A 144,179-nucleotide genomic window follows, 5' to 3' on the forward strand; every position below is an offset into this window, starting at 1 on the left:
TAGCACATGGGTATTACATCTCCAGGCACAAGTTCACCTGAACACGGATTCACATGAGGCCGAACTATATGCTTTCAGCTTATAAATACATTGGCGATGGATTGAGCTTATTTTGACAAATTTGTGTCAATCTAACTATTTATAACGAAATGATATTTCAAATTCGAAAAGATTCGTATTTCAGATTTTTGTCTAAATCGTAGTTAATGTTCCTTATTTACCTTTCGTTCACACATCGTTGTCAATATAATAAAATTCGATGCGACAGTCATTCACGTGAGAGATTAAGCTAGCTTTAAAACTAGGTTTTATCCACCATATTTTCTACAGAAGAAAATGCCTGTACCACGTGAGGATTATTGCAGTTGTTATTCATTCGATGATGTGTTGGAACTTTTGGTTTTGCCATTAGACTAGGGGATTTCCTTTTGGAATTTTCCTCGGATTTCAGTATTAATGTGATTTTTCTTTTTTTAATTCTTATTTGTGATAATGTATGACCGGATATATTGTACATGAAACCACTTATCAGAACACAATTTAAGTCTATATCATACAAAAGAACTATGGTCATTTTTATAAATTTTCTGTTTACAAAACTTTGAATTTTTCGAAAAACTAAGAATTTCTTACCCCAGGAGTAGATTACCTTAGCCGTATTTGGCACAACTTTTTGGAATTTTGGGTCCTCAACGCTCTACAACTTTGTATTTATTTGGCTTTTTTAACTATTTTGATCTGAGCGTCACTGATGAGTCTTATGTAGACGAAACGCGCGTCTGGCGTATAAAATTATAATCCTGGTACTTTTGATAACTATTCACACCACTGGGTCGATGCCACTGCTGGTGGACGTTTCGTCCCCGAGGGTATCACCAGCCCAGTAGTCAGCACTTCGGTGTTGACATGTATATCAATTATATGGTCATTTTTATAAATTTTCTGTTTACAAAACTTTGAATTTTTCGAAAAACTAAGGATTGTCTTACCCCAGGAGTAGATTACCTTAGCCGTATTTGGCACAACTTTATGGAATTTTGGGTCCTCAACGCTCTTCAACTTTGTATTTATTTGGCTTTTTTAACTATTTTGATCTGAGCGTCACTGATGAGTCTTATGTAGACGAAACGCGCGTCTGGCGTATAAAATTATAATCCTGGTACTTTTGATAACTAACTACAAACAAGCTATATGTAATCTATTAAATGCGTAGTCGAGTTCAATTTTACATTTCCATGATATTTATAATAAAGGATGTCACGTACACAAAGATTTATTCACGTATCTGCATTGTTTATGATCTCATTCACGATCATCCAACATGGCTTTTGTTTAAGAATAATGAAGGTTTATACTACAATTTAAAATAAAACCGTGTCCTAATGATGAAAACAATCGTTACTGAGAACATCAGTCTTGCGTACATTATTATAATTTCTTCCGACAATTAGTGTATACATATTGCATTATTCAATGAGTTCCAACCAGACAGTCTCCATTGGTCACAATGTATAAAAAGTACACCATTATTAGTAAAAAAAAAAGGCTATCAACACGGATCCTTGAATCACACCAAACAACAAGCTACCAAAGGTCCAACAATGACAGTTTTATATCAGGAAAGGTTTTTTTCTGAAGATGTCGATAAGATATTTGGTAAATGATATTTAACAGCTGATGCGCTCTAGACATTCCCCATGCTCAACTGAACACGATTCCTTACGGCAGTCCTGTTCATATTCACTGTTTATAGTGTTTCACTAAAACCGTTATAGATATACCATCTTAACCGAGTAATTACCCTTTTTGTTGTTTGAAATAAAAAATCCATTGGTGTAAATGTTCAATCTTTTAACCATAGAGACCTAGTTTTTTATGTAATTTTTCATTTTACTAGATGATGACACGTGATATGAAAAAGAAAGATTTCGTCTAATTTTATCAAATAAACCAAAGAAGCCAAAAAATTAAATTTTGTTGGAATTTGATATGATTTCTGGATTAAAACCAAAAGCTAAGTGTTCGAAATACAAAATATATTAGTAGGATATGTTATTTATTACCACAAACATAACGTTTTGGTGTACGCTTGCACCTTAGGTCCTCAAAATGTACGGAAAGCATAGTTCCAAGTATTTTGTGAAAAATTTATGCTAACTGTGAAATAAAATTTGAAATTGAACATGACAAAATGAAATGAAAAAGACACTCGATAAAGTTCGTGTTCCTGAGGCTCATTTTTGAGATTTACCTTCAGTTTGAATACATACAAACAGATTATTATATACTAGTAATCTAATGGGATGGACAAAAGTAAGCCAAAATTCATCTATGTCAAAAAAGGGGGAAAGAGTCAAATTGCAATGGTTACTTTTTTAAGAGGTTTCTTACCTTAAATATTAAAACAGTTTGTTTGGTAAGGTTACATCTTACATACATATGAAATCACTGGGGTCTTTTGATTTAAAGTTCATGACTTCAGAATTTTAAATTGAACCCAATGTCTAAGGAAAATTGATGTTCTAGATTTCAATCCTTTGTTTGCTATTGCTTTACATTGAAATTGTCAGATATAGACAAAATGGGAAAAGATCATTTTTGTGACCTTACGTCAAATATGTCATACATTTAGTTTAAACGAATCCGATAACATTAATAGGAATTATATATATATGGCAAATCCCTTGTGTCATTTTGTGGTAAGACAAGAGACGTATGACCTTAAACAGGTCAATCAGTATTGCTATTTTGGATACTGGTAGTAGCAATTTTGCATCTGTTAAATGGCAATGCTCATAGAAACCATTTGTTTTTGGAATCAGCATACATTTATAAATAATATAACATCAAGATCGAAATTGTGTAAATCGGGAAAAGAAATTTATTTATTTCTTTTCAAGCAAAAGTTACAAACTATATATTTTTTAAGTCAATGCTGTATAATTACATTGCATATAAGTTTCATTATGATACGTTATTTTGATTGGACCACAGCAAACTCGCATCCTTTCGAAATTGACATTCATTACACAATGAGTTGTAACATTCGTGTAGAAATCGTGTTTTCATGATGCTAGCTATAATTGAATGTTTTCCTTTTGCAATTTCACAATAACGATTCCGCGCTTCATACACAATTTACTTCCTTCAACGCTTTTACACCCCAATGAATTTACCCAAAAAAGCATCAATTCTTAAATAAGATTTCGTACAAAACATGAATTAACTTTTTAAATTAGGATGTAGCAAATTAACTCCTTCATTTCTATTAAAAATATATAGAAACCATACTTTTCATTTGTCTTCAAAAGTATCTAATTTGTGATATATTTTTGATATTTTGTAAGAATAAGTCAAGGTACATTTAGTATGAAATAAGTCTTTATAATTCTATGAAATTCCAAAGTGAAACCGGTGATTTTTTGTTACTTACGATATGAAAAACGGAAAACAATACGTTTTGCTATCAGAAATTCAAAACTTTTTAATCGGATCAAGACTAATTTATTGTATTCCAACCTATGCGACACTTTCAAACAAAGGTATTTTTTCTCTTTTATTTTTACAAAAGGATTTGTTTCAATAATATTTCCGCTTTTATGATTGATTATTTATGAATATAATATGAATTAGTAGGTTGGAAGACCGCTAATTGTTATTATTATTGGGGGTCAACTTGAAAGTTGCACAAATTTTGCTACAAAACAATCACGTTGTTCTTCTAATAGAACGAAAGACCTTTTATACCTATGACATAATATACGTACAATTGTGGTTTGTGAATGTTGTTTTTAAATGCCTAGAAATACATTTATTTGATATTGTCTGTTTATATGCATATTTAATTTCCGGGCATGCTTGGAATCTAGTGTAACGTCATGTGATTCAGATTAATCGTATAAAACATGATGTAAAACAAAAGAAGCTTACTACTAAGTTTTTGGTCACTTTTTAAAGAAATATTGAATAGGTTTGATATCTGGTACTTAGTACGAGGAAAATTCATTACAAATCAAGTGGTACGTATGTATATATATCAGGGACTTATGGATACATCCTATTTTTAAATATTATAAGTCTTTAGTCTATTTCTAATACAATATATTAGAAAAAGAGTTTTGTATAATAAAAGTATAATAATATAAAATTCATTTTTTTCCCTTATTTTTCATTTATTTTCAAATTAAAGATATTTTATTGTAAACTCTTTTATAAAACAAAATTTAGTTAAGCAAAAAAAGGAGAGTTTTTATTTTACATAGTGACATTTATCCCCCCTTTCTCTAATGGAATATTAATTGCTAGCAAAGAAGTCTAGTAAATCTTATTTGATAAATATGAAATTATGTTCATATACCTTATCCAGTTCACTATCTATTTTTTTTTATGTGGTTAACATGTACAATTCGATCTAAATAAGTATAAAGTAAAAACACAAAAATACTGAACTCCGAGGAAAATTCAAAAAGGAAAGTCCCAAGTCAAATGGCAAAATCAATAGTTCAAACACATCAAACGAATGGATAACAACTGTCATATTCCTGACTTGGAACAGGCATTTTCTTATGTAGAAAATGTTGGATTAAACCTGGTTTTAAGATAATTCTTCCGAAAAATACTTTTCCAAACATTAATTATTCTTTTGTTCATGTCTTGTGCATTCAAGTGTATAAACTGTTAAATATTTACCAATAAACTATATATTTCACTCTAACGTACAATGATGACAAGTTAAATAATAGAAAAATAACTAATGTATAAATTACTGAATTAATAAATTCTACTGGTCGTTATTTTTCAGACAAAGATGTCGTACTTTTGTCGATTCGTGGAAAAACTACATGCAAAAGAAATTAAAAAAGACGAAAATGGAAAGGCTAAACAGTTTCAACTTTTTAGCATCAGACGACCGTACATGCGGGCTTTCCATACTTCATGGTTTTGTTTTTTTCTAGCCTTTACATCATGGTTTGGTATACAACCACTTATACCAACAATTATGAAGGAATTAAAACTTTCCAAAACAGATGTTGCGAACTCCGGTATAGCAAGCGTAGCTGCTACTATTGGGTTACGAATCATTGTTGGTCCTCTTTGTGATAAATTTGGACCAAGAAAAATCATGTCTGCTTTACTATTAACAGGGTCTATTCCCATGGCTCTTGCAGGGCTAATAAAAAATGGGACAGGACTTATTGTTTTACGTCTTTTTATTGGTGTTTTGGGAGGGGCCTTTGTCCCATGTCAGTTTTGGACCAGCATTATGTTTAACTCAAAAATTGTTGGCACCGCCAACGCTCTTGTTGGTGGTTGGGGTAATCTTGGTGGAGGATTTACTTTCCTGTTTATGCCGGCGATATTTCAATTGGTCAAGTTGGCAGGCGCAGATGAATTTCTTGCTTGGAAAATAGCAGTTATAATACCTGCTCTAATCTGTTGTATTGCAGGTAAGACTAGATAAAATGCATATATTTGATTATTTCTAGATTCTATTCATGATTCAATATGTATCAAATTTTCGATTAATAAATTCCCTTTTAACACAATACAGGACATATCATAATGGCAAATGTAAATAGAACTATTTTGGATAGATAGAGGCATTGAAAATAAATGTATCTTAAGTTTTGTAATCGATTTAAATGTGTTGACTATTGTGAGGTTTCATGCTACTCGCAAAGAAAAGCATCTTTTATGATTCAATAAGTATCATGATCTAACATATTTTTTTTTTATATATTTGACTAAGATAAATGAAGACGCCAATTAACTGAAGAACATTTAAACAAATGTGCGATTTTGCCTTCTTTGTCAATGTTATTTCTCAGAATAATATTCGTCGGACAAAGCGGCATAATCAGATCATGTTTGTTTAAAACTTGTATTTCAATTCTGATCTTTGTTCCTTTGTATATGTAGCATGTTCCCAAATAGAAACAGCTGAAACACAAATGGAAAATAAGACGCCTTTATGATATTAAAAAAATAGATGGCCATAATGTAAATTAATGGAGGTTGATATTTATTACATGTAACACTAATTTGCTATTTCGTTTTAAACCTTTGAAAATTTCGTTGAAATTTCTTACTGATATATTTGTTTTAATATAGAACAAAACGCTTTTTTAATATTTTTATTACTAATTGCTGCCTTTTTATTGACACCAAAATAGCATGTTCAGCATAAGGCATGACAGATTGACGTCATAATTGAATGTTGACAATTGAAGAAAAATAAATTAAACGCCACTTTGAATGTAAAAGAGGCGAAAGATACCAGAGGGATATTCAAACTCATAAGTAGGAAAAAAACTGACAATAGCATAAAAAATACTCAACCGATATTCTAAATGACATAAGTGTCCTCACAAACAATGTAATGATTGAGGGTCTTTAAAGAGCTCAGCAAAGTTTTCTAAATAAAAAACATCAATTTTATCAACAATCAAAGTCGGATATCACAGTTTTTTGTGAAACTACCTATTCCAAAAAGTAAAATCACAAAACTACTGAACTCCGAATGTTAATCAGATATGGATACTACAAAATTCCATATATCTTTCAGAGTACACACAATCTAAGACTTTTCAACTTGCAAAAGTATAAAAATCTGACTTTTCCACATTTGACACGAGTATTGACCATTCTAATTAAAAAAAAATAATCCAAAAATAGAACGGACAACGTGGATACAAGTATTTTGTCTTAGCGATGGTAAATCCCTCTGATTTATACAAATCATTTTCTTAAACTGATATAGTCAAGCTGCTTGATTTCTTGTTTAACACTGTATTTGATGCGTTTGCTATCAGTATTTTCTTGATAGAGAGTTGCTGATAACAAGGAAGCATTTACACCAAGAGTTTCAAGTGGTGAAGTTGACGTCAGTCCTTCCTAAATATTACGGACGTTATCACGATTTTGTTGACCGTTATGGAATATCTGCTTCACATATGACGACGGATATGTGACAATTGTCGTAGCTATAATCCCAATTCTTCTTCCGAATTTGACCTTCCGAATTTGACTTATCAAGGAGTTTGTACTGGTATAAGCAACACGATTAGTACCAGTGAAGCAGGATATGCTTACCATTGCACATGACCATCGGTTTTGGATGGAGCTCTTTAGTTTCTATGATTTGTTTTGTGAACTGTACTTTGACTTTTTTTTCTTACTATTTTGCCTTGACTTTTTTCGACTACTAGTTTGCATCTTCCTTTGATATACTGTGCCTCTTTTCTCAAAGTATGAATGAAGTGAAAATTTTAGAGAAATGTACCTAAAGTAGAAAGAATGAGAGAAAGTAAATAAACTTCCGGTGGTGAAAAGTACACATTTTTAATGTATATATTGGCTAAGAATTAGAGCAATAATATCTGTCTTAAAGATTTATCACATTTTGTATGTAAACATATGAATATTTCAATGTGTAGGTGAGACGAACGATTAACATATTTGACACTTACATTGTTTTATAAAATATGTAATTTATTTTTCTATGTTGTTGATTAATTATTATCACTGTTGGGTTCTTACCAAGTGATCTGCTAACAACACCAAAAACAATGTTATGGCAGTTAATTTTACGTCATTATAACTAGAATCCCGACAATCAAGAAGTTCAGTACAAGAGAACCACTCAATGAAGCGTTTTATTATTAAAATATACAGACCTAGGAACGGAGATATATAAACTTGTATGATAAGTGTCTTCATTAAGAGGAATGCATTTGACCTCGGAATTAATTCCCTACTAAATCAACCTTTAGTATGCTTCTTTTTTTCGTTCTTAGTCGCCAAAGCTGCAAGACACCAATTCATCAGGAAAATAAGCTATAATAGGTTTTTATATAAGCCACAGTTATACTTCAAAAAGTTTTATCTCCAAAAAATCTGTTTCAGGTATTACAATTTTGTTTACCTCGGATGACTGCCCACAAGGTCAATGGAGAAAAAGGATTTTGCCTGAAAGAACAAATCAAGATACTGCTGTAATCGGAGAAGGTAAATAATAAAACATGGTATCTTTGTTCATAATTTTAGTAATTGGCCAATGGAATTATTCCCTCCATGTAAACTAGTTATTGAGTAGATATGAAAAGAAAAACATAGAATCAGGTATATTAAAACCAGTTTGGAAAAGACCAGAAGTATTTGTTTAAAAGACTGGTACAAACACTCAGGTATATTTAGTGTGCATGCATAATAAGACTTAGAAAAATAGCGTACAAAATGCTTGTCGTAAATGAAATCAAGCAAAAGAAAATATGCTTCCTGACATATTATCCCGTCCTGCAAATATTAAACGGTAATTGTATTTTAGATGTTCCATACACATATTAAAACCCTAGGTCTCCTTGATAAATGGAAATAACATATCTAAGCAGTTTTGATGCAAACAATTTCAATAAGATTGATTAATTGATAGATTGGTATTCCTTGACCCGAATCTCAACAAGTAAGTATATTATATCCAAATAAATTCAGAACCCATGTTCGTATATGAACGATTAAAAAAAGAGGGACAGAAGATACCAAAGGGATAGTCAAACTCAGAAATCTAAAACAAACTGACCACGCCCTGGCTAAAAATGAAAAAGACAAACAGAAAAACAATAGTACACATGACACAACATAGAAAACTAAAGAATGAACAACACGAACCCCTCCAAAAACTGTGGGTGATCTCAGGTGCTCCGGAAGGGTAAGCAGATCCTGCTCCACATGTGGCACCCGTCGTGTTGCTTATGTGATTACCAATCCGGTAAATAGTCTAATTCGGTAGGTCACATTCATGAAAGGGAAGGGGATTGTAAATACGACGTAAGGAACATATCCGATATCATGTGTGAAATGGTTATTCCATAACGGTCAAACAACTCGTGATGGCGTCCGTAAAATTTACGAAGTGATGATTTCAACTTCACCATTTGGAATTCTCGGTTTAGTAGCTTCCTTGTAAGCAGCAACCCTCTATCAAGAAAATCATGATAGGAAATGTTAGCACGGGAATATCGTATCAATTGGGAGAGATATACCCCGTATGCAGGTGCTGCTGGAATGTTGCTACTTAGAAATGGAAAGTTCACAATTGGAAAGCTGAAATCATCTCTTTTGTCGTAAAGTTTTGTTTTCAACCGACCCTCATTAAACTAGTTGAAAATCATGACAATAAAAATATTGTACATTTTTAAATAAGAAAGACTCAAATTGGTGTTCTATTCTGGTAGAAGACGTCCAAGTTATACAGATATAAGAACGGCATGTGTGTTAAATCTAGATTTTTTTCCCCCTTTGTACAACATTTCAAAATTTTGATTTTGAGTATCAACCATAAATGTAACATCAGGAAAAAAAATATATGCCCCCGTTAACGTTATTTCCAATTATACCGTAATTAAAATTAATTTTGAACGAGTAATTGACCCTCTGAGAAACAATGTTATCTGTTCGTCTTCGTGTGAAAGTAAACCATAGATTTTTATCACACATTTTAATATCATTTACCAAGCTAAAATATTTTGATGTCAATAGTTATTTCCCACTAGCATTAAAATTGGTAAAGCGCCTTCATATCACGTTCCACGTATCATGCTTTCCACGTATCATGCTTTGTAAAAGCTAATTTTGTTTGGATATCACAGAAACTACTATCAAATTAAATTAATCATTATGACGCCTTATTTTTAGAGGAAAGTTTACAGTCAGAAGAATCAAAGAATTTAGATTTCGAATACAGGCGACAGAGTAACGCATGGACAGTCAGTACAGTTTTTATTTTATTTGTACAGTATGGACTGTGTTTTGGAGTGGAAATCGCGACTAACACAATTTTAAACCTGTATCTTCCATATAAGTTTAAAATTGAAGGATGCAATGAAACTGAAGTTGAAGTCAGCAATGGGGTCGGCAATGGAGTCAGTAATGCAACCCAGATAAAAACTTTTTCTAAAAATGACTTTCATTGCAGTGTTTTAAATCAAAATACAGCAAGTTTGATTGCATCGCTGTTCGGACTCATGAATCTCTTTGCCCGCGCGTTAGGAGGGAGTTTATCAGATGCCTTATTCAAAAAGATGAAACTTCCGGGACGTCTAATAGCCCACCAATTATGTTTAGCGGGAGAAGGAGTAATGCTGATAATATTCAGCCAGATAACATCAATTTCGTCGGCCATTGCCACATTAACAATGTGTAGTGTGTTTGTACAAGCTGCCGAAGGAACAACCTTTTCTCTTGTTCCCTATGTTAACAAGCAACGGGTAGGGGTTATTGCTGGACTTGTTGGTGCTGGAGGCAACACTGGAGCCATTATATGGAATACGATATGGGTTCAGTTAGTAGACATTAATCCAAGTATGTGGTTTTGGATACTTGGTGTGTGCGTTATTTGTGGAAGTACTCTTACCTTGTTTATACGAATAGAGAACACAACAACATGGCATTTGTTTAAAAACAAAAAAGAAGAAAAATGGCAAATAAAATAACAAATATTTATGGAAAAGATTAAAACAATGGTTTACAGCATATGCAATTTGCTTGCATAAAATCAAGTAAACATTCTGTTATTTCAGAATGTTTGTCATGTAAACATTTCGAATAAGTATAAGAGTAAGTGTTAGCTTGAAAATGTTTGTTTTGTCTTACAAGTACTTTGTCAAATGACGATAAAATGTGTGCACTCGACAGATACAATTTGTAAATATAAAGTGAAATTCATTCTACAGCCCATATTGCGGTTAATATGTATTTGTATATAAAGTATTAAAAGGATGATATAAACTACTATGCTAACAAAAAACAACAAGAAAACCCAACAATTACTATGTTATTAAATCTATGTTTTAATTACTTGTAAAACAAATATGACAATGACAAACATTCTGCAGAAATCCTTTAACCCAACATCAGGATGGTTTCTACGCAAAAACTTTACATCCAAAACTGGAGACGAAAAATGTGTCAAATATGAAAAAAATACTGGGTATGATCAAACTTTTTAAAAAGATTAAAGTAACAATTTTAAATATTATATAGTATTAATTTCACATATTAATTCAAAAACAAACGTTTTAACTCTAGTGTTATAGATGAAGTGCATCTAAATAAAGACAAAAAATAGTATACCGTTTTTCAATAGTCATAAATCTATTAAGCGAAATAAAAAAACGTGTTACCAACTCAAACCGAGGAAAACGCGTTTACTATAAGAGGAAAACAACGGAAAACCAGAAATACCGAACTTCAACCCAAACAAACGCCAACATAAATAGAAACGTACTATATGATAACAACTGCCCTATACCTGATTTGGTCAGGGCATTTTAAGAAAATAATTTTGGGTTAAATCTGGTTTCATGGCTTGTCAAACCTCCCGTGTATATGGCATGCAATGTTAATAAATACCTCTAAAATGACAACATTACATGACTGAAATACAGTACAAATAAACGCAACAACGATCAGGACAGAGAAATACATATTAAATAAATAACGTAATAGTACAGTAAAGCATGTAAACCACGGAACCTCCTTTGAATATACGACAGTACACCAGAAAACAACGAACATGAAATCCTGAAACGTTGTTCGGTGTGGGTTTTTTTATATTTAAAGAAACGCAATGAATGTAAGAACAATGAATATGATCAGATTATTCGCAACTTGATCTGCAAAAATAGATGGGGAACACTGCCAAATGAAGACAATTCTGATTCCATTATGATTTTACACATTATTAGAAAAAACATGTGCAAAATGTGACATAGTATACCCATTGAATTCTTGACAACAAATGGAAGTTATAAACGACCTTGACTGGCTATACAGCTCTCGCATGGTCTGTGTAAGTGAATTCTTGCCAGACGCAGATAAACATTTATAACACACAACTTTAAACTGGTTTCTAAGAGCTTCTATTGCATTAATATTTACAGGAAATGAACTTTGTGATTATTATGTGGCCTGAAAAGAGTACATTTACAGAGCGCATTATTCCCTATAGGAGTATATTCAGTAAAAGATATCCCATTGACTTGAATGCAAATCTTCGTTTTGAATTAAATTCATATCTGATTCACCTTTAGAAATCTGAAGCTTTCATTAAGTACAAATGTGGCCACATCTTTTACAACTATAAAAACAAGACTGAAGACCTACTTTTTAACCCTGAAGTAAACCAAAATAAGTGCATTCAGTACTTGATATTAATTTTTATTCAACTTTAGTTTTGATCCATGCGTCAATGAACAAGAAATTACTAAAGTTATCTACCTATCAGATGGGGTTTCAGTGTCATACAGAAAGCTGTTCCCCAAATAGGAAGTGCATGATGAATCTATCCCTATAGGCAAATGATAGGCCCATTGTTAAACCCAGGCTTATAATCTCGATTGTAAAATTAATTCGTATGACAATTTGTTTTCCCGTAAATAATTGATACATCTTTTTATAGTTCTAAAAAACAAGTGTGTCTGTGTTTCAATATACTGTCTACAGAAATGGCAGGGTTTTTTCTAACAAAGGAATGATTAAATTGATGTATTAAAGATTCGATGTAAATTATGTTATGCATTAACTTCCAATAGAGTTCATACATTACACTTTTTTATCTTAATTTCTAAAACAATTCTAAAATTACTACCGAACATAGTTCAAAAACTATCAGGAAAAGCAGTTCCCCAATTTGATTTTGCTTTCGATATAGTATTTTGATTTAGTGCTTGTTGAATATCTTTTGAGTATGTTTTCATATCACTGAAATTATGTAAAGTTACTTACTTGTTTCATGTAATTGAGAAAATGAATTACCAACTCGTTAAAATGTTGATATCCTTAAGCTTAGCATATCTATATACATTTGCTTCTCTGTACTAGGTGTATATTTTTTTTCTGAAGTCACATGGTGAAATTGATGAATATCTAAAATTATATTGATTTTGGCATCTACATTATAAATACTCTTTGTCAATAATGTCAGTATCTGTTAACTAGCACATTTTACTAATCACAAATGAAAAATATTTCAATCATACCAATCCACCACTTTTAAAAACAATGAACCTTATTTTTTACATACTGAACGTTATGATGAAAAAATCAACGCTCAAATGCTGGACTTTTTTATTGTAAAAATTTCAAAGTGCTTTTCAACTAATTTTGGGTTTTTATTTTCAATGATTGGTCGTCTTTGGTAAATGAACTGATTGATTTTCATAAGTATGCATGAATACGGATTAAAATGTATCTTCTATGTCTTCATTGGCTGTTTTTGCATACCTTTGGCTCAATCTGAATAGAATAAAGCATAGAATGATTTTTTTTTATCTTTTAAACATGTAAACCCAGTTTTTATAGTTTATATAGCTAACTATGATAATGTCTCTTTGTTGTAACGATAATTCTACATTTCAAAAGTCAAATTGAGCATCAAGGTCGATTTGTTTTGTATCTCAGTCTAATATACGGGGGAAAAAATGTTACTGTTCTTAATCTACCAAAGATGGAACATTTGAAAATGAATTCTCAAATTTGCAAGACAAACTATGAAACGAATCAATTAGTGCTTAAGTCAATTACATTTTGCATTTTTATCAAAGAGAATAATGACCTCACACCGGTCATTTATAATGCTTTGAAGCATATGTCATTGAAACTTAGTATCGTCCAGATTAATGCATCGAAAAAATGACCTATCGTTAGGAAATAAAATTAGCTCATAGACGTATATAAGTTGGACAATTTCACCAATGTCTCAAGTAAGGAAATTGGTTTGGTACCAACAAAATTGTTTCAACCTGCCGTCCCAAGTAAGGAGCCGTTAATTTAGTGGTTGTATATCATATTTGTTTTTCGTTCAATATTTTATGCATAAATCAGGCCGTTAGCTTTCTAGTTTTCATTGTTTTACAAATTTCATTTCGGACCTTTTATAACTTACAATGCAGTATGGTATTTGCTTTGTCTTATACGCAACTATACCACTTTTTTTTTTAAATCTGCATACAAAACGTTGTACCAAAATTTAATTTTCACAAACAAAGCTTTCAGAAAAGGTAACTATTAACTAAGCATCGATTAAACAGTTTGAATGTTGAGACAAAACATTTTCGTCATGAGTTATTTAGCAGTCAATTTTTAAATTAGCAAATATAAGCAGATCAGAACAACATTTTGTCATAATTAACACAAGAGTCAGCCAAAATATATATCTGGCAAATAAAATTCACCTAATGTGCAAATATCAATTTTGGTGAAGGCGGTTCTTTATTCTATTTGTATGCATTTGATTTTAGGGCCAATTTACCCATTTGTAAGAGGTGTTAAGTAACGTGCAGTCCATTTTCTGACGATTTTCGTTTTGGACTATTGTCAAGGAATGCAATCTAAATTGCTAACATTTTACGTACAATCGATACTTTACCAATGCTATTTTTACTAAGAAATAATTTTCTTTTTTTGTCTTTTATAAATATTAGGTGTAATATCGCCCTTAATTTCCCCCTATTAGTCTTTGCAAAATTTGTAATTTTCCAAAAATTGGACAATTTCTTTTTTCTTTCAAGTAAATAACAATTAGGTCTGAATAAAGTTTTATCCTGTCTTGTACTATAGACAAAAACTAATCCTTATATTTAATTACATATAAGAAAATAATCACCATTATCGGACCACAGATGAATTATCACGTTGTGATTGGTTAAACGCCGTCACGGGGTGACCCCCTATGAGACCGTATGGGGTAAGTAAGTTTCATATGGGGTTCATGACGCGTTAATGGCGACGTCATCTATTAATGTTGTTGTGTTTCATTATTTATTTTTCAACAAAACGCCGTAGAAAAAGTCCAGCGTCCGATAAATTCGTTATACGGTTAACTACTGACCCCCTACGGATCCATAAATGGGTGATTAAAATTCATAGGGGACTCGGCCTCCGGCCTCACCCCCTTTGGATTTTACTAACCCTCTATGGATCCGTAGGGGGTCAGTAGCGAACCATATAACTTATAATGGAAGTCAAGCAATCATATGTTCACCTCTTTTTTCAACTATTGTAAAAGCTTTAGTAACCATATAAATAAAGGCAACAGTAGTATACCGCTGTTCGAGATTCAACATTCGATTGAGAAAAAACAAATCCAGAGTACAAACTAAAACTAAGGGAAACACATCAAATATAAGAGGAAAACAGTAACACAACAGAAACACACAAAAGGAACAAACACTGAAACAAACTATAAGATAACAATAGCCATTTTTCTGACTTTGTACAGGACATTTTAAGAAAAAATGGTGGGTTGAACTTGGTCTTGTGGCTAGCCAACCTCCCACTTTAGTGGCAATGTTAGACATAATATGAAATGACAACATTACATGACTACAATACAAATAAAAGGAAGAACATATATGATAGAGAAACACACAAATAAACAATACAATGATACATTACGACAAGCTAATAATTAAAGGTACCAGGCTTATAATTTAATACATAAGACGCGTGTTTCGTCTGCATAAGACTCATCGGTAACGCTCAGGTCAAAAGACCAAAGAAATTCAAATAAAGATGAAGAGCATTGATGACCCAAATTTCCAAACAGTTATGCCAAATACCTCAAGTATTTAAAGTATTCATTAGAAACACCAAATAAACAATATTGGTGCTTTGAAACTCTCAAGATATATGATTACGAGCCAGTAAAGTGTTTTTGTTGCACTTCAGTGTTTCTCTTAATGTTGATGTGTTTCTGAAGGATTTGGTTGTTAGCTCGGATTTTTTTCTCTCGATCGATTTATGAGTTTTGCATAGCGGTATACTACTGTTGCCTTTATTTACTGCAATGAAATGTAGGATGATTTACATACAACTTTCAAATTCAAGGGAACATTTTTTTCAACCCTTGTTCGTATGCAACCAGGTGTAACTTACTATGATTTGTTGGTCCTACAACTAAGGACTTTCAATTGGTTACACTAATATATGTACAAATTAAGGGGATTTTTTGGAAAAGTTGTTAACCAATGACCGTTCAGAATCATGATGTTGAAAACATTAAACATTTAACCTTGATTCATATACATTTTTTTTAATATAAAAAAAACTAAGCCAAAGGTATTCACATTTTATAAATAAAAACAGGTTAAGTGTTTTTTAAAAACCTGTTAAGTACCATATTATGTAATATTTGACAACATATTTACCGTCTGTCAGCTTTCAATCGCCCGATCATGTCTAAAGAGACAGCTTCATTACTTTAGACGATGTTATATGCTTTAAACTTGCTATAATTCATGTTTAAATGTTCATAATACTAAAACATCAAAACAGAGATTAAAAACACATGCTTGAAAGAGTTTACATGAACCAAGATTCATTAACAAACTGTTCCTGTTTACTTAACTTTGAATTTTAAAAAAACTAAGGATTTTCCTATCACAAACACAGAGTACCTTTGTCGTTTTTGGCACAACTTTTTTAAATTTTGAGATTTGATAACTACTTTAAGACCATATTTAACAACACTTCATGGTATCACACTTATATGTATTTCAGGTATAAAAGCATTTCAAAAACAATAGTGATCTTCAGTAAATAAACAAATTATTCTGAGAGAGAGATCTAGTAATTTAATTCGAGAATTTTCTGCACGGATATTTCAAATAAAAAAAAACAAAAAAAACACAGATTTAACGAGTTAATACAAAAAAAAGACATAGGTAAGTTTATTTGGAATGCTACTTTTTCTAATTCAAAACTGAACACGAATAAGTATTTTATTATTCTAAATTATGAATTAAAGTTAATTGGTGGAATAAATAAAAAAAAAGCAGGAGACTTTTCGCACAATTCTCAAAAGAAAAGGGTCTCCCTCTGGATCCTTTGGTAGTCCACAGACTAATTCAAAACTTAACAAAAGTTAAAACATTCAAGTAATTCACAATCTTCTTATTCTGTACTTTCTAAATGGCAAACTCTCAAGACATCTTTTCATTGATTATGTCACACCTTATACAGACAGTCAGTCCCAGGAAATGGAAACTGTTTTGTTTTCTCTCTATAAGTTTAATCATAAAAGGAGACTTGAGTCTGAGTAGTACATTTAGAACTGACTACTGTATATATATTGTATGCTTCTTTGTCCAAAATTGGATTTTATGGGAAGATGGAGTTATTATGATAACCCATGAGAATAAACCATGATGTGTATAAAGGAAGAATGTGGGCTACATCCTTTAAAATTCAAGCTGCAGCAGTCGCCTGCATATTTTATGCATCAGTTTATCCCTGTCAGATAAAAACATTTTTACTCTACCAAGTACTTTATCACTATATCACTATCAGGTTCACATTTCAACTTATTTAGCAATACACACTTATGATATAACATCACAGTACAAAAATTGTACTCAGTAACCAAATTGCACCTATTCAACAAAAAATACTTGCAAAAAACTTACAAGTTTTGTATCACCATGTGAAATCATCTTATTATCATCTTTTTACTCTGGTAGATTAATTAATAAGTGATATATTTCTCTTAGAAGAAATTTAAAAGTCTGAGTGACTATAAACTATACAGAGAACAATACCTGTTGTATTTGTTCAATGGGACAATAGAACTGCAAAAAGTTTAAATGGACAGGTAACTATCAGGTGAATCTATGGAATTTGGTTCAATTGGGTTCCAATAAAATGAGCAAATTAAATGTGTTACCATGAACATTCTTTTCTTCCAAAAATAATAGTTACAGCATGAAATAAAACAAAATATCTGTTTATACAATGTATCCCAGTTTAAAGGATTTGAAATTAACCATACATGTAAAGATGTATGGAATTTGGTCTCATTACAGGATCATGGATTGTTTGGATGTTATTTCAAACTCATTTTTCAATGACTCTACATGGACTCAAAATTAAATTGGTATAACTCTATTGTAAACAAGGGAAGTCTACAAAATAAGCACAGAATAAACTTTTGTCTGGTACATTAAAAAAAAGTTTGTTAAAACAAACCTGACAATTTAGGTAAAATTAGGGTATTCTCATGTCAGCAAATTTATTTTCATGACCAAAAAAAAAAAGTATAAACCTAAAGGCAATAAAATGCTTTGCCATGCACAGCCTGATATGACCGCAGATGTATATTGAGCATATAAATAACACCAATTTTTTTTTATGTCAGTTGAAATCAAACATATTTTAATTTTGGATTCTTTAAACTTCAATATGGACTAATTTGAAAACAGGCACAGGTAGACCCACATATTTCTATTCAACAGAAGTCTTGAACTACATGTACATATCTCCTTAATTCCATATGATAGTAAGTCCTACAAACTATTGAAAAGGTGTACATTTAATTTTTTTTCTAGCTCCTCTCGTGTGAAAGCAGAACCTTTTTGGTCACTATTTATGTGTTGCGTCTAAATAAAAATTGTAACACTTTATAGTGACTGAACAGGTTAAACAAATACTTCTTAGGAAACAGAAAAAGAAGACAACTTGAAACAGCACAGCCATGCCAGTATATGTATGTATAAAACTCAGATCAGAATAGCATGGACAATGTTTTAGTTCTATGTCCTTGTGAATTTATTGTGAGGAAAGTTATCAATAATTCTGCAGATAATGCAATTTTATCAAGTGTTTTGTACATTGCTGAAATTTTCACACAATCAGTGAAACATTTAAACAAGCTAAACTAAATTTTTATTACTGAAAGTTTTAAACATTGACAAATGTTTTATTTACCAAATAACTTGTGTTTCTGTGGAAAAAAAATCATGTGCATTTTTGGAAATAAAGGGACAGAAGATCCTTTTCCTGCTCAAGTGTATGTCAATTGTGAATATATACTTACAGTTACCAAACATATTTTCTTTATCATGATACTCACATCAACATTATCATGATTATCAAGAAGTACAAATCATAGGAAAAACTACAGATAAAATATTTAAAACACCCTATTTTGAGTGCATCTCCTGCAAAATCAGTATTTGTTGAAGCTATATATACTAGATGAGTATAATCAACATGATCAATGTAAATAAGGTAATTTTTTGAAGAAAATCTCAAAATTTTGAAAAAAAACCCACCCCAATAATGATGTACCACAACCCCAAAATCAATTCTGATCTTCCTTTTGTGTATTGAATCTTCTAGTAAAATTTCATAGAGATCCAGTCACTTATAATCAAGTTATTGTCTGGAATCCTGTGTCTTCTTGAAAACAACTATTACATGATTCAGCAAATTTTTTACATGCTTATATATCCGATTTCCATTCTCAATTTTATTTTGCTGTCATATACAAACTTGAAAAGTAAGCTACATCATGTGCATGTAATGCAAAAAATGACATAAAACTGACTCTGAATTAGTACATGAAATTGATGTAGAACATGTAGAACATGTACAACTCACAAACTGAAGATGATCAGAAACACAATTGTTTTTTATTTGAGTCAGATTTTTTTTACCGAAGCCTTTCAACATGTTCAACTAAAATTATTTAGTCAAAATTTAACACTAGTATTAATGTTTATCATAACAAATTGGCAAATACAGCCTAATTATTATACGGCCTTTATTATCACCTAAAAAACTACTGTGTACAGAATTACATGTGCGGTTTGGGAAGTTTTTATGTTTAAAGATATATATAAAAGTTAAATTTAATTTGCAAATATATCTGAAAGATAAAATCATTTTTGGTGAAGATCTGGATTAAAAACATTTTTTTTTGTCCTATGCTTGAACAGATTTTTTATTCATCAATTTATAAACCAAAATATTTTTTTCAGGAAAAATACCATAACCCCTTAGTCCTATAACATATGACCTCCGGGGCATTATTTACTATTTCTATTTACTGTTCTGATAAAAAAAAATTACTATCAACTTGCCACCCGCATTCAAAAAAAATAAAATATGAAAATATCAGTATAAAAACGTTAAAAATTGAATAAGAATGCGAAGTCATATGTTATAGGACTAAACCCCTCATGCCTTTTCAAGTTCAATGTTCGTTCCCTTAACATTTTCTATCTGAACTTATAATTTTATTTTAGACATAAACAATACGTTAATGTAACCAAGGACATTTGTTCTGAACATGCATGAAATATTTGCCACTGGACGTTAAACAACCAACAACTAATCAAAACATAGGACATTGTCTTAGTATAAAGCTGGCATTTAAGGTAGCGCCTTCCTCATATTATATTATTATAATAACAGCAATAAAAAAAAAGTTTATTTTTGGATTTTTTGATACTAAGAAAAAGAAAATTTGCACTTTACAAATTTAATCGACATGCATCCATTAACACACATTCAAGTAAATAAGATAAGATCATTGTTTAACAGTCTATAGAACTAAGGAAAAGGGACTTTTGAAATATTTACTTATATATTGTACAATAATGATCTTGTTGTTATTGTTTATTGTTTATTGTTTTTTTTTCTTATGTTTTATCATATACTTAAAACATGTAGTGTTATGGCAATAATGATTTGCATTGAACTGATATAAAACTTTATACTTGCCTACCGTCAATAAAAAAAATCATATTAGCAAGGCTAGCATAAAAAAAAGGAAAAGTTAAGTAGCCAATTACAACTTAAAATTGATTTCCTTTTTAATATTTTAATGAAGTGCGAACTGTGCTATTGATTATTCTTTAAAACAAAGGATAAAGTTACCTGCATAAAGCCGGAAATACAAACATTATTTTTTTTCAGACTTGAAATGATTTGGTAAAGTTAATATTTCATTTTTAAGATTAATTTTGTTATTTTCTGCATGAGGTGAATGTCTGGTATCATTCTAACAAACACAGAGAACATCTGTTCTAATGATGTACTTTTACACCATTGTTCCAGGTCAAGGGAAGGGTTTGGCGCCAACAAATAAGTTTAATCCCAACACATTACGTTCGTGCATGTCCTAAGTCAGGAGCACGTTATTCAGTGGTTGAATTTTGTTTTTCGTTCATTGTGATGTACATTAAACAGGTCGTTGGGTCTTTTTTTATTTGAAGTCTTTACATTTGTCATTTCAGAGCCTTGTATGGCTGACTATGTAATATGGGATTCGGTCATTGTTAAAGGTCGTACGATGACATAGATTTGTAAACTTATATGCCATTAAATACTAGTAAATGTATGCTGTATTCATTGTTGTAATGCACTGTAATATGGGCCTTTGCCAATTATTGTAATTGTGTTTGTGCCAATAAAATATTTGTATTTGTATTTGTATTTAATATCTGGTTGAAAGTTCTTATGTTTAAATCATATAAAAAGAAAATTTTCTATACAAAGAATGTTTAATATATGTGAGAAAAAATGAACGACAAAATAAAAAACAGAAGCGTAGAGTGGTCTGCATACGACCAACAGTTTCACATTTACTTTTCACTTTCAGAAATCAATTGGGATTGTAGATCTTTCATTGTTTATATGTTTAAAGGGGCATTAGCTACGAATTAATAAAAAAAAAAAATGATTCGTTGGGGTCAATCATGAAATTAAAGTTGAAGTAAGAAATACCATTTTGCTTTTAGTAGTCAGTTAGGTTCAATTTAATCAAAAACGTGATAAAACCTCATTGTATAATGGACTTGCAATTCAACTCGTTTACTTATGTGATCTATTCATTAAGACTGCCCCAGGAAAAATAATCCTTCTTTTACATTTAAAATGGAATGACATGTCTTATTGTTTGCACAACCTAATCTAGGACATTAGTGTAAACGAACAATATCAGAACACAATATACAAATCCGTTAAAGTGCTTTACCAAACAGATGGATACAAACAGTAATTTACTGTAGATTCATTTATTTTCGTTGGTCTCAATTTTCTCACTGATGAGTCTTATGAAGACGAAACTCGCGTCTGGCGTACAAAATTATAATCCTGGTACCTTTGATAACTATTTACACCACTGGATCGATGCCACTGCTGGTGGACGTTTCGTCCCCGAGTGTATCACCAGCCCAGTAGTCAGCACTTCGGTGTTGACATGAATATCAATAATGTGGTCATTTTTTTTTTTATAAATTTCCTCTTTACAAAACTTTGAATTTTTCGAAAAACAAAGGATTTTTTTTTATCCCAGGCATAGAGTACCTTAGCCGTATTTGGCACAACTTTTTGAAATTGTGGATCCTCAATGCTCTTCAACTTTGTATTTTTTTGGCTTTATAAATTTTTTGATATGAGCGTCACTGATGAGTCTTATGTAGACGAAAAGCGCGTCTGTCGTACAAAATTATAATCCTGGTACCTTTGATAACTATTCTTGGATTGAGAAAAACATTTTGTTGAGCAATGCCAACCTACAGATATTGACAAAGTGTAGTCAATGATAATTTTGATTTTAATTTACTGATAAAACAGTCGATATAAATTTAAATAAAAACAATATTAAAAATTCTTATCATAGTGTTGAATTGGTAACCTATAAGAATAAGTTTAATTTTAAAGATCAATATGCTTACCTCGATAGTATTTAAATTGCATGGCTCGTTAAACAATATCTCTGTAAAAATAAGGATGTTTTATCCTGTTAGAAATAAGTGTCCCACAGTTACAGCCAAACTTCCGACTTAGAGTTTTATATCTATGGCAGAAGTATCTTTGGGTTAATTTGGGCAATATATTTCAAAACATCATCTAGATAATGGTAAGGTTTTTTGATTTTATCAATGAAATGCAAATAAAACAGGTCTTTATTTAGTTTATTCATAAATAAAGGCAACAGTAGTATACCGCTGTTCAAAACTCGTAAATCGATGGACATAAAACAAAATCGGGATAACCAACTACAACTGAGGGAAACGCATTAGAAAATAAAAGGAGAACAAAGATACACCGTGAAACTATGATTCAAAATATTACAAGAACAAGTCTGCTATTGAAGATGAACAATTGGTGCCCATAGGAATACATATAACCTATCGATAAACTGTACGGCCCTTACTTCTATTAACATTAATATATTACTAAGAGCATCAGTAACCCTTCAATAATACTATCTGGCATTCGAGAATAATGCTTTAAATGAGTTGCAGCGAATATATTTGCATTCAAATTTTCTAAACAACCATTTATCTAAATAGAGAATTTTTGTTTGATAAGATTGTGTGGAAGTGTAGTGAAAAGAGATGAAAAGTCAAAATTGTCAACAGAATCAAAATGGTCATCAAAAGCAAGCAATCATATTCACTAGCAAAAGAATTATGTTTCACCAAAAATTATAATTCTTCTATTTTCATCTGTTTTATTACAAAAGTTAATGATAATATACACAAAAAAAGCAGATGTGAGCCAATGAGACAACTCTCAACAAGAGACCAAATAACACAAAAATTAACAACTATAGGTCAGCGTACGGCCTTGAACAATGAGAAAAGCCCAAACCGCATAGTCGCTCTAAAAGGCCCTGCATTGACAAATGTAAAACGTAAATGGTACGTGAAAATAGTTTGTACATATTTTACTCTTTTCCGTAGTTTTAGTTTTTAAATGTACTTGTGAGAAAAGGCATCAGGATTTTATTTCTTTTAAATCATGTAAATTTTTTGTGGAATTCGTAAATAATGCTCCTTTAACCAATGTTTTAACCCCTAGATCACCGGCTCCTAAAATGCAGGATTAAACTCGTTTGTTGGCGCCAAGCCATCCCCTCACCTCGGAAAGTAGCGAAAAAGTATAAAATAAGCTTCCCCTATAACGTTGGACAGTTATGTAGTATTACAGGTGTTCTTTTATATACAATTGATTTCAGACCTTGACATTGCGACAACATTAATCTTCAATATACAAACAACATAAACCAAGACAGTTTAGGTCTGTAAAGTAAAGCTTGAATTTCCTGCTTTATGTAGACCAATTTATCATTGATAATAAGGTATAATCCATAGCATAATTTGCACATACATTGGTAATAATATAAAAGGAAATAAACTGTCTGGTTTTTTTTTCAATTCAAGCGTCACTTTATGATGTGTTATTTTTAAACACAGTATGGTAAACTTATCATTGATGAGTATAATTTCATATCTAAAGATTTTTTTGAACGCCAATTTTTAAGGTTTTGTTGATTTATGAATATTTGTACCGAGAATTAAAATTTTAGAACAGTTTAGGGAATTTTTCGATTTCTTTCTCATAAACTTGATGTAACATACTGGCTGCTATTAATACCATAATCATGTTCATTTCAGCATATGACTTTAATTCTGAAACGAGAATAATAAAGTTCTACATCTTGTCCTGGTTTCTTTTATAAAAAAACAGCAGATTAAGATTTAAGATTTTAATTGCTTATATTTGAATGAATATTATCATGACATTACGTGTACAAATATACTAAAATTAATAAGGACTTTCTCAAGTCTATCTCTTATAACTAACTATTGTAGATCACTACTGTTCTCAAAACGTTTTTTTAACTAATAAAAAGGTTTGATGATGATACATTTTAATAGTACTTTTAAAAGTGTTAATATTTGTTTAAGACGTTCGCTACTCAGTTTCAAAATAAAGGGGGGGGGGAATAAAAAAAATAATAAGGGGTCAATGTGCTTGTTTTCGAGATATTATCCATTTAAATTGTGGCCAGGAAATGTTCTCTGTTGACTTGTAGTAGCTTTATTATTGACAGGTTTAAATTCTAAAAAAAACTATTTAAAAATAATAAAAACGTTATAAGATATTGCCGATAACTTATAATGATAAATGTGAAAGATTTTTAAAAAGACAAATGGGGGTCAATGGGCAAAGTTTGTTTAAGGCATTCAAATGGATAAAACCAGAAGATTTTTAAAATTGAACATTCCCAAACCTGACAAGCGAGCATCCTTAAACCATAATGTTGTATTTAAAATAGTTGTTTGAATCTTTGTTCCTGTAACTTATTTCATTACAAGGTTTAATTTTTTTTATGTTTATGATTTAAAGCAAGTAAACAGTTTTCAAATTAGTATGAATTATAATCAGTTGAAAGCATAGTATATGCACTAAAGTAATGAGGGCTGTATTTTTAATCATTTTTCATGTGATTAAAAAAAAGCAGGCGGACTGGTATTTTTTTACGACATATTACATTAAATAAATCTAGGTTAAATGTTCACCTGATTTAATCCTTCCTTTGTTTTCAAATCATGATTCTGAAAGGTAATTGGCTTAGTAGTGTTGTCCCAAAACATAATTCGACCAACTTGCATTAAATTCGTTCATGGTGTGGAATCATATATTTGAATGACTTAATATTTTTGCAAGTAAAATTTATAAAACACGATTTTAAAGCGAAGAATTTCTTAGTACACAAGGCATTGGTTAAGAATGACTTCAGTGTATTGTCACAACATTAAAATGTTTAATCGAGGCATGGTAAATATTCACAAATGCTAAAAGCCTTGTTTTCTGTAAAACGCCAAGGTGTTCGAACATACGACACAAATTCCAAAACCTCATCTATGTGCATCATTAACAATGTAGGCTTTGCTTATTGGACTAGAACTAAACGCCACCATAACAAATTAAAAAGTGATAATAAAATTCGAGGAAAAACCTAACTTCACTAACGTGAAATGGTTGAAAAACAATGTTTAACCTCTAGAGATTCATTATATCGATATACGATACGATGATTTCGAGTGATAAAATTTAAAAAAAAACCAAACAATTGCTTGTGAGCCTGCACCTGACCATCAGAATTGCAACTCTCATAATGAAAAGAATGCATTTGTCTTTGATAATATAAGAGGGGCGAAAGATACCAGAGGGACAGTCAAACTCATATATCGAAAATATACTGACAACGTTATGGTTAAAATGAAGAAAAAAAAACCAGACAAATAATAATTCACAAGACACAATATAAAAAACTAAAGACTAAGCAACACAAGCCTCACAAAAAAAACTAGGGTTGATATGAGGTGCTCCGGAATGGTAAGCAGTTCTTGCTCCACATAGATATGGAATTGACACTTGCAGGATTTCCGCCATCGAGTCATTGTGCTATTGTCATATTTTGTCTTATTGATTTATATTTTTAGCATTTGTGCTTTTTCTATTTGCCATTTAGTTTATTCTCTATTAATTTTGTGGTTTTAATTTCACTGTTATGTAGAAAATGATGGATTAACATTTTTTTATATCTAGCTCAACCTAATATTTGATTTTTTGATTTTTTGATTTCATAAATGACTTTGCGTTTTTAATTTTCCTTTAAATTAGGTACTTTTGTGTTACATTACCTTTTTTTCAAAATTAATGCTTAGATGCCAAAACAATATGTTTTGCATGTATTTGTCATCATAACGTTGAAAATGAAGAAAGGATTGTTTATTGATTAGAAAATAAAACTGTAGGTTTTGATAGTACCAAATAAGATCCTTACATATTGCCATTTATAACGATACCTAATCAGAAATTAAAACCTAAAGATAGTCAACTAGCATTTGATCAAAATACCACATCGAAAGCACAATTATATTGACAACTGATTAAAAGCACAATTAAAATTGAAAAAATGATGTTGCTGTAAGTTTTGTGTGGAACTCGATTTTAAGTGGTAATTTAAGAGATATATATACAAATTATAACGTATGAACATCAACGGAATTCCATTCATAAAACTAATGATACCGAAAATTGGCTACATCAATTTGACCATTCCTTTTGTTAAGGTAACTGCTATTTTTTTAAAAAGGTACCAGCATAGTACGCATATTGATTTTGTTATCTGTAAACTAAAACTATACTAAATAGTACACATATGTAATTAACAGTACTACACTCTGACGATATCTATAGTTAAGCATTGCATAATGTTATGTTTTTCTCTGCATGTTAATGAAGTATGAACACTTATTACATTGAATGATTACTGACTAATATTTCAGTCTTAAATACAAGTTTTTTTGGAAAATGTTGTTTCTTGGCTATGAACTATCTTTCAGTAGCTGCGAGTACTCACATATATATGTGCTTTGTGACTTTTTGTGTTAAGCATGTATAAGTATCCGTCCATGTCCGACGGTAACGATGTTTTTTTCCTTTCTTTAGAACAAACTGAGTACTGTTTGAAATGTTATTTATAAATATTAACAATTGTTAAGAAAAAAGGAATCCATTCTTTCATCATATTTTCCTTAAGACGTGAGAACGAAAATAACTTATCGATTTCCTGTATGAATTTTAAATCTCGATGTATAGATGTAACTGTAGCTATTTTATAAATCCCTTATATTCGAGCTTTCACTTTGGACTGCAGTCAAAAGATATGAACATTCAAATGTAAAAGAATCATTTCTGTGGAATTGATAACATATGATAAACAAAATGGTGATATGTGTAGTAAATAGCAAACGTAATGATAAATTCCCTACTTCCATTCAAAATGTCCTGAACACAAATTATTTATAAAATAAAGATATAAAAATATGCTTTTGTTTCTTCTTTTTTTCTGTTTTGGTAATGCTAGAAAGAGAACAACGATCAGTAGTAAACCATATAATTTTAACCAAAACAGATCTGACTAATGTCGTTTTGTCGAAAAATATTAATTTTAAAAATTTGAAACTGACGAAATATGCCAAATAGATCTAAAAAAAAATGGCCAGACCGTTTTATCTTTTTTTTCTAAACTTACTTTCTAATAGACAAATTTGGGCTATTTCTTTGTCCGTCTTATTTGAAATCATCAGACGCTTTAACATTTTCTACAAATCTGTTTATTGTTTATATGGTTTGATAAAAAAAAAATGACATATGGCAATATTTCACTTTCTTATTGTCTTTCGTCAGCTTTTAACACTTTTCTTCGTTTAAATACGGCAAAAATACGTGTGTGAATGCCACATACATTGAATTCAACATCAACAATCTTTTCAATCATCAAACGAGATAAAAAGATGTATATTGTCAGAAATATGACACTTGTTATCCATTCGTGTTATGTGTTTGAGCTTTTGATTTTGTCATTTGATTAGCGACTTTCCTTTTTGAATTTTACTTAGAGTTTATTGACGATATTTTCAATGTTTTTGAAAAGAAACCTCCCCTTTCTCAAGGCATATTTTCAGCTCTTTCATAAATCAATCTAATACCAATGCCATACTCGGATAAATAGTTATAATAAGGCCGAATATTTAATTTAGCTTCGTTTAAATACGGCAAAGATACGTGTGGGAATGCCACATACATTGAATTCTTTTCAATCATCAACCGAGATTAAAACATGTATATTGTCAGAAATAAAACACTTGTTATCAATTCGTGTTATGTGTTTGAGCTTTTGATTTTGTCATTTGATTAGCGACTTTCCTTTTTGAATTTTACTAACAGTTTATTAACGATATTTTTACTGTTTTTAAAAAGAAACCTCCCCTTTCTCAAGGCATATTTTCAGCTCTTTTATAAATCAATTTAATACCAATGCCATACTCGGATAAATAGTTATAATAAGGCCGAATATTTAATTTAGCTTTTTGTATATGTCTCTTTGCTGGAGTAAAGCTATGTTAGTTTATATTTTGTTGTGTGTCATTATGTGTAGTAATGTTACACTATTGTTTTAGATAAGGGTGAAGGTTGGTACCTTATAAACATTAAAATCCACTACATTTTTTCAAGCCTGTCCTAATTTAGGAACCTGATGTTCAGTACAAATGTAGTTGTCGTTTTGATATGTGTCTTTGTTTTTCGTTTCTCGTTTTTGATATAGATAAGACCGTTACTTTTCCTGTTTTGGCTCTTTAAAGCTTGCTATTCGGTGTGAACAAAGGCTCCGGACTAAAGACCGTAAATTGACCTATAATGGTTAACTTTTACAAATTGAGACTTGAATGAAGAGTTCATTATCACTGAACTAGTATATATTTGTTTAGGGGCCAGCTGAAGGACGCCTCCGGGTGCAGGAATTTCTCGTTACATTGAAAACCTATTGGTGACCTTCTGACTTCTGTTGTTGTTTTTTCTATGGTCAGGTTGCTGTCTCTTTGATACATTCGCCATTTCCATTCTCAATTTTATTCTATCATTGACACTCATACTATATCTACTTTTCTCTAACTCTATGGAAATTTATCCCTTTCCGAACCCATTGTATAAAAAAATGCAATCAACGTGTGGATGCTGGTGATCTCAAAAGATCATTGGATGATTTTGAGGGTCATGACCTTTTTAGCTATCTGAATGAATCAAAATATGATAACAGGTGTTAATGAAATTTACAACTTCGTGCAATGTGAAAGGCACTCGAAGGGGATTTTCGGTTAACAAAAAAAGAAAATGTCTTTTTAATCATTAGAGAAACAGATTCTTACATAGTTACTCGTTGATTATCGGATTTATCCAATAATCTACTGGTATCAATGTAAGAATCTAAATATATCTATATCTATATGTATTTGGATGTTAATATTAGTTTTTACATCAAGCTCCTTAAAAGGAAAACATATCATTAAATTTGGATTTTAAACTTAAAATAATGTTGAACCGGTTGCACTTCTCAACGTCCTTAAAAATATTTTTTCTGGAATCTTCTTTCTTTATGGTATTTTGCAAAGTATAGATATTGTATGATTCATTATCAAAATCATATGAAAATCGTGTTATCTTATCTTCAATCTGACTAAAGCAAGTATCCACTATCTATGTGCGTTTAACCTGAACCTTAGCCCTTTTTTGACCTTATTTAGGTGACTTATAAACAGCAGACATTGTTATATTTTTTTCACAAAATTATGTGTTCGCAAACATAATGAGTGTGTATTCGTATATATTGTTAACAATTCATTTTATTTATATGCATTTTGAAATTGGTAAAATCATACACTTACTGGTAAACCTTTGTTGCAAAAAAATCATGTAGAATACAATCTCGTTTGTTTTTTGTCAGTATGAAAGACACTAATCATGTGACATACATTACGTACACCTTAAACATATATATGTTTTTATAAATGCCTGGAAAAGTGCTTACTTGACATGGTATATTTTAATGTATTTTTTTTATTTCTGGGCATGCTCAGAAACATTCAACTGTAAAAAGCGACACATATTTTTTTTAAAGGTTATTCTTTATTGCTATAAGATGTTTTCGTATTTAATGTAAAACAAAAGAAGCCCGCCTTCAGTATTCGGTCAGTTTGCAACGCATCTCTTTGTTTGCTTAATTGCATTAGTTTGCCTACTCAGTACCAAAAAGGAAATTGAAATTATTTATTGAATCAATTGGTACGTATTGTATATTAAATCAAGAAGGTATAGATATTTTATATCTCTCTATTATAAATATTTTGTCTATGTTTTTGTAAATCTGTTTGTGTAAGCTTTTCTTTTAATTTATTTGGAATACCAATATTCTTATAATATAGAAAGTCTTTGGAAAAAATATTTTTTCGTGTAAATGTACACTAGCGACAATTATTTCTAAATAAGATCCTTTTCCTGGAAACATTTTGCAATCAGTGATAACGTCTGCTAACTATATATCAAAATTTTGTTGTTCACAAGAAGGTAAAATTTTGATCAAAAGAAAGATAAATACTGAATTATTAAATGAGGTTATCAATTACTTAATACTAACGATTTTTTTAGACAAAGATGTCATTCTGTTGTCGATTCCTGACAAAACTGCATAGTAAAGAAATAACAAAAGACGAAAATGGGAGGGCGAAACAGTTTCAACTCTTTAGCATCAGACGACCGTACATGCGGGCCTTTCATACCTCTTGGTTTTGTTTTTTTCTAGCTTTTACATCATGGTTTGGCATACAACCACTTATACCAACAATAATGAAGGAACTCAATCTTTCCAAAAAAGATGTTGCGAACTCCGGCATAGCTAGCGTAGCTGCTACTATTGGTTTAAGAATCATTGTTGGGCCACTTTGTGATAAATTTGGACCACGAAGAATCATGTCTGCTTTACTGTTAACAGGGTCTATTCCCATGGCTCTTGCAGGGTTAATAAAGAATGGAACAGGACTTATTGTTTTACGTCTTTTTATTGGTGTTTTGGGAGGGGCCTTTGTACCCTGCCAGGTTTGGACCAGTATAATGTTTAACTCTAAGATTGTTGGAACCGCCAACGCTCTTGTTGGTGGATGGGGAAATCTTGGTGGAGGATTTACTTTCTTGTTTATGCCGGCAATATTTCAATTGGTCAAGCTAGCAGGCGCAGATGAATTTCTTGCTTGGAAAATAGCAGTTATAATACCTGCTTTAATCTGTTGCATTGCAGGTAAGTTTATTTGCTCAAATTTTTTTTGTTTGTTTTTTTTGTTTTTGTTTTTGGTCATATTTTAATAATTTTAGTATGTATCTTATATGAAAAATATTGAGTAATTTATTGACTAACAAATAATATAGGACAAATGCCAAGAATCAGTGTAAATGAAATTGTACCAAATGCATAACGTTGTAATAAAAACGATCTCTTTTTAATTAAGTTTTCAGATCTTTAACTTACCACGAACTTCTAAAATAACATCCTACTTGAGGGAATTTACGAAACTGGTACAGTAAAAGATACAGAATACAGTTTTTAAAATTGTACGATAGATCGATCGGTTGTTGTTGTGCACAACTTTATGACAATATAGTACATTATGTATCTTTATATACTTTCGATTTATTAAATACTTCAAAGAAATACACATTTTGCTCTCTAAAAAATACGAGCTGGAGGCGGAAAAAAATTTCTTTCGTGTTTTAAAAATATCAGAGGAAAGTAAGGTACAATGTAGTTTTAACTAATGACAAATTTGATCAAATAAACCAAACTTTGATAAGAAAATAACATATAATCCCTCGAGCTAAGTATAAAGATGTAATAAATTCAAAATACAGTATTTGTAGTTTTAAATATTTGTTATGTAGCTGTAAATAAACTCATAATTGATACTAGGACTACATTTTGTAAATACGCCAAACGCGCGTTTCGTCTACAAAAGACTCATCAGTGACGCTCGAAATCAAAAAAGTTATGAAGGCCAAATAAAGTACGAATTTGAAGAGCATTGAGGACCGAAATATTTTTTGCCAAAAATTTTGTAAATAAACTCATTATAGATACCAGGCCTAAATTTTGTATATACGCCAGACGCGCGCCGGCCCTAATCATATATTTATATATACATCTTTCTATTTCAAGGATCTCCAAAACATGCTTGGTTGTGTTTATCCTGACAATCACAATTATTGTAAAGGCCGAAAACGAGGGGAAATTTGCCGGTATAATTGATTTTGACCTATGGAAAACTGAGATTAAAGCACGTTGATGTTAAATTATACTACTACATCGAGGATTTTTCCCACTTAAACATTAAAACATTCAAACTTAAATGTAAGATTTGCTGCGTGTTTTAAAAATAAAATGAAATAGATATCACACTTTACTTATTTTGAAAACATTGTCGAGTGAATTGTTACATTTTCTTCTGCAAATATGCAAATATATAATTGTTGAAGTGAAACAAACGATTTAAATAGTTGACACAGTCTAATTTTTCAAAACTGTCTAATTATAGCTCAGTTGTTCAATCTGTTAAATATTTGATACTTACATTTCTGTATAGTACATATTATTTAAGCTTATTGCAAGATGTGTTGACATGAATATCAATCATATGGTAATTTCTATAAATTTCCTGTATACAAAACTTTGGATTTTTCGAAAAACTAAGAATTTTCTTAATTTTTATTTACTAGATATAGGAAGATGTGGTGTGAGTGTCAATGAGACATGAATGTATTTGAATTCAAGTATCGCAGATCAAATTTATTCGTTCAGTATGTGTCGATTTGCGTTTTTTTTATTTAGTTAAAGTGTCCAATTGATATTTTAAAGTGTGTTTTTCTGAATTTTGTTATTATTCTTTTGTTTCTCGTTTCTCGATTTTTTTATATAGATAAGCCATTTGATTTTCCCAGTTTGAATGGTTTATACTAGTAATTGTTGGGGCCCTTTATAGCTTACTGTTCGGTGTGGGTCAAGACTCAGTGTTGAAGGCCGTACTTTGAACTATAATTGTTTACTTTGATAAATTGTTATTTGGATGGAGAGTTGTCTCATTGGTAATCATACCACATCTTCCTATACCAATATTTTGGAGTTTTGGTCCTCAATGTTCTTCAACTTTGTATTTTTTGCTTTATAAATATTTTGAAACGTCCTGGTAATTTTGATAAATATTATAAAGATATACTATACTTTTTCCCGTTATTTTCGAATTATCAGCAAATAGTCTCTATTCGGTCCTTGGAAAATAACGCATTTTCCACTAAGGGGAAGAAAAGAAATGTGCATGTTAAAATAAAAAGTCTTACCATCAGGAAGCTTGAGACAGGCAATTCACACAGTAAATCATACTTTTAGATAAATTGTATAACCAGGCAGGACAGAAAAAGTGTTGTAATTTGCACATATTGTACAAGTTTACTTCATTTGTCATCTTTCATCTTTATTCCCAGTTAAATGAACATTCAACACAATTTTTACTTCAGTCATTGTGGTCATATGTAAAAATACATATATATAAATTGCATGCGTCTGACACGCTTTTATTTTATCAATCTTCATCTGAAACGCTCACAGCAGAATATTTGAAAGCAACGAATAATTAAGAATCGGGCCACATTTGGAATTAAATGGACAAGAGGGACTTCATTGTTTAAAATGTAACTGTTTAGAGTTGGGAAATGTGTAATTGCATGGTGGTGGAATTCATTCTTTTAATAATTTCTATGCAATGCACCTTTCTCTTCTTTTTACTGCTAAGGGTTTGCTGTTCTTCTTTGCAACTTCCGGTATAGAAAATAAGTATAAGATTGATATTTGAGAGTTGCAAAACAAAAGTCGGGAAAAGTAAAACTCGGTCAAGGATAAAATTGTTTTGAATGATTTATGAGAGGTCCCTTCTTAGACAGTTAAATATATAAATGTGAAGGTGAGAGGAACGATTTTGTTTGACACTAACATGCTTTAAGTGTTTTAATATATTAGATTAATTATAAAGTTGCAGTTGTGCAATGTATTAAATATTTGACATTTACATATTTTTTTAATTGTCTTGTATGTTAGATAAATTCAGGAAGTAACCTTGTGCAATATATTTCTCTATGACGTCGATTTTCTAATAAGACAACAAATCTTCACGTCATAACTAGAACTTCAACTACAGATGGGTTTAGTCCTTACCTGTACAAAGGTAATCTCAATGTTCACGTTAGAGAAATTTAGCAGACCTCCAAGTTACCTTTATCCTAATCAGACTAGACCTAGGTCAGCTTTCAATGTACCGCTGCATACCGAATCGCCTTGACGGATGAAATTGTCTAATTAGCATGTATTGTTAGTACGCGTATTGTCATCTGATAAAGTCGCGGTGATTATAAGGTGCATAGTTGTTTCAGGTATCAAAATATTTTGTTTCGAATAGTCCTGGTTTTCTCACTACAACCTGCAAATGCATGTTACAAAGATTGAACTTAGTAGTAAAAATCACTGAAATAATTTAATGACCTTGTTTTTTAATATAATAGATTTTGCAGGCAGTACATTGACTGAGAATGCGCAAAAGCGAATAAGACACAGATTGACAACGGTCTCCGAATTTTGATGTTGTTTCAAGAATTAGCTTATGGAAAAATAATATTTCAAAAACAAATTTAGGAAGTACACTTCATTTATAAGTCATATCATAATTATTATCAACTTTGAATGGTTCCAGAGATGTTGCGGTCATTGAAATCGGTTACTCCCTTCAGTAGTATTGCTACGCATATTGTGCTGAACAGTCACATACCACACTGACAAAATTATATAATAGGTGTTTTAAACCGGATGAATGTCTTCAAATGTGATGTTAATCCCGGGTAAATAAACAGTATGGCTTTTACCTCAATCTTGCATTAGTGTCGACATTTGAAAGACAGAAAATAAGCACGAATATGAAAAGTCAAGGATGAGTAAAAGCCGAAACGGTTTAAGATTTATAACCCAAAAGGGCATAAGAGGAATAGCCAAATCCTCCTAGGGTCAACCTGGCCTTAGGGATTCGGAACTTTATTTTCTTAATTATTTCTAATTTTGTAAAGGACCATTTATGAAAAATGAATGCTATAACTCATGTTAGTACAGAAGTATATACTACTGTGCTAATGATACCCTCGGAGAATTTTCAACAGCAGCGGTAACGTGTCTTAATAGAGGCTACAATTGGTCCTGAAATATGTTTATCCCCTAATAATCTGTTTCAGGTATTACAATTTTGTTTACCTCGGATGACTGCCCACAAGGTCCATGGAGAAAAAGAATATTGCCCGAAAAATCAAAACTGGATACTGTTGTTATTGGAGAAGGTAAATATATTTTTTTTATTATGGGTTTTATCTCTTTGTAATAGGCAAATTATATTTGATTAATTTTGACACTGTACAATTGTTATTAAGTAATATTGTATAGCCTTGGTGTATTATCATAACTTGTGTTGAAAATTGGTTATAACTAGACAGATAGTTAATTTGGAGAAAAAAATCAAACGAATTTCTGTCGAAGAAACATACGAAAAGGATGCTATAAAATATATAAAAAAGGGGATATGGTATGAGTGCACATAAGACAGAAGTTAAATAACAAAATACCGAACTCGGATGAAAATTCAAAAACAGAAAGTCTGTTATCAAAAAGCAAAACCAAACGCTCAATACAACAAACGAATGGATATCAACTGTCATATTCCTGAATGGGTACATGCATTTTTTTGATGTAGAAAATGATTGATTAAACTTAAAGTCTAACAGTGTTCAAATGAAGTGGATATAATCATGGAATCAAACAAACATCATATACTCGGCTATAAAAGGCTTCGCCATTAAAAAATTAGAAATATTCTTGCTTTACAATAAAACCAACAGCTTCTTCTATAACAATACAATTTATAAAAAAAAACCATTTAAACAGACATGATTATCTAACGACAACCTCTGAACTACATGCTTCTGACTGTTGTTTGTTTACTTTATTTATTTGTCAAGGGACCTACATAATAAATATATATTTATTACGCTATTTTTACAGAGGAGTATTTACAGCAAGAGGATTCAAAGATTGTCGATTTCAAAGACAGACACCAGAGCACAGGATGGACAGTATTTACAGTTTTTATTTTATTTGTACAGTATGGAATGTGTTTTGGGGTGGAAATTGCGACGAACACAGTTTTAAACTTGTATCTTCTTTATAAGTTTAAAATTGAAGGATGCAATGAAACCACAAATGAAGTTGAATTCAGCAGTAGAATCAGTAATGTAGTCAGCAATACAAGTTATTTCAACACATTTGTTAGAAATGACTTTCATTGCAGTGTTTTAAATCAAAATACAGCCAGTCTGATTGCATCATTATTTGGACTTATGAACATCTTCGCCCGTGCTGTAGGAGGAAGCTTATCAGATACATTATTCAAAAAGATGAAACTTCCCGGTCGTCTTGTAGCACACCAATTATGTTTATCGGGAGAGGGTGTGATGTTGATCCTTTTTAGTCAGATGACATCAATTCCATCGGCAATTGCTACATTAACCATTTGCAGTGTGTTTGTACAAGCCTCCGAAGGAACAACATATTCTCTTGTTCCCTATGTTAACAAGCAAAGAGTAGGGGTAATTGCAGGACTCGTTGGTGCTGGAGGCAACACTGGTGCCATTATATGGAATACGATATGGGTTCAGTTAGTAGACGTTAATCCAAGTATGTGGTTTTGGATACTTGGTGTATGCGTTATTTGTGGAAGTACTCTAACCTTGCTTATACGAATAGAGAACACAACAACATGGCATTTGTTAAGAAACCGTAAAAAGAAAGTGTATGGCAAACATGATAACAGACATTTAGGGAAAAAATAAAAGAGCAAAATGTATATAGAACTTGCCTGCTTTAAAAAAATATTCGGAACACTGTTTAATATTGTTTATTACTCCAGACAGTTTTATGTCATGTATATATTCTGACAAAGATTTTACTAAGTGTCCATTTTTTATACTTATAAATACTTTGACAAATGAAAATACCCTCAAAAAATGTTATCATTCGACTGATATAATTTGTACACATATACTATTTGCATTGTATCAAATGCAGTCATTAAATGTCTACATATAAAATATAGTATTGTTCTGTTGTGTACATTTAAAACAATGCTTGTCAGTATTAGAGCAGCAACTGGTAACCTTTCTGGACACCTAATGTCGTCTGCAATTATTTTTACAAGAGGCGAGTTTCGAAAACTATGTGTTTTGTCGACTTTTGTTTATTTTTCCTTCGATTTTTTAGATAGTTTGTTACTTTTTAGTCAACTGATGATTTTCATTTGGTCCCTTAATTTCTTCTCGAGATAAAACCACCATGCTTTCAATGTCATAGCCATAAATAGTCATAACTCAGTTTCTGAAATTGTATTGTGGAGGCAAAGTCACCCAAATTTATATAATCGTAGTGAAATTGTTTCCATTAGATCTTTAAGAAACATACCAAACAAATTAATCTATACCGCATACTTTGACTAAGTTTCTTCTAACTAAAGCCACACCAATTTAATTATTTGTTCGACGGACCCGCCCGCACCTTTTTTTTTTCAAAGCAGATTTTTTTTTTTTATTATATTCCCGCTTCCCGCATCCGGAAATGTAATCATGTCCATTTCCCGCACCGTTTTTTTTTGTAAATATTATCAAATGATCTCAACATTTGTTTTTAAAATCACAGTCTAATCTTGATAAAACGATTTTTCACCTATAAGCACCCCACAACACTGTAAATATCTTTGAGAATATTTGTTTCAGCATGAAACCAATTCATTCCAAGTGGGAGTGTTCCGATATAAATATATAACAGCCAAGTATCTGTACAGAATAAAACATTGATTTCTTTCACCCTGACTAATATTCCCTATCAAGACATGTTCGTTGTTAAAATAGCACAAAAAACTTCTGAAGGATTTGCCTTCAACTGCAATCATAATGTATGCTGACGGCCATACCCGCTGCAGATTTGTGCATCTGTTCTGATTGATTCAGGGACCTGTCGTTCAGCAGTTATCGTTTGCTGATTTGGTTCATTAGTATTTCCCGTTTGGAAATATAAATTAGATCGTTGGTTTTACTGTTCGAATTGTTTACAATACTAATTTTGTGGTCCCTTATAGCTTGCTGTTTGGTCTTGATCAAAGCTCTGTGTAAAAGGCCGTACTTTGACTTATGTTGGTTACTATTAGGTTAGGAACAACCCTTCCTCAGACAAGGGCCTTGAAGGGGTCATTTTACCATGTTTACTGTTGTAGAAAAGAAAATAGAAATACTAAGGATTTGTATAGTTCTTCTATACAAAACCTATGAAAACTTAGAATTTTTTACTAAAAAAAATGGAGAAATCCGTTATATTGAAAACAACTTTTCTAAAAGAGGGATCCACTTATTTTGAATAATATTAAACTGTTAAAGTAAATGTGTTAACATGGTTGAAGTCCAGGAATATTAAAAAATTCTTGGACATGTTTTGACCATTTAATACCATATAGATATTATAGTTCTTTGGGAAAATATTCGCCCTTTTGTACTAAAGGTGTTTTTTTACAAAAAAAATATATTATAACTTATACTGACCCCTCTTAAAAGGGATATTCATACATTAAGGGGTTGTTCTGAACCCGATTATGACTTGGATGGAGAATTGTCACATTGTCAGTCACACATACATAGACCAGATTTAAATATTCAATTATTTCTTGTTGAACAGGGAAAACATACTTCATAAATTAAAGAAATGTTAAAGTACGAGTGATAAATCAAGTTTTAATATAGTCAAAACCTACTATTTTATGTTTACAAAAACAAATTATAATCGCTCGGCTTTACTTTTTGAGCTTCGCCTCAAAAATTTGGAAATTAAATATTTTTTTATTAAAATTTTCAAATCGCTCGCTCGCCCCAATTTATGGAGTCCAAAAATCCGTAGAACAAAAAAATTAATTGATGTGGCCTAAACATTGTTTTGCAATTCATTTAAATTATTTCCCACTTGATACGTAACTTTCTTTTAGAAATTTGTGCATATATATAGTTAATAGTTTATTGACAATACAATGTAGCTGTGTATTAATGAACAAATGCATTGTGGTCGACGTTAATCATAAAAATTTAGCTTAAACTTTATATAAGGTTGTTTAAGTGTCAAAATCCAATGCATTCTATTATTTCTTCAGCTTGATGAAAATAACTATTATAGCGTGACAATCGCGGATCTGTTTTAAGGTAGATTCATGGTATACCGCCATCTTGGATTGTACAATCCCAGTACAAAATTGGTCTAGTTATTTGCCTAAATCTGCAAATTTGCAATTTATTGGTTAGAATGTTTTTTTCCAAAGAAAACTTGTTAATTAATTGTATAATACAAAATATTTTAACAAATATCAATTATTTTAGTTTAAAAATCTTTTTTTCCAAATTAGCCATTTAGGGGGAGATAGCTCTTTTAGTACAAAATTTATACTGGGCTAATAGGGATTTTTTTTATTTTTACTTGTACCAAGAAAACAAATTCGGTGACACCATGTTTTCTTTTTATTTTCTTAATACATATTATAAAACCTTTCTTCTCACAATTTATTTTGAAATTCTATTTCATAGAATTTTTTGTATGCACACTTATGTGTTTGTTCATGATCAAACTAACCAAATTTTGGCAATTTTCAACGACACATAGCTTGAAAAATAGCACGGTGACCATTACTTTTTATTAAATTTTTGAAAAGAGCATGGTAAAATCTTTATTTTGGCAAATTATAAAAAAATTCTGTCTCAAAAAATATATACTTGTGATTTACCTTAATTTGTTTCTAATCGCCCTGACGGATACAATTGTCTCATCAAAAATAAATCGTACGAATTAATGATACTTAAATAGGGGTGAAAGATTCCAGAAAATTCAAACTCATAAATCTAAAATAAACTGACAACGACATGGTTTTAAATGAAAAAGACAAACAGACAAATATTATTACTCAACATAGAAAAAATAAAAACTGAGCAACACCTACACCACCAAAAACTGGGATATATCTAAGGGGTTCCGGAAGATTAAGAAGATCCTGCTCCACATATGGCACCCATCGTGTTGTTCATTATATAACAAACCCGGTTGTACTCCTCGTTAGTTACATTCATAAAAAGGGAAGTGGATTGTGGTGACGACATAAAAACCATATCCTATATGATCTGTTATTCCATAACGGTCAATCGACTCGTGATGGCGTCAGTAAAATTTAAGAAGGGATGATTTCAACCTTACCATTTGGAATTTTTGGTTTAAAAGCTTCCTTGCGAGTAACGACTCTCTATCAAGGAAGTCATGATAAGAAATTCATGCACGGAAAAATCGAATCAATTTGGAGATTTATATTCCGTACGCAGAAGCTGCTTGAATTTTGCTACATAGAAATAGAAAGTAAACAATTGGGAAGGGGACTTCATGTCGTTTGTAGTAAAGTTTTGTTTTCAACCGACCCTCATTGTCAATTTCTAGATGTAGTTCAAGATATGAGGTCGATTCACCTGTATCTGTTGTATTCTTTATCTCTAGTTCGATTGGATAGATGCGTTCAAAATATAGTCACCAAATTTTGAATTATTAAGTGAGAGAACAACATCTTTATAGCGGAAAGTAAAGTAAAAGGATATTGCTTACTTCTTATGTTTCATCAAGTTTCTGTATGATGTTAGCCTCATAACAATTAAGAAACAAGTCGGCAAGAAGAAGGACACGTTTCGTTCCCATGAAATGCCGACAGTCTGTTGAAAAACACGTCCTTCAAAAGTAACAAATATGTTGTCAATCAAGAAATCAAGCATTTTGATAATGTCAGTTTCACATATTTTTTTTAGTTTGAATCAGTGTGATGCTTTTCAAAGTAGGATTTATCTCTCCCTAAGATAAGATACTTCTATCTATGTTGGCCATTTTTTTTATGAAACAAAGCAATACCAACTATTTCAATTTGTCTTTAAGATTGGAATTGGGAATACTTGTGTAAAATGTTGAAAAGTCGAATGTTTTTATTCTATTGCAAGATGAAAGAATTTTAGATTTTAGTACTTTTCAAGATCTTCGGAATTTTTTAATATCCACATCTGATTCACGCCACCTCTAGAATATGCAGTTTCACAATAACTTTGAAGCCCGGCTAAAGTTGATTGCTGATAAAAAAAAATTAGAAAGAGGTTTTGTGGAGCACTTGGAAGACCCAGCAATAAACCATTCTTTGTGTAACCAAGCTTGAAAGACATAAAAAGCTGATACAGATGCAATAATTTTAATTGTAAACTGAAAGGTGATAGCTATGTACATCTAGAAAATTTAAATTCGCGCTAGGTACAACAATAATAATATTTTCTTTGTCTGTGTCAATAACTTGACACGTTTCGTTTGTCTTCCGGTCAGTATAAAATATTTACCGACAAACCTGTTACTGTTACAGTTACGACAAAATCCCGGAAGTGTAAAGTCACTTGTTAACATTTGTAATGACACTTATGCCACATGTGGAGCAGGATCTGCTTACCCTTCCGGAGCACCTGAGATCAACCCTAGTTTTTGGTGAGGTTCGTGTTGTTTATTCTTAGTTTTTTTATGTTGTGTCATGTGTACTATTGTTTTTCTGTTTGTCTTTTTCATTTTTAGCCATGGCGTTGTCAGTTTGTTTTAGATTTATGAGTTTGACTATCCCTTTGGTATCTTTCGTCCCTCTTTTATGTATTTAGGGAACCCAATACAGTGATGGACGATCTAGTTCTTCATCTTTGTTTGAAATGTCAAAGGAACATAGAACAGACATATGATTATCCAAGAGTTCCTCTTTGTTATTTGCAGATATTTGTAGGTTTTTGTTGACTAAGATTACCGACGGGAATCCTGCAGGCATGACTATATACAGATCAAATTCTAGAATGCATCACATGTTGTTGACATTTTATTTAAAGTACAAAACATAATTCAGAAAACTTAAACTTGTCAATGAAAATGAGATCAAGGATATACCAAAGATAGATGATCCATGTCACTATATGCATGCCCGTCAAATATAGTAGACCTATTTATCATATTAATTTGACCGAACCACATTTTACACCTGTATAAAATGCATTAATTTTGGCCATTGGTTGGTTGATGTTGTTTATTCATATATTTTTTTAAGTGTCTTGTATTCTTAGTGCATGTGTATGGCATGCCGTTTTTATATTTTTTTCAAATTTGAAGATATCTTATAAAATTAAGATATCTTTAATTTTTATAAGATATCTTATTTAATTTGAAAGTAAATAAGATATCTCTATTAGTTTATAAGATATCTCTATTAGTTTATAAGATATCTCTATAGGTTAATAAGATATCTCTATTAATTAATAAGATATCTTATAAAGTATATAAGATATCTTACTTCTTTATAAAGATATCTTTTAAATACATACTTCATAAGATATCTTAAACTAATAGAGATATCTTATTAATCAATACAGATATCTTATAAACTAATAGAGATATCTCTATTATTAACTATATAAAAGATATCTCATATAGTTAATAAGATATCTTATAAATTAATAGAGATATTTTATAAATTAATAGAGATATCTTATATTTTAAATAAGATTTCTTATATATTTAATAAGATATCTTTATAAACATTTTAATAAGATATCTTATTTAATATATAAGATATCTTATCTAATAAATCAGATATCTCAATTAATATATAAGATATCTCATTTTGTTATTAAGATATCTCAATTAGTTTATAAGATATCTTATTTAACTAAATAAAATATCTTGAAATTGAATAAATATAATAACGGCGTGCCATACATTTGGCCTGTTTTGCGTTGTATCCAATATTTGTGGCAAATCTACAAAATACTTACATAAATGTTTCTTCTGAAGGACTTGTACAATATTTAAGTACACGGTCCTACTTATCGTATTAGTGATTATGCAAATGTATGCTACTCCTATTCTTGTTTTGGTTTGTACGTGTAATGCATAAAGTAAAGTTAACGCCGGTTACTGGAAATGGAGGTGAAACTTCTAGCCGGTCTGATGGTAGAGGCGTGAGGTCCAGAGTAGCATATTGATGCCCTGTAACTGGCGAAATTTAATACATTAATTATGTTGAAAATAATCTGATTAATGAAATCTAGTTAAACTGGCGAAAAAAGTGGGTGTATTTTCTAATCCACAATTAAATAGTTTGTCGTGGGTATTATTGGGCAATAATTAAAGGCAACAGTAGTATACCGCTGTTCAAAACTCATAAATCCTTGGACTAAAAACAAAATTGGGGTAACAAACTAATTCAAAGGGAAACGCAATAACATAGGGTCGTTTGCTCACGCAGCAATGTGTGTGTTGTAAGGTCGTCCATCACAACGTTTTTATTTCTTCTCAACCGAAATATTTTAATTACTTTACAAGTTTATGTTTTGATGTGTTTAGTCTAGAACTTAGAAATACGTCCGGGCAAATGCAAATTGTAAATCTTGTATCAAGGCTACGGATTCTATCTGATTCGAATCTACATTAAAATATGTACTTTTTTCTTTCACGATTGCACAGTATAAATCTCTATGCAAACGCTGTTACACGTAAGATTTTGTCTGTGATTTTACTTATTCCTTCTGTGTTAGTTATTTGGTCGTTTGTTTTTTGCTGTTAAGGCAATTATAATGATAACTTAGTCTTCACATGAGACCATTGTGTGGCAAAAACAACCAAGGGCTTCTTATCCATAGATTACAGTTTTAAAAGTTTACAGCTGCCATACATTTTAAAAGTAAGTCTTCGTTGTTTGAATATATCAAACAATATCCCAAAGAACATCAATGAGTAACCTGACTTATTTCCGTTTCATTTTAAAAAAATAGTAACTGTTTCGTTGGAATCAACCAACTCAGGGTAATTTGACTGTCTCTCAAAATATGTGATCTGTGAAAAGGCTTATTTATAATCGTAAATCTTTGAGATTGTCTGAGATCTCCTCCATTTCAACATATTCCTGTGAGTGATTCCGTGTCTGTATTTTACCAAGTCCTAATGCTGTAAAAAGATTACTAATATATTGTACCTTTTCTGATATTTTTAAAAAGGTCTTCGTATTCGATGCCCAAGTTGATTCCTGTATTCATGAACAAATCACAATATATGTGAAAGTAGTGTAGTTATTGTCTCTCTTTTTAAAAACTCGAAATTAAATCCTTTCCTATAGCTTCAATCAATTTACATGCATTTTTACATAAGAGTTTTTGAATGACTGCATTCAAAATAAATGGGGAACAGTAGATCTAAACAAAAGTGCGGATTTTAATCAGTTAGCTGAAAGCGGACTTGTACATGTAGAAACTTATTGATTGGATATCCAAAACATGCTTGTAACTTCATATGTTCTGTCTTCTAATCCAATATCTCTTGAATCAGTAAATTGGTTAAATCGAAATTTTAATAAAAATCTTATATTGTCAAGATCAGGAGTGTGTCCGTTAGACAGACGTTTAAAGTAAGAGTTTGTGTTCTTGCTTCTTATTTACAGTAAAAAAAAAATCTTTAAAGGCGCAGTTGAAGAATTTTTTTAAGGCATGATGTAGTTTATATTGCACTCTATTATTCGTCGCTGTTTCTTCACCTATCTTCTCGTAAAATTATTATGTTTTGTATTCGATTGTAATTTCTTCGTATTTCTGTAATGAATGCTATTCTTTCTTTATTCGATTAATGTCTTTTCAGCTATGGACAATCTGTTTGTTTTTAACGATAAAGGTGACGTGGGTGATCTTCTTTCCGTGGTAAACAAGTGTTATATACCTGGTGGCATGATATAAATGTGTTCTGATATTAATCTTCAAATTATTTGTTTCTCGTTGCCTTCTAGTTAATTTGTGTAATGCCAAAGAAAGTCAACAGTAGTTCGCCAGGTCGGTTTTCTTTTGTCTTTCACGAAATCATACTGGTTTCTGTAGCTTGGTGTACAGTTGAGTGGTCCTGATAATAAAAATCTATTTTAGTTTTCGCTGCAGTAGCAAGATATTTTTTCTATAGTGGGCATAGCGTAGTCGCCTCCTTCGAGTACTGAAACTTTAAAGTTGTTGTCCGGATTAACTGGTTGGGGGTATATTGCAGCTTTACGGACGTGAGATTTGAACGGTGTGGATTTCTGTTACAGTTAATATTCTGATCGGCAATTGTTCTTCGTCTCATTTGTTTTCGAATAAGCAGTGGCAGTAGCGGTTTTCATGTTTCTAATTCTTGTACTTTCTGCGCTGTTCCGAAACACTAATTGATCTACACTCTCAGTGCAACCTATTGTTAATTTCAATTGGTGGCTAGCTCTTCTGTTATAAACTTACTCTGCCCTCATCAAAAAGAATGTTGGTATGTACCCTGTATTGTCTTGAGCTTACAGGATTAAATGTGGTTTTGAGCAAAATATTTGTGTTTGCTTGAAAAATTGTGTCCACTTCCTTAGAGTTTGTTGAATGATACTAACCTTCACACTACCTTGTGTAACTATTTTAGTACTTTTTGGTGGTAACATATCTGGCATTATCTGTGTTAACTATATGATTTACCACAAAGCAGTCAAAACATTTGAAGCATAAGCTTTTTACTATTGACATCCGATCTTTATAATCAGTCGCTTATGTACAACTTACCAAGTCATGTAGCGACTCACTCTTTGAACATTGAAGTTACTGTTTTAATTATCCTTTTACATGTGTTTATAACTCGATTGTCGGTTTTGTTGTTTCGTTTATGTCAAATATGCTAATGAAGCTGTGGGATTATCAAGACTGTATAAACAGTTACCGGCTCCCAAGATATTTAGTTTATTGAATATACCTTTTCTAAATAGACAACACCTTTGTTGGGGCATCTACTTATATAGCAAATTGTAGATTATTCCTGGTTTTATAGTTGCCTTATCCTCTCATTTGTATGATAGCTGTCTATATTTTGTTTTAAATTAACGTCAACGTGTGAGCAAGAGCAAGACAAACATATATAATATGTAAAAATGTAAACAAAATGACTTTGAGACATTCTATAGAGATAGCACATTAGTAATAATAAAATGCAAGAATATAAAAAAAATATGACCATAGCTCAATTAAAACGCAATGGCTGGATGAAAAAATAATGCGTCACGTCAAACAGATATAATCAAAAATGATGAAATATATACCAGAGCGAAAAGAAGAACAATATAACACGTAATTACAATGATAAACAACGGCATCAGTAACTAGAATCTTTGCGTCATGACCATCATGTATTATTTGTAAATTTGATACAGAATATTAATCAAGGTGTACTGTTTTAGTACTGTTCTAAGACCTAATCCCGGTTCATCAACTTTTTGGGATATATATACACCGTGGGATGGCGACAAAGGAACAACCCCGTCCGAAACTATGAAAATAAACAATGGGAACGATCAATCGTTTTTTTTTGTGGTTAATGTTTGTGAATAGTTTCCTGTGTACCTGTGAAATATCTAAATCTAGAAAAAGTACAGTTTTGCCGATTTTTGTAATTAATGGAGTAAAAAAATTTGTTGGGGGTATTTTTTGACAGCATATTAAGACAATAGTTGATTATGTAATGAAAAAAGTATCATCAAGGTAATGGTAAGTGTTGCTAAATTGCTAAATCGGATGTAATTACGACGTTTGGCCATATGCTGTGTTTCATAACAGAACAACTTGAGACTGTACTTTGACCTATAATGGTTTACTTTTACAAATTGTGACTTGGATGCAGATTGTCTCAGAGGAAAATTCCAAACGGAAATTAAAGGGGTGTCATTGGTTCCCACAGGAATACCTACAACCTTTTGATAAACTGTATTGGCGAAACGTATATAGATGTTGGAATGGAAAAATTCAGAACTTTAACCACTTCATCTAACCCCTAGTGATATATTTAGCAATATTTCTGTTTTCGTTAGAGAAGAAGGCTTGATTTCTTGATTGAAAACATATTTGTTATTTTTGGAGATCGTGTTTTTCAACATACTACATGTATCTGCATTTCCATGGAATCAAGTTTTGTTCCTCTTCTTTTCGACTTGTTCCTTTATTTTTATGAGGGTGACTTTACACAATAACTTCTTAGAAAGAAAGACAAGATGATGTTCTCTCATTAAATAATTCAAAATTTGGTAACTATGTTGAAATCAAATATCCCATCGAACAAGAGATAAAAGAGTAGATACAGTAAAGTCTGCCTCATAATTAAAAATTGCAAGATATGATCTCTATGTTTCTCCTCATAAAGACATAATTTGGGACCGTCACCAGTATAAAAAGAGGAACAAAAGATACCAAAAGGACAGTCAAACTCATAAATCTAAAACAAACTGACTAAGCCATGGCTAAAAATGAAAAAGACAAACAGAAAAACAATAGTACACATGACACAACATAGAAAACTAAAGAATTAACAACACGAACCCCACCAAAAACTAGGGTTGATCTTAGGTGCTCTGTAAGGGTAAGCAGATCATGCACCACATGTGGCATCCGTCGTGTTGCTTATGTGATTACAAATCCGGTAAATAGTCTAATTGGGTAGGTTATGAAAGGGAAGGGGATAAATACGTACTATTGCTCTGAAATTATATGTATTCTGAAGTAGGCTCAAGTAAAGTAAAAATGAGACAACTCGCAACAAGAAACCAAATGACACAGAAATTAACAACTATAGATCTATATACGGCCTTCAGCAGTGAAATTAATCAATATGTATACACAGTCAGTTATAAAGGCACCGAAATGACAAACGTAAAACAATTTAAACGAGAAAACTAACGGTCTCCTTTATGTACAATATAATGACCGAAAAACAAATATGTAACACAAAAAAAACGACAACCACTAAAATACAGGCTCCTAACTTGGGACAGACACATACATACAGATTGTGGCGGAGTTAAACCATTTTTCTCTATCTATGAGCTTGAATCTCCGCCTAGTATCTGGCCCCTCCCCCCTTAAATTAGTTGCAGCACATATATTTGCAATCGGATTTTTCAAACGACCATTAAAATGTGAAATTTACTGTTTCATAAGATTTTATGGGAATGTAAAGAGTTGGTAAATAAACTCATCATAGATACCAGGACTAAATTTTGTATATACGCCAAACGTCCACCAGCAGTGGCATCGACCCAGTGATGTAAATAGTTACCAGGATTATAATTTAGTACGCCAGACGCGCGTTTCGTCTACAAAAGACTCATCAGTGACGCTCGAATCCAAAAAGTAAAAAAAAAGGCCAAATAAAGTACGAAGTTGAAGAGCATTGAGGATCAAAATTCCCAAAAGTTTGGCCAAATATAGCTAAGGTAATCCATGCCTAAGGTCGGAAAGCCTAAGTATTTCAACTAATCAAAATTTTGCGAACAGTAAATTTATAAATATAACCATATCAATGATAATTCATGTCAGCACACAAAAGTGCTGACTACTGGGCTGGTGATACCCTCGGGGAAATAAATCTCCACCAGCAGTGGCATCGACCCAGTGGTAAAAATAAACTCATTATAGATACCAGGACTAAATTTTGTATATACATCAAACATCCACCAGCAGTGGCATCGACCCAGTGATGTAAATAGTAATCAAAGGTACCAGGATTATAATTTACTACGCCAGACGCGCGTTTCGCCTACAAAAGACTCATGAGTGACGCTCGAATCCAAAAACTATTAACAGAATCAAAGGAACAAACAAAAACTCATTAGATAATTATCAATGATAATCGAATTATTTTTTGGACTCCAAAAAAAGTTAATTTCACTAATTTCGTATGTTTTATGACTAACTAATGACTAAAAATTCAATATGAATTGTCTATCTTATATTATTCAATCTGAAATCTTGTCATTTATATAGGTCAAATAAAAAACGGTTAGTACGACGGTTTTGCAGGTCTTGATTTGAACTTCTGGTTTTTGCTTAAAAAAGGTGTCAGAAAAAGTAGTGTGTACTATGCGTAATATAAGATATATGATCTAATTATATAGTGTAATTACAAACCTTGCTAAACCGTATTAAGCCAAAGGCCGTTTTTAATCAAGATATGGTCGTAAAAGGGTAATTTCTCAACTGATTTACTGTTTGTCTGCTTTAAATAGCCGAAATATGTTTAAATTGACAACTCCCATTAATTCAGACGGTCACATCTGCAATATCTAGTTTCTTTTTGGTATTACTTACGACCAGTGAGTAGGTGAAGTCTAAAGAAATAAAACATTTGATAAAATAGGGACGAAAGATACCAGAGGGACAATCAAACTCATAGATTAAATATAAACTAACAACGCCATGGTTAAAAAATACCAACAGACAAAAAATAGTATAGAAGACACAACATAGAAAACTAAAGACTAAGCAACACGAACCCCACCAAAAACAACTGGGGTGATTTCAGGTGCTACGGAAGGGTAAGCAGATCCTGCTTCACATGTGGCACCCGTCGTGAGAAAAAAATTGGTATTAGGGTTGCCAGAAGATTTGACCGCTAGTTCATTTTAAAGTACATAACAAAAAAGTAACGATTAACGAAACAAATATCAAATTAATATAGCTATTTTCTGTATTTCACTTTCGTAATGATGTATTTCTTCAAACAAGTTTTTAATAATTATGTCTCATATAGTTTTTATATTTTCATACCTGTAAACTGTAGCTTTTGTTACAGTAGAGGCAACGATACTTACATTCTCTGAAATTGGTACATTTTGAAATAGAACCCAGGACACGAAAGTAAGGTGTGATAGCAGTTCTTTTTTTTCTGTTCTCGAATTGGAAGTAAATGGTGGCATTGTCGTCTCTATATCTTGTTTATAATTTCCACAGCAATAGTCGTTCGTATACCAAATTGAAGAAATATTTTTAAAATGAAAATGTCCATGTGTTATGAATTTTATTTGTAAATAAACAGTTATTCATTAATAGATTTAAGAAATAAATACTTGATACGCAAGCATCAACTTATGTGCACTACAAGTCTGATTTTCCGACTTCATCTGAGCAGGGTTAAACTTAAGCAATGCAAATTATTTACTACTATTTTCCGGGCATATTGTATTTTTGAATTATAGTTATATTCAACTTTTTAAGTCAATGAAACAAAATTGTAATTTTATGATTTCTTGTATTATATGATACTCTATGATAATTGAAACTAAGGTCACATGGCATAATTTATTAAACCAAAATCCAGGTCTACAAAATAGTGCCTTTTAAAACACCTTTGTAAACGTGGAATGCAATTCATTTCAGTCTTACAATGAAATAAACATAAGTGTTGAAAAAAAATCCGAAATTATGGTGACATATGTGCCAGCATTTATATATTTGAATCCGGGATAAAGAAATCAAGAAATACAGCATATCTTTTAAATGAAAACTTTGAATTGAATGATTATGACTGGTCCAATGTTTACATTCATGGAAAACATATGCCATTGGATAAATATTAAATAAAGGAGATTTAAGTTTGATAAATGGCAATGAGACAGCATCAATTTGAAGCGAAGGAAAAAATGTCCATTTACGTTCTTCATAAAAAAAATCTATTTGAAGAATTTGGTGTTTATTGCATATCTTTATATCTGCTTAATATTTTACAATAGACGAATAAGAGATTGTGAAGTTTTTTATGCCCCCTCATTCAGCCCATATCAACCGATTAATTAAACTTTTTTTTTGCTGATTAAGCATTTTGATGCAAAGTCAAGTAACAAATAAAAAATACAATGACCACACGACTTTATCAAGGTCACATTGTCAAACAAAAAATACTACAACAAAACTTAACACTTCAGTACAACATATAATTTATAGGTGAAAAATGTCCTTAATTAACATTTGTAACTTACAAAACGTCAAAATTGTTAAATACCATAATTTAACATAAACTTTTTATCATTAATTGGGGCAAAATATGCAAGCCAAGAAAAAGAAAAAAATTCTCGTAAAGTACAAAAAGGTTGTTTCCGGTTCAAAAAGGTGTTTAAAATATATATACCAACTTGTTTTATTCAATAGTGTGTATAACAACGTATTTGATTTTTACGAGAGAAATCTCTATATTACTGAACAATTATTACACCCGAGTTTTCGATGTCACGAACTTGACATTGAACTTGCCAAAAGATTTACTCGATTTTATCATCGGTACAAGGACATTATTCGTTAATATAAATCAACGTGTAGACAATTTATATGTTCCTGTATTTATTTTACATCCATTCGTGTATAAGAATATTCTGTAAAAAGTCGTCTTTTATCGCAAAATCTAACCAACATTTTATATAGAAATGTTCAGAAGGAATATACTTACCATTCTGTTCTTTGGTTTTTAAAGACTACATTTGTTGGAATAAACATTGATTTATTGATAGATATTTTGCATCGGAAATAGACACATTTATTCTAAAACTAGTCGTTTTCAGACTACAAGTTTAGTCCTTCTCGTTTATTGCATGATGATATGATAATAAATCCCTTAGTAACGGGAAGGGATAGTGCTTAATGATCATATGATGAATATATATTCTTTCCATCAGTCTAATTGAGGTATAAAGCTGGCATATCAGTAACAGCTAGTAGTCCTTTGTTCATTCATGTTGATTATTATCATATATTTTTTTACCTGTTCTAACATCGAACTTTTCTTTCAAAGCGTTTACTGTGCGTTTTACTTTGTGTTTGTTTATTCTACATTGGCTAGATGTATAATTAGTTATCAAAGGTACCAGGATTATAATTTAATTCGCCAGACGCGCGTTTCGTCTACATAAGACTCATCAGTGACGCTCATATCAAAATATTTATAAAGCCAAATAAGTACAAAGTCGAAGAGCATTGAGGATCCAAAATTCCAAACAGTTGTGCCAAATACGGATAAGGTAATCTATGTCTGGGATAAGAAAATCCTTAGTTTTCGAAAAATTCAAAGTTTTAAGGGAGTGTTGAGATCTCACAAACCATGTTTTATCCCAACACATATTTGCTGATGTCCTTAGTCGGGTACTTCTGGCCTTTGTTAGTCTTTATATATGCTTTTTTAATTATGGTTCATACACATATTTGACAATCTCATTAAAATCCGATGTTCTGATACGCTACCCTCCACAGAACATCGAATTTTAATGAGATTGACATATTTGACAGTTGGTTTTCCCGTTTGAATGGTTTTACACTAGTCCGTTTGGGGACCTTTATGGCTTGTTGTTTGGTGTGAGTCCAGGCTCCGTGTTGAAGGCCGTACATTTACCTATAAGGCTTTACTTTTATAAACTGTTATTTGGATGGAGAGTTGTCTCATTGGCACTCACACTACATCTTTATGTACCTACATGTTACAGAGTGTACTGGGACGTCTTTTTTTAGCTTTACTAGTTTTGTGAAGGGGTCAGCTTAAGACCAACTTAAGTTACAGGATTTCCTTGCTGCGTTGAAGACCCCATTTAGGCCTTGTCCAGTTTTACGCTTTTTGGTAGGATTGTTGTTTCTTTAAAACAGAGGGACGAAAGATACCAAAGGGACAGTCAAACTCATAAATCTAAAAAAAAACTGACAACGACATCGCTAAAAATGAAAAAGACAAACAAACAAACAAAAGTACACATGACACAACATAGAAAACCAAAGAATTAACAACTTGAACTCCACAAAAAAACTAGGGGTGATCTCAGGTGCTCCGGAAGGGTAAGCAGATCCTGCTCCACATGTGGCACCCGTCGTGTTGCTTTTGTGATGTCTAATTCGGTGAGTCACATTCATTCATTATTCAATAATGGTCAACTCGTGATGGCGTCCGTAAAATTGAAACCTTCACCGTTTTCATTCTCAATTTTATATTTGTTAATGCCCGCGTCACACTGTCCCGATTTTTACGCCGATGTCATCACGATTAGGGAAATTTTCAAAATCGGGACTGATCGTATCCAGCTCGGGCTATTCGTAATGCAATCTTTAATCATCGTAGAACCATCGGCAACTTTTTCGGGAATGCATCTTTGAACATCGTATTGCATTCGTGTTTCCATCGTTTCCATCGGGCAGTTTTGACATTACGATGTTTACACGAATGAATCACGAAGCTACCAGAAGGTCTTACGATGGAAACACGACTTCGTGAAGACCTCGTAATCCTGTCGTGTTGCCATCGAATTAAAGTACGAAGGCGACAAGATGGAACTACGACGACAATAAATTCAGCTAAATATAAGTTAATTTTCGCGCTAAAATAATTTAAAGTGCCATTCGCGATTTGCACTGGTCAGTCTAATACGACAGTTAAGAAAGACGTTCACAAAAACAAGGAGCTCATATCATATGATTTTATCAGAACAAGAAAGGCGATAGCGTTTTTTCTATTAATTCAAATAGAACAAGAAGAGCAGCTTTTACAGGCTCAGGATTTTCTTTTACAATCAAAATATTATTTTTTGTCAATTTTTCATATCAAGTAACATATTGAAAATCATAAACGCGCCTTATACACCAACACTGCCTATTTCACGTATATAGGCAAACCAACTTTTTCTTCATTATTCTGATTTTTTTATGTATCGTCTGAGTTGTTGACACACGAACGTTTACTCCATAACCATTTTGTTTTCTATATGTCATATTTTGCCTCATTTGTTGCTTTCCCCACATCCTTCCTTTTGTATATATTGTTATGATATTCTCCTGGAAGGAACTTTTTTTGAATAAAAGGGATCAACGAACCCATTACCTTACATTTAAGATAGATCAGTAAACAGGGGCATAATTATGGGTGATTAATCAGACTAGTGCACATAAACTATTCTTTTAGAAATCAAACAAAAGATTCAGTAACTGGAAATACCTTTAATATTGTCTTTAGAATAAGTAGGTAAAAAATTGAGCAACCAATTTCCTGTGCATTATGCTATTTCAAGGAGAAAAAACAAATCGATCTGCATGACCTTGACCTTTGGCCTTGAACGTAAAAAATGTCAGATCATTACAAGGAGGAACAATATACCAAATGTGGTTAAAATCTTTAAAGCATATTGGTTTGAGAGTGTCAACAAGGGTGGTATTGCCTTGTATTACGACTGCCACTGTGACCTTGACCTTTCAACTTTAACGAGTAATACTATACCAAGTTTTAAACATTTTGGTTCTAGAGTGTCCATAACAATTTTATCTACACGCAACTTACATGTAGTAGGCGAGGGTATGTTAAACGTAGTTGTATAAGAATAAGACAAAAAGATCGATTTCCCGCCATGCATGGCAGACTTGTACAGAAACGATATGTTGTCGAAATTCTGTTCGTATCATAAAAAAGTTCAAAACAGGTAGAACGCATTTTTAGATCGTATGTATACTTATCGTAAGCTGTACACGACGTCTTTTATACATCGTATGGCCATCGCGCCATCATCGTAATCAATCGTGTAGCCTTCGTGATCCATCGTGTAGGCTTCGGTTGAGTTATGAAGCTTAAATAACCGTCTTCGGTTAACCTTCGTATGTCCATCTTTTGCTACCGTATATGATTTCGGCACCATCGTATAGACTTCGTTATTGATCGTTCTTGCTTCGGTCACTTTTTTGGTATTTTAACGAGATCGGGATCAACTTCGTACGAACTTACAATTTTCGCATTCGGGTGTCCATCGTATATAAAAATCGGGACAGTGTGACACGGGCATAAGAAAACACAGATAAAATAATGATTTTGTTTATAATGAAAAACTACTATTCATCGAAACTGTTTCGTCTTAGTAACGATCTGTTCGTGTGGGTTTTTTTTGGGTTTTTTTTTTTGCAGCTGTTTGCACCTGTCCTAATCCAGGAATCTGATGTTCAGTATTTGTCATTTGTTGATGTGGTGCATAACTGTTTCCCGTTTATTATATATAAATAAGCCGTTTGTTTTCCCATTTAAAGTGTTAACACATGTCATTTCGGGGTATTTGATAGCTTGCTGTTCGGTGAGAGATAAGGCTCCGTGCTAAAGATCGTACTTTGACTTGATCTGACATAGTTTACTTAAACAAATTTTGACTTACATGAGAGAGTTGTCTCTTTGACACGCAATCCATATCTTCTTGTATCTATATTATGTATAGATACGAGTATATGTGAAAGTAAATTCGGTCTGGTAGTAAATTTTGTCCCCTTGACTTTTTTTCTAGGGAACTAGTCAATGAAAATAATTATCACAGGAATATGTCCTGTAACAAATTTTACATAAAAAATTTATTTCATAGATGTGGGAAGATGTGCTAGGAGTGCCAATGAGACAACTCTCCATCCAAGTAACAATTGTAAAAGTAAACCAAAAAATTTACTAGTTTTAAACGATTCAAACGGGAAAACCCAACGGTCTACTCAATGTAAAAACAAAAATCGAGAAACACTTATGAACCACATAAACAGACGACAACCACTGAACATCAGATTTCTGACTTAGGACAGGTGCAAACAATTGCAGCAGGATTAAACGTTTTAACTAGAAAAAAATGCCTTGCAATTATTTTCGTAATAATATTAGTCTAAGAACATAGATTTTATAAAACGACGAATGCACAAATGTTATACAATATTGAACATAACAATAAAAATTTCAACTCAAATTTTGTTTACATAATTTCTTTCCTTTCAATTTTTCCTCATAAAACATAGACGTTTTTATCTAGAAAAATAAATAATATGACCACAAATTCGAAGAAATTATTATTGGAACCCATATTACTGACATCGGACAATTAATACCAGAAAATTCTTTAACGATTGATTTTTTAAACTAGAAATACGTGTCCTCCTCGATTAATTTTACCAGTACTAATTCATCTCTTAAAATACACGAGTCCTTTTTTAACTTTTTACCTTTCTCAAATTTGTAAACCATACGTTAGAATACTTCACGTAAAGAGCAACATGTAGTTAAAACGTGAAACAATCGTAAATGGTCCTTACACAAATCGTGAACTAACCGTTAAAAATCGTTAAAACAATATAATATTGAGTCATCATTTGGAAATTTACAGATAGATTCTCATGAGCAGTTAATAAATGGTTGCAAGTCATTGCAAACGGTATTTATTACTGCAGATTATTGAGCTTTTTACAGAAAATTCAGTGCATTATGCCTTCTTTATATTCACAAATTGAAAAAACGTTAAGCAACCAATCATTATTCACATTTTATTCTATGTCATTAGCCAGTTTCAATAGATAACCAGTCGCGAATCGCTACAGCCCTAATTATTTTTTTAGAAATTTACCTGTGAAGTTACTTTTTGTGTGTTAACATTCGTGTGACGCACAGTTTGTTATTCTATTATGCTGTTTTGTGTCCTTCATTAATTTAGGGGTTCGTTGTTTATATGTGATAAACATGTCGAAATTTACTATTACATAATTTATTCATGTACTTTTCTGTCATCAGTGTTTTTATAATCGTGTGTACTGTATATTCCCGTCATGTAATGTTGTCATTTTAGCATAATTCGCGAGATTTGGCTAGTCGCAAACCAGGTTCAACCCATCAATTTTCCTCAAAATGTCCATTACCTAGTCAGAAATACGGCATTTGTTATCTTATAGTTTGGTTCTATGTATGTTTGTATGTATGTTGTTTGTTTTTTGTTGCACTTCAATGTTTCTGTTTTCTCGTTGTTTCCTCTAAAACTTGATCTGTTTCCCTCAGTTTTAATTTCTAACCCAGAAATTTGTTTTCTTTCAATCGATTTATAAAGTTTAAACAGCGGTATACTACTGTTAGCTTTTATTTACCAGATCCTTAAAAGAAAAGGGAAGTCAAAAATCGTCGTATGATTGTATTGTAATTCATTCATAAGAATCCGTCAGTACCGTATTCTATGTTATCTCTGGTTGTCAGTTTTCGAATGATGGTGATAAATTAAGATTTACAGGATTTATATCTTTTGGGGAAAAAACGTCAGTGATCGTTAATAATCAAACCTGTCAACGATAACACGTACACCGCTCACAAGAAGCTCACAGTTATCCCTGACACCTCGTAAAAAGTCAAATCACAAAAATACTGAGCTCCGAGATAAATTCAAAAAGGAAATTCTTATCCATTGACAAAAACAAAGCTATAACACATCAATCGAAGATATAACAAATGTCATATTCCTGACTTGGTACAGGCATTTTCTTATGTAGAAAATGGTTAATTAAACCTTGTTTTGAAGCTAGCTTAACCTCTCATTTGTATGAACAATTATGCAATTTTACTTTCAATACTGAACATTTAAGTTCAAATATTTTTGACACGTCAAAGCACACTAAGCTTAGTATCTTTACTAAGAAGGTCCTTCAAGGCAGGGTTAGCAAACCCCCAGTTTTTATCAGCACTGCCCAGCCCGGTGAGAAAGACTGGTAAAACCCGACTTTTCCTGAGTTTTTTCTTTGTAATACTGACCGATAAAAAAATACTGGCCTAAATTTAAAAAAATTGTATAAAATAAGACATATTAAGATTTTGGACTATGCATAAGTATACTTGTTTAAGACTCTCATAGTACAAATGTATAAATCTGAGAAAGTATTGTTTTAGTAACTCTTTAAGAAAATTATATGAAGCGAATAAGACAAATGGGAAAATATTTGCTCAATATACATAAAACCTAACTATATCACCATTATGTTGAGTTTGGTCAAACTGTTGACATACATCCTAAAATTCAATTTGTTTCTTTTTTTCAAATATATATATAAAGCATATATTAATATTAAGCAATTATATGCAATGTAAATGATTAAACTTTTAAACATTTTCTGTCTATTGTTTAAAATGACTAATGAGCTTCAGCATATTTATATACACGTTCAATACTTATTAATAAATTATTGAACAGAGACTTTTTTATATAACAATAATCAACCTGTTCCGTACTATAACATGTATAAGTGTTTATGGCATGTCGCCGTAGGGTAATTATTAAGCAATATGATGGTATACATTTGTAACAATTTAAAATACAATTCACTAAAAGAGTATGACTTTTTTTGAAAGGTTGAATTATTGAAACAAAGCTTGGCAATTAACAAGGTATCCAAACATGTGCAAATATTGTATTCTGTTAACATAAATATAAAGGAGAAAAGGAAGAAATATCGCATTTTCAATCTACTAGAAATGACTCTCAATGGTTACCTGAATGAAATCTATATATTTAGCTATAAAACTATGCAACTGCAACATGTCTTTAATATGTTTTTGTGTAAATAAGCTTGAAAAATAATGTGGCCCATTATTGCCCAGTATGAACCGTTACAGGTTGTATTGCCTAGACCACGAAAACCCGGACACAAGGGTATCCAAAAATGTTGTAAACAATATATGTTATTCTTATTTATGTCAAAATAGCAAGTATTACAAAATTTACACTTTGTGAAACGTACAAATGATAAGATAACAATGTTCTTAATTATCATAAATAAATTACATAACGATGAAAAAAATCAAACTCTATAATGTAACATACATTCTTGGCGTAGAATTGTGTCAAATATGCCGCCAGAAACACATAGTTTGACTTGCATATTTAATACGACACGTAAATTATTATCAAATAATCAAAGCCCTGAGGTATTTTGTACTCCGATCGTTTAAAGAACTGACATTTTACAAATTAAGCATAGGATATATTCAAATGCACGATCAGATCCGGCTGTTCCAATGCTGCGAGCCGAATAAGATTTACAATTTATTTGAACAACTGATCTAAGACATATTCATATACACGGATAATTATAATGCTGCACTATTGGCATTGGCAACTATCAAAGATTAAATTAAAATATGAAGATGTAACATATGTTAATAGTCAACAACAGTCACGCCTCAAAACGAAATGTGCAATAGCTCCTTGAAAAACGTTCAAAACAGATACTTCCTGAAAAAAGACGCTTATCGGCTTTAAAACGATTTGTTTCTCTTATAATTGATGTTTTTCCCTCAGTTTTAGTTTGTAACCCGGATTCATTTTTGTTTATTCAATCGATTTATGAATTTCGAACAGCGGTATACTACTGTTGTCTTCATTTATTGAACTGTTCAAATATATTTGTATGTAATACAACCACACAGCGAATCACAATAGCTGATTGTTCCTTCTTTAAACTTTTTTTATCAGAGCGTCAATGATGAGTCCTGTGTAGTCTGGAGAACAAACTTTTAATCATGGGTTCTATGATAAAAAGATTGTTTTAAGTAAGCTGAAATGAAACGCTTGTTTTCCCTCTTTAGATGTACCATCTTGTATGGGTTTTAGTTATGTCAAGAAACATCCGACACTTATTGCAGTTATGAGATCTTCGTTCTATTTGAAAAACCAAACGAACAGTGTGCAGCTTTAGAAAAACTTTGATAGATTTTCTTTATAAGTCAGATTTAAAAAGCTGAAAGGCGGAGACAATCTTTTTGTATTATAGGCATTTTATCAGGTTGTTATAATTAACGGCGTAATAAGCAAAAAGCGTGAAAGCCTTAATTTGATGACGTCAAAAATGTCCCTTGTACTTACTTTTTATTGCAGCAAAATAAAGCAAAAAATTTAAATAGCACTTTCAAAAGCATTTGTTCGCTCTATGATGTGATTAAATTGCTGATTATATATAGTACATCATGATCACACAAATTAATCATTCTCCTATGATGACTTATAAATATCACTAAAATGCACAAACACAGAAACTATTACGTAATAAATATGTCAACAGGAACCTGTAAGTATGCAATCATACGCATTGTTTCTTTCATTTTTGTTTTGTTTTGAATAGTGACTATTCATGTTCTTCAAATGTTGTTTTTTGTTTTGTTTTAAACGATGTACATATTTGAACTTGGGGTATTAAAATGCAGTGAATTGGTTAAATCTAAAAATATTGAAATTTTAAGAATAATAAAAATTTACCAATATGATTATTTAATCTTTTTAGGCACCTGAATTTAACTCGTGCAAGTTATGAAAGCGAGATAATCGATTATCGTTAAACAACACTCACGAATAAGATAATTTACAATATCCAAGCAGTTAAGTTGCTTTATCTATTTTGCCTAATCTTTATTCTAAAAATTTAGCCAGCGAACTTAAGGTAAATCCAATATCTCATTCAGCACTTTCATACATGTGCTTTAACTATATACGCAGAATGTGGTGAGATAGGTAGATCGGATCGAACTCAATAAGTAGCAGCATTACACCTAATCTGTAAGGTTTATTTGGGTAAACAAAATCTTTGATGGACTATATATTGATAACTTCAAGTACAAGATAGTAGCTACAAATGTAACACTCGTGTTTGGCTAACTAAAAGGGTCAAATACAACTTTAACCAAAAATTGACAGAATCAAGGCAAATGTGTCACATGTAGAGCAGAATCTGCTTACCATTCCGGAGCACCTGATATCACCCCTGTTTTTGTTCGTGCTGCTAAGTTTTTATTTTTCTATGTTGTGTCTTGTGTACTATTATTTATCTGTTTGTTCTTTGTCTTTGTTAGTCATGGCGTTGTCGTCAGTTTATTTTCGATCTACATGTATGATTTGACTGTCTCTCTTGTATCTTTAGAGCCTCTTTTGTACCTTTTGGGACGAGAAAGGAGAAGGTCCAGTGAGGACCGATTTTGGCCTGGAAGTTCATCTTCATCTGATGATTTGGACACTTTTTAAACACTTAAGCGTCTACTTCAGTCGATTCAATTAGTTTATGTGAAAGATTTTCTCTGATTTAGTCATTAAAGTACGCTCAAATTGAAGCTTAAATATGAAAAATCCATTAAAAATACCAGATATGTGTGTATTGTATTGTCAAAAACAGCCACTATTTATGTAGCAAAAGTATTCTACTTTCCAATAAATAGCTATAAAAGGTAACATTTTAACAATTTTGTAAAACTGGTATATTTTGGCGTTAATATTGAGTCACTGATAAGGTCTTTGCATCGGAACTAAACACATTTATTCTAAAAACAGTTATTGGCATGACACGGGTTATGTTCTTCTCATATATGTTATGATGGTATGATACTAAACCCCTAACGGGAAGGATTGTGCCTGATGTTCATATGAAGTCTGGAGCTGGCATGTCAGTTAACTGCTAGTAGTCTGTTGTTATTTATGTATTATTGTCATTTTGTTTATTTTCTTTGGTTACATCTTCTGACATCAGACTCAGACTTCTCTTGAACTGAATTTAAATGTGCGTATTGTTATGCGTTTACTTTTCTACATTGGTTAGAGGTATAGGGGGAGGGTTGAGATCTCACAAACATGTTTAACCCCGCCGCATTTTTGAGCCTGTCCCAAGTCAGGAGCCTCTGGCCTTTGTTAGTCTTGTATTAGTTTCTTGTGTACAATTTGGAAATTAGTATGGCGTTCATTATTACTGGACTAGTATATATTTGTTAAGGGGCCAGCTGAAGGACGCCTCCGGGTGCGCGAATTTCTCGCTACATTGAAGACCTGTTGGTGACCTTCTGCTGTCGTTTTTTATTTGGTCGGGTTGTTGTCTCTTTGACACATTTCCCATTTCCATTCTCAATTTTAATATTTATGTAGCATAAGTATTCTACTTTCCAATAAATAGCTATAAAAGGTAACATTTTAACAATTTTGTAAAACTGCTATATTTTTGGACCCAAAAGGGGTGTTACTGGACCTGCTATTTTAATCTAAGTAACTGGAATTTTCCTCCTTCAAACAATTTCAGGTGCTAACAGGCATTCAATGAAAGATTGACTGAGAATAAAAAAGACGGAAAACATATCCGTAAATATACGAAATTAATAACTAAAGACTGGACGACATGAAACCCGTAAATTGGTTGAGACTCAAGTTTTACGGAAGTCGATTATTATGCCATCATTTGAATTAGATTTCTACAACTGAGCAATAAAGTGATTCTAGCACATATATATGGTGTGAACCAACCTTAAGGTAATAAAGGAGCAAATATTGCAATGTTATTAGTATGGCCTATGCTGGCAAAATAAAACAGTTTTCCAACTAACAGAAAACTGAGAAAAGGGACACAACTCCAATTTGTCTTATAGTTCATTTGTTTAATCATATTGTTTAACAATTGTAAGATATATTATGCATTTAAGATATATATGATTCTAAAAATATCTCAACAAAGATACAAGGATTATAATTCAACAATCATTCAAGAATTATAATTATGATAAGATGAGAACTCAACAAAGATAGTTTTTTGTTTGATTGCTTTATCATTTTCAACAACATTATACAAGTGTTAGCTCTGAGTTTCTGTATATTATCCTATAGAATAAACTAGCTATCTGGGTTTTTTACTTGTGTTTTTATACCTTAAGCTTATCAAGTTTTGATAGGTATATGAAATGCCTTTAAATATACTGAAAAGAGGCTGTAACAAATCTATTATAAGTTATTTCCGCATATTAAGCTTTAGTAACCTTCTACACACTAAATTAATGTGTATATTTTTTCTTTTATTCAGTATAAATCTTTCTATTGATGAATTAATATGAGCTTCCGACTCTCTGGTCAGTAGTTTCAGTATTACGCTGATTATCTGACATTAATATATACTAATAATAACATTAGATGTATGTTTCATTATAATACGTTATTTTGATTGGCTACACTGAAATCTCGCGTTATTCCTTAATCAATTTCATTACACAATAACATTTATAATTCATGAAGGCACGAGGTACCACCATTAAGTGCTCAGGTAAATTAAATAAATCATTGATAATAATCGTGTTTTACATGATACTAGCTAAAAATGTAATTATAAGTATTGAATGCTTCTTTTTGTAACTTCATATAGGGGTGTAAAAGCGTTGACCGTGCACACATTTTTAGAATGCTTTTACACCTCAATGAAGTTACAAAAAGGAGCGTTGTTTCTGATAAGGGTCTGAATGAACTACGACTTATATGAAAATAAGAAGATGTCGTAAAGGGTTGGCGAACAGTTTGTTTCCATAAGTCTACCTCCGATCTGAACAAATATGTTGTCATTACGAAAAACCAGCATCATAGCACATGTTCCTCATGGTACCCTAACGCAATACATGTATAGCGTAAGCTACCATTTTTTACATTGGACAGCATCGTAGAGTATCTTTCACAACATTTTGCTTTATTTGACATGGGTAAGGCTGGTAAAATGGTTGAAAAATAACCAAAGTTTTGATTGAACAAATTTTTCAGAAAAAGATCAAGATTTAAAAAAATATTCAAAAGTTCTATAGATAATTTTAGAATCTACTTTTGAGAAATATAACTGAGTTTATAATCTTACGGAATTTTGGGAAGCTAAGGTGTCCCATACAAACAAACATAGTTTACTGTTCAATTGTATGTTAATTGAAACTATGAAGGACTTTTGATTCGTAAAAATCTCACCTCATGTCATTTTGTCTGTAATTCTATGTCGGATTACTTATCGTGGGTGCTCATTTATTCCTAATTACTCTACTAGACACTCGTAGAAGTACAAAATATTACATAATTTAGGTAGAAAAATACACTTTCTGCACTAACGTGCACGTTTGTCCACTTTTAGAAAAAAATCTTACCTTTAAAGCAGTGATCTTCAAATAAAAAAGGACCTTCCTCTTTCTGAATTTTACACTAAACTAATGTGTCTTAATGTTCATTTAATGTTTGTATAAGTGTGTATATCATTGTTGCTGTCATTTGATAGAATTATTTCTACTTAATTCATTGCAGTTGCAAGTCTATTATCAATTTCTTTTCATAGTCTACGTTAATTGATATTACACGTGTGTGTGATTTCTCGAGGTCACTTCTTCTCAACAGCGACTGTCGTAATATATTTGGCAGTTTTTTTATTTGTACAGAGAAGCGTTTAGAAGTTTATTATGTAGCAACTTTATTCTTCAGAGTAATTGTATTGAATGTATGCTTACATCTCATCTAGTAAATATTAGCGTAAACCGCTGCCTAGTCAAATTATTCTTGGATCTTGTTTTTTAGTTGTATTCTGACGCCTGAGTCTCCGCCATAGCCTATGATGAACTGGATAAATATTGGAAGGAGTCGTGGTTTTGAAATATTCAACAAATGATAAAACTTATAGCAAATAAATAGTTCAAAGACGTGCAGTCTAGATTTATTTAGTTTTGATAGCATTTCGGTTGAAAAACTGATATTCTTTTCAATTAAGGTTGCAGTTGAACGCACATGTCACATGCAGGGATCTTACTCACTATATATACGTTAACAGCCTAGTGATGAGGTAGATGGACTATGTAGACCATTCGACCACCGAGACTCAAAGAATATACTTTAGTTCTTTTGAATTTACATAAGTGTATAGCAGTCTAAAATTTCAGGTAGGGATTTTAAATTGTGAAAAGAATTAACCTGCTTGTTTTAAATAAATAATTATAGTTTCCTAGATCATTATTTACATGTATGCTGAATACATATCAGGACAATAAACATTATTGTCATAAACCATAACTAAAAATGGTAGATTATTGCTATGTTCTTTTTTTCCTGGAAAATGAAATAATGTTTTATCCACTTTTACTTTAAGTTCTAATATTTTGATAGGCTATTCAAATTTTTTTAACAAATTTTCTTGATTTTTGTTTTTATTTTAACGAAACGCGCATCTAGCGTACACATGTTTAATCCTAGAATCTTAAAGGAGTTTATTGACCCTGCATATAATAAAAAAAGAATGATTAACAATAAAAATTCAGATTACAGTACTTATCTATTAATCTATTAACATCATTGCACATATTAAGAATGACATGACATTTGTTTTTTATTTAATATTATTTGAATGACGTTTTAACTTAATAGTTTTTTTTTATCGAAACCGTTTCGAATGCCCTTGTAATGCCGAAAAACTCGTAGTACAGTTTCTGATTCTTACTCTCAAAACAATTATTTGAAATGAATACAAAATAATATACTATCTTCATCGAAAACGAGTAACGATGATTCATAGAACCAACACACTTTTTCATTAAGTAAAGCTGTAAAATGATTAACAGAGGCAACTCCAGTTATGTGTCAGCGATTGGTTTCCTCTGATTGAATTGACTTTTGTTTGTAGGATTTATGTTTGCAAGTATCGAAAATTGAACACCAAATTCAATTATAGGGTTAATATGATTTTTTACAAATAGAAAGACACAAATCTGCAGTTGACTCTACGTAATTTTGTAATTAATGATCGTCCCATCAGTACTTCTTGGTTTTTTTTTTATTGTTTATGAACTGAACAATTTCTTCTTCAGAATTTGTTGATGTACGCTTTGATTTCTTTATTCATATGATCAATGTCCATATAATCAAAGTATCACAAATGATTTATATTGGCATAATGTTCATTGTTCAAAAACATTGAATAAATCCGCCAGCGGAATATTTAGTTGTTCAATTTTTCCTTCTTTTTACTCTTTGTTTCTAGTTTTGAACAATTTAATCCTTGATACTAAAGCTCGATAATTTATAAAACTTAAGCATATATTTCTGCACATAACACTCTATACTATTTATGTCGTTTATTCGTTGTTGTTTTTTTATTTAATGAAACACCAATATATTACTTTTTCTTTCTCAAAAAATGACTATATCAAACATTCCAAACTTACATTGTTATAACCATGAAAGAAATAATTTGTTGACTAGAAGACAGGTTAATAAAAGCAATATGTGTTTGGTTTTTTTCGGATCTGACATCTTTAGCTATTTTAATTTATTATGCTTTGTTTTCTAGATTTATATACTATTCTTATCTAGAATTTATAATATGCATCTGCTTATGCAAGTTCTAGTTTTTGATTCTACCTCCAAAACAATACATTTAATTTGTCTTTCGAACTTGAATTCATCGTTAAAATCGACTTTATCTCCCTTTGACTTCTTTACAATATCCATAATTTCTAACAAATGAAATATTTTTACTTTTTTTTTATTTTCACATAAGGTTTTCACTAAATAGGTATATAGATTATCATATTGTTAGGGAAAGACTAAACACGTCCAACTTTTTCATCTTACTACTTAATGTCCGCAAGTATTGTTCATATGACCATGACGACAGTGTTGAAGTAGAGTAGCAGTAATCATAGAGTGAAAGTCTGAATTAAAATGTTTCAAACCTCATTCAAAATTAAGTAAATTACATATTCAAATATTGGAATCAATAACGTGTATATTTATTATGGTTAATTTTCTAGAACAAATTGTATTGTCGCAAAATGACTATCACAATCTAAAGTCATATATATGAAACCTCAAATTATAAAAAATATATACATATTATTTATTTTATAACTAAATAGATAGTTTTTATTATAAAAGTTATGTATATATACTTTTGTTTTGAAGAATTTTTTTCAATTGTACACATTAAGAAGAATTTACTTTTTTTAATGCTTGCTTCCAGGAAGCAATTCGCCGACATATTTTTCCGAATGTAAAGTGACCCTGGTGTTAGTGGTGTTTGTTCCACAGGGTAATGTTATGCGTCTAGTGCGATATATCTATTTATATGGTTCTTATCGCAGCTGGCTAGCATATTTCATGTGAAAAGAAAGCGGAGTTTGTAAGTCTTTCCTGCCAGTATACAGCTTCTACATTACCAAGACTCCAGCAATATCCTTATCGTTGGTAACACTGGTAACTGACTACTTTGAAGTCAGGCTGAACTGCTTGGGGATCTCGGAGCAGCAAGGGCCCTAGAAATGCAGTGTGTAGGTCCATCGATGTGTGGACATGCCCTTGTACTCATCAACCTTGCTCCAGCTATGGGTAAATAGTTTGCTAGATAGGAGTCTTAAGCCCAAGGCAACCTATCTAAGAGAGAAAACTCGAACAAAACCGAACAGATCATGATTCGTAAACCTTGGTTTAGCAACTGATCTTGAGGAATGGAACCGTTAACACAAAATCTATTGGCGATTCCGGATGGGGGTTGAGCACATGACCAACTATCTCGTCTCCTAAAAAAATGCAGTTACGGAAACAAGGACAAGAAAAAACTTCTCGTTTTAATCTCGTATTAAGATCGGAGAACCAGCAGACATCTGCAAGTATGAATGATGTCAGTGAAAGCCTAATGGAAGCTGACAACATAAAAAGTATTTTGAGCACGAGAACAAAACTAAAAATTGGATGTTGGAATGTAAGACAATGTATGAAACAGGAAAACAAGCGCAAGTCATCAGAGAAATGAGAGCATACAAACTCCACCTGCTAGTAATAAGTGAATGTAGATGGACTGGATATGGTAAAAAATCTACAAGTACAGGTGAAACAATTGTGTATTCTGGTAGAAAAGACGAAAAACAGCAAGCAGGAGTAGCAATTATAATTAGCAGAAACGTAACAAAGACCATGATAGAGTATGCCCATGTAAACGAAAGAATAATAAGACCTCGCTTCCAAGCAAGGCAAGGAAAACTAACCATCATTCAATGCTTTACTCCAACAAATGGAGCAGAGGATGATGTGAAAACAGATGTCTATCTAGCTCTACAATCTGAGATAGAAAAAGTATCAAAACATGATGTTACAATAGTGATGGGTGATTTGAACGCCAAAGTTAGAAATGATAACACTGGGAATTAAAGAGTAATGGGAAAATATGGATGTGGCAAGATTAACGACAATGTAGAACTTTTGGAGGACTAATGTGGTACTAATAACTTAGTAATAGGTAGTACTATCTTCCCTCATAGAGATATACATAAGCTGACATGGACTTCTCCAAATGGTAGAGACAAAAACCTAATAGACCATATTATCATCTATGGAAAGTGGAAAAGATCGCTTCAAGATGTACGCGTAATGAGGGGTGCAGATGTTGCTAGTGACCACCATCTAGTAATTGCAAACATCAAACTGAAACTAAAAAAGTTGTCTACTTATGTAAACGTGACAAGGAAATTTGATGTTGGTAAATTACAAGATCAAAAAATCCAGCGAGAGTTTAAACTGGAAATAAAGAACAGGTTTCAGCTATTAGACAACCTCACAACTGACGACACAACCACAATATCAGTCAATGATGAATGGCAGCACATACATGAAAGCTACACTCAAGCCAGTACAAAGATACTAGGAATCAAAAGACAAGTACACAAGGAATGGATAACACCTGAAACTTGGATTTTGATATATGAAAGAAAAGAAGTAAACAACAAAATTTGTAAAACTCGTTCTGAGAGAATTAAGGAAAAGCTAAGAACAAAGTATACAGAATGCAACAAGAAGGTAAAAACACCAACAAGAAAAAACAACAGAGATTTTATGGAAGACCCAGCAAAAGGAGCAAAAAGTGTAGCTTCAAATCAGTGAATGGATCAGATCTATCAAGAAAGTACAACTAAGTGCTAAGATAAATATGCCTATTAAAGACAAAAACAACAATATGCTAAAGACAGAACGAGATCAATATCTGAGATGGAAGGAACATTTTCAAGAGGTTCTTAATCGAAAAGATCCAGATAATATAGCAATTATTCCTGAGGCACCATTAGACCTTGAAATAGACACAGATCCACCTTCAAAACAAGAAATACAGAAAGCCATTAAAAGCTTGAAAAACAAAAAGGCACCTGGCATGGACCAACTGAATGCAGAACTTTTTAAGATAGATCCAGTTCTAGCAGCGGATACTTTACATCCAGTATTCCAAAAAAATATGGGAACAAGCTATTATTCCTAACAGTTGGTCTGAAGGCACATCATTACAATACCAAAATCAGGATACCTAACTAACTGCAACAACTGGGGAGGAATCACCTTACTATCCATTCCAAGTAAGGTCTACTGCATAAATTTAATATCAAAAATAATAGAGGCTGTGGATAAGAAAGTACGACAAGAACAAGCTGGTTTCAGAAAAGGTAGAGGCTGCATCGACCACATATGTGTCCTTCGTAACATCTTAGACCAGTGTCATGAGTGGCAGAGAAAACTACTGGTAAACTTTGTAGACTTCGAGAAAGCGTTTGACAGCTTACACCGGGAAAGTATTTGGGAAATTCTGAGAAACTATGGTATACCAAGTAAGATAGTGCTACTCATCTAGCAGTTCTATACAAATTTCGCATGTACCATCATGAGACATGGAGTCTTTGCTGATACAAAAAGATGGAGGTGGCTGGGTCATGTTATACGCAAACCATCTGATGACATGACTAAGGTAGCCCTTAGATGAACACCAGAGGGGAAGAGAAAGAGACGCCGACCTTAAACAACATGAAGACGCACTATAGAAAATGAGCTTAAGGAAAGAGGATATACCTGGGACACAGTGGAAAGAACAGCAAACAACAGGGAAGAGTGGAGGAAACTTATCATTGCCCTATGTGCCATTGGGCATAGCAAGGACTAAGTAAGTAAGTAAAGTGACCCTAGCGTGACAATCGTATAAATCCGGTGATCGCAATACGCATGAATCTGATTGTACATTTAATTACGTGTTCAATATCCATGCTTCTTTGTTGATTGTTTACTATAAGGTGACAATCGGTAAACTACGGCTTCATAACGATTCATTAAACGGCAATTATTAAGCAGCCATATTTTCTCAGCATAACAGACAGAGAAATAACAAAAAAATGATGATAATACGATATGTTTGCGTAAAAAATATTAACTCCGTGCACAGAAGACTTAGTGTTTGATATATACATGCATTGGTTCAAGAATTGGATAATCACTATTTTCACCAGTCACTCGCTTCATATGATCTTAAAAGGCCATAAATGGACATGATTTCCGTCAATTGTCGGTTTTAAAAGACAATAACAATCAAAACCAAGGAGTAAACAAAGACTCATTTAAAACTATCTATTTTGTTTTATACTTTGGTCTTTTTTTTTTTTTTAGAACCACGTAATAAACTAAGTTAGTTGTATTGATTCATAAGAACCTTGTTACGGTTCATTTGTTACATATAAAATTATGCTCAGCCTGCAATTCTGTCGTTAACAACATAAAGTAAACAGTATACGTTTCCACTTTTGGAGATAACTACGGAACTTTTTTCAACTTGATGGAAAGTGTATGGTTGGCGATAAGGGGAACTTATTATAGGGATGTATAATATATTAACAATATTTTCATGCAATTGAAATATATTTGAAGAACTTTGAAAATAAGTTATTTTTTTATCATAATTGTAACAACTCCAAATTATCATTTGAGTTTTCTTCAAATGCAATATAGTCCTATCAATTTTTCCAGATTTTTGGTCTATTTTTTTAAAGCCTTATTTTCCCTAATAAAAATAAATAACAATAAGAAAACATTTAATATTAAAGTTACTGAAGACATTTATCAGTTGCACAATATTTAGGATTCAAATTGAGATATCAGTTTCATTCTCATTAAAAAGTTTGTTTCGACCATTTTGTTCTATTCTAAGTGATATATAACAATATATTCCTTTTATGAAATTATACATGAATATAGATTATCATTATATTGTTATTTTTATTTTCACATACCAATTGTCTTTGGTATAACATGTATCAATACCTATGTCTTTGTTACAGGTGGTATTTTTTGTTCTGTGGTTTGCATGTTTCAATGTTCTTTTAGATTACTGTGGATTCATTTATTTTCGTGGGTATCAATTTTCGTGGATTGCTGAAAACTTGCATATTCGTGGATATTTATTTTAGTGGTTTTGCCAATTTCTGTATACAAAGCCTATTGAAAATATGTTATTCGTGGAACATTTGAATTCGTGGTTTACCTGTACCCACGAAAACCACGAAAATTGGTACCCAACGATTAATAATGAATCCACAGTATTTGTTTATGTATTTCTTTTTCTGGAATGTTCTTGCATGTGTTTGTACTGCCTTCCTGTTATATGATAATATTGTCTTTATTTACATTGACATATAAGTGGGGGGTTTGGCTAGACATAATACAAGGACCAACCCTCCATTTTTTTAAATATCCCGTATCAATTCATGAATATAGCAGTTGTTATCAAATTGTCTGTTTCTGTGTTTCAAATGTATTGTGACGTTTGTTTTTGTAGCTTCTGTGGTCCGTTATTTTCCTCTTATAATTGAAGTATTTCCGTCAGTTTGAATTGCGACCCATATTTGTGACAGTTAAATCCAATTATGACTAGCTATTGAACAGCGGTTCACTTCTAGAGACTTGATTTACAACTGGTATATAATAAGCATGAGTGAATCAAGCAGGGTAGGTAATTATGTTCTTTAATTATATAAGCTTAAGACTGTCTTACACTCTGGATTTGCAGCGTGTGTAGGTTGTCGCCATTGGTCGCTGCCTAAACATCGTCAGACAAAAAGGATCTGTTGTTCAACACACGTCATTCGTTTTGACTTTGTAGGCTCATATTAGTCCTACGTTTATATGAAGGCTGTCATAAAATAGATAACATATTTTAAGGTAAGTCTGGTTTCTTCTGGATAGGGTTCAAGAACTACCTCCTGTTACCAACTTCTTTTCGGATATTATTGTTGAATGTCGTAGCTTCAATTTTATTTTGTTTCTTTGATGTGTATCTTTTCGGTCGAATTACTGTCCCAAAAATTTTGACGCATTGTCGAAAATATTACGGTATCATTAGGTTCCTCGTCGCATGTCTACTGAATGGTTTGGTTAATCTGTTAGAAGCCTTTTCGAAACGTTTAGTATCTATCTTTGTATCTGTTTAATTTTTGTTGAATTCATCTTAAATTTTTAAAACGTTTAAAATCATTTTATAAATTGTTAATTTCCTTCGTTATATCTATTCCATGCTTTTGTGTGAGTGTTCGGATAAGGTGTAAAACATATGAATGAACACTGTATGTTTAACACCTAAACTTCTAGAAACTTTTTTTCTTTAATTTGTACTTTAAAGGTAAGTAATCAAAATGCGTTTTAACCGTATTTGTCAAGGTATACATGCAAAAATGCATGTATCTGGAAATAAACATGTTATTACCTGATAAAACATGTTTATAATGTTCAGCTGGCTATTTTAAACTGACAATTGTGACCCAAATTAAATATGTATATATAATTAAACAACAACACAAATCAGCAACATACACATTAAAGCATTTACGGCAAATGTCTATTGGCATATAAATAGTTTGGACCCATATTATTCAAATTTAGGAAGAAGAGATTCATTCTGCCTTTGTAGTATACGTACGTACAATGATTTTGAAGCAACGTTAACAATGTAACTAAATGTTCCATACTTTAATGGTATTTGAACGAAATTTGACTCGTTTATATTTTTCATATATTAGAGAAAACTATATGATATTTATCTGTCAAATGAGATTTCAAAGTTAAGGGATCACCAGCATTTATAATTGGTTCAAACGCATCTAAAATAGCACAATAGCTGTATACAAAAGGAATACTCCGTCAATGCTATTCTAAGTCGATGATTGACTTAGTATGTATCAGAAAATATATTGTGTATCAAAAAGTAAAGCGCCTAGCAAAGTTCTTTAATTTCATTTTCAGATATATTGATAATGTCTGGTCAATAAATAGTCCACATTACTGTGAGTGCTTGCCACTAAAACATATTTTTTTCTCCAGTGAATTCGACAAAAAGAATACTACCGAAACAATATGTTATTCATGCAAATAGGTCACATTCATAATGAGCCTACAATATACATCATAATTTCAAGTCTACAATTGTGAAATTCACATTTTTTAGCAGTACGTTGCCTTTGCCCAATTGTAAAGCGTTAACATATATACATTTAAAATACGTTGTGATTGTGAATGATTACAATTATTGGACTTTTAATTAAATGTGACTTCGGATATCGAGTGGTGTTTTCAAAGCAGAAGAAGATTACCCTGCCAAAGCACCAAGTCGATGGAAGTCGAGTTCGTTACATTACCATAATATGTATCTTTTTATTTTTTAATCAATTTATAAAATAAGAAAATCAGAAAATTTAGATTCTTTAGATAATAAGTAATTACTTTGATATGGAATGCCACCCACCAGTTCGTTTACCATAGTAATCTATGTAGAATCGGTGTTTTGCTTTAATTCTATATTGTTGTAAATATAGAAACCCTTGCTTATGGAAACATGTTTGAGTTTAAAGGTGTTCGTGTTTGTTTTCAGTAACTGTGAAAATTTACTAATATGATTGTATTACATGACGTCTTATATAAGGACAGTATATGTACCTAAGCTGTATTTGCTTTGCAAACATAAATAAAATTGAGAATGGAAATGGGGAATGTGTCAAAGAGACAACAACCCGACCAAATAAAAAAACAACAGCAGAAGGTCACCAACAGGTCTTCAATGTAGCGAGAAAATCCCGCACCCGGAGGCGTCCTTTAGCTGGTCCCTAATCAAATATATACTAGTTCAGTGATAATGAACGCCATACTAATTTCCAAATTGTACACAAGAAACTAAAATTAAAATAATACAAGACTAAGGCCAGAAGCTCCTGACTTGGGACAGGCGCAAAAATGCGGCGGGGTTAAACATGTTTATGAGATCTCAACCCTCCCCCTATACCTTTTACCAATGTAGAAAAGTAAACGCATAACAATACGCACATTAAAATTCAGTTCAAGAGAAGTCCGAGTCTGATGTCAGAAGATGTAACCAAAGAAAATAAACAAAATGACAATAATACATAAATAACAACAGACTACTAGCAGTTAACTGACATGCCACCTCCAGACTTCAAGTTAATTGACTGAAAGATTATGATTGCATCATATGAACAGCAGGCACAATCCTTCCCGTTAGGGGTAAAGACTTTTAAAATATCATTATAATAAAAAGAATTATTAAACATCCAACATATACTAGTACATCAAATGTGAAATGGCAGAATTGTGTAATGGGATTTTTCTTATTATAGAAAACTCATTTATCAAATCAATACACAATAAACCTTTGTTATTCAATCCAATGAAAGATTTTAATATGGCTTTCGTATTTTTGATATTTTGATTTGAACAATAATCGGATTTCTTTTCACAGAAAATGGCACCACATTGTTGTCAACGGCTTATGCAAAAGATCCATTCAAAGGATATTAAATTAGATGAATATGGCAAGGCAAAGGAATTTTGTCTGTTAAGCATTGCTCGTCCTCATATGAGAGCTTTCCATTCATCCTGGTTTTGTTTCTTTATTGCATTCACCGCATGGTTTGGCATACAACCACTCTTACCAACAATCATAAAGGAGCTGCACCTGTCCAGGAGAGATGTTGGTAATTCTGGAATTGCAAGTGTTGCTGCTACTATAATTGTACGAGTATCTGCAGGACATCTTTGCGATAAATTTGGACCACGTCGGGTTATGGCAACTTTGTTGGTAATAGGATCCATTCCATTAGCTTTATCAGGATTCATCACTAGTGGAACAGGGCTGATTGTTGTGCGTCTTTTTATTGGTTTTCTTGGAGGAACATTTGTTCCATGCCAGTTTTGGACAAGTATTATGTTTAACTACAAGATTGTTGGAACAGCTAATGCCATGGTTGGTGGATGGGGAAATCTTGGTGGTGGATTTACATTTCTGTTGATGCCTGCTGTTTTTCAACTTATCAAAACCATGGGTGTCCATGAATTCTTGGCTTGGAAAATAGCTGTAGTAGTACCAGCCGTTATCTGCAGTGCAACTGGTATGTCATTTTTATCATTATTGGTGTATAACACTTCAGTGCTATTAATAGACATGTTTTACATATGTTGATGAAGTTTTTAATTGATTTAAAGTGTTTCGTCTTATTATTTTTTTTAATGGTGAGCTTTCAATTCTATAGAAAGCTATTATTCTTCACACACCATTATTCCCATCAAATTTTAGGTAGTATGAAATAAAGTAACCATAATAACTGTCGTCATTTCAACGTTTGATCATATTTACATATACATTCAGAAACGGACGACTTCGCTTCTAATTCTTTTTTCATCTATATATGTTCATTCTTATCGATCGATGTTTTGCAATCATCCAGGTATATCAATTCTGTTTACATCTGATGACTGTCCACAGGGAGAATGGATAAACCGGAGACATGCACATGCAAAAACTGAAGAACTAAGGGCTGTCGTTCATGAAGGTAACTATAACTTATGAAATAAGATACCACTCTAGAGAAAGGAAATAGAATTGAAAGTGACCCATAATTGGTTCATAAAACTGTAAAGGATGACTTTTTGTGCTTCGTAAGGGTTAGTGACTCGAAACGTCTCACTGCTTGTTGAATTGAGGCGATTCCCTCATATTTTTTGTTAACTTGGCAGTGAGTTTTATCCCTTCACTTGAATTATGAGATTTAAAACCGATAAACCCTAAAGGGTTTACTGATCGTTTGTTTTGCAGTTATGGGCTAATATGTTGAAAATTATAACAGAGAGAAAGAAAAGTTTAAATATTGTGAAAGAGGGATGAAAGATACCAGAGGGAGTGTCAAACTTGTATTAATGAATGAAACTGTAGAAATTTGTCAAGAAAGCCGAAATCGACAAACCACTCTTTATCGTAATAATTGCTTATCAAGGAACATTTTCATAATGTTTTTCGGGTGTTGTTTTTTTTTGTTGGTGGAGGGCGGGTATTATTTAGTCAGAGATCATATAATGAACAAAATTTCGAAATCCAAGGTAAATTCGAAAGAGAAAGAGGGCCATAAAAACTGACAAAATCAAATAAAAACAACCAACTTAACGAGTAAAAGAAACCTGTAACGAAAGCGGCTGGTTAAACCTGTTTTTATAGAAAACTCAACCCTCAGCTTAAATGAGAGAGGGGCGAATTTTCAAACTCTTAAATCGAAAATGGCTCAAAAAAAGGTCCAACCAATAGACATGGTTCACAAAACACAACTTATGAAAATAAAGACAGAGCATAATAATTTTCCACTATTATTTTGCACTTTTCAAAAAATTGTGCGGAGTTTATCTTTGTTTCAAATGAAGAAATATTGTGCATGTCAGAGTAAAGTCCTGTCCAGTACTATAGATAACATTTCCCTGACAATAACAATCACAGGCAGTTATCATTCAAATTTCCACACTTTTTAACCTGTGTACAATCTTAAGAAACCATGAAACCTCAAGTTTCAAAATATTCTATAGAAACCCCAAATAAAAAAAAGATAGTGCTTTGAAAAACCCAAGATCTATGTTTATGACCCATAAATGATTGCAATAAATGTAGGATTTATTACCTACAACTGTCAAATTCAAGGGAATATATTTTCGACCTATTTTGGTATACAACCGGATGTGACACACTATGATTTTGTGGTATTATATCTAAAGGTTTTCAGTAATCAAACCTCAGATGATAATACGGATATAAAAACTTGACCTCATGAATATAAAAACTTAGTATAACTTAAGTAAACGCACAAAGCTGTCAATAACAAATGTCCAAATAGTTCAATTAGACACCAGGCTAACAGACAAATAAAAAGTTCAGAAATTAGTAAACAGAAAAACTTAATATTGAACAACAATATTAAACAGAAATACCGGATACCACTCAAAAAGCAGTCAAAATGTAAACATTTCTGATTCCCTTGGCGAATTTGGTAATCATCGAGGAAAAGAGGAATTGCATTATAAAGAGTTCATTGAATAATGCATGTATATATATTTGTAAAAATGAAATAATTAACAAATGGTATAATATTGTTATAGAAAACTTACCAATGAAAGGACACCACAAGTCGCATCTGAATAAACAGCCAAAAGTATGGACTTACATTACAATTTCACTGTTGATCATACAATATGGTATGTGTTTTGGAGTGGAAATTGCTGGCAACACCATTCTGAATTTATACTTTTTATACAAGTTTAAAATCGAAGGCTGCAACGAAACTACAGTTACAATATCAAACAATAATTCGACTGGAGTCAATTTGATTGGTGTGGAAGAAGTAGATTTGTCATGTAGTGTCTTAAACCAAAGTACTGCTAGTTTAATCGCATCCCTCTTTGGACTAATGAATCTGTTTGCACGTGCACTAGGAGGAACATTTTCAGATATTTTCTTCAAGCACTACAAAATTCCAGGACGTCTGTTAGCTCACCAACTGTGTCTAGCAGGAGAAGGAATAATGCTAGTTATATTCAGCCAGATGAAAACTATACCGTCCGCCATTTGTGTATTGATTATAACAAGTTTATTTGTTCAAGCATCAGAAGGTACGACCTATTCCATAGTGCCATATGTTCATGCCAAGCGAATAGGTGTGATCGCTGGGGTTGTTGGTGCTGGAGGCAACACAGGAGCACTTATCTGGAATACAATATGGGTTCAATTAGTTGATGTAGAACCTAGTTGGTGGTTTTGGATAATAGGTGTAATTGTATTCTCAGGAAGTATGTTCACAATGTTATTGAGAGTTGAGGGCATGACTATATGGCATATCCTCCGTAAACAGGAAAAGGAAGACAATGAAGAAAATGAAACTGATCTTGAACGATAACACGTGTTTTGACGTGCAAAAAAGTACATTGTGTAGACAAATAAACAATACCTGATATTTGATGTCATTTTATAACCTACAATTATATATATATATATATTTCTTATGTTAAGAACATTAAATTAGATACATTAAACTCGAGTTGCTTCGTGTGTATTAGTAAAAACAAACTAGTAAAATAAAACGTCTATTGCGTCTTAATTTTAATCCAAAAAAAAAGCACAGATGACAGGCGTAAACATTTTGAGTAATTACTATAACATACGATAGTTGCATCGCAGTTAATAAAAGTATGCACAATTTACCAGAAAGTCGTTAGTTCATTGTCGTGATACTTGTCAAATAAAAATTCGGTGAATTAATTAATTATATGACTTTGTACGACTATGTGCATAAAATTACCTAGGGATATTGTATTGTCTAAAAAAATGTGTAACGGTTAAACAAATCAAACAGCTGTTGACACATTGAAAGAGCAATTAAAACAATTCTAAGAAAAATAGGCGTGGTAATATTTTGCCCAACTTTTCAACGACTAAACGCAGTATAAAACTTCCAAATAACACTACAAAAAAGCAAAACAAGGAGTAAAATGAAAAATAATCATAAGCTTTAATTATTTATCCTACCGAAGCAATTGAGATCAATTCCGTTTATTAGCGGGGTTCGTGTTAATCAGTCTTTTAGTTTTTTAATCGTTTGTCAATTTTTTGACATGGCATTGTCAGTCTGTTTTCGACTTCTGAGTTTGAATTTTTCTGGGGTACAATTAGCCTATCTTTTTCATTGGTGATAGTCTGTTAAATTATTTGATGATATCTTTGTAAATAACTGTTTTTGTGGAACGACACTACAGTCAGGATTCTACTTCGTCAAAGTTATCTCCCCATTACGCCAGTTCATTTTTACAATCGTAGAAAAGGAAGCCATTGTAGGGATGAAGCGCTGCCAATTTTGCTCTTGAAAACCGATAAATTTATCCACATAGCACCATTACGATCATTATAATTATGTCAGTTGTATTTTAAAAGACAAATGTATTTACAAGCTAGTTAGCATCAGTTAATTATCTTGTATGTGTTGATTCAACTTAAAACTATAGTTTGATCGGTTGTCAGGTAGAATTTAAATAAAAAATCTAATTAAATATTTCGTGGAAGGGCAGACTAAAAATGTTCAGTGGTTGACGATCATAAACCCTAGTTATCACACACAATTTTTTTCTTTTTTTTTTCGAAGATCTGCATTTTCATCATCCAACTTAAAATACTGTCGTCAAGAACTTTTAATAAAAACATAGCTATTCGAACACACCTACTATGTTTACGTGATTCGTTAGATAAGTATATTTGACCCATATATTTCATCTTTTCGTACTGTGATTTTTTTTATGTTATAAAGTCAACCTGCAGCTTTGATATATCAAAATGATAGAATCTGAAGCGAGATGATATATCATATACTCTTGCCTTGTGCGTTTTAAAGGCAAAATATACACCTCAAACGCGCCCAAACATAAAAAGGTGCGCTCGATTTTCTCTTTTCGTTTCAATTGTTACCCATTTTATGAAATTTTTTCTCGAGTCACATAAAGGAAGGGCAGACACGAAAATTTCATAACTGAATGATTAATATGTTCTCCGTCCGTGGTAAAAAAAAAAATCGGAGGTTATGCATTTTCTACATCAAGCTTGATAGATACCCATATTGTCGACTTGATATCTAATTGTTCTGCATAACTTTGTCATAGATAAATTAAAACTTATGCAAATGGTGTTTTTAAAATAAAACACTTCGTAATTGAGTAGAAAATTGTCTTTTTATTTGTTTCTATTCACTTTAAAAAAAAATTGTTTCTATAGTAAACATTACAGTAAGCATTTATCGCATTCTCTAACAAAGAGCTTGGCCTGACTGTACTTATCATTAGATAAATGCAACAGTAGTATACCGGTGTTCCACAGTCATACATCGATCGAGGGAAAACAAATCCAGGTAACAAACTTAAACCGATTGAAACATATCAAATATAATACTTTACTTAGGTTTACTTAGGTTCTTTTACTGATAGTTTGTTCATCAGTCTCTATATCTAAATCTTTTCCACTTCCGGTGATTGGAGATTTATAGTCTTCGTACATCATTGTTTTGTTCTTCCAGTATTTGTCTAGTCTATTCTTAAATGTATTTGTGGTTGGTGATGTCACTATAATTTCGGGTAGTGTATTCCATGCTTTTACTACTCGTAGAGCAAAGGCAATCCTCATTAATTCTGTTCTTGCTCTCTGTGGAAATATTTTCAGACTGTTGCCGCGTACCCCTGTTCGTGTTGTCATATCCTTCCATAATTTAACAAATTGTGCCGCCTCTTTATCATATTTTCCGTTCAGTATTTTATATAATTCAATCATGTCACCTCGGACTCGTCTAAAATTAAGAGATGATAGTTTTATTTTTTGCAGTCTTTCTGAGTATGTTAAATGCTTTAATCCTGGTAGTTGTTTAGTTGCCCGGCGCTGCACATTCTCAATTATGTCAATATATTTAATTTTATATGGATGCCATACTGAGCTTGCAAACTCTAAATGTGTTCATAATATTCAAGTATAATAAAAACAAGAAATACGGGCGTGTTTTACTTATCACGTAGACAAAAAAGTAATTCTTTTTTCCCAGCTTGTCAGAATTAATAAGTTAAAACTAACATTGCATGTGATCTGGTATAATATATATATATGTAGACCGTTGGTTTTCCCGTTTGAATGGTTTTACACTAGTAATTTTGGGGCCCTTTATAGCTTGTTGTTCGGTGTGAGCCAAGGCTCCGTGTTGAAGGCCGTACTTTAACCTATAATGGTTTAATTTTTAAATTGTTATTTGGATGGAGAGTTGTCTCATTGGCACTCACACCACATCTTCCTATATCTATTTACCTAAACTTATTTTTCATCTAAATATCTACTTCAAAAAGACCCATTTCACTTTAAACCTTTTTTTGTTGCAGGGGTTATTCTGTGTTATTTTGACTATGAATTCTCACTAGTGTGTGATAAAGCTCTAGAGGTACATGTAGTGGGACGGGAGAAAATTCAGTTATACCAGTAAATCTATGTTTTTGCTTTTGTTTTGGGTTTTCTGGGGAGCACACACATTCACATTATCGTCAAAAGAATGGAATTATATCCGACTTTCATACAAGTGTGAGATTTAGCTAGCTGTAAAACCAGGTTTAATTCACGTTAGATGTGTTTGAGCTGTATATTTTGACTTTTGACAAAGGACTTTTGTTTAGAAATTTCCTTTGAGTTCGTTTTCTGTTTGCTATTTTTCTTTTTTCAATAAGATTGCAAAAGACAGTTTCGCCAATGATTTTAAGAATTCACCCACACCTAAGGCAATATACCAACTTCACCTGCATATGGAATATACATTTACCAATTTATTCGATATGCAAAAGCTTGCAGCTCCTTCGCAGAACGTTACAAGTGTCTGAGAAGAAAATTGATGAACCAGGGATATGTCAAGGAATTTTTCTATAAAAAAAAAAGGTCATCGGAAGGTACGAAGTCCTTGTCGACAAATATTTCGAAACATAGATATAGGAAGATGTGGTGTGAGTGCTAATGAGACAACTCTCCATCCAAGTAACAATTTAAAAAGTAAACCATTATAGGTTAAATTTTGGGGCCCTTTATAGCTTGTTGTTCGGTGTTGAGCCAAGGCTCCGTGTTGAAGGCCGTACTTTAACCTATAATGGTTTAATTTTTAAATTGTTATTTGGATGGAGAGTTGTCTCATTGGCACTCACACCACATCTTCCTATATCTATAAAGTACGGTAAAATAATACACGAGTCTTGAAGTATAGATTATGGGTGGTGACGTTGTTTATCATCTTAATAACGTGTTATACTATTCTTTTAATTGTCTTTATTATTATTACTTTTACTGAAGTCTGATTTTATTGATATCCATTTGACGTGGCTCGGTACTTGTACATCCCGTCATTGTGCTATTATTCTGTGATAGTTTTCGTATTTTGTCTTTCGGTTTTACTTATGTGCTTAGTCTTTATGCCTTTTTGGTGTTTCTTTGATACATAGGAATTGACCATGTACTTGTTCATTTTTGTACATGTACATTGTGTTATTGTACTATGGTATATTTGTGTACTCTTGTCCTTAATGTTTGCTAATATTTTTGGTCTATGTGCCATTTTGTGCTTCTTTGTTACATACTTGTTTGTTTAAGAATATAATACAATGTTGACTGCTGTTCCCCTTTTTTTTGACATTTTTACCTACTCTGTCTGTTAGTTTTGTTCACACATCATTGTTAATGTGATGGCATTTGATGCGACTGTCATACAAGTGAGAATGTTAGATAGCTTTTAAAACCGAGTTTTAATCTACCATTTCCTACAAAAGAAAATGCCTGTACCAAGTCAGGAATATAACAGTTGTTATCCATTCGTTTTATGTGATTGAGCTTTTGATTTTGCCATTTGATTAGTGACTTTCATTTTTGAATTTCCTAGGAGTTCAGTATTTTTGTGATTTTACTTTTTAAGACTTATTTATATATTATTCTTAGAAGCATGATTAGTTTTATAGGCTTTGAACTAGGTGTCAGTAATTAGTAGTACTCTCAGTTCTGCACTTGGTGTATTTTAAGTTGTATTGATTTATAAATACCTTTCCACGTCCGATCTGTGTTTTAGTCTTGAGATATATTTCTGCTTTGTATCGATCTGATGAGTAAAGTCCTTTTAATCTACAGCAGTCAACATTGTGTCATAATCCTAATCAATATAAAAAAGAAACAAATATGTAACAGAGCAGAAATGAAAGACAAGAATACAAAAAATTACAATAGCATAAAAACACAATTATGGGATGTATAAGTACAGAGCCACGCCATGTTTATCACAAAATCACAAAATAAAATGCATATAGACAGAGCACATTAGCAATTATGAAAAACATTAGCAATTATGAAAGACAAAAATATCATATAACACTAACACAATGATAGGATGTATAAGTACAGAGCCACGCCATATGTACCAAAGAAGCACAATAAAGATAATTAAAATGTACGGACTTTTGACTTGTCGTGACTCATAACATACAGTGATATATTCAGTGTTAATCTACCAACAAAATTCAACAAATATGATGTCCATAAAAAAAAAAAAAATGAGAATGGAAATGGGGAATGTGTCAAAGAGACAACAACCCGACCAAATAAAAAACAACAGAAGAAGGTCACCAACAGGTCTTCAATATAACGAGAAATTCCCGCACCCGGAGGCGTCCTTTAGCTGTCCCCTAAACAAATATATACTAGACCAGTGATAATGAACGCCATACTAATTTCCAAATTAAAAAGATTACAAAGGCTAATGTCTGCTTTTGTAGCATTTGCAATTTGAATGTGACAATATAAAATTAGATTTATTTTGAAACCTGCGACAAGTATGTAAATATATGGCTTGATAAAAACATGTATATATATACTAGGCAAAAACAGAAACGTTTCATGCTTATAAGATAATTTATTAAATATTAAAATAATGTTAACAAAAATTTAATGGAAGTTTTCTTTATTGAAAACAATATTGCACATTTTCGGACAATTTTAACAGGACGAGTACAGAATTCGGGTTAACATGTCAATACCTTGTATGACCACCTCTTGAATTTATGACCGTCTGACACCTCGCATGGAATCAATAAGACGTCGAAAAAAATCTTGAGGGATCTTGTTCCATTCCCGGAAAAGTACTGTTCGGAGCTGGGCTAGCGTTTCCGGTGGATTTTAACTATTTCTGATACGTCGTCCAAGTTCGTCCCAAAGATGCTCAATTGGTGATAAATCTGGAGACATTGCTGGCCAAGGCAACACACGAATATATAGTTATTCTCCAAAAAGGTAATCGAATTGTGTGCCACATGACAACGGGCGTTGTCCTGCTGAAAAACGTGGTTAAAACGATGTCTTCAGAGAAACGAGAGAACAACTGGAGCCAGAATTTCGTTCCTAAACCTTATTGCATTTAGGTTACCAACGATGATTTTGAGCTCGGTGCGTTCCTGGTAGGTAATTGCGCCCCATGATTCACCACCACCAAACCGATCTGTTTCCTGCACGCACGCATCAGAAAATCGTTCATTGCGTCTCCGGTAGACCCTCGATCTGCCGTCGCTAAATTTATAGTTGAATTTAGATTCATCGGTAAAAAGAACCTGTCTCCATGCTTGCCTATTCCATCGAATCTGTACCCGTGTCCATTGAAGTCTCGCCATCGCTGCGTAAAGATAGGTCCCTTCAATTGACGACGAGCTCTTAGACCAACTTGACGCAATCGGTTACAAGCTATTTGAGCAGATATTCTGTTGTTATGTCTTCCGTGGGTTTTTCGTGCAGTTTGTGACGCGTTTTCAAATCGATTCCGGAGATGAATGATGTGGATGTGTCTATCTTGACGTAACGTCGTTTCACGAGGCCTGCCACTACAGGGGCGATCATTTGTTGTGCCAGTATCTCGAAGACGAGTCATAAGCCTTGCAAAAGTCATTCCTGCTGCCAACATCCCAATAGCTCGTTCTCTCTCATGTTGGCGTAGACGGGGCATTGTTTTACGTGTAACTTTTTCAATTTTTAATGCGACCTTTTGTTAACAATCGTCACTGGGGTAAAGTTGATGACCGTAACTGCATTCACGGTCATCCCAAGATGTCGGACGAAAAATTAGGTCAGTATTTGTATTGTCTGTTAAGGTGTTTCTACATCATTTTCTTTACAAAGCATACATTGGTACGATTTAAATTTATAAAAGATTCACCCGGAAGTCACATATCTCTACCGCGGAACGTGTATAGAACGGGAAATTGGATTTGAAAAATTCGCTAAGATGACCGTAAATCATCTTGAAAATATTTTCAAGATGACCGTAACATATAATAAGGATGACCGTGATTGGTAAAATGATGACCGTAATTTCGAAAGGATGACCGTAACTTTCATAGTATAACCGTCATTTCTAAGAAATATCCGTATTTTTATTACCTTTTTTGTATCAAATAATTAATGATATCAATCGTGTTGGTGTAAGACGTATTTATAAGACAACATTATCATAAAGGTAGACAAAAATAAGATGTGCTTCAAATACATGGTTCGTCATATGTAGCATCCAACTAGAAGCCAAAATACTTTTTTTATTTCTGAGATTCCTATTAATTTTATATAATAAATACTGCTTTTTAAAAATGCCAAAAAGGCAATGAATGTACAGCCATTTATATTATATCGTTTCAACTACCATTGCAGATGTTTTTGTTTTTTTTTATTTATTTCAGATACGTACATGTGTTATCAATTTTCCACTTGCAAGTTCACCTCATCTAATGAAGACATCATTTTAACACACACTATAGACAATCATGTTGGTCCACAAACATTAAGTTTTAGGAAGAAAGTTTTGGATGAAAACACTGGTCATTCTGCATATCGGTCCGTACATTTCGGAGTCACAAAACTTAAAATCTGTTAGGAAAAGGTTATAAGCCAAATATAAATTTAGAAGAACATGTTTTTAAAATACTACGACCAAACTAGTGAAGGTGAGCTCCAGCAAAATAGATCCTAAAATAGTCTTGTATAAATAGCGAATTTTAAAGGGGAGCCTTGTAAATTGTTTAAACAGAAAACAGAATTGTTTTTATTTATATATATCAAGACAAATCAAGATTTATTCTGCTCCTCTGAAACCATACACATGACTTGGGCTCAATTACCGGATACTCATAATGTTTAAGGTTCATCTGAAAGAAATGAAAAATATGGCCGTTTTTACACACCCATATCTATTAAGAGAACAGACAAACTGATGCATCTAGGAAAGTATTAAGGATTGTGTACCCTTGTGTTGCTTCAATGCTAAACATATGGAAATTTTATAGAAAATCCACAGCCTTTATCCTTGTTCTAACATATTTGGCAATTTGATGACCGATAGATATAGAATATTGCATGCAGTGCTAGCATTGAGTTATTGGTTAGAACAAATAAAAATATGGACCAAATCAAGTACACCTTTTAGGGTGTGCTCGACTTTAGTTACTCTGCACGAGGTATTTTGAAATTTACAGGTTGATTAGAACTTTTTGTAAAAAATAAACACTAGCACATCATAGAAAAGCAAGTGAGTAATCTATGTTTCAAATTTTATAACAAAAATCTCTTTATTAAAGGCTGTTGATTTTCTATAAAAATCTTGGTTTATTTGCCACAAAGTACTCCTTTTCTATCAAATGCTAGGCAACAGTAAATAATAATGCTTTGCATCAAGTTATCCTCTGTAGTATATGTTTAAAATGGACTGTATCTATTATTCATTATATCTGTAGTTTTGATACAATTGATGTTTAAAAAATTCGTAAAAAATGGCTACAGAAGGGTACATAAACCTTAAAGCATGGCAGGACCTTTAGATATGTAAAAGTTATATAAAGTCTATGTTTGAGAGAGAAAAAAACTAACTTACCTGGTTTTTGAGTTGCATTTTTTTTTAAATATGCAGAAGATAGCAAAATAAACAGACATACGAGTTTCATTTGATACGGTCCACTCAGTTACACAGTTAAATTCACCTATTGTTTGCAGGTGTCTATTGTCTATAGTGTCCATTTAAATCACAAGAGTGCACACGCTGAAATGTCTCGCCTTATATAAATCATAGATATTATGTTGATAGACCAAATATAAAGCTTTTGTACAACTGTCACATAAACTCAACATTAACCAAGAAAACAAAACATTTATCAATGAACCATGAAAATGAGGTCAAGGTCAGATGAACCATGCAAGGCTGACATGTACAGCTAACAATTCTTCAATACAACAAATATAGTTGACTTATTGCTTATAAATTGAGAAAAACAGACCAAAACACAAGAACTTAACACTGAGCAATAAGCCGTGAAAATTAGGTCACGGTCAAATAAAACCTTTGAACAGACATAAAGATCATAAAATATTTCTATAAACCATGCAAATATAGTTGGTCTATAGCATAAAGTATTAGAAAAATAGACCAAAACTTAAAAACTTAACTTTGACCACTGAACCATGAAAATGAGGTCAAGGTCAGATGACACCTGTCAGCTAGGCATGTAAACCTCACAATCATTCCATACACCAAATATAGAAGACCTATTGCATATCGTACAAGAAAAACAGACCAAAACACAAAAACTTAACTATAACCACTGAACAATGAAAATGAGGTCAAGGTCAGATGACACCTGTCTGCTAGACATGTACACTTTACAATCATTCCATACACCAAATATAGAAGACCAATTGCATATAGTATAAGAAAACAGACCAAAACACAAAAATTTAACTATAACCACTGAACCATGAAAATGAGGTCAAGGTCAGATGACACCTACCAGTTGGACATGTACACCTTACAGTCCTTCCATACACCGAATATACTAGACCTATTGCTTTTAGTATCTGAGATATGGACTTGACCACCAAAACTTAACCTGGTTCACTGATCCATGAATTGAGGTCGAGGTCAAGTGAAAACTGTCTGACGGGCATGAGGACCTTGCAAGGTACGCACATACCAAATATAGTTATCCAATTACTAATAATAAGAGAGAATTTAACATAACAAAAAATCTTAACTTTTTTTTCAAGTAGTCACAGAACCATGAAAATGAGGTCAAGGACATTGGACATGTGACTGACGGAAACTTCGTAACACGAGGCATCTATATACAAAGTATGAAGCATCCAGGTCTTCTACCTTCTAAAATATAAAGCTTTTAAGAAGTTAGCCGACGCCGCCGTAGCCGCATCACCTATGTTGAGCTTTCTGCAACAAAAGTTGCAGGCTCGACAAAAACTACTCACAACATCGATTATACTACATATGTACTTACTATCATTTTCATATAAACTCAAAATACGTCAAATAGTTAAAAAGAACTAACCGAGCCCCTATTACGACAAACTCAACAAAAAACAATGTATACAAATATGGATTTTTCTTTCAATTGACGGTAATCCTTTTAAATTTAGTCATTCTTTATAAATTACGGTCATCCTTAACAATTTACGGTCATCTTTTAACCAATTACGGTCAGCCTGGTTATGAATCGCTAATCCTGTTACGGTCATCTCGATTACGATTTACGGTCATCCTAGCGAATTCTTCAAATCCAAATTCCCGTTTTATACACGTTCCTCGGTAGAGATTTGTGACTTCCGTGTGAATCTTTTATAAATTTATATCGTATCAAAGTATGCTTTGTAAAGAAAATGATGTAGAAACACCTTAACAGACAATAAAAATACTGACCTAATTTTTCATCCGACATCTTGGGATGACCGTGAATGCAGTAACGGTCATCAGCTTTACCCCCAGTGAATCGTGTTCGACACAATAAATGACTGAATGGATTTTGACCACTTTTTAAACACTTATTTTTGAAGTGTATTTTATTTGAATTGATTAGTTGGTGTGAAAGAATTTAACAGATTATTAAAAACGATCCGATTCAAGCTCAAATATGAAAAACCTACCAAATCTGCCGAAAAATGTCATTTTTCAGATGGTTTTTTGTAAAAATGAAAGTGGCCGCATCCGTGTTAATTCTCAACCTTTATAATTATATGTTATGTATTATCATCAAATACAACTTATATTTCAATATTAAGGATGAACACGCATGCGGCCACTTTCGTTTTACACGAAAACCGTCTAAAATTTAACTAAAAGGCTAGAATTATGAAGATTTCAGTAATTTAGCATGACTTCATGGTGCTAGTACCGGACATATGTGCATTGTATTGTCAAAAACAGACCATATTTATGTAGCAGAAGCATTCTACTGTCCAATAAATAACTTGAAGTTTACATGTTAACAATTTTGTAGAACTGCTATATTTTGGGGACAAAAAGGGGTCTTACTGAACCTACTCCTTTATAAAAATGACCATATAATTGATATTCATGTCAACACCGATGTGCTGACTACTGGGCTGGTGATACCCTCGGGGACGAAACGTCCACCAGCAGTGACATCGACCCAGTGGTGTAAATAGTTATCAAAGGTAAGTATATCAAATAGATTTTTTAGTGTCATTCAATGAACTCGATAAGAATGGGTTACTGGAACGATGTTGACATTCAGCTACCACTATGAATATAAATATTGTTACGTTGATCTTCTTCCGGCCAGTAGTAAAGTCCCTGTTAGAGCGTAGTGTCCGTTTGGCTGTGCAGGATGTTTCTAGTACGCAGCCACATAGAATGAGGACGTTAAATTTCATGCATCTTATAGAGAGAGTGTAACGCTGTCTGCACGTTCAAAACCATTAAAACAACCTTTTCAGGTAGACTTGTAAATATAAAAAAACGATGTTGTATGATTGCCAATGAGACAACTCTCCAAAAGAGACCAAATGACACAGAAACTAACAACTATATGTCATAGTACGGTCTTCAACAATGAGAAAAGCTCATACCGCATAGTTAGCTTTAAAAAGCCCCAAAATGATAAATGCAAAACAATTCAACCGAGAAAACTAACGGCCTAATTTATGTACTAAAATTATGTACAAGACCATTCATTTTACTACTGTCCCTATCTACAATACTAAAATTACGAGGTCCAATTTGTCAGCAGTCATCACGTAAAAACGAAGAATCAAAGAATTCAACTTAATATATAACTTATATAGTACAATGGTGTTGATTAAAAATTACACCACTCCAGGCCCTTTTCTTTTCCACGTAATTTATATTGCCAATAACTAAGAAGTTCCGGATCGAATCCGATACCGATACCAATAGTACTATATTCACCTGTTACCTATTACCTTATCTGTACGTTCCGCATCTGACAGGCGCAACACCAAACGGTGTATTTAGAGTTTTGATGTATACTGTTGAGTTGAGTAAAAAATACTCCATTCCAGGTACTTTTGTTTATCAAATTATTAATCTTACCAATAATTGATAGGTTCGAAGTCGACGGGTTCAAACAGAAAGATTTTGAAAGCAGACAAAACAGTGCATCTTATAATCGGCATGATTTTATCTGATGACAATACCAATACTAAAATAAGGTATACGCATAGTTGTATACTTTAATTTAGTTACGGACCCACGATATCACGGGTGTTTTCTAGTGTACTCTAATTTTCCAGTGACAGTTTAAATTCCCGACCTTATCCAGAACTGACTCAAATACATGACCTAATTATTGTAATTACTATCCATTTGTTCGCGTTCTAAGCATGCAATATTTGCCGCTGGACGTTAATAAAGCAACCAACAATCAATCAACCATCCAGTACCTCTTTAACTCATTTGTGAAACGCATTATTTCAATATTCATATAAAAATATAAACAGGTACCCTGGTTAAAAAAAAAACTAAATATCATGATTCAAACGTAAATAAAGTAAGTAACATAGATATAGTTATCAAAGGTACCAGGATTATAATTTAGTACGCCAGACGCGCGTTTCCTCTACACAAGACTCATCATTGACGCTCATATCAAAATAGTTGTGTAAGCCAAACAAGTTGAAGCAGTAGTTTGATATATCATAGTGACAACAATATAATGACACTTTTGCTATAGAATGCAGCTGGTTTCAGTAATTTCACGTTAGCAACTAATGTATAAACACAACAATACAATGTAAGTTGAATCGCCTGTATTGGCAGTAATGTAACAAATTATTAAAGATAGAAATCTTTCTACTGTAAAGCAGTCAAAGGTACATACAAGAACATTTAACTGTTTAATAGATAATATAACCTTCTGTTTGATAATTGTACTGAGTTATTCCCCTTGGTATGCGACATATTATAATATTTGACACAAATAAATTTTCAAAAAATTTGTATTATAAATATATTTGAAACTGTAAAAAAACACATTCTAATAATTATTTCGGTTAACAGAAATCCTTCAGCAGCATTATGACAATATCAATATGTTTTCCTAAGTAATCTTGAAAGTTATACAAATTACAAAACAGCATTGTGGTATCGGAGACGTGAAAGGAATGGATAGTTATATTTTAGAATATCAATTTTCTCAGTACTCCGGGCTGAGAACTCATTACCATTTTTAACAATTCTGTCATCAGGACATTCATGTCTTTTTCCTATTCGAAGTCTTAAATGGCTTATGTGTCCTATACAGTACAGACTTCTTAAAACTATGGAGATGTGGTATAATTGACACCCTCGTTCTTTGTGAAAAAGGTATAGTGCACTTGTCTCATTGGCAATTCATTCAATTTCTCTTCATTTTTATATACTTTCAATGGCATAATATACCGAAAAATTACTTTTACTATTTCTTCTAGACAAAGTTCAAGGGAAAACGGTAGTATTACATTTTCCCAGCATTAGGTTGGCCTTTTTGTGTACCCAAGACAGGTGAAGGAAGTCAACTTAGGAGCGCTGTGATTGTATGTAAGGGTATAATATATGTTTGTGTATTTATCTATGAATAACTGCAGTGTGTATATTTTCTATAAATTTTAAAACCTATTGAAATATTTCTATAGAACTATTCGAAAAGGCTTCCAAAATTTCATTTATTTGGTGCAAAATGACGGTGGGCATGGATAACATAAACAAGCTCCGTTGGAAATTGGTCATGATACTATTTGGCTTCAATTTTTAGAATACATTAGTAAAGTACTAACACCACACATAACTGTTTTATCCAGATTTTTATTGAAAATACTGGTAAATTAAAAAAATGTTAGTATTGTCGCCTATAGCAGAATAAATCGTTTCCGTATTAAATGATGATATTTTTTTAAGCCCGTTTAAAGTCACTGACAACTTGTTTCTTGTTTCCTACTAAAACTAAAACCTTACTTACGATCTTTTTAATTTTTTTTAAACTCTGTTGGCGTAGTTACAAATATTGATTGTACATACATGTAACAGTCTCTCATAGTTCTTAATTGGTTTTATGTCTTTCGTGTCCGTCAATTATGCAGTATACGGATCCATTTGTTAAAAAGTCATGGTCACTGAGGAGAGTGGACTCAACAACTGCATGATAGATACTTATATGTATATAATGTTTGTTCTTTTGTTGCTATTTTTGTATGATGTATTGTGTTCATTTATATATGCCTTCAACCCCATTGGGGTATAAATGTGCATTTATTCAATAAACTAAACTATAAGAATGGCACATGCATTCTAAATATTTATATTGTGTGCTTGATATTATATTGTGTTTATACGTGTATGTATGTGGCGAGACTTTAATAAACTATTGAATCTGAATCTTGATAAAACTCATCTCAGTTGCTAGCAAACCCTAAATAATAACAACTAGATAATAGCCGGCTTTCGGTTGGCATTAGTAATATTTCTTCTAACTTAGTGGTACCTTTTATTCGTATAAAACACAATCATTAACTTTAGTTCCTAACGATATCATGTTTCATTCGGTCTTTGGTTGATACTTGTTTCACTGTCAATCATGGTAATTAAGTTTTGGTGACCATCCACAACAACCTAATTCAAAGCGATTAACTCGGGTACTACTTGACCTGTAAACTATGATAGTGATGTATATGTATTTCCTGTTCTGTTAAGTTTATCATAAAAGCCTATAAGTGTAGTAAGTGTTCATTGGCATGTATATGTGTTACACATTTTTGTGTATATATCAAACCATTTTATAATTCGTTGTTTATAGAATCAAGTCAACTCATAGTTTAAACAAGATAGCACTTAAAAAGTAAGTTAAGTAGTCTTTTGGTAAGAAAGTTTTTATTTGAAGTGCAAAATTAGTCATATTAAAACATGTGTTTTAACACAGAACTTTAAGTATCCCTTTAAAAATTGTAAACGTTGAAGTCGAGCGCAAACGAAAGACTAATGTTAGGTGTGTTTATGCCACATCTCCTTTTATTAAAAAAACGATTTTTAAAAAAGACATACACAATGAACCCAACCATATTCTGTAAAAACTAAATCCCTAGTTGGCGTTGGTTCTTGTCTTCCTGTCATATTTTTATTTTGTCATAAAATGATTTTTTAGTTGGTTTGTTCACATATTGTTTTATCGGAATCTTTTATAGCTGACTAAACGGTGCTTTGTTCTTGGCGTTCAGTGAGTTATTGTTGCTATTACCCTTGTGTCCTTGTTTTATACTATTTGATTAACTAGATATTAGGTGCAGTGTGTTGCAATTCTACTGTTATATATTGAAAAGAATCTGATGCTTAACGTTTCTTGTGTGTATATTTCTATTTGCTGTGGGGTTTTTTTTATTATTATTAAATGATTAATTATTTCATTTGATCATACAATAGCTATATTCGATATACAACAGTTTTATATGTACTGGTCGTTTATGATTTTGGTATAAAACTTGGTTTACAAGAATTGACTATGGGATATAGAAATGAAATTCTCCTATCCCGCACTTAAACCCATGGCGCTGAAGAGGTTCTTCTGTTTTGACTGAGCGAAATTTACAAATTGATCGCAGTATGTCTGGTATTGCGGTGACGTTAAATTAAGTCTAGTGCAGGGTTTGTGTCACGTCCTATATATTTCAAAACAACTTTTGCTAAACCAAAGAACTTGAAAAATGATAATGATAATGGGAATGAGAATAAAGGATTTGTATAGTAAGATACAAATCCTTGTGGGAATCAAATAATTCCTGTAACTGCTTGACCGACGACAGGACTGTAACGTCTAATAAATATTTCAAAAAAGTGAATGAATGAGGGTTTTGAGAAATTATAGTCTTATTTCCGGGTTCACGATGACTATATAAAATGTTTTTTATACTATTTAAATCACATTATAGGAAATCTATTAATCTTAAAAACCAGGTTTTCGCCTACTGGATTTGAAGAAGAAAAAACATTTATATTAAATACAAGAAAACTCCGTACCTATACGGAATGTAAGACTCTCCCTTTTTGTCCAAACATCCTTGAAGACGGGTATTGTAGTGTCAAGAATAAGTAACGTAAGAGATTAAATTTCATATGGAATCTTTAAATGTGATTCACTGTACGTAACTATAAAATTTACCCCTTTGGTTACCCCATTAAATTTTAACTTCCTTGTTCGTCCTTACCTATGCTAGTACAAAAAGTGATATGTATGTAATTATTCAGACAAATGAATTACTATAAATGATGAAATGAAAGCTGGCCATAGTTATATATATTAAATCTAAAAAGTGGACAATTGTAAGTACATGTATATACATATTTTTTCATTGTTAAATTGTTTCTTTTTTAAGATAACAAATAGTTGGCTCAGTTACAATGTACAAATCGTCCATACATACATTCATTAAATGTTCACATCTATGACTTTTTATAGAAAGTTATTATAGGTCACGGTCAGACTTGTATAGTACATACATGAATATCATGTATGGTTTTATTTCTTGTGTCTGGGCTTTCTTTTGGTCAAGTCTACTGTTACGGTATTCATTTAGTACTCATTTCATTACTAAGTACAAAAAAACAAATGGGACATATTATATAATAATACCATACATCAAAGTTGACGAACACTTTTTTGGGTTTCTTATTGTTGAACAACAAAACATTATCTATTTATGGAGATGTTTTAAAACTATAAATATGTTTAACCGAGTGTTAAGTATACCCTTGAATATTTTACCATTTAAAGTACGCTGTAGTGTGTATAAATGATTCAGTTGATGTTATCTACGTGTATCAAAGTGAATAAACATTTATATCAAAAATACTTAGTGGATTTGGATTGGTGTTTGACGCAAGGCCAAAAGTGTGTTAACTTTGTTATGAATGTGGTTTCTGATAGTGAGCTCAACACTCAGTAAAAAGTTTTTTTCAGGGATAATATCAATGAAATTTACTATAATATGACCAAATTCCCGTTAAACTTTCACGTCAGATAAACAAGACTTGTCAAAAAGAGTTAAAGACGAGTCTCTGCTTATATCTTGTGAATCGAATAACCAAGACATCAATAATTTATCGATCCACTCCCCAGGGCTCCTCCAACTTAGTGATAAAGAAAGAGATATTTGTTAATTTTTCAAAATATAAAAAAAAAGATGTGGTATGATTGCCAATGAGACAACTGTCCACAAGAGACCATGGCTTATCTATATTTTACCTATGTTTGTTTTTAATTAGTCAGTATAGTGAAAACTCAAGTGAAAGAGAGACGAAAGATATCAAAGGGACATTCAGACTATGAAATAAACTGACAACGCCATGGCTTAAAGATAAAATAAACAACAGTACACAAAAAACAACCGAGAAAAATATATATAAAGACATAATACATAATATAAGGGGGACAAACGGTACCTATTTTTTTTAAATGTTTAAAGCTGCTGCATTTATTTGCACCTGTCCTAAGTCAGGAACCTGATGTATATTGTTTTTTTTAGTTTGTTGATGTAGTTCATAAGTGTTTCTCGTTTCTCGTTTTTTTGTAGATTAGACCGTTGGTTTTCCTGTTTGAATGGTTTTACACTAGTCATGTGTGGAACCCTTTATAGCTTACTGTTCAGTGTAAACCCAGGCTTTGTGCTGAAGACCGTACTTTCACCTATAATAGTAATTTTTAAATTAACAACTTGGATGGAGAGTTGTCTCATTGGCACTCATACCACATCTTCTTATATCTATGTTAGATTGGTACTTTGGGTCTTTTGGTTTTATGTAAGTTTGGTTTGTGCAATGTTCCGATCTGATGAACCCTGCCATTTCAAACTGGGTTTTAAAATTTGGTTTTGTTTTGTACTGTTACACAACTGTCTCATGTTGAGCCCTCACAACCATGTCTAACCCAACCACATTCTATATGCGCCTGATCCTAGTCAATAGTTAGTATGTCAAGGGTGCTTGCTGTCAATCATAATTGTTTTACTCTACAACCAAAAAGCGAAGGACTATCTAGTCTGGGCTTATAATTTTAAAGTATGTGTCACTTAATGCATCAACTCTCTAATGGCAAGTAATATATATCAAAATATTGAAAAGCCGAATTTCTTAAGACTACGAAAAATAATTTAAGACCCATTTTGCTTCTTGTGCATAAAGTATATTGTCCAAAAGTAAATGTGTTGATATTATGTAATTGATCGATTTTACTTTAAATATTAATAATATTTCCTTTTGGTTTTAATTTAAATAACTTTCGGTTTCTTATAAAAAAAAATCGAAAACATAATGTATCGTCAAATCAAACAGACTGAATATTCCGATTTGATATGTCAAGAGTTTTAAATCTATAAGATCTAAAAAAAAAAAAAAAAAAAACGTGTGCTGATTTAATATTTCCATACAGTATGTAATCAAATATAAATTTAAAAAAACACATGTTTACATAAACCAAAAGCATAGCTGAAATTTTGAACTTATATATCTGTGTATGCATGTATAGTATAAACACACCTACATGTAGCTACTAGTCTCAAATATTTGTATTGTATGGCAGTTCGAGCCGTTTTGAGAAAGCGTATCAAATTTGGATGACTTTGTATTAATACTAAATACGTATGTGTATATATATATATAAATAACGCTGTGCAGTTTGTATTGGTATTAATCTATAAATTAAACCCGATACCTCGTAGTTAGAATTTTTTAATGTTTTCTATCCCTTGCAAAAACCCTTTAAGGCTCTGTGATTTACATATGGAATCCTCTGAGGAATCCTTTATTTTCATTTTCTATATAGACTACTTGAAACCATCTTATTTTTATTTACATCAGGATCTATCTCATATTTGAAAATAATGATATTGACAATGTATATAAAATACATTTTCAGAAATTACACACACAATTTATGACCTTACTATTATAAGTGCCTGATCATAGACATATTACCAATTATATGCTAAACAATAAATATTGTCATGTTTATGATCAGGAAATGTGTCACATACACTTGAGATACAACATTTTATATACATTTTCCTAGTTGTCCAGTGTTTACACGCTTAGTTATTACAAAAGGAAGGGATATAATTTATGGCCTTTTTCATGTAAGTAAACAATTAAAAGTTCAGGTTGCATGCCGGGTAACTACTTTTTTTGATAATTTTGAAGTTAATTGAATTGACCATGAAAGTTAATGAAGGTTGTCCTCGTTTTCTATATTGATTATTTTAATATGTCTATTTTACAATACTCTTACATTTTATGTTTTTTCCTTTAAATTATTGGTTGATTGGTGTTAAACGCCACTATAGGTAGCGTTTAACACTATAGGTGTATTTTGTGGATGTCAGCTTTTATATGGTGAAGGAAGCTGGAGTGCTCTGAGAGAATCTCCAGTGCTGATATTTACTATCATGATTTCATTGATATAGGGTTTAAACAAAGAGTTCAAAGTGGTGAATTTTAAATCATCCTTTTCGTAAAGTTTACGGAGAACATCGCGAGTTGGTTGACTATTATGTAAGATCTGCTTTGAACACAGATGACGAAGGATATTTTCCATTTGTCTTCACTAGAATTCCGTCCCTTTTTCCTCAATTTAGACTTAATGAGAAACACGACGGTGCCAACTGCGGAGCAGGGTCTGTATACCATCTTTTTGCATTTGTGATATCTCCTTGATTTTGATGGGATTTGTGCTCTGAATTTAGTTTCCTATGTTGTGTTGTTTTTTGGGTTTTTTTGTAACCATTATTGATATGTTGCAGGACTTTAGTCCTAGAGGTTATTAACTCGTGTTAAAAAAATATTGTTTACCACCAAAGTTCGTCAAAATGTATATTAGTTCAAACATGTTCTCCCCTTCATAATTTTAATAAAAGCATATTAAGGAAAACTAGCCTACGTTTTCTAATTAAACGCTTTACTTGCTGAATGTGTGTCTTTTGCTTTACCTATTGAGCAAATAATCAACGCTTCAGAATTGACCCCGAAAGAGTAAAAAATCTAGTATTGTACAAATAGAGTTAACTTAAGAAAAATAGTTGGATAAATCTGGTGGTTTAATTTTCTTTTGTATGCATTGACAACTTTTACTATAAGATACCTATCTTTTTTTTTTTAAAACGCACAAAATTGAAAGAACAAATCTTATAAACTTCCTTTTTAACAGGACAATTTTCTCTTTACTATATAATTACTAGTATACATAAGATAAGACAATACTAGTAACTATAGCTTCGTACTAGTGTAGATTTTGCAGAGAATGTATATAACACAGCGTATACAATGACTCATCTTTCAAATAACATCTTATAAGTTTTAATATTCTTTCGATTTTGAGTCACCACACACCATTCCAATCCTTTTTCTATAAACATTGAACTAGTTCGTCTCTCATTTTCTCTTTGATTATACGGTTCAAAAGTTAATCACCGAACTCAAATCAGACAATGTTTTACTTTGATAAAGTATCAAATGCCAACGTAAATATCAGAGTGACATGACTTTGGTATATGACACCCCCATTTCATGATGCTTCTACATTCTAGGTTTGACCAACCTTAGTTCAATGATACAAATGTTAGCGCAGGACACGCACAAACAGACGGACAAGGTGATTCCTATAGCACTCCAAACTTTGTTTGCGAGGGTAAAAAAAATCGTTCTGATAAAACTATTTGACAAGGTAAAATAGATAGTACAAAAAAATAAGCTGTAAAGAGGTATACATAATATAGCCGTATGATAGGGTGAGAGCATTGCAGTCTTGACTAGTAACATATTTGTTTAGGGGCCAGCTGAAGGACTCCTCCGGGTATGGAAGTTTCTCGCTGCATTGAAGACCTATTGGTGGCCTTCGGCTGTTGTGGTCGGGTTGTCGTCTCTTTGACACATTCACCATTTCCATTCTCAATTCTATTGAACTAAGACTGTTTTTCTTTATTCATTCGAGTACAATTCGGAACACACATCACTATTGTTGGCAAGCTGTACAGTTTACCTCAACATGTTGATGAAATTGAATTTTGTAAGTGAAATGAAAGTCTTTTTTAAATGATTCACCAAAGAACAGATCGATATTAATCATATGCAAATGTATATATAGTGCATTGGTTGTCGTTTGTTTGTCTCTGTCGTAATTCCGTGAATTGTAAAGTTATAAATTATACCCCTAGTTTATTTTCGTTTGAATTTATTCTAATTTTCATGTCGATGCCTTTAATACCAGACTTTGCGGTCTATTTGTAACATAAATTTTATAACTGATTTTAAATTTTAATTAATTAGTCTTCAGTCGTTATCATTATTTACATTTCATTCATGATTAATATTAGTATAATATTGCAATAAGTAACCGAGGAGAAAATCGGTGAAAAAAAATGAATCTAATAAACAAAAAATGGAGTAAACATTCTATGTACTTCAAAGTTGAACAAAAACACATTTTCATAAAGGACAAGTTTCACCTGTGTATGTTGACGTAAAATGTGTTGTATGTAATAGACTATAAGTATTTTAAAAATCTGTACTGTATAGACAAATATCTACGTATCCAATATAATGCGTACAGTTGAACCGAGTTTCTTATAAATGTAGACTGAAGTAAAAGCGGAAGATTTTAAACTTTTATTTTTTAACAATTCTTTTAATAGATGCATAATTGATTGATTGAAGGCTGTTTTGTACCTGATTACATAATAATAGTATTTCGTGCAAGTTCACCGAAAGTACAAATTAAAAAATCAGTAGACTCTGTAAAACTATGTAGACTTAGAAATAGGGGACACATTTTTATGTCACTGGACAGTTCTTTTATATTTCATTAGAGAACGAAGGAGGTTATGTGTTTGTTTCCCGTTCCGAATATTTTAGTTTCGTAGTCTGAAACTCACCCAATTCGTACCTTGAAATCGTGTTCCTTTAGCGTTGGCTTAGCTACGTATTTATCATTATAAATCCTGACAATCGTCATACGTACAATCACATTAATCTTGCTACTAGACAGAAAGTAATACATCTTTCTTTATCCTGCAATCAGGCAACTATTTTACACAAATAATTGTGTCTCCAAATTAATGTACATGTGAAAATTAAGTCTCCTGCTATACGCTTTTATGTCGAGCAAGCCGTTCTTTAAAAAAATATTTTTGTTTGACAGTTCATTTTGGGGCCATCTTTGCTGTCTGCATTTAGATTATCTCGATTTCTTTGAAAAACAGACACAACTTTAAAGATTTAAACAAATAACGTATGCTTTAAATGAAGGGTGTAAATTAAAACAATATATGTACATTGTTGGTTATATGAACTTTATGTTTACCTGCTACGAAACCGTGAGGAGAAAAGCTCGATTTTTCGCCCTAATTCTAAAGTTTGTACAAATAAATTTTATATTTTCCGACAATGCACACATATATTGTATATTACTATGCACTTGCATAAATAAATGTATGACAAATAAGGTGATAAACCTTGTACAAACAAATGCATAACTAACATATTTTTGAGTGTGAGGTTTAGTCAGAAAAATATAGTAATCTACAATAAGTATGACCATATACTTGAATAGGTCGATTGCATTCACATATTAGTCGGATGATCTATGATGTATGATAAATGATGCCTCTCTAATACTTATACTGCAGTGAAATCAGCTGCCATTGTAAAAGACATTTATCTTTTAGTTGGTCATGTATTATAGATATATTTTGCTATCTGATTGTTCAGTTGCAAACATCAAAACCGCACTGTGTTCCGGAACCGGTGAAATGGTGACTGAATATTCATTGTACAGATATCCGAACTACGCTTTAACAAAGCACCTCAAATAAAGAGATTTTGTTAGGATTCAGATAATACTTAAGCATTCTCCCAAGTTACAAGGATATCCGTATAGGTCGTAAGAAAATTTCGTTTTTGTGCACATTTATTGTAGATATTGGATGCATTTTTCGTGGGTATCTATTGTTGTAAGCTAAATACAATATAGTTATTATATATAGTAGGACATTATCCTTTTTTTAATCTTCCGGTTAAAGGATGTAAAATGCGATACAATACATGAGATTATACATTTGTCAACAGGCCAATTGTATAGCTTGACATGCAGTTAGGGCGATCTCATATTTGCCATTGAGTTAAGGCGATTTATATAGAGCTTGCTGCCTACTAAAGCGCTTGTCTACAGTTAAAGACCGGATGGTGACCTTAACGAATTGTCAATATGAATATCATTTCAATTATGGTGTCCAGTTCAGTCTCAATGACATAAAACTTCAGATATTTACATTTTACATTGTTTTGAATTTTTTCCATTTAGCTAAAAAAAAATATATACAACAAATGGTCTGTGAGTGGTTTTTCATTTTTATACTAGGGTATTGGGCCTTTAGATATTTTATGCTGGTGGTGGATTTGTTAATTCTCACTGTATACTATAGTCGCATTTTTTTTTATAGACTAGAGGGATTTAGAGCGTTAATCTAGTAATTGGTATTGACACATAGTTAAAAGCTACATGTTGACCTGTAACTGTTCTATTTGTTGGGTTGTTGGATTGCTGTCTTACAAGAGAATACCTCGGGGGTTTTAGTAAACTTTTATTAAATATTATAATTTTTTTTTTATTAATTTAGCCTTTTTTTTCTATTGTTAATTTGGGTTTTTATTATTCCTAACCCCTTGCAAACCCATGTAGGTCTGATAACATCGAGGGTATCTGCCTTTTATTTTGTTTATGTCGCTATAATTGTTCATTGGGATCTGTATTGTTTTTTATTTTTATAATTCCTTTATTTCCATCAGTTGCTTCTTACGTTGTTTTCAACAAGTCCAAGCTCCTTGTGAAGTATGAATATAAATTTCAATTCTATTATATTAATAAATAAAACATCAATCTAATAAATGTTTCTTAACATTAACTATAATATCTTCTTTTAACTTCTTTAATAATACATTCGTTTTGTAAATTCTCTATAATGAATAGACAAAAAACATCAAGTCTTTTCATTTTCTGATCAGATACATAGAAGGTTTTATAAATTGAAAACCCAATAATAGTAATAAGAAGATTTCACATTGAAAGATAATTGTTTTTGGCTAAACAATATTTGATAAAACCAAACTAAGTGATATTTTATCAAATATTGTATAGCCAAAACAATATCTTTCAATGTGAAATCTTTTTCTATATTTACTTTTTGCAATAAATTATGATTTTTGTTCTCCAAAAATCGTGTATAAAGGAACATGACATAAAGTAATGTTGATAATCTTCTCCAGTAAAGGATTTGTTTCATAAATCATTGTCTGTTACCTTCGATCTAAATAATAACTTTTTAGTAGGTAGAAGGCCTTGTAAAAGTTTCCATCGATACATCTTCAATTTATTTTCTTTTAAATAGTAAAAAATAAAGTTGTACAATGGTTTCAAATGAAATTCTGTCTGCAATGGTAATACATTTAACCATACATTTATACCAATAGGTTTCACAATGTTTTTCTTTACTAATCTGTTATATAATAACTTATTTGACAAAAACGAAATGTCAATATATTTACCATTTATTGACAAACATTGTCTTTTTACATTGACTATGCTTCTTGTTGAATTCTCTGATCTAAGACATTTTAACCAATCTTTTGGAATTGCTTTTTTTTAGGGATGTCAACTCAGCTATCCAGTTGGATTTATTTTCATTTTTTTGCAAAATTATATCTTGTGAAATTTAACCATTTTCATTAACTCGAATAATTCAGCGCCCTCTATTCACTACTTTTCTCGAGGTTAATGGAGTGATCGTATTATAACGACTGGATTATTCGGGTTACATTTTCATTTAAATATCATTTATATAAATCAAGTTAACTTTTATCCAATTTTTGAAAAAAAAGACATTTGTTATTAAATTTAATGTATTTATTCCCCAAAATAATTTGGTTTCTGATTTCGTAAAAGGTGTTTGGTATATCTGTCTGTCCTCCTAATTTCATCCAGCTTTTTAATACCTTTTTATAAAATTTTGGAATATTAGGTAGATATTGATCAACTTTATTATAATCCATATTCATGTCAACTGCTAGGCAATTTTTTCCTGAGCATTGTTAATAATGTAAAGGTATAAGTTGCCATATGGCCATATCTGTATGTAAGATTCTACCTATCCATGATGCTTTTAGTGATTCAAAGTGACTTTCAATGTCAATCATATTCAAACCCCCGTTTTCATAACTACCAATCATCGTATATATTTTAGCTTTATCTGGTTTGTCATTCCAGATAAATTTGAAACATTTTCTTTCTATTTCTTTTTTTATATTTTTCTGGAAATACGCATGAGATAGCTAAAAAGGTAAAGAGTGGTATAATCAAGATTTTCCCTAAAATAGTGAGATTTCGCTTTTTCCAAAGAATAAATAATTTATCCATTTTATCTCTTTTATTTTCAAAATTTAATTTCTCACATTCTTCATTATTATGTCCAAAATAAATCCCTAAAGCTTTTACAGGTTTATCTGTCCAGTTAATATTGGCTATTTTGTCATTACTATTTTTGAGTTTTCCTATCAATATCCCTTCTGTTTTATTTTTATTTATAATTAATCTGGAATAAGATCCGATGATTTCAATTTCAAATACACAATGTATGAATGATTCATTGAATCCAAAGTGATTTAAAGTATCTAACATAAATTTCCATTCAAGAGTGTACAAGGCTTTTTTTTAAATCGACAAAAACAATAGCCCCTTCTATATTATATATATCTGCATAATTTATAATGTTCTGTATTTGCCTAAAATTAAATCCAATGAATCTATTGTTTATGTATCCAGACTGATCTGTGTTGTGTTTTTTTTTTCAAACTGTTCTTTTGACTATGCTTCTTTTTTCAACGGTATCATATTGATGCTTTATGATTTGATTTCAATTCTTTGCGGTATATAATTATGATGATATATTACATCTATATATTACATAAACTAATACTTCCCATAAGAAACTTTTAAGAATAACAATTAATTTTTTTATTTGCTAACTTGCTATTGGTTAGCGTCAAAAATAATACTAATGTTTTCCATGTAGCAGAAATACAAAAATAGAAGCGGTCAAATTTCTTTTTTCATTTTTGTTTTATATTTTCAGTGGAAAGTATTATTATGATGTAGCCTCATTATGGTGTTAGACATTATGTCAGCTCCTAAGCTACCAGCCCGAGTTCCATCACAGAGAGGGAGACCTTTACCGGAAACACCGAACAGTCCTTCGCATTTGACAAAACAACAACCTTCACTTAAAAATCGAGCCTTACCGCCACCTCCGGAACAAAATGTGAACAGTTCTCCGAATAATCATGTGAATCCAACCACTCGTCGAGTTCCAGTACCGAACTCGTTAAACACAGGTGGACAAACTTTAAATAAACGTCCTCTACCTCCGCCTCCTGCGGAGGACAGATACGTGAGCAGTCCCGTTACACCACATGAACATAATAGTGTTTCGACTTTACGCCGTGGATTACCACCAGTGCCAAATGAGTCATTAACAAGTGAGTCTCAAAAACGACCGTTACCACCACCACCAACCAATGAGACTAAAGCGCCTATTCAACCAACCAATCAGACAATGCATCAAATTCCACCAAATATCAGATCATCACCTAAACAGACAGCTAATGGAAATGTACGAACTAGATCACCGAATTTAGTACCGAATGCTTTAGCACTTCCACCTAAGTTACCAGCTAGGAAGTCAAGTGTTTCACATAGCCATGGTTCATCTACGCCAGGTAAACATCAATTTTCCTATAGTTCCATAGCTGCTTTAGGGCATGATCCTGTTATGAGCCCCCCCCCCCCCCCCCCCTAGTCTGTAGTCGAGATTCACGTTGATAGTAAACATGCATAATAAGAGTAAAACAATGATATATTAGTATATATATATATATATACTAGAACACACCCGTGATATCGCGGGTTCGTGACTGAATTAAAGTATACAACTATGCGCAAGCCTTATTTTAGTATTAGTTTTGTCATCTGATAAAGTCATGCCGATTATAAGATACACAGTTTTCTCTGCTTTCAAATCTTTCTGTTTGAACCCGTCGAACTGGAACTGGAATTTTTGGTAATATTAATTATTTGGAAAACAAAAGGTCCTGGAATGGAGTATGTTTTAATCAACAGCATTGTCCTTAATTAGTTATAAATAAAGTTGAATTCTTTGATTCGCTGTTTTACGTCATGCCCGCTAACAAATTGAAAACTGTACCTATACGCCTTATTTTTAGTCCAGATTTACAATAGGTTACAATTTGACAATTTGGTAGTGTCAACCCTGTGATAATGACCCGTGTATATAGCATATTGATCCTGAATACACCGTTTGTTGGTGCGCCTGTCAGATGCGGAACGTACAGATAAGGTAATAGGTAACAGGTGAATATACTATTGGTATCGGTATCGGACTCGACCCGGAACTTCTTAATTATTGGCAATATTAATTACGTGGAAAACAAAGGGGCCTGGAGTGGTGTAATTTTTAATCTACACCTTTGTACTATATATGTTATATATAAAGTTGAATTCTTTGATTCGTCGTTTTTACGTGATGACGGCTGACAAATTCGACCTCGTAATTTTAGTATTATAGATGGAACAAATAAGTGATATATATTGAAATATCTAAGATGTATGATAATAAGGGAGAGGGACTTACGGGGGAGGGGGCTCATAACAGGACCCTGTCATCAAGCACCTATGTCTAGTTCATGAAACTTTCAATTCGGTTATATTTATAACAGTCAACATGACGGGACATGTTTTCCGATTTTTTGGAAAGTTTTTGTTTCATATGTTGAAAGTATAATTTAAAATGCTTTTTTTGTAACAAATTGGGGTAAAAAGCGTTGACCGAAGTACATTTCAAAACATGTGCACACAGTCAACCCCTTTACAACTCTACAAAATTACTAAAATTAGCACGAGGGACAATATTCCCCAATATTCATGCAATGACCCTTTTATTGTATAGCAATATAATATTTGAAAGTAAAAATTTGTTTAAACTAAGATTTTGTCGTTGATGAAGTCGTGAATTTTGATGATTTATTGCACTAGTGCAATATTATAATTTATTGCACCCTTACTTTTGGTTACTTTCTGTGGGAAATATTATATTGTATTGCATGCTTCTTTTATTAATTTTATAGAGTTGTAAAAGCGTTGATCGTGTGTACATTTTAAGATTGAAGCGCTTCCGAAGTTCATTTCAAAATGTACTACAGTCAACGCTTTTACACTCCAATAAATTTACCAAAAGAAGCATTCGATTCTTAAATGAGAAGGTTTATTTTAGAATGACGCGAGATTGCTGTTAGCCAATCAAAATAACGTATTATCATGAAACATGTATGTACTGTAATTGTTTATTTATGAGTAATGGGTTTGGTTTTTAATTTTCAAAATGTTGTGCTATAAGATTCTTTTTAATGATTAAGTATTAGATATAGGTTAAAAGATAATATCTGCAATTGTTCAACTTCCTTTGTCAGTGATAAGTTTAAGGATCATTTTCATTCACAAACCAAAATCCGTCAACTTCTATACAGGAAATGTATCATTGTTCCGCCTAAGAGAAATGCTTACATAATTTGTTTTGTTCCTTTTAAAACAAATAATTTTATTATGAGTGGTTTTTTTTCATTTCATTTATGTATAGAAAAAAGAGAGATAACCCTCGTTAGGAAGCAATTCTTTGTTATACAAAATCTGTATTAATGGATGTTATTGTCATTTCTTTTTCATTACCTAGACTATAATAACGTTACCTAACTATAAGAGTGTTAATGCTGGTGGACGTTTCGTCCCCGTGGGTATCACCAACCCAGTAGTCAACACTTCGGTGTTGACAAGAATATCAATAATGAATATTATAAATTTCCTGTTTACAAAACTTTGAATTTTTCGAAAAACTAAGGATTTTCTTATCCCAGGCGCAGATTACCTTAGCCGTATTTGGCACAACTTTTTTGGAATTTTGGATCCTCAATGCTCTTCAAATTTGTACTTGTTTGGTTTTATAAATATTTTGATATGAGCTTCACTGATGAGTCTTATGTAGACGAAACGAAACGCGCGTCTGGCGTACTAAATTATAATCCTGATTTCTTTGATAACTATTAACATCAATCAAAAAGGAGACGTGGGTGACTAGAAGAGATAAAAAAAAATATAATCCACAATAGATTTAAACTAAAGACATTACTATTTGTTTCTGAAACAAGGGTTATCTCTCTTAATTCAATACAAAATTGAATTTAAAAAAATGAAATCTCACATACTATTTTTCTAAAAGGAAAAAGCGAATTCTGTAGGTATGTCTCTATAACTCGCAGTCTAGCAGGAACTTATGTTAAAAGTCGACAATTAACTGTGATGGTGATAACAAACGTACCCGTTTCATTCAATAGTCAGCCCACTTATCATGTGTAAATGAATGTTTCAAAGCTCTCATTTTACAATATCAATAGTAGAAACATTCTTTTGTTGTGGTTAAGGCAGTGACCAATCATTTGTAGCTGTTTGAAGCGATATTGAGAAAATTTCCCTTTTTATACCTAAGGAAATGGCGGTTGAAATCAGTTTTCATATTTAAAAGTAAAAACGAGATATGTGAACATGATTTTACATCTGAAAAAATGCAGCACTCTTTTACATTAACAATTATTAATATTGAATCAGCCAAACTATTCAACACTTTGTTCCAATTCATGTGCATTTTTTAGCAAAGTTATCGGATAAACTATTGGAAAATAACTCATTGCAAACAATGCAAATCATTGCCTTACAAATTTGAATTTAAAACTTAAAAATAAATACTTTGACTATGATTTTTTTCAACTTCTTCATTTGAACTAAGTGGATATTTGTCTTATTGGCATCATACCAAATCTCCTTATTTTTATATTGAATTGAATCATTAAAGATACAAGTACAATATATATAATCAGATAAAAAGAATAGAAACATATCTATGCGATTTTAATTAAACGTTATTCTATAGTGTTGCCAAAGTTGCGCATAGTGTGCTTAAAGTAATAAATAATTGAATTGAATTGGTTCTCTGCAAGTTGATTGGTATACTTATTAAATGTATCAAAATCTCACATATTGCAATATAATATACAGTCCATTGTGATCATTTGAAATCCACGTTTATACAGAAACTCTGAAAAAAATATACAAACTGAGAGTTATAATGAAACACATTTTCAAAACAAATATAAAAAAGAAAAGCAATACGTGTACCACTAACACAAATATGTTACAGAGTGGAATTAATATTTGTGCACGCACCTTTTTTGCGTAAGAAATGGTAAATTGAAAGCATACGCACTGACTGAATTTGATTAAGCATTTCCGTCATCACGGTTATTCATTCAAATCTGATGTTATATTAATTCGGATGTCAAACTACCTACCTCAAGTATTTTAACTACGGCTTTATTGCCATTTAATCCTTAATATGTCTGAAGGCATACCTTTTATGTGTCGTGTGAACAGGGTTACTGTATTATAATTGATAAAGTGTATATGAACCAAGAAGTGTATAGGATAGCTGATCAACACATTGAATACAATTTTTGAAATTCATAAAAAAATTAGAAACCGTATCAACAAAATAAAAAGTCCCAAGTTTTAGAATAAGGTTTTTAGCTTCATGACATCAACTATATGATATTTTTGCTTTCATACAGAGCCTTTTAGCAAAAACAATCAAAATACTGTATTTTTTTGTATTGTAGACAAAAAAAATCAAATTACTGTATTTTTTTGTATTGTAGACAAAAAAAAATCAAAATACTGTATTTTTTTGTATTGAAGACAAAAAAAATCAAATTACTGTATTTTTTTGTATTGTAGACAAAAAAAAATCAAAATACTGTATTTGTTTGTGTATTACAATACGGATGAAACTCTCGGAAATTTAGCGAACGAGGTCTATTTCAATATGACTTTATAATAAAAGTTTATTGCAAACATAGGTTATGAAATCATTAAAATGATACCTAATTACAAACAGTGTGGTTTTTTTAAACATAGGTCGAAAAGGCAATAACACCCTTTCACACAGAAGAGTATATTTATTTGAGCTTGGATTTATATTCTCTTTTATATCTTCTGAAGGAAGATGACCATGTGTATTTATTTGACCGATTTGACCGATACATATAGCAGGAAATTCACTTCGTTTTCATTCCTATTAACTATACAGTTCCTTGCTGAAGTATTTTTGACAAAAATATCGTTATAAGATTTGTAGTTTCTGCTCTCCGACCCATGTGTTCCGACCTAAGGTAAATAGTTATATAACAGAGATATAATTTTCTTCACTCTAACCGTGTTTTCCGACATTTGTCCAGGCTATCATTAAAAGATGCTAAATATCACGTGGTAAACGTGGCATACAGGGACCGTCTCATAACATATATAATTACGTTATCATTACACTTGATGATTAATAAATATTCGCATTATGAAAAACGCTTATGTTCTGCCAAAAAACCAATAAGTTTCCAATTCTATTTAAGTGTATTTTACTACAGTCTAGTCTCATGGATATACTTGCTGATGTACCAGTATGTAATTAGCAAAAATATGATTGATAAGATGTTTAGCTGAAGAAGAGATGAGATACGTGTATTCGGAAAAACATATACCTACAAACAGGCTTACAACAGAGATGTGGTATAATTGCTAAGGAGATAATTTAAAGTGTCATTCCTTCAGATATTATAAAAATAATTGTAATATATGTGGTAACCTATCAGACATAGAATTGTGCTCAAGACGAGGATTTCTACTAAAAAGAGATGTCATGGACGATTGAACATCTCAAAATTAAAAGAAAACTACCTACCAGCCAAGTCAGGCAGACATAACAATAAAAAATAAATTCTCTATTTCAGATTTAGAAACACGTTTCCTGTTCCACGATGTTAAAGATTTTCCTCCACCTGAAGAATATCAGGGCCAGGAAAAGAAATATCCAAGTCAATCCGAAACAAATGTTAAAACCAGTAAGTATCAGATTTTAAGGAAAAAATATAACTCAAGCAAGGTGATTCAGTTAAAAATCACTTCTAGTGATCGTGGATGGTAAAAAGCTAAATAATAAAAAAAAAAATGAACCCCGAGGAAAATTCAAAACTCAAAGTCCGTAATAAAAGCTCAAACACGCCAAACGAATGGTTAACACTCATATTTCTCACTTGGTAGATAATGGTGGATTATACCTGGTTTTAAAAATAGCAAAAACTCTCAATTGTATGATATTCACACAAAATTCCCATATTGGCAACGATGTGTAAATTAAACAAACAGACATTATACGTAAAAAGTGTTTTTTTTTAAAGTAAGAGTACAGCAGTCAACATTGTGTTAAAATCTTTACAATCTTTAAAACAAACAAATATGTAACAAAGAAACAAAAAAAGGCATATATCCAAAGCACATTAGTAAAACGGTAAGACAAGAGTACACAAATGTTATCATTGCTCAAATCTAACATTGATCTAAGACGTTTTACATATTTTTTGTTGCTTCTACTGTCTGTTTTGCTCGTTCGGCTCTTCGTAGAATTGCTTATCAAGACTTTTTGACGTCAGATAATTTGACACGGCCCAGATAACTTTGAACCAGACTTATCACCGACTTCATACAATTTGCCATGACGTTGATAAGTTTAAACCAAACATACCGAGTCCACTTACAGTCTGTTGGTGAAGCGTATAACAAATATTATTTCAATCATTTAAAAGACAAATATTTTGCACAATCTGACGAATCTTCATGATATTCATTCGCTGCGATTACTCCACAAAAAGCTTCATATTTTCTCTGGCATATGATTTTTCAAACATTAATATAACAAACACCTGATTATTGGTACTAGAATATCGGATTGATTCATCCATGCATTCACATTGAATAATCGCCACTAACAGATACTTTTTTAATAAATCAAAAAATATGTTCTCCATTTATAGTATAAACAAATATACATAACAACCAAATCAAATAACAATTTTAATTAATTGTCCATTGTTTCCTGAAGGTCAACTCGATAATATATATATATATATAACCGGAATCACATTATCAGATAGGTACACAATGCTGCTTTCATCATGTTACGACTTTGGTTCTTGTAAATTAAAGAAAATAAAAACATTCTCCTTCCGATTTCCTTTGACCATTGTAGTACTATACTATAATATATCAATGCTCAGTATGCCTATGTATATACCAATGCGTATTATTTCATTCAAAACAACTTTAAAAAGTGTTCTTCCCACTGGTAACCACCGTACCAAATTCGTTCATTTTAAATGACATAATTAATAAAGATTTGATATGTATGAAAATATATTTTTGTTTTCTTTTTCCTGATTTAAAAAGACATGTTTGCATGTAAGTTATATTTTAAGATATATGTTTTTTATGACGGCTTTTTCAAAACGTTAATATAGACGTCTTTTTGAAATAAATTTTATTAAAACATAGTGAAAATCATTGTGACAGTGATTCCGTATAGGCCAACAAAAATTAAGGCATGTTTTGGCAAGACCATCTTCAGAAGTAATTTACTTGATCTTTGACATTGTGCACACTAAGTTCAGAAACAACAACCATCTGTCAATGATACCAACCCATCATTTTCTCTATAAGAATAATGCCTGTACCAAGTCAGGAATATGACAATTCTTATACATTCTTTTGATGTGTTTGAGCTTTTGATTTTTGTTATTTGATTAGGGACTTTCCTTTTTGAGTTTTCCTCGGAGTTCAGTACGTTTGTGATTTCACATTTTGAAGAAAACACTGTAACAGGAGGGTCGGGTGTCTATACGTCACCGTTCCCTCTTGTCGATTAATGGTTCGTTCCTCTGCGACTGAGCTCTGGCAAATGAGACCAAATACAGATGTTCAGATACTTTATTAAAATATTACATATCACTTTACATGAGAACAGTGATAAACATAAATTTGGATAAGTAAGGCTAATTTCAATGGTCGGATTATTGATGAATCCATGTTGTAGAAGATGTTAGGCGGATTAATGATAAATCCAAGTGGTCAATTTGAGACCCAGTACAAACTATTTCTTTAATAAGTCTATACATTTCACAAGTCCATTTAAAACGGTATAATTTCCTCCATGAGAATGGCAAAATCTTCTCTTTAATATCCAGTAAGTTGAATAAAACGTCTTCCAAATCATTACCATATAATTTATCTAAATATACACTTTGTCATATTCCTTTCTTTGACAGTGAAATAGTTCATTTTGCGTCATTCCGTGTTTTAGCAAAGGGAGATTATTCCAAAGCTGCGCATCTCCGTTACAACACTAACTATGAAAATCCTTAATACAGGTTCTGCTTGAATACTGGAATCACGCTATTTAATTTCTTTTTATTTTTACTTTATTTGCATGTAGTTAACCTTAATAGTTTGTTCAACCTCAAAGAACGATTATGATATTCTAAGTCTATACCCACCTGGTTCCGGGACTCAGGTGACACTAAGGTCGAAATAATACCATGTTTAATGACACTATGACGCCAAGGTCGAAATAATACCATGTTTAATGACACGTACATATGTATGACGCACGTGAAAAATTAACGCAATCTTAGTCGTTCTTTTATTCTAAAAGGGGAAAACAAACAATATAACAAAAAATTGATAGATTGTGACCTTTTCTACCCATTTCCTTTTTCAAAACAAATTCAATTTGAGAAACATAACTAATCGACCAAAATGACGGATTTGAAGAAATATTGAGGACAAAGGTGACATGAAATTTTTTTTGAAACGTAAAGATATGAACGCTTTTTGTGATTGCATAACAAAAAAGAAAGAAACGTTTTATACGCATTCATTAAATAACCTACACATACGGCTAACTGAACACTTTTCATAACATTTGGTAATCTGGTTACCGAAAATCATTATATTTCGTGGGCCAAATAATAAAACCTTTTTTCGTTTACAAGTATAATTAATAACTTTATAGATAAAATATCATCAATTTTGAATGCGAATATGATTTCGTATTATGTTGTCAAACAACAGTGAATGTATTGAAATTCAAGCATATGGAATAAAAGCAATGACAAAGCAATAAAAAACAGAACCACGTACCACACAAACCACATGCATTCTTCTTCTCCGAAAAAAAGAGTAAAATTAAAACGAACATACATGGTCCGTCAAATTTTACTTTGTGAAAGCATATATTATGTCTGGTAGAAACCACCAACACATGTCTACTTCTATATGAATATATATTGGTGGGAATGAATAGAATAAATAAAATAAAAAAAGTTATTTTTATTCTAACTAGGTCAGATAAAATAAATGTTAACATTCTAACAAATAATCAGCGAACTTAGAGATCTGTATACAAAATGTCAAGATGGGATAGGACTTTAAAGTCAGAAATATATGCCAAGAGAGGACAAACTGTGTAAAATATCTTCAAACATTTATCATGAAACTCCTTTTTTATTATTTCAGGACGACGAAAAAGAACATCGCCTAGATAGCAACTGACGACACTATAGTGTTACTTAATAGACAGCTATTAAATTATTTTTGAATATTATTAAGAGTACAGCCCTTGCAGTTTAAAACATTCGGTAACATTAGTATTGGAAGTATACTATATGCATAGTTCAATACTAATTACTTATAATTCGAATTTCATTTTACTAATAAAATCATTTTATAATCAAGAAAACTATCCATTTTGTCTATAAAACTATAAATCATATAATATTGAAACTGGATTTTTATTGAATAATATTGTATTCAATTGGTTCTAATACATTGTATGATTAAGACTATCAGTCATTGTGGTTTTCTTAAATGTCAGGAGCCAGGTAGCTTTAAAACAAAAAGTGAGTCTCTGTAAATAGAAAAAATCATTTCTTCCTAAATAGCACATACGAATGACAAATTCTTTATTTACATGTCCATGCTTTAGATATTATATTTAAATTAATATATATGTATATATAAAATACGAAATTTATTAATAAAATCTTAAAACAGATTTGTCACTTGTGTTTTGTAACGTTAAGTTCGGGAAAAGTAAGAAATGTAAAATACGAAGCCGTCGCAATAGTTGTATAATCAGATATGAGAGAGATACTCTCACCACGATCCTTCAAATCGTTTGAAACAGAGACAAACGAGGACAACAAAGAAGCAGAGGTTATCAGATGGAGAACCAAACTCATTTATTAAATCAAAGGAAGTATTTTCACTTGTGTTTTGTTCACGTAAACCTCAGGAAAATTGAAAAAACGTATATAGACATTTTCTTATTGATTTTAAAAATAAGAAGCCGTCGCAATTATTGAATATTCGAATATGAGAAAATACACATAGCTAATTACCTGAATTTGAGTTTTCCTAGCTTGAAGTTTCGACTAGTGATTAATGACACATAGGAACTAAAACTATCGAACATTGTTTGCAAAGGGACAAAAGGGAAGAAAATAGATTTAATTCAGTAATTAGAGAATCAAAACTCATTTATTGAAAAGAAACCAAAAACATCAGAACGAAAACGAAAATCTACAATATATATATACCAATGCGTATTATTACTTTCAAAACAAAATAAAAATCGTTTTATTCCCCCGGGTTACCCCTTACCAACTTTCTTTCATTCTTAATGAAATGATTATTAAAACTTTGATATTATATGTATAGATATTTTTCTTTGGAAAATAAAATTGTGGCACGTTTATTTAAATGAATTATATTATTTTTTTTTTACAACAGTGTTAAAATAAAAATATAGATGTCTTTTTGAAAAATATTTTATTAAGTAAAAAGTATAAATATTTCTGTAACACAGATTCTATCGATCAATTAATTAAGCTTACGTCATGAGTTGGAACGTGCATCTTTCGAATTAATTGACTTGGTTTTTAACATAAAACCCTAAATTCAGCAACAACAACCGTCTGTCATTGCAATCCGGTTGAATGAATACTACAACAAATAAATAAAGAGTAAACAACGGAAAATTGGAGTTATCTCTCTTTGTTACAAAGAAAAGTAATGCAACCGGCTAACACTGATATAAAGTATGAAGCTAACTATGCTTCAAATCAACCTCATAGTTACAAGAACGCAATTATTCGTAATGCATTTTCCATAGGATTCCACTAGTGTTCCGTATTTTTTTCTCGAAGACTACACCAACTAGGAAAAAACAGGTAGCAGTTCAGTTGCATTTCAACAACAAAAAATATAGGGTCATGCGGCTCACATTGACTAAAAATGCAGTTGAAAAAGATCGTCTATTTTTTTTCGCTTAATGAAAAAGGCATACTTTTAATGGCTCCGACGTGCAGAAATGGAAGACTTCGTAAAATCTGAATATGGTTTTCGGCAATTTTTAACCTAGTTGGATAAGCTTTCGATTAAATGTAACTTCAATCCTGTATCAACCAATCAGAAGTCGTATAGGATTTTATTCTGAGTACCATCTTGTAAAAAAACTTGCCGGTAAGATGTAAACAAATAATTGCGCTCTTGTAAACTCGTAGGCTTGGCGTGATCAACATAGTCAGAAATTTTGAATATTTTCCATTATAAAGAAATATTGAAATTTTCCTATTGTTTTTCTTAAAAAGACTATTCCGCAAAAAATGCTGACTCTCTTTCTAAAATATCTTTACAAAACCATGTGCTCAACAAAAACTACCAACCATTTGCATGATACCGGTCTCGAAGAACTAATTGCTGTTTTATAGTACCTAAATGAAACAGACCTAGCTATGCATAAAGGAGTAGGTCTGGTAAGGACCGATTTTGGCAGCAAGTTTCAGGTTCATCTGACGAAAGATGTTGACCACTTTTTAAACACTTACGTGTCTATTTTATTTGATTCAATTAATTTATATGAAAGATTTTAACTAATTTAGTCATTAAAAACGCTCCGATTCAAGCTGAAATATGAAAAAATCTACCAAATATGCTGAAAATGTCACTTTTTAGATGTTTTTTGTCGAAAATGAAAGTGGCCGCATCCGTGTTCATCCTCAACCTTTATATATGTTATGAATTATCATCAAATACAACTTACATCTAAATATTTTGGATGAACACGAATGCGGCCACTTTCGTTTTACACGGAAACCGTCTAAAATTTACCAAAATGCTAGAATTGTGAAGATTTCAGTAATTTAGCATGACTAAATGGTGCTAGTACTCGATATATGTACACATCATATTGTCAAAAACAGCCCATATTTATGTAGCAGAAGCATTATACTGTCCAATAAATAACTCAATGTATACATTTTAACAATTTTGTAAATTTGCTATATTTTGGGGCCAAAAAGGGCATTTGAATAATATGGGGCCAAATATTCAAATGCACAATATTTATTATGATAACTGCATTAGAAGCTTGTGAAACTGAAATCTGGGAAATCTGAATTTTTTGCTGCATATTTATAAAAAGAAATGGTGAAATACGTACATACAAAATCTAAATATCTTTCAACTGTGACCGAGTATAACACTCTTATTCAATTCCACCTGGTTTTAGATACGGCTGATGACAAGGTCGACAAAATACCGTGTAAGATTTGACATTTGACGCACGTGAAAGATTAGCGTTATCTCAAGTCGTGCCTTTATTTGAAAAGAGGAAAATAAAAATTCGAATTAAAATAAGTGATTTATGACCTTTTCTGTTCATCCCAAACTTTAAGTATAGCATAAATGCTTCTAAAAGAAATGCTGACTCTCTTTCGAAAATATCTTTACAAAACCACGTGTTCAATACAAACAACCAAACAGTTAAATGATATACGCTTTGGAGAGCTGATGACTGCTTCATTCAAGGTACATAAATGAAATAAACCTAGCTATGCATCAATTTCTTATTTTCTCATTATCATGATGTTATTTATGGTTATGTTTTTTGGTCCCCTTAACGGAGAAAATTCATAAAGTCATAAGTTTATAAATTAAAATGAAAATATTTTCACTCGTCGGAATTTTTCTTATCATACACGATTGGTAAATGCTAGAATAATGGAAATACGCTGTTATAATATTTTCAGTTAAATTCCACCTGGTTTCTTGACTCAGCCTTAACCAAGGTCTAAACAATACGTATGATGCACATGGAAGATTAGCGTAATCTTAAAAGGGAACAAAAATACTCGAAAACAAATAAAGTGAATGGTGACCCTTTTTCCGGCTCATCCCATTAAACAAAATAATAAATCGACATAAAATGACGGATTAAAAAGAAATATTGAAGATAAATGAGACATGAAAGAATAAGAAAGTAAAGCCTAATTGCTTCCAAATTTTTCTGCCTATTCCGATTTTTTTTAAATACAGTTAAACGACTTAAACGGACGGCATATGAAACAAAAGGGCAAGGGGCCATGAAACAATTTTATATTTTTAAACATACTTATCGTGTCGTTGATAAACATCTTTTTGTAAAGTATTTAAAGAACAGAATATTGGAAATTCAAATGCACAATATTTACTTTAATAACTGCATTAGAAGCTTGTGAAACTGAAATCTGGGAAATCTTAATCTTTGCTGCATATTTATAAAAAGAAATGGTAAAACACGTACATACAAAATCTAAATATCTTTCAACTGTGACCGAGTATAACACTCTTATTCAATTTCACCTGGTTTTAAGACTCAGCTGATGACAAGGTCGACAAAATACCGTGTAAGATTTGACATTTGACGCATGTGAAAAATTAGCGTAATCTCAAGTCGTGTCCTAATTTGAAAAGAGGAAAATAAAAATTCGAAATAAAATAAGTGATTTATGACCTTTTCTGTTCATCCCAAACTTCAAGTATAGCATAAATTCTTCTAAAAGGAATGCTGACTCTCTTTCGAAAATATCTTTACAAAACCACGTGCTCAATAAAAACAACCAAACATTTAAATGATATACGCTTTGGAGAGCTGATGACTGCTTCATTCAAGGTACCTAAATGAAAGAAACCTAGCTATGCATCAATTTCTTATTTTCTCATTATCATGATGTTATATATGGTTGTGTTTTTTGGTCCCCTTGACGGAGAAAGTTCATAAAGTCATAAGTTTATAAATGAAAATGTAAAACCATAATAGTTAACTTTGTTCAATTTCGATGACCGATTATAATATTTTAAGTTAAATTCCACCTGGTTCCTGGACTCAGCTTACACCAAGGTCGAAACAATACGTATCACGCTCGTGGAAGATTAACGTAATCTAAAAGGGGAACAAAAATACTCGAAAACAAATAAAGTGACTTGTGACCTTTTTTCCTGCTCATGCCATTAAACAAAATAATAAATCGACAAAAACTGACTGATGAAAAAGAAATATTGAAGATCAAGGAGACAAGAAAGAATAAGAGAGTAAATCATAATGATTTTGGCTTCCAAATCTTTCTGCCCATTCTGATTTTTTTAAATACATTTAAACGACTAGAACGGACGGCATATGAAACAAAAGGGCAAGGGGCCATGGAACAATTTTATATTCTTAAACATACCTATCGTGTCGTTAATAAACATCTTTTTGTAAAGCAAATAAATGAACCATGAAATATTAAATATTAAAACCAAGAAACATAATTATACAAATCCATCAAATAACATATGTCTTAAACTTACTTATCACTTTGATAATAGTGGGAATATAGAGACGGAGAAAATCAACAATAAAAAATGTCGGTGACGATACTAATCAATATTTTTTTCCAAAAAACAATCGTATATTATACAGAAAAATTAAAATTAATATCAATATATTTTTGGCTGACATATGAATGTATTCGAATTTTACTTCGGGTTTGTAATCTAAGTATTTAAAGAATTGAATGGAAATTCAAATGCGCAATTTTTTGGTTTCATTTTTACTTTGATAACTGCATAATTAGAAGCTTGTGAAACTAAAATCTGGAAAATCTGAATCTTTGATGCATATTTATAAAAAGAAATGGTAAAAAACGTACATACAAAATTTAAATATCTTTCAGAATACCACTTTTCGAAGTACTAAACCAAGTCCTTAGCATGTTACCAATTTCTAAGGTATAGCTATCTTTTAAATCTTAGTGTTTCAAGTACATCGAAATGCTCTTGTGACGTGAATAATCAATATTATCTTTTAAAATATATAAAAATTTAGATGTCCGTCTGTGCAGGTTAAAAAATCAAAGATTAATATTTTTATAAAGATTATCTGTTATAAAAAAAATTACACTTTTTATACACAATTGTACGAAAAGGTAGGTTCAATTTTGTACATGGAATTTCAGTATTCTCGGTCCATTCACATTTAATATACACATTGAGATAAGGTCCGTTCAAATTTTCTAGGTAACTTAATTTCAAACGTTTTAATCTTTGCTGCGTATCAATCGCTTCCTTTGGGTTTTTTTTCCCCTGAACTTCTCATATATTGCTGAATACATATACGAACTATAGGCATGTTCAAGAAAGGTATAAAGCCAGTAAAAAAAAGTCGGCACTTCAGGAATTTATTGACATAGCAACATTAAAACCAATTTGACACTAAGTTTCTATATTCTGTGGAACTATTCGTTCGTTATGTATGGAGATAATTTATATAACATTAAATGGAAGTATACTTATTTTCATTTTCACTATTTACCAGAACGTTTTATCGTGAATTTATTATTGCTGGGTTTTTTTAAAACCTCAAAAACTTTCAAAAGATGAAGTTTTATATGTTAACAGGGGAGGTAATGTTTTGTGGGTAGATTTCCCACTGATAACCTACGATAAACTATATTAAATACAATATGATAATAAAAAGACGTGAATGACTCAACTATACTCCATATGGTTTCACTAAAATATAGTACAACGTGGCAGATTTTGGTCACGTATGTCAATTTGACATGTTTAAGTTGTCACCATGACATTATATCATCTCAACTAAGATGAGCAGAAAATATTATTATTGTTTTTATTTTTCAACGAAATTAACATAATTTGAGAGTCGAAGAATTCCTATACTCGATTGGTGTGTTTGAGCATTTGATTGTTTCGAATTTTTCTCCGAGTTGGGTATTTTTGTAAATTTTACTTTTAATCAAATTTGAACCTTATTCAATTGTTTTATCAAACAGTTTGTTGAGATCCACTTTAATAATGTATATTACTCAATTGATCTCAATTCTGCCAAAACGTTATCTCTGTATTTTTTTTTAAATTTTCACGTATCCAGAAATTCTGTAACTTCACAACTTTTGAAAATCGCGAAATTAAATCGCCGCTAATTAAGATGGAAAGGACTAAAACGCAAAATAAAGTTTCGCGAAAATAATTTGGTTTACAGTATTTGTTTGTAGAGATTTGTAAAATATTTAAAACAAAAAAAATAAATATTCAAACATTTTTTCACTATATGATATAACAGACTAACACATATTCTACTTTCTCTAAATCTATGGAAGTGTATCCCTTTCCGTACCATTGTATAAAAAAAATCAAAGTGTGGTTGCCGATGATCTTAAAAGATCATTGAATGATTTTAAGGGTCATAACCTTTTGAGCTAACTGGATGAATCAAAATATGCTAACAGGTGTTAATGAAATTGACAACTTCGTGGAATGTGAAAGGCACTCGAAGGGGATTTTCGTTTAACAAAAACAGAAAATTCATGTCTTAATAATTAGGGAAACAGATTCTTACATAATAATTACTCGTCGATTATCGGATTTATCCAATCTCGTTAATAAATTATAAATGTTTAAGTCCTCGCCTAGGCTCGGACCTTAAAATTGAAAATTCAACTATCTCGATTTGATAAATCCGATATTTCACTGGTATCAATGTAAGAATCTATATTTATACAAATATCATTTTCGACCATAGAGCTCAATAAACCAAATTGTCTCGATTTGATAAATCTGATAATCCACTGGTATCAATGTAAGAATCTATATTTATATAAATTTCATTTTTGACCATAGAGCTCTGTAAACCAAATTGTCATTACAGAATAGGTATTCAGAAAAAGATGTCTATATATATAATCAGAGACATGATAACGTTGGAAATATTGTAAATATTAATAATGAATCTTGTTTTTTTATTATTTCAAGATGACGTAAAAGAACATCGCACATTCATAGCAACTAATGACAATGAAGTGTAGCTTTATTCAATATACGGCTGAAATTTACCCAAAGGAACTTACTTTAAATAAATCAAATTTATTCGGTAATAACTGTCCTTTCCTTGATTTAGATATTTCGGTTTTAAACGGGGAAACTTCACACTAAAATTTACGACAAAAGAGACGATTTTTCCTTCCCTATTGTTAAATTTCCATTTTTAGATGGTGATGTTCCTTTGGCACCATCTTAAGGTGTTTATATTTAACAACTTGTTAGCTATGCCCGTGTCTGTTGTGACGTTTTTGATTTTAACGAACGCAACCTATGTATTACTGGTAAATTATTAAACCAGGGATATCGTTACCATAAATTAATTAAAACCTTTACTTATTTTTTCCATAGATATAAAGATTTGGTTTTGAAGTTTGGTTGTACCTATAGAAAACTTATTTCAAAAGGGATAGCACATCCTCATTTTCACGGACATGTTCACCGTGCCCGGAAATTTAGGAATGATCCATGTAAACTTGTTGCTCCTTTAAATAAACTTATTCTTAAAGGTTACCTATTCAACACTGTAATAAGATCATTGAATATTGTTTATATTGGTATAATTGGTTGATTGTGTTAACAGTAGATTAAAATTTAACTAAATATTACTCGTATGTTATATGCATATACATTTTCATGGATCTACAATCTGTCGATACCTGTAACTTGGCATTGCACAAGGTCATGTTTTTCTCTGGCTGTTTATGGCGTCTTTACACTAAATCCATTGTATGTTAGATGTATACGGATTGAGTGTTTAGTCTTAGAGGCATGATTTTTTTATTAGTTGTTAGTGGCTTTGAACTAGCTGTCAGATACCTGCGAGTACTCTCAGATCTGTTCATTGTGTCGGGATGTATAAGTACCCGGCCACGTCCACTTTTATTTTTTGTCTATCTGATGAGTTAAGCCTTTTTCAACTGATTTTTTATAGTTAGTTTCTTATGTTGTACTGTTTTACCACTGTCCCAGGTTAGGAGGAGGGTTGGGATCCCGATAACATGTTTAACCCCGCTGAATTATTGATGTATTTGCCTGTCCCAAGTCAGGAGCCTGTATTCCAGTGGTTGTCGTTTGTTTATGTGTTACATATTTGTTTTTTCATTCATTTTTTTACATAAATAAGGCCGTTAGTTTTCTCGTTTGAATTGTTTTACATTGTCTTATCGGGTCTTTTTATAGCTGACTATGCGGTATGGGCTTTGCTCATTGTTGAAGGCCGTACGGTGACCTATAGTTGTTAATGTTTGTGTCATTTTGGTCTTTTGTAGATAGTTGTCTCATTGGCAATCATACCACATCTTCGTTTTTATATTATTAACTCTTTTGAATTGTTTTTAACCATCATAAATGCGCAGACTGCAGTTTATATACTAGTAACATTCGAAGAAATTAGTATTAGAAATATACTATATAAAACTGAATTTAATGCAAAGTGCTTCAAAATCGCATTTCATTTCACTAAACAAATATTTCATAATTAAGGAAACGTGCAATTTTGTTTATAAAACCAAAAATTATATAACATAGGAACTTAATTTCATTGGTAATATTGTGTTCAATTGGTACTTTGTATGATTAATAACATCCGTCTCAATGGTTTTCTCAAATATCAGTAGTACATATCGATTTTGTAAATAGAAAAGAAAATCATAGGAAATATTACTTTCGAATTGCATATCTCTAATTTACATGTCCATGCCTGAGATATTATATTAAGTTAATATTCATATCTATGTATTTGAAATTTTAAATTTTTTAAAATAATCTTAAAAACGAATCAATCATGTTATTTGTGTTGTTGGAACGTATAGTTCAGAGAAAATAAAGTACTATAAACATGCTTTATCTTCTTGACTTTTGAATTAGAAGAAATTAAGAAGCCATCGCGATTGTTGTATGTTCGATTATGAGATCAGTTTCATATTCACCTGAACAGATACATTCAACTTGAATCATTTATCATCAAATCGTTATATATACTGAGTACAGTATTTTCATAACTTGACGTTTATGGTTAGTGGAAACCGGAATTATTTTAAAAAGGTTATGTTTTAATGTATCATGCAAAACCCTTTCTCTAATTCTATGGAAATTTATCCCTTTTCGAACCCATTGTATAAAAAAATTTCATCAACGTGTGGTTGCTGGTGATCTCAGAAGATCATTGGATGATTTTAAGGGTCATGACCTTTTTGGCTGACTGGATGAACCAAAATATGATAACAGGTGTTAATGAAATTGACAACTTCGTGCAATGTGAAAGGCACTCGAAGGGGATTTTCAGTAAACAAAAAAAGAAAATGTCTTTTTAATCATTAGAGAAACAGATTCTTACATAGTTACTCGTGGATTATCGGATTTATCCAATCTCGATAGTTAAATTATAAATTTTAAAGTACTCGCCGAGGCGGCTCGAACTTTAAAATTGATAATTTAACTATCTCGATTGGATAAATCCGATAATCCACTGGTATCAATATAAGAATCTATATTTCTCTTCCATTTGCAGGTAATATTAAGAGATTCACTTGTTGTCGAGTATCGAGTTGCGAGTTAAGAAAATCGAGTTGCGAGTTACGAAAGTCGAGTTGCGAGTTACAAAAGTCGAGTTGCGAGTTACAAAAGTCGAGTTGCGAGTTACGAAAGTCGAGTTGCGAGTTACGAAAGTCGAGTTGCGAGTTACAAAAGTCGAGTTGCGAGTAACGAAAGTCGAGTTGCGAGTTACAAAAGTCGAGTTGCGAGTTACAAAAGTCGAGTTGCGAGTTACAAAAATTGAGTTGCGAGTTAAGGAAGTCGAGTTGCGAGTTACGAAAGTCGAGTTGCGAGTTACAGAAGTCGAGTTGCGAGTTACAAAAGTCGAGTTGCGAGTTACAAAAGTCGAGTTGCGAGTTAAGAAAGTCGAGTTGCGAGTTAAGAAAGTCGAGTTGCGAGTTACAAAAGTCGAGTTGCGAGTTAAGAAAGTCCGAGTTGCGAGTTACAAAACTGTGTTGCGTAAAAATGTGGAAACTAAAATATTTTAATTTTTGGTGTTACTGTATAACATTTTGGAATGATGATTGCTTATAGAATTGTACATAGTGTTGTTGATTATTTTTGTGGTTTGGACTTTATCTGAGACTCTTGGTAAAAATAAAATGGACTAGATAATAACTACGTATTCTGAAGAAGCAGATAGCCTTTTGAAATACAGCAGATGGCTTGCAGTTTAATTATTTTTAAATTTCATACATAGCACCGTCGTATAAAACTTAAAGGGAGATAGCAACTAAACTATAGTACATATATGTAAAACACCCCTCTGCAGATTTCGTTTAAAGTGGGCTTTTTGGGGCAGCTGCAGAGCCGGGCAATACCGATTCGTTAGGGACCGCAAAAACTATTGTTTGTCAGTGACACTCAAACATGAGGATGTGAAAATTATATATGATGGGGATGAATAAAACCAGTTTAAACCCGCCGCATTTTAGTATTTGGTAACTTATTAAACTGAGTCACTTAGGTATAAACTTGAGTTATATAGTGTTCACATGTTTGATATTGTCAATTATAAGTTATTTTTAACTTAATTAAAACCGGCAAAATAGCAAAACTCTGTATAAATCGCTATTCTGCTGGAGCTGGTAAAATAGCCCCGAAGGGAGTCGACAAAACAGCCACTGCCATATTTTATACGTTGAAACGAAATATTATTCTAAATAAGTCACATATATTTAATTCAAGAGAGGACCTGAACTATAAAATCATTAAAATTATCATTGTTAAGTAACATATATTCATTTACATTTCGTTTAACATCTAGACTTGTAATAATATACAAATGTAGTTCCCTAAATATCTATGTACAGACACATTCTCAAATATACACAACACTCATTTGAGAGAAAATTAGCAAAAATGCTGAAAAATATCTCCTTGAAAAATATCTCCTTGAAAAATATCTCCCTACAGATCATCTTTGTACATGCTGGACAACTTGTAATGAAATGTATAATGTATGTGTATGGATGAATCAAGGATATAGTAACTATACAAATCCTTGATTAAATGCATCCGGTAAAATTCATTTATAAAAATCTTGAAAAGGTTGGGATTCAAAATATCACCTTAGTTTACTCCAATTTGGGAATAAAAATTAGAAGTAAACACATTGTCTATTTTAGCACATAATTCACTTTTATTGTACATATCTCTCACTATTGCATGGAAATTACTACCTATGTTTGGCGGCAAAACACACGTTTTTCAAAACGATGGATGGAATAATGAAAACGGAAAAGATCGATCTTCAATCGGTCTTAAAAAGTCTACTTCCAGATATCGATGTAGTTTTATAAAGATCAATCTTATTGAATCGATCTTTTTTCAAGTGTAAATGCTTAGATCGATCGCTTATTTCAGGTGATCGAATGTTATATTCAGATATGAAAATAAATCTGCGCATGTTCGGCGTGTTTAAAAATGATTGATGGAATACGAAAAGTAAACATAGATTCGTTTTTTTTTTTATTATCTTCTAAATCATTAAGTTCTATTTGTTTGCTGCAAATCCTCATCTTCAAACGCATTGGCCGTTCGTTATTAAGCGATAGTCTACACACATATCTTTGTTTAATGACTTGTGATGCAGACCTGCCAACTATCCCGATTTTCGCGGTATCATCCCGATTTTTACCCCTTAACCCGAATCCCGATATCGGGATCGTAAAATTTGTCAAAATCCCAATATTTTTTAACTCGCAACTCGACTTTCTTAACTCGCAACTCGACTGTTGTAACTCGCAACTCGACTTTTGTAACTCGCAACTCGACTTTTGTAACTCGCAACTCGACTTTTGTAACTCGCAACTCGACTTTTGTAACTCGCAACTCGACTTTCGTAACTCGCAACTCGACTTTCTTAACTCGCAACTCGACTTTCTTAACTCGCAACTCGACTTTCTTAACTCGCAACTCGACTTTTGTAACTCGCAACTCGACTTTCCTAACTCGCAACTCGACTTTCCTAACTCGCAACTCGACTTTTGTAACCCGCAACTCGACTTCCTTAACTCGCAACTCGACTTCCTTAACTCGCAACTCGACTTTCTTAACTCGCAACTCGACTTTTATAACTCGCAACTCGACTTTTATAACTCGCAACTCGACTTTTATAACTCGCAACTCGACTTTTATAACTCGCAACTCGACTTTCGTAACTCGCAACTTGCAACTCGACGATAAGAAACCCTCTAATATTAAAGTGTTATAATTTGACTACGATTTGTGTTTTGCGTAAACAAATAAGTACACAGCCAGCACTCGGCTTAACGCGAGATTGGTCGATTAATCTATATTGAGACAGACTTTGAGTATGCGTCTATATCGGCGGTTGGTCTGTTAATCGGGTTGGCTAAAGTCTGTTAATCAGGTGTTCATCAAGAAAATTATTGCAAGTTCAGTATGTTTCCTTGTATAACATTTTAAATATATATTTATCATAAAAATTATACATGTCTGACAAAACAATTTAATGTACTGAATCCAGTGCTGTAAGTTTTTTTTCTAGCTTCGATAAACGATCTATAAAACAAAACGGTGGGTTACTGATCAATAAACTTATAAACATTTCACACACACAAAATGACACGTTGGTTGAATTTACGTGCATGCAATATTTTGAACATCGAAAAAAGACCAGCATTATTTTTGTTAACCATTTTAATTTCACTGTGTGAAAAATGTACACGAAACTCTGCTTTTTGGTGACATTCATCAATTTTTATTCAAAACTTGGTCTGTAAATGGGTCGGATGAATAAAACCCGGTCTGTTAAGAGTTATGAAAGGCAATAAAATTATAAGGCAATAAAACTTATTATTTGGTGTCATCGGATCAAATGAGTAGGCTCAAGACGAGCAGCTAAAATATACGAAAACTACACACGAGCAATGCACATAAAATAAACGGAAACAACATATGAACAATGAAAAATTTATAGACAATGGAAATTTAAAATTGATAAAATAAAAATGGTTTCAAAAATTAATGAACCAACTTGACATCCGTTTCAAAAAGTGTAATATTAAAGGAATATTAATTTCATCTAAGAATGGTCGCATATATCATGTGGATTCTGTTTAATGGCCATGAATAACACCAATTTGTCATTTACATTGGTACACGTAATGAGGGGTTCACACATTGCCGATTATTGCTCCCGTTTGACATCAGACAGCGAAAGCGTTTTTCTATTCGGAGAGACTGCGCTACGATTTAACAGCGACGTTATTACGACCTCACTACGACCATCACATTCTCACCGCGACCCAACTACGCTTCCACTACGACTATACCATGTTTACACCACGCTGTTCAAGACCATAGTACGATTCTAGCATGCCATTGCCGTCCTCATCACGCTCTTCTCACGATCGGACTATGTTCATGCTACGACCATCATTCTCATTGTCATTTTCACATAAAATATATTAAATCTCTCCAGGTTTTGTTTGTCTGTATGTAATTAGACGTCTTCTTGTTCATTTTCTCTAACGGCTCAACCATGCTTCTAGTTTTTATAAAGATTAGACCGTCGGTTTTCCCGTTTAAATGGTTTTACACTAGTTATTTTTTGGGGCCCTTTATAGCTTGCTGTTCGTTGTGAGCCAAGGTTCCGTGTTGAAGGCCGTACCTTGGCCTATGATGGTTTACTTTTATAAATTGTCACTTGGATGGGGTGTTGTCGCGATGGCACTCATACCACATCTTCCTATATATATTGACATATCTGTGTTTCTGCTATCGTTCCTTAAAATATCGTCATTTGAGCTTTATGGACCAGCAATAGGTTGTATTTAGGTTGGATTAGTCGGTCAGACATCTCTGTTTGATCAGGAATCGTTACTGTCAGAGCTCCCTCTGCCTCTACATCAACCCCTACCACCACGCCAACGTGTTCTAGTAGATTTTGGTGGCATGACTGTAATTGGATTCGTTACTGTCAGAGCTCCCTCTGCCTCTTCATCAACCCCTACCACCACGCCCACGTGTTCTAGTAGATTTTGGTGGCATGACTGTAATTGGATTCGTTACTGTCAGAGCTCCCTCTGCCTCTACATCAACCCCTACCACCACGCCAACGTGTTCTAGTAGATTGTGGTTGCATGAATGTATTGTTTTCGCAAAATCTACGTAGAAATAGAAGGAAAGTAACTGTATTGATATAGAACACGATATTGACGTTTTTGTTGAAGACTTAGTAAGATCGCAGTATGAACGTAGTATAATCGTGGTAAGAACGTGCTATAATCGCAGAAGTAGCGTGGTAAGATCGTGTTGCAATCGTATAACTCGTGGTACGGTCGTAGTGAGAACGTGATGAGTGTAGAAAGATTTTAATAAGCGTAGTGAGGTCGCAAAATAAGCGCGATGAGAACAGTCATGGTATAATCGTAGCGGGATCGTTGTTGAAGCGTAATGAGGACGTAGTAGCATCGTGAAAGTAATGGAAATTTAGAAGTGAGTTTTTCTCGTCACTTGGCGTCCGGCGTAGTCGTCCGTCGTCGTTAACTTTTACAAAAATCTTCTCTTCTGAAACTACTGGGCCAAATTTAAACAAACTTGGCCACAATCACCATTGATGTTTCTAGTTTAAAAAATGTGTCCGTTGACCCGGCTAACTCACCAAGATGGCCACCATGGCTAAAAATAAAACATAGGGGTAAAATGCAGTTTTTGGTTTATAACTCAAAAACCAAAGCATTTAAAGCAAATCTGTGAATGGGTAAAATGTTTATCAGGTCATGATCTATCTGCCCTGAAATTTTCAGATGAATCGGACAACCTGTTGTTGGGTTGTTGCCCCTAAATTAGTAATTTTAAGGAAATTTTACTGTCTGTGGTTATTATTTTGAATATTAATATCGATAAAGATAAACTGTAAACAGCAATAATGTACAGCAAAGTCAGATTTACAAAGAAGTCAACATGACCGAAATGGTCATTTGTACCCTTTAGGAGTTATTGCCCTTTATAGTCAATTTTCAACCTGTTTTCGTAAATCTCAGTAATCTTTTACAAAAATCTTCTCCTCTGAAACTACTGGGCCAAATTAATCCAAACTTAGCCAAAATCATCTTTGAGGTACCTAGTTTAAAAAATGTGTCCGGTGACCTGACCATCAAACCAAGATGGCTGCCATGTCTTAAAAAAGAACATAGGACAAAATGCAGTTTTTGGCTTATAACTCAAAAACTAAAGCATTTAAAGCAAATCTGACCATGGCTAAAATTGTTTATCAGGTCAAGATCTATCTGCCCTGAAATTTTCAGATGAATCGGACAACCTGTTGTTGGGTTGCTGCCCCTTAATTGGTAATTTTAAGGAAATTTTACTGTCTGTGGTTATTATCTTTAATTTTATTATCGATAAAGATAAACTGTAAACAGCAATAATGTACAACAAAGTAAGATTTACAAATAAGTCAACCTGACCGAAATGGTCAATTGACCCCCTAAGGAGTTATTGCCCCTTATAGTAAATTTTTAACAATTTTCATAAAATTGGAAATTTTTACTAACATTTTCCACTGAAACTACTGGGCCTAGATAGAGATAATTGTAAGCAGCAAGAATGTTCAGTAAAGTATGATGTACAAACACATCACCATCACCAAAACTTAAGGTTGCCATGAATCCATCTGCTTCCTCTGTTTAATATTCACATAGACCAAGGTGAGCGACACAGGCTCTTTAGAGCCTCTAGTTTCTAAACACTCTGGTGAGTCACACCAAAGGTATGAATTTAGAAACACCTCGTTTTGTCTAATGAAACACGTCATGCAATTAAATGTTATCACTCGTTAATGATAATATCTTCCTGAAAATCATTGACGCAATAACCATGACTGAATTCTTCCAAGCTGAATTAAATACTATTTCCTAGTTTGTTTGCAAGATTCTCACAATTCTTCGTTTTACTTTCTAATAAGGTTAATATTACACAAGCAAATTTCTGTCTCCAAAAATATCGGAGGTAAAGCTAGCTAAACAAAACTACCCCCCCCCCTTCCCCCCCCCCCCGAATTTTTCCTACACTTCACTTGTTCCGATGATTTATTGCATTTGAATATGTCGGTTTTATGGACTTTTTCTAATTTTGTTTGGGTTCAGAATATTTATTATACTTATTTCTTTATCAAACATTTTATTTAATTTTATTAACTAACAAATCTCTTATGTCAAACCCCGTCTTTCTAAGTGTTCACAGTGAACTTAAAGGTAGCGTTAATGATCAAAGTCAGATACAAATCGAAAGTTTTCCAAAATATTGACACAGAATCCAGACAATTATACTATTTTTTCATAACATGTTAATTAATCACACCAAAGGTGTAAATGTAGAAAGTCATCCCACTGTCTAATGAAACACAATGTACAAAAAAGGTCTAAACAAAAGGTGTATACGTAGAAGGTCATCCCAGTACTGTCTAATGAAACACAATGTAAAAAAAAGGTCTAAACAAAAGGTGTATATGTAGAAAGACATATCCCACTGACTTATAAAATACGTCTTACAAAACAAGTAAAATCACTAAAATACTGAAATCAGAAGACAATTGAAAATATCAAAAGGCAAAATCAAGAGCTAAAACACATCAAACGAATGGGTAACAACTAACATATTCCTAACTTGGTATAGGCATTTCTTATGTAGAAAATGGTGGACTAAACCTGGTTTTGTTTTAGAGCTAGCTAAACCTCTAAATTGTATGACAATTGCATTGCATTTTGATATATTGAAAATGATCTGTGAACAAAACAAACAGACCAAATAGGTAAATAATATAAAAAAAGGGGTACAGCAGTCAAAATTGTCCTATAATCTAAATCTCTATAAAAACAAACATTCATGTAACATAGATTCAAACAATGGCATCTAGACCGAGCATATCAGCAAAACTTAAAGACGACAAGAATACACAAATTTACCAGAAAAATATAATATTGAATATTATCACTTATAATGATACTATCTTCCAGAAAATCATTGACTACTTCACCATGAGAAAACTGATTTCCGCACTTTTTATAGCTGAATAAAATATTCTTTCCTCATACTTTAGCAAGATTCTGACAATTCTCTGTTCTACTTCTGTATGTTAATATTGTTTGCCTACACAAGTAATTTCACAAAAATACTGAACTCCAGGGACAATTCAAAAAGGAAAAACTCATATAAAATGGCACAATCAAGAGGTCAAACACATCAAACGAGTTGATAACAACTGTCATATTCCTGACTTGGTACAGGCATTTTTGTATGTAGAAAGTGTTGGAATAAACCTGTTTTTTAAAGCGTGCTAAACCTCTCACTTGTATTACAGTCGCATTAAATTTCTTTGTTTTGATAACGATCTGTGAACAAAACAAACAGACATGAAAGGTATAAAAAGTCAAATTTAGGGGTACAGCAGTCAACATTGTGTTATAATTTTAATCTCTGTAAAAAAAACAAAATATATGTAACAAAGAAGCAAAAAGTTGCATATAGCCAGAGCATATAAGCAAACATTAAAGACAAGAAAAAACAAATTTAACATAATAAATTTGAAATTAAATGTTATCACTTGTTTATGATATTATCTTACTGAAAATCCTTGACTTCCTCACCATGAGAAAACTGTATTCCAACACTTTTCCTAGCTGAATTAAATACTGTTTCCTCATTTTTCTAGCAGGATTCTGACAATACTCTGTTTTACTTCTGTTTGTTTAGGTTGCTTGCCTTATTTTAAAAACTATTATCATACAAGGTGGAAGTTAGCTAGCTATAAAACTGACCCTCCATTGTCTTCGGAAAAATGCCTGTATAAAGTTGGGAATATGACACTTAGTTTTCACTCATTCAGTTGATTACTAGCTTTTGATTTTGTCGCTTTTTTGTATCAATGTAGTAATATGACAGTTTAATTCATTCGTTTGAGGTGTTTGAGTTTTTAGTTTTGCCATTTAATCAAGGTCTTTCCTGTTTGAATTTTCCTCGGACTTCACTTTTTTTTGGTTTTTTTATCAAACAGTTGATGGAATTTTATTTTTTTTAAAACGATGCTGAATGATTAATTTCTACGGGGACAAATATCTTCTAGTTTTGATGTACTGATGATGTTCATGTCCTATCATGTCGTTCTCACTGTTCACGGTGAACTTGAATATAGCGTTATTGAGGTCAGGTCCAAATCAACAGTTTTCCTGAAAGTAAACATATAATCAAGACAAATATACTACCTTTTCAATCGTTAAAAACGTAGCAACTTTCTGATTTTCCTAACACTGTGATAAATCACACCAAAGGTGTAAATATAGAAGGCATCCCACTGTCTGATGAAATACTTCGTGTAAAACAAAGTAAAATCACAAAAATACTGAACTCTGGGGACAATTCAAATAAAACAATCCTTATCAAATAACAAATTCAAAAGCTCAAACACATCAAACGAATCATCAAATTTTTAACTTGGTACAGACATATTTTATGTAGAAAATGGTGGATTAAAGACTCCTTGTAAAGCTATCTAAACCTCATACTTGTATTACAGTCGCATTGAATTTCATTATATTGACAACGATTTGTAAACAAAACAAACAGACATAATAGGTAAACATTTGTCACGAAAAGGAGTACAGCAGTCAACATTGTGATTTAATCTTAATCTCCATAACAACAAACGAAAAAGTAACATAGAAGCACAAAATGGCATAGATCGAGCACATAGATAGAGCATATTAGCCAAAAATAAATGCAAGAAAACACAAATTTACCATTAGTATATTTGAATGTTAATGTAATCACATGATAATGATAACATATTTCTGAAAAACATTGACTCCTATACAATCAGAAAACTTTCCGCACTTTTTCTAACTGAATAAAATACTGTTTCTTCATTATTTAGCAGGTATCTGACCATTATCTGTTCTACTTCTGTCTGGTTAGGTTGCTTGCCTAATTTTTTAAATTTTGTCATACAAGTTTGACGTTGAGCTTGTTATAAAACTAATCAGGAAAATGTATGTATAAAGTTGTGAATATGACAGTGAATGTTCACTTGTTCCGTTTAGCAGTTCAAGATATTCGTAAACTTTTTTTCTTTATCAAACAGTGTACACATGGTGTATGTTATGCTATGTTATTTACAAACAAGAACGATGCTGTATGTGTTTTTTCTGATGGGACAAAAATCCTCTAGTTTTGATGCACTGATGATGTCGATTCGCTCAATAACTATTACTTTAAAAAAAAATGCACGCCTTTCTCAGTGTACACAGTGAACATAAAGTACAGTAAATGAGGTCAGATCCAAAATTAGAGATTCCCCTAGAAATTGATATAGAATCAAGAAAAAATCATTTTATAAAAAAAAAGATGTGGTATGATTGCCAATGAGACAACTATCCACAAAAGACCAAAATGACACAGACATTAACAACTATAAGTCAACGTACGGCCTTCAACAATGAGCAAAGCCCATACACCATAGTCAGCTATAAAAGGCCCCGATAAAACAATCTAAAACAATTCAAACGAAAAAACTAACGGCCTTATTTATTTTTAAAAAAATAACAAAAAAACAAATATGTAACACATCAGCAAACAACAACCACTGAATTACAGGCTCCTGACTTAGGACACATTCATAAATAATGTTGCGGGGTTAAATATGTTAGCGGGATCCCAATCCTCCCCTTACTTAGGACAGTGCTATAACTGTTCAACATAAGAACGAACTATAAAAATTAGTTGAAAAGGCTAAACTCATCAGATGAACAAAAATACAAGTGGACGTGGCCGGGTACTTATACATTCCGACACAAAAAGACACAATGCACAGATCTGAGAGTACTCGCAGTTATCTGACAGCTAGTACAAAGATCATGCTTCTAAGACTAAACTATCAATCAGTACTCATCCAACATCCAAAGGATTTAGTGAAAAGACGTCTGTTTATCTGTTTATCTGTCCAAACCATAGCAACTTCCGGATTTTTTTAACTCTAGAAAATCACACCAAATATGTAAATGTAGAAATACTTCCATGTATCTAATAAAACACGCCATGCAATTAAATTTTATCACTTGTTAATGATAATATCTGCTGGAAAATCATCAACTCCTTTACCATAAGAAAACTGTTATCCCTTACTATATATTTTAGCTTAATTAAAGTCTGTTTCTTTGTTGTTTATCTGTTTCATTTTATTTTTTGGCAAGATTCTAACAATTCTACTTCCTTCTTTCCGATCTGGCTAATATTGCATCAGCAAATTTCCATCCTCCAAAATTTTTAATGTGTATTTCATTACGACAAAACCTGATGAATTCCCTATTTTTTATAAACAGAAAAAAGAAGGGAGTTTCAGATTGTTGTGAGCAAAGCGTTGACATACGATTGAAATTGAGAATGGAGATGAGCAATGTGTCAACAAGACAACAACCCGACCAAAGAGCAGACGACAGCTGGAGGACACCAATGGACCTTCAATGCAGCGAAGAACTCCCGCACCCGAAAGAGTGTTTCAGCTGGCCCCTAAACAAAAATGTATACTAGTTATGTGATAATTGACGTCACACTACTCCGAAAAATACACAAGAAACTAAAATTAAAAAACATTAAAGACTTACAAAGGCCAGAGGCTCCTGACTTGGAACAGTTGCAAAATTGCGAAAAAAGTTTCTGCCTTGGAAATTCAAATTATGAATTATAGATAAATTCACAATTTTGAATTATAGATTATAGACATGTTTTATTCCTAACGTCCTGCTGATAAAAATTTCTACTACAATACTGAAAGAGGGGCGACAGATACCAGAGAGACATTCAAACTTATAGATCGAATATATACTGACAAAGCCATGGCTAAAAAAGAAAAAGACAAACAGACACATAATAGTACACAGAAAACAACATAGAAAACTAAAGACTAAGCAACACGAAACATCAAAAACATGGGGTGATCTCAAGTGTTCCGGAAGGTTAAGCAGATCCTGCTCAACATACTAACATTGCTCATTATATGGAATAAAACATAATGGCAATCAGGTATAATTTATTTTTAATTATGGGAAACCATATAACTGAAATAAAGAAACCAAAACAAGACGTCTAAATAAGTTAAATATGTTGTTGCAAAATTATTTTAGAAGAAGGACATCATGCACTTTGAAAGTATGAATAATTGTCACTAAAAAAAATTCGACGATTTTTTATTTTTTTGTCTTGCAATGTTTAAAAATTTTGTAACAATGTCCTTCTTTTCATCGGAGGAGATGCAAATAATTATAAATCGGCAATGAAGACAACTCGTTAAAAGTTGTACGCATTTTTCAAAAATATGAATGATATTGGACAAACATTCCTCAAAAAGAGAAAATTCAAAAACGAAAGTCCCTTATCAAAACTACTGGGCCAAGATAGAGAAAATTGTAAGCAGCAAGAATATTCAGTAAAGTCTGATGTACAAACACATCACCATCACCAAAACACAATTTTAACATGAATCCATCTGCTTCCTCTGTTTAATATTCACATAGACCAAGGTGAGCGACACAGGCTCTTTATAGCCTCTAGTTTCTAAACACTCTGGTCAGTCACACCAAAGTTATGAATTTAGAAACACCTTGTTTTGTCTAATGAAACACGTCATGCAATTAAATGTTATCACTCGTTAATGATAATATCTTCCTGCTAATCATTGACGCAATAACCATGACTGAATTCTTGCAAGCTGAATTAAATACTATTTCCTAGTTTGTTTGCCAGATTCTCACAATTCTTCGTTTTACTTTCTAATAAGGTTAATATTACACAAGCAAATTTCTGTCTCCAAAAATATCGGCGGTAAAGATAGCTAAACAACCCCCCCCCCCCCCCCCCCCGAATTTTTCTTACACTTCACTTGTTCCGTTGATTTATTGCATTTGAATTTGTCGGTTTTATGGACTTTTTCTAATTTTGTTTGGGTTCAGTATATTTATTATACTTATTTCTTTATCAAACATTTTATTTAATTTTATTAACAAACAAGAACGATGCTATATGATTAATTTCTACGGGCACGGAAATCTTCTTGTTTTGATGTAATGATGATGTCCATTCGCTCCAAATCTCTTATGTCAAACCCCGTCCTTCTAAGTGTCCACATTGAACTTAAAGGTAGCGTTAATGATCGAGGTCAGATACAAATCGAAAGTTTTCCAAAATATCGACACAGAATTGAGACAATTGTACTATTTTTTCATAGCATGTTAATAAATCACACCAAAGGTGTAAATGTAGAAAGTCACCCCACTGTCTAATGAAACACAATGTGCAAAAAAGGTCTAATTAAAAGGTGTATATGTAGAAAGACATATCCCACTGACTTATTAAATATGTCTTGCAAAACAAGTAAAATCACTAAAATACTGAAATCAGAAGACAATTGAGAAAGGGTAGACCAATATAAATGGCAAAATCAAAAGCTAAAACACATCAAACGAATGAATAACAACTAACATATTCCTTATTTGGTATAGGCATTTCTTATGTAGAAAATGATGGACTAAACCTGGTTTTGTTTTAGAGCTAGCTAAACCTCTCAATTGTATGACAGTTGCATTGCATTTCGATAAATTGACAAAAAAGGTAAAAAATATAAAAAGGGGTACAGCAGTCAACATTGTCCTATAATCTTAATCTCTATAAAAACAAACAAACATGTAACATAGATTCAAACAATGGCATCTAGACCGAGCATATCAGCAAAAATGAAAGACCACAAAAATACACAAATTTACTAGAATAAATTTAATATTGAATATTATCACTTGATAATGATACTATGTTCCTGAAAATCATTGACTACTTCATCATGAGAAAACTGATTTCCGCACTTTTTATAGCTGAATTAAATATTGTTTCCTCATACTTTAGCAAGATTCTGGCAATTCTCTTTTCTACTTCTGTATGTTAATGTTGTTTGCCTAAACAAGTAATTTCACAAAAACACTGAACTCTAGGGACAATTCAAAAAGTTAAAACTCATATAAAATGGCACAATCAAGAGGTCAAACACATCAAACGAGTTGATAACAACTGTCATGTTCCTGACTTAGTACAGGCATTTTTTTATGTAAAAAGTGATGGAATAAACCTGTTTTTAAAGCGTGCTAAACCTCTCACTTGTATTACAGTCGCATTTAATTTCATTATATTGATAAAGATCTGTGAAGAAAACAAACAGACATGGAAGGTATAAAAAGTCAAAACTAGGGGTAAGCAGTCAACATTGTGTTATAATTTTAATCTCTGTAAATAAAAACAAAATATATGTAACAAAGAAGCACAAAGTGGCATATAGCCCGAGCATATAAGTAAACATTAAAGACAAGAAAAAACAAATTTAACATAGTAAGTTTGAAATTAAATGTTATCACTTGTTTATGATATTATCTAACTGAAAATCCTTGACTTCCTCACCATGAGAAAACTGTATTCCAGCACTTTTCCTAGCTGAATTAAATACTGTTTCTTCATATTTTAGCAAGATACTGACAATACTCTGTTTTACTTCTGTTTGTTTAGGTTGCTTGCCTTATTTTAAAAACTACTACTAGTATCATACCAGTTGGAAGTTAGCTAGCTATAAAACTGACCCTCCATTGTCTTCGGAAAAATGCCTGTATAAAGTTGGGAATATGACAGTTAGTTTTCACTCATTCAGTTGTTTACTAGATATTGATTTTGTCGGGTTTTTTTTTTTATATCAATGTAGTAATATGACAGTTGTAATTCATTCGTTTGAGGTGTTTGAGCTTTTAGTTTTGCCATTTAATCAAGGTCTTTCCTGTTTGAATTATCCTTGGACTTCACTATTTTTGTGATATACTTTTTATATCAAACAGTTGATGGAATTTTATTTTTTTTAACGATGCTGAATGATTAATTTCTACGGGGACAAACATCTTCTAGTTTTGATGTACTGATGATGTTCATGTCCTATCACGTCGTTCTCACTGTTCACGGCGAACTTGAATATAGCATTAAGAGGTCAGGTCCAAATCAACAGTTTTCCTTAAAATAAACATATAATCAAGACAAATATACTAGCTTTTCAATCGTTAAAAACGTAGAAACTTTCTGATTTTACAGTCAACATTGTGTTTTAATCTTAATCTCCATAACAACAAACAAATAAGTAACATAGAAGCACAAAATGGCATAGATCGAGTGCATAAATAGAGCATATTAGAAAAAAATAAATGCAAGAAAACACATATTTACCATAGTATATTTGAATGTTAATGTTATCACATGATAATGATCACATATTTCTGAAAAACATTGACTCCTGTACAATCAAAATACATTCCGCACTTTTTCTGACTGAATAAAATACTGTTTCCTTATTTTTTAGCAGGTATCTGACAATAATCTGTTCTACTTCTGTCTGGTTAGGTTACTTGCCTATTTTTAAAAACTATTGTCATACAAGTTTGACATTCAGCTTGTTATAAGACTAATCAGGAAAATGTCTGTATAAAGTTGTGAATATGACAGTGAATGTTCACTTGTTCCGTTTTGGCAGTTCAAGATATTTGTATACTTTTTTTCTTTATCAAACAGTGTATGTTATGTTATGTTATTTACAAACAGGAACGATGATGTATGTGTATTTTCTGATGGGACAAAAATCCTCTAGTTTTGATGTACTGAGGATGTCGATTCGCTCAATAACTATTACTTTAAAAAAAAATGCACGCCTTTCTCAGTGTACACAGTGAACATAAAGTACAGTAAATGAGGTCAGATCCAAAATTTGAGATTCCCCTAGAAATTGATATAGAATCAAGAAAAAATCATTATAAAAAAAAAAGATGTGGTATTGTTGCCAATGAGACAACTATCCACAAAAGACCAAAGTGACACAGACATAAACAACTATAGGTCACCGTACGGCCTTCAACAATGAGCAAAGCCCATACCGCAAAGTCAGCTATGAAAGGCCCCGATAAAACCATGTAAAACACTTCAAACGAAATAACTAACGGCCTTATTTATTTATGTAAAAAAAAATTAACGAAAAACAAATATGTAACACATCAGCAAACAACAACCACTGAATTACAGGCTCCTGACTTGGGACACATTCATCAATAATGTGGCGGGGTTAAACATGTTAGCGGGATCCCAATCCTCCCCTAACTTGGGACAGTGCTATAACAGTACAACATAAGAACGAACTATTAAAGTTAGTTGAAAACGCTAAACTCATCAGATGAACAAAAATACAGGTGGACGTGGCCGGGTACTCGCAGTTATCTGACAGCTAGTTAAAAGCCACTAACAACTAATTAAAAAATCATGCTTCTAAGACTAAACTATCAATCCGTACACATCCAACATCCAAAATAATTAGGTGAAAAGACGTCTGTTTATCTGTCCAAACCATAGCAACTTCCTGATTTTTTTAACTCTGGTAAATCACACCAAATGTGTATATGTAGAAACACTTCCATGTATCTAATAAAACACGCCATGCAATTAAATTTTATCACTTGTTAATGATAATATCTGCTGGAAAATCATCAACTCCTTTACCATAAGAAAACTGTTATCCCGTACTATATATTTTAGCTGAATTAAAGTCTGTGTCTTTGTTGTTTATCTATTATATTTTATTTTTTGGCAAGATTCTTACAATTTACTTTCTTCTTTCCGATCAGGCTAATATTGCATCAGCAAATTTCCATCCTCCAAAATTTTGAATGTGTATTTCATTACGACAAAACCTGATGATTTCCCTATTTTTTTTAAACAGAAAAAAGAAGGGAGTTTCAGATTGTTGTTAGCAAAGCGTTGACATACGATTGAAATTGAGAATGGAAATGAGGAATGTGTCAACAAGACAACAACCCGACCAAAGAGCAGACGACAGCTGGAGGACACCAATGGACCTTCAATGCAGCGAAGAACTCCCGCACCCGGTAGAGTGTTTCAGCTGGCCCCTAAACAAAAATGTATACTAGTTATGTGATAATTGACGTCACACTATTCCGAAAAATACACAAGAAACTAAAATTAAAAATTATACAAGACTAACAAAGGCCAGAGGCTCCTGACTTGGAACAGTTGCAAAATTGCGAAAAAAGTTTCTGCCTAGGAAATTCACAATTATGAATTATAGATAAATTTACAATTTTGAATTATATATTATAGACATGTTTTATTCCTAACGTCCTGCTGATAAAAGTTTCTACTACAATACTGAAAGAGGGGCGACAGATACCAGAGAGACATTCAAACTTATAGATCGAATATATACTGACAAAGCCATGGCTAAAAAAGAAAAAGACAAACAGACACATAATAGTACACAGAAAACAACAAAAAAAACTAAAGACTAAGCAACACGAAACATCAAAAACATGGGGTGATCTCAAGTGTTCCGGAAGGTTAAGCAGATCCTGCTCAACATACTGACATTGCTCATTATATGGAATAAAACATAATGGCAATCAGGTATAATTTATTTACAATTATGGGAAACCATATAACTGAAATAAAGAAACCAAAACAAGACGTCTAAATAAGTTAAATATGTTGTTGCAAAATTATTTTAGAAGAAGGACATCATGCACTTTAATTTGAAAGTATGAATAATTGTCACTAAAAAAATTTCGACGATTTTTTATTTTTTTGTCTTGCAATGTTTAAAAATTTTGTAACAATGTCCTTCTTTTCATCGGAGGAGATGCAAATAATGATAAATCGGCAATGAAGAAAACTCGTTAAAAGTTGTACGCATTTTTCAAAAATATGAAGGATATTGGACAAACCTTCCTCAAAAAAGAGAAAATTCAAACACGAAAGTCCCTTATCAAATAGCATAACCAAATGCGTAAACACATCAAACGACGAGAAAACCATTTTTATATTCCTGACTTGGTACATTATTCATTAATAAGAATTCAACCTGGGTTTTTTTACATTCTTTATCTACAAACTGAGTTTAAGAATCAGTCCAGCTTTGTAACATAAAACAGTTCAACGTAGATACAATCAACTTGTTTGAAATGGGCATCAATCGAACTATGTAAAATAAAACAGTATAATTAGAATAAAAAAATGTCTCTAATTAGTTATCAAAGGTACCAGAATTATAATTTAATTCAATACGCCAGACGCGTGTTTCGTCTACATAAGACGCATCAGTGACGCTCAGATCAAAATAGTTAAAAAGCCAAACAATTACAAATTTGAAGAGCATTGATGACCCAAAATTCCAAAATGTTGTGACAAATACAGCTACGGTAATATATTCCTGGGATAAGAAAATCCTTAGTTTTTTCGAAAAAATCAAAGTTTTTAACAGGAAATTCAAAAAATGACAACATAATTGATGTTCGAGTCAACACCAAAGTGCTGACTCCTGGGATGGTGATACCCTCGGGGACGAAACGTCCACAATTGACGTCTTTATAAGGCTTGATTTTTCTATGCTGACAACGTGTGGAACGTTTGAAGCACGTGTTTTCAACAAACAATCGACATTCCTATATATATGCTAAAAGGTAAAATAATTAAAAAAAAAAAAAAAAAACAAATCGGAGGAAAATTCAAAAACGGAAAGTCCCTAATCAAAATTTGGCAAAATCAAAAGCTCAAACACATCAAACACATCAAACGAATGGATAACAGCTGTCATATTCCCGACTTGGTACAGACATACTCTTATATAGAAAATGGTGAATTGAACCTGGTTTTATAATTAGCTAAACCTCTCACTATTATGACAGCTGCATAAAACTCCATCATATAGGCAACGATATTTAAACAAAACAAACAGACATAATAGGTAAAAATGTCAAAGGGGTACAGCAGTCAACATTAAATTAATCTTTATCACAATAAAAAAAAAAAAAAAATTTACTTTTTTTAAATTGTTATTTGGATGGAGAGTTGTCTCATTGGCACTCACACCACATCTTCCTATATCTATGTAACAACACAGTAAGGCATATGTAATAATTAAACACAAAAAGGCATTTGGACAAACACAGCAAAAATGAAAGTATTCTCCTTTACGTTTGAAGCATGCGTTTTAAACCAACGATCAGCATTCCTATGCTAACTTTCTGTGATCCTCTTTCGTCTGGCTTGTTTCTTTATTCAAATCAGACAGGTTCCGTAAAGGAGCTACTCTTGAGGAATATAATACGATTGTGCAGAGCGTGTTGTTGTGTTTCATGATTATTTAATAGTGTTTCGGCTTACAACAAAGCAATTGAACCAAGGATTCGAAGTGCTAAAGTTATAATATATAATAATTCATTTAAAGCGTTACGCTAACGCGAATTGATTAGACGTTACAGAATGTATGTTTTGTAGATAACCACGAAATGCTCTCCAAATGTCGTAACAACAATCTCGACTTCGTTTCATCTATAAGGACATAACTGTATAAGACTCATCCCCGGAAGTTTACTTCAGGATTAAAACAAGTGGTACCACATATGGAGCAGTGATGCTTACCGTCTCGAATTCAACCGACTTTTGTTTGGATTCGTGTGGAATGATTTTTGAATGTCTCATTGGTGGTACCTTCCGCTTTTTTTTTTTAATAATTTGAAAGTACTGGGTTTCGTGGAACATTTTGTTATCCCACCTATATAGAACCTTTTTTTAATAAGGACACTAATTATTTTTTTAATCCATCGAAATAAAACAAGATCCAGATGGAAGAACGAGATGTCATGCAGTATTTTACAACCCCACCAAGATACATTCTTTTATAATTAAGGACAAATATATGTATTGTGTAATCCATTGAAGTGAAAGAAAAAAACACTTATGATTTGTTCATGATTTCCTTTTAAGTCAGTGTGCTTTTGACTTGAACTCAGAAGTCATCATCATTAAGATTCTGTGACTCATGTTTTAAACAATTCAGCATAAAAGTCCGACGATGTTTAATATCAATACCAGTGAATTGTTGTAGTCATAACTTACCTTACTCAATGAAATGGTGTTCAAATAAACCAAAATGACATCCATCAGTGTATTATGAAGAGCGAAAATATCAAGGGTTGGCCAACTGTATTTCCACCGTAATTAAAGGCAACAGTATTATACCGGTGTTTATATGTCATAAATCGATTGAGAGAAATCAAATTCAGGTTATAAACTAAAATCTAGGGAAACACTTTGACTCTTAGAGGAAAACAAACGAACAACAGGAACAGTAAAGTGAGAAAAAGACGCTAACATACGTAAAAACGAACTATTTGATAACAAATGCCATATTCCTGACTTGGAACCGGACATTTTAAGAAAAAAACATTACTAGTATCTGGTTCATTTCAAATATCTTGATATTAATTTAAAGCTGCTGAGCAAAATTAAAAACAAGACATTCAATTCATACTTCCAATGTATACTGAATATAGGAAAAAGGATACCATATCGAAACATTCGGTCAAATTATTATTGACAACTATACACAATATTCTCTCATGACGTCCATCAAACGCTTTAACTACACAATCGTGGTAAAATAATAATACATTGTTTGTTCTCTTCCGATCGTACTCCAACGTCATATCTTTTTGTGAATGAGCTACTACTATCATAGAACGATGACGTGATAATATATGCATTATACGGGGAAATATACGCTTGTGAAACCAAACATCATCACAAGTAAATGTAAATAAACTCACTAGACTTGAAATCTTTAAATACTAGTACACTTTTATCTGTAATTTTACCAATTGTGTCTTATTTTAAATGGACGAATTTTTCATAATTGTGAATTTGCATGGCAGATAATGCATGAATAAGCAGGAGACGTTTACCCGGTCGACATCATTATATTATCTCGGGTTTTTTTATAGGTTATCTTAACACATTTATTTTACCAAATTGCTCGATATGTCTTCATGATTTTTTTGTCCAATTTTGTCGGAAGCGATACGAAGACTCCATATGAGAGTTATTTACCCTGATGCATTTGAAATCAGTGATATGCTTTTGTAACTGGTAAATCATAAGTGAGTTGAGGTCCTTTGTCGAAAGCATAGAAATCCAGGTCATTGTCAAAATTCAAGGTCAAATTCTAAATTTTGACTTTTCATTGTTCCATGGTCTCATCTGTCACTTTTTAAGATATATATTAAAGAACTGGTGCAAAATTTATTCCTAATTGTGATTGAGATATGATCTGAAACAATCGAATGACATCTTATA

At 32.0% G+C, this 144,179-nt stretch overlaps 2 protein-coding genes across 5 annotated transcripts; both read left to right on the forward strand.

Moving 5' to 3' along the window:
* Positions 1-64,044: 64,044 nt before the first annotated feature.
* On the forward strand, positions 64,045-77,760 carry LOC134707650 (uncharacterized). 3 transcript variants are annotated; one of them, XM_063567603.1, is made up of 4 exons: positions 64,045-64,525; positions 74,185-74,833; positions 75,170-75,274; positions 76,860-77,760. In XM_063567603.1, exons 2-4 carry the CDS (start codon positions 74,188-74,190, stop codon positions 77,651-77,653), a joined length of 1,545 nt encoding a protein of 514 aa, XP_063423673.1. In that variant the 5' UTR covers positions 64,045-64,525; positions 74,185-74,187; the 3' UTR covers positions 77,654-77,760. The 3 variants fall into 3 exon arrangements, with proteins under 3 accessions (XP_063423673.1, XP_063423674.1, XP_063423675.1); XM_063567604.1 differs by lacking the exon at positions 64,045-64,525 and adding an exon at positions 72,231-72,350; XM_063567605.1 differs by lacking the exon at positions 64,045-64,525 and adding an exon at positions 72,696-72,718.
* Positions 77,761-93,805: 16,045 nt separating this feature from the next.
* On the forward strand, positions 93,806-113,769 carry LOC134707652 (WAS/WASL-interacting protein family member 1-like). 2 transcript variants are annotated; one of them, XM_063567606.1, is made up of 4 exons: positions 93,806-93,940; positions 103,789-104,431; positions 109,616-109,726; positions 113,232-113,769. In XM_063567606.1, the coding sequence occupies exons 2-4, from the start codon at positions 103,819-103,821 to the stop codon at positions 113,258-113,260; spliced, it is 753 nt and encodes a 250-aa protein (XP_063423676.1). In that variant the 5' UTR covers positions 93,806-93,940; positions 103,789-103,818; the 3' UTR covers positions 113,261-113,769. The 2 variants fall into 2 exon arrangements, with proteins under 2 accessions (XP_063423676.1, XP_063423677.1); XM_063567607.1 differs by lacking the exon at positions 93,806-93,940 and adding an exon at positions 96,633-96,747.
* Positions 113,770-144,179: the final 30,410 nt, after the last annotated feature.

Source organism: Mytilus trossulus, chromosome 2 (genome assembly GCF_036588685.1).
Source record: "Mytilus trossulus isolate FHL-02 chromosome 2, PNRI_Mtr1.1.1.hap1, whole genome shotgun sequence".
NCBI lineage: Eukaryota > Metazoa > Mollusca > Bivalvia > Mytilida > Mytilidae > Mytilus > Mytilus trossulus.

What these genes read in the sequence shown, in the direction of transcription:
- LOC134707650 (XM_063567603.1), top strand. Translation starts at nt 74,188, where the DNA reads ATGGCACCACATTGTTGTCAACGGCTTATGCAAAAGATCCATTCAAAG. An exon ending in CGTTATCTGCAGTGCAACTG is followed by an intron (nt 74,834 to 75,169) that starts GTATGTCATTTT and finishes GCAATCATCCAG; the next exon opens with GTATATCAATTCTGTTTACA. An exon ending in AAGGGCTGTCGTTCATGAAG is followed by an intron (nt 75,275 to 76,859) that starts GTAACTATAACT and finishes ATATTGTTATAG; the next exon opens with AAAACTTACCAATGAAAGGA.
- LOC134707652 (XM_063567606.1), top strand. Translation starts at nt 103,819, where the DNA reads ATGGTGTTAGACATTATGTCAGCTCCTAAGCTACCAGCCCGAGTTCCA. An exon ending in CCATGGTTCATCTACGCCAG is followed by an intron (nt 104,432 to 109,615) that starts GTAAACATCAAT and finishes TCTCTATTTCAG; the next exon opens with ATTTAGAAACACGTTTCCTG. An exon ending in CGAAACAAATGTTAAAACCA is followed by an intron (nt 109,727 to 113,231) that starts GTAAGTATCAGA and finishes TTATTATTTCAG; the next exon opens with GACGACGAAAAAGAACATCG.